Source organism: Myotis myotis, unplaced genomic scaffold, assembly GCF_014108235.1.
Source record: "Myotis myotis isolate mMyoMyo1 unplaced genomic scaffold, mMyoMyo1.p scaffold_m19_p_3, whole genome shotgun sequence".
Classification (NCBI taxonomy): Eukaryota; Metazoa; Chordata; class Mammalia; order Chiroptera; family Vespertilionidae; genus Myotis; species Myotis myotis.
The window spans coordinates 164,795,463-164,918,955 of record NW_023416335.1 but is presented as its reverse complement, the minus strand read 5'-3'; the positions used below and the strand labels follow the sequence as shown (position 1 = coordinate 164,918,955).

General features: G+C 51.3%; 7 protein-coding genes across 12 annotated transcripts; 2 read left to right on the top strand and 5 right to left on the bottom strand.

Annotated features, from left to right (window-relative positions):
* Positions 1-2,597: 2,597 nt before the first annotated feature.
* On the bottom strand, positions 2,598-26,826 carry ARF3 (ADP ribosylation factor 3). 2 transcript variants are annotated; one of them, XM_036298506.1, is made up of 5 exons: positions 26,670-26,826; positions 7,227-7,467; positions 6,284-6,394; positions 5,933-6,057; positions 2,598-5,485 (listed from the first exon to the last, which is right to left on the bottom strand). In XM_036298506.1, the coding sequence occupies exons 2-5, from the start codon at positions 7,372-7,374 to the stop codon at positions 5,324-5,326; spliced, it is 546 nt and encodes a 181-aa protein (XP_036154399.1). In that variant the 5' UTR covers positions 7,375-7,467; positions 26,670-26,826; the 3' UTR covers positions 2,598-5,323. The 2 variants fall into 2 exon arrangements, with proteins under 2 accessions (XP_036154399.1, XP_036154400.1); XM_036298507.1 differs by lacking the exons at positions 2,598-5,485; positions 26,670-26,826 and having other exon boundaries at positions 5,935-6,077.
* On the top strand, positions 9,268-9,771 carry LOC118650266 (eukaryotic translation initiation factor 1-like). The gene has a single exon (XM_036298508.1). The coding sequence runs from the start codon at positions 9,269-9,271 to the stop codon at positions 9,578-9,580; it is 312 nt and encodes a 103-aa protein (XP_036154401.1). The 5' UTR covers position 9,268; the 3' UTR covers positions 9,581-9,771.
* A 4,473-nt stretch (positions 26,827-31,299) lies between the features above and the next one.
* Positions 31,300-36,915, bottom strand: WNT10B (Wnt family member 10B). 3 transcript variants are annotated; one of them, XM_036301096.1, is made up of 6 exons: positions 36,600-36,915; positions 35,801-36,280; positions 35,592-35,711; positions 35,205-35,467; positions 33,134-33,513; positions 31,300-32,521 (listed from the first exon to the last, which is right to left on the bottom strand). In XM_036301096.1, the coding sequence occupies exons 3-6, from the start codon at positions 35,663-35,665 to the stop codon at positions 32,063-32,065; spliced, it is 1,176 nt and encodes a 391-aa protein (XP_036156989.1). In that variant the 5' UTR covers positions 35,666-35,711; positions 35,801-36,280; positions 36,600-36,915; the 3' UTR covers positions 31,300-32,062. The 3 variants fall into 3 exon arrangements, with proteins under 3 accessions (XP_036156989.1, XP_036156990.1, XP_036156988.1); XM_036301097.1 differs by having other exon boundaries at positions 35,801-35,880; XM_036301095.1 differs by lacking the exon at positions 35,801-36,280.
* Positions 36,916-43,269: 6,354 nt separating this feature from the next.
* Positions 43,270-46,756, top strand: WNT1 (Wnt family member 1). The gene is made up of 4 exons (XM_036299611.1): positions 43,270-43,821; positions 44,548-44,801; positions 45,500-45,765; positions 46,268-46,756. Exons 1-4 carry the CDS (start codon positions 43,718-43,720, stop codon positions 46,754-46,756), a joined length of 1,113 nt encoding a protein of 370 aa, XP_036155504.1. The 5' UTR covers positions 43,270-43,717.
* Positions 46,757-58,473: 11,717 nt separating this feature from the next.
* DDN (dendrin) lies at positions 58,474-63,423 on the bottom strand. Of its 2 annotated transcripts, XM_036299609.1 has the most exons (3): positions 62,909-63,423; positions 61,042-61,113; positions 58,474-60,623 (listed from the first exon to the last, which is right to left on the bottom strand). In XM_036299609.1, the coding sequence occupies exons 2-3, from the start codon at positions 61,086-61,088 to the stop codon at positions 58,718-58,720; spliced, it is 1,953 nt and encodes a 650-aa protein (XP_036155502.1). In that variant the 5' UTR covers positions 61,089-61,113; positions 62,909-63,423; the 3' UTR covers positions 58,474-58,717. The 2 variants fall into 2 exon arrangements, with proteins under 2 accessions (XP_036155502.1, XP_036155501.1); XM_036299608.1 differs by lacking the exon at positions 62,909-63,423 and having other exon boundaries at positions 61,042-61,251.
* An 832-nt stretch (positions 63,424-64,255) lies between these two features.
* PRKAG1 (protein kinase AMP-activated non-catalytic subunit gamma 1) lies at positions 64,256-80,388 on the bottom strand. The gene is made up of 12 exons (XM_036299610.1): positions 80,296-80,388; positions 75,069-75,117; positions 67,677-67,786; positions 67,402-67,483; positions 67,246-67,304; positions 67,066-67,111; positions 66,901-66,955; positions 65,944-66,070; positions 65,672-65,837; positions 65,472-65,509; positions 65,059-65,205; positions 64,256-64,959 (listed from the first exon to the last, which is right to left on the bottom strand). Exons 1-12 carry the CDS (start codon positions 80,302-80,304, stop codon positions 64,855-64,857), a joined length of 993 nt encoding a protein of 330 aa, XP_036155503.1. The 5' UTR covers positions 80,305-80,388; the 3' UTR covers positions 64,256-64,854.
* Positions 67,674-120,498, bottom strand: KMT2D (lysine methyltransferase 2D). Of its 2 annotated transcripts, XM_036299606.1 has the most exons (58): positions 120,264-120,498; positions 115,916-116,001; positions 115,529-115,655; positions 115,111-115,334; positions 114,892-115,001; positions 114,553-114,715; positions 114,053-114,218; positions 113,839-113,953; positions 113,542-113,699; positions 113,221-113,366; positions 111,169-113,085; positions 109,966-111,074; positions 109,398-109,511; positions 108,941-109,051; positions 108,103-108,207; positions 107,181-107,362; positions 106,839-107,003; positions 106,635-106,744; positions 106,486-106,533; positions 105,631-105,852; positions 105,291-105,410; positions 105,098-105,202; positions 104,742-104,872; positions 104,512-104,659; positions 104,246-104,311; positions 104,008-104,118; positions 103,681-103,818; positions 103,498-103,582; positions 103,007-103,248; positions 102,834-102,907; positions 102,572-102,622; positions 100,634-102,448; positions 100,348-100,530; positions 100,136-100,269; positions 98,073-99,904; positions 95,748-95,871; positions 95,522-95,606; positions 95,350-95,416; positions 95,008-95,240; positions 91,996-94,911; positions 91,733-91,873; positions 91,441-91,608; positions 91,122-91,281; positions 90,178-90,253; positions 89,830-90,005; positions 89,596-89,726; positions 88,824-88,956; positions 88,618-88,745; positions 87,325-88,465; positions 86,305-86,441; positions 86,076-86,206; positions 84,113-84,398; positions 83,814-83,887; positions 83,579-83,687; positions 80,296-83,419; positions 78,874-78,983; positions 75,069-75,117; positions 67,674-67,786 (listed from the first exon to the last, which is right to left on the bottom strand). In XM_036299606.1, the coding sequence occupies exons 2-55, from the start codon at positions 115,962-115,964 to the stop codon at positions 83,327-83,329; spliced, it is 17,085 nt and encodes a 5,694-aa protein (XP_036155499.1). In that variant the 5' UTR covers positions 115,965-116,001; positions 120,264-120,498; the 3' UTR covers positions 67,674-67,786; positions 75,069-75,117; positions 78,874-78,983; positions 80,296-83,326. The 2 variants fall into 2 exon arrangements, with proteins under 2 accessions (XP_036155499.1, XP_036155500.1); XM_036299607.1 differs by lacking the exons at positions 67,674-67,786; positions 75,069-75,117; positions 78,874-78,983; positions 80,296-83,419; positions 84,113-84,398 and having other exon boundaries at positions 95,350-95,431; positions 105,089-105,202.
* Between the last annotated feature and the right edge of the window lie 2,995 nt (positions 120,499-123,493).

The following is a 123,493-nucleotide window of genomic DNA, read 5'->3' as shown; positions in this document are numbered from 1 at the left end:
AAGTCATCTAGATCCTATCACTCCCCAGTAACCAGCATCCCTCCAATCACCAGGTTAGAAAGTAGAGAAGTGGACTTTGGCCCTCCTACCTCGCCTGGAAAACTCTGTTCTTAGTATTATTACCGCCTGCTCAGAGACACCCCTCCCTGCACCAAGCAGGAGCAAAAGAAAGGATACCCCCCACATAGTGATCCCCAACTGTCACTACCCCATGTGGTACACTGTGGATATCCCAAAGGATTCCAGAGCATCCCAGAAGCGGAATCCCAGGTCTTTCTCTGAGCACAGTGGTTTGATTCCATTCTTAGCACAGGTCTGGAAACTGAAGCTACTAAAATGAATACCTGTCAATTTTCTGCTCTGACCAATCGAGACACTTGGACTGGAAGTGATGCAGTGAATACCCAGAGCCTTCAGGCCTTACACCTCTGAGAAACTCATACATACCCACACTCATTCTACCCATCACTGCCCCATACTCTGGAATGAAGGGAACAGTACTGTCCTCCATCCCACCTGGACCCACGCAAAGCCTTTCATGGTTTTCTCCAGACTCATTTTTGGAAGTTCCCTGGCCAGGGTAATCCTGAAATATACCCTGGGCCCAAGTCCCTTGACAAGGCATGAATGAAGAGCTATTCATGCCCTAACCTGTTTGGCTCAATGGATAGAGCGTCGGCCTGCGGACTCAAGGATCCCAGGTTCTATTCTGGTCAAGGGCATGTACCTTGGTTGCGGGCACATCCCCAGTAGGGGGTGTGCAGGAGGCAGCTGATTGATCTTTCTCTCTCATCGATGTTTCTAACTCTCTATCCCTCTCCCTTCCTCTCTGTAAAAAAATCAATAAAATATATTTAAAATTTTTAAAAAAGAGCTATTCATGTTCTGAGAAGATAGGATTGCTGTTTGTCCTAAGATGTGGGTGCTAAGCATTTACTTTGCAAGCACATCCCCTGTTCCCCCATATCCCTCCACAGAAGCTGGGTTTAAGCAACTCCCTCTACCTCCTTTCTAGCATCCTAAACTGAGTGCTAAGGCTCAGAAGGGACTAAATTATCCTCTTTCCCAAGTTTGTTCAGGAGTCAAAAGATCCCCACTGGCCTCCCACCCAGCTGAAGTCCTCTCCATTATCATTATGGAGAGGCATCTATCTACTATACAAATTAAACACTTGGGAAAGGAGCTCCTAACTTATCAATAACCTGTCACCAAGCAGGACTTCTGAGAAGACTGGAAGGAAAGTGTCATCAGATTTTGAGGGGTAAGTGGATAATATTTAAAGTTTATGGGGTTGAGCCCTAGCTGGTTTGGCTCAGTCGGTAGAGCATCGGCCTGCAAACCAAAGGTTCCTGGGTTCAATTCTGGTCAAGGACACGTACCTTGGTTGCAGGCTCCTCCCTGGCCCAGGCCCTGGTTGGGCTTGTGCAGGAGGCAACCAATCGATGTGTTACATCGATGTTTCTTTCTGTCTTTCCCTCTCTCTTCCACTCTCCCTAAAAAAATCAATGTTAAAATAGCCTCAGGTGAGGATTAACAACAACCAAAAATAATAATGATGTTTATGGAGTTGATAAGGGTATGTCTGGTTGGAGTAGTTTAAGGGTTTCATAAGGGCAGAAGCACTGGTCCTTGAGATGGTAGCTTATTTTAATAACAGGAGAGGGGCTGAAAAGGAAAACTGGAAGGGGGACAGGGAGGTAACTGAATATAAATAATACACTTCACACTGATATTTGGGACTCTCAAACTTATTATAAGCCTAAATCCTGACCCTTCCCCACAGCATCATGGTGGGAAGACCTCTGTCCCCAAAATTTAAGAAAGTGGCAAGAGTGGGGAATGTCTGCCTGGCTCACCTAGATCTGACCCACCCCAAGGGCAGCACCATCCCTTTCTTTGCCTAGAGCCAGACAATAGTAGCAGGAGAGGAAAAGAGTAGTGGTGGGAGTAGGATGGGCTTTATGAAAAAGTTTGTGTCGTCCCCCCCAAATGTTTGTGGAATCTCTGGATGAAGCTGGAACCCTGACAATGGGGAACCCCATGCCTGAAGTAGAGGGGATGCAGACCATCAGCTGTAAGGAGAATCAAGTTGATTACACTATCCAGATCTTTATCTTTTGTGCTTATTCACTGCCAATGTCCAGAACTAAATGGGTGAGGGGCCTCCTATCTATAGATTCCTATCTATCTGTATTTCAACTAGAAACACCTAATGCACAGGGATGGGAAATGTGAGAATGGAGGTAATATGGGGCACTCAAAGTTCAGAGCCCTCTAGCCAGTGAAGTCCCTAAAGTCTACCAATAGGTGATATATATGAAGTTCAGGGTTAAACCCTTTAGAACTAGAGTAACAAAGTCATGATGCCCTCACACTCTGGTGTCCAATTCATTTAGGATCCCCTCCCGGGATATGATGAGAAGATGCAGAATCGTGAAAATGAACCTAAGTTCCTCCATAATCTCACTCTCCCCGGTCAAGTGCCCTTTACTCCCCTGCTGAAGGAGCAGTCTGGAGACAGGGACCAGAGACAGAACTACCCTCATCATTAAACCACTGTCCCAGGGCTGCTGCACAAGGATGAAGGTCTGCTCCAATGCTGCATAAAACATGTTTAATTTCCAACCATGGTCACAGTCATTTCGTATCCCACATTTTGAGCAAGGAGAGAGAAGGTGAGTTATTAAACACATATAGTCTACATTCCAGAGGAGGAGAAAAGAAGAGAAAACCAGTTCAGAACTGCAGTTACCACTATAATACCACAAACAAACTTGGGGGAGAAATGGGGAAACCCCAGGGGAGAAGAAAGGCCAGAACAAAGAAAAGCATAAAATGAAATCTACCAGAGGAGAGGCAGGGAGGGAGTGGGCAGAAATGGAATGAAATACCCAACCCCAAAAGACCTTTTAGGTGAATGGGAATGTAGAAAGGTCCACCCTGCCAAGGGCCTAGCAGTCAGGGATACTACCACGATCACTTACTGCCCCCTGCTGGACAAATCTCAAGCAGCACCAAGGCAACCACCAAGGCTGCTTCCTAACACCCTTAACCCCATTGGTCCATGGAACTCCCCAAAATGAGGGGGGGGTGGGCCTGAAATGAGGAAAACCTATTTGGGACTAGTATCTAACCTATTTGGGACTAGTATCTAACTAAGGAAGGCCAGAGAAGGAGTTAGGCGGGAAAAGAGGCAAAGTCCTCACCAAGCACAAAGAGAGAGAGGAGGGAAGCCTAAGTAGGAAAGAAACAAGGAGAGGGGAAACAGGCAGCAGCACTGAATGAACTGGGAGGCAAAGGAAAGAGTTCAAGGAGAGAGGCAGCAGGAGCAAAAAAAAAAAAAAAAATCGGGGGGGCCGGGAAAAGTGTGGAGGGAAGCATCTGTGGGGTCAGGGGAATGAATATGTTAAAATGAAATAGAAGCTCCAGCACCCCACTTCCCCCACCACCAAACACACACATATACACACACAAAGGCCTAGAGAGCAAGAGATCTGCACACACCTACTGCATCTTGGGTAAATAAAACATCACTAAGGAACTGGCACTGAGAAGGACACCTCTGGAACCTCTTTCACAGTTCAATCTGGGTTGGGGATAAGGGTATTAATCTGCCTGTTGTAGACAAAGGTGGCAGGAAGCCTGGCCCCATGGGGTGGGGCTTGGGACAGCCCTTCTGGGAAGGGGTCCCTCAGTCATGCTGTGGGTGGTGCCCTGGGCCCTGAGCTGAGCAGAAAGGTATGGGGGGCCATCTTGGAGCTCAGGGCGCAGCCAGCACACACAGGAGCCCACAGAAAAGCCAAGGCTTCACATACACTGCAAGTCAGGACCTCAGGGACGAGCGCCCCCTGCAGAAAGGGAGACACAGTAGCAGCAGCTTCTGAACACCTACATAGTAATGGGGGGGGGGGGGGGGGGACACGGGACCCTGAAGACCACTGCCTTACACCAGCACCAACAACCACTTCAGAGTTCTCGTTCCTCCACTCCAACCCACAGATCTGTTGATGGGAGTGAAGAGGGCAGGGGAAACCTGTTGGGGTGGGGGTGGTAGGGACAGCAGGATGGTCTGAGGGTCTGGAAACAGAATAGAAAATTTCCATCCCTCCGCACATCTTGGACTAGAAAAAAAAACCTGGACATCAGGGACCGATATTGAGGTCTGCTCTGCCACCCCCACTCCCCAATCAACCAGCCAGCTAGCCTGGGACCACTAGAGTGAGGAAACTTCTGACAAAGGACAGGTGAACCACCCAGTCTCAAAATTGGGGAAGGGGGGCAAGGAGGAGGGGAAGGCAGGGATAGGACCAAACCATACATCTCACCTTCTCATAAAAACAGGATGAAGATGGAAAACCTGAGACCCTCCCCAGGTCCCCTGGGTCTCAAACAAACAACATGGTTTTGTATCTCCACCCCCTCCCCCTCTTCAAGCTCGAGAGGAACAGATCTAAGGACGAGGGGGAGGATCAGTTGAACACTCTGAGTGATAAGAGTGAGTGGGTTCCTCTCTCCTTCCCACTAACAAGGCAGAGCAGAATGGCATCTCCTTGGGAACAGTCATCTAGATATAAATGCCACCTTCTGCCCTAAGCAGGGTGAAGAAAGGGGTAATAGGAAGATGGTGGTGGAAAATCCATCATCTGTCCTATCATCCAGGAAAACCTACCTGCAGAGAAGAGAGGAATCAGTGTAAGACTGGGGCAGCCTTCCCTTGACCTTATTTCCTTTATCTCACCAACATGGGAGGGGCAGGTGATGGGCTAGAGTGGGCTGCAAGCCCTGAGCTGTCCTCCACCCGCTCTACCCTTCTTCCTGGCCCCTACATATGTATCTCTTTATATATGTATATACACGCGCACACATGCACGCACATAAAGAGAGGCCCGTGCAATTTCCACGTAGAACAGGGAGAGGGTAGTGAAGGGAAAAAAATGGTAGGAGAGGGGTCTGTAGGAAGAGGGAAGGGACTCAGATGCCAAGAGCACAGCAACCAGAGCCAAACGAAGCAAACAGAGAGACTACCCCACCCCACTTCCCAAACCTCAGAGGACGGGGGAGGCACCCCATGAAACCATAACAACCTTGTTTTTGTTTTAAATCTGATAAATTGGAATGATTCATCATAAGGACAGCAATTGGGGACTGGTCATGGACAGGGGAAAGAAAGGGAGGCAGGAGAGATAAGGCTCTTATTGGGCATGCGGACATGATACCCAGGGCCCTGGCCACACTGGCAATGGGAAGGAAGGGGTAGGGCTGGGCAGGGAGACAGTAGGTATATTAGGAGTGGTGGGGGTGGTCAGATAGAGCTGCCTGGCTCTCACTTCTTGTTTTTGAGCTGATTGGCCAGCCAGTCCAGGCCTTCGTACAGCCCGTCCCCACTGGTGGCACAGGTGGCCTGAATATACCAGTTGCGATGACGCAGGGAATGCAGGCCCAACTTGTCTGTGATCTCAGCAGCATTCATAGCATTAGGCAAATCCTGGAGCACAAGGGAGACACAAAGAAAGAAGCCTCAGAATCTTTCAAAGGCTTCTAGAGCACCCATTACCAACGAGCACTTTACCGGTACCCTCTCCTCCTCCTCCTCCTCCACTTTAGGGACCCAGAACAAAATCCTAAGAAGCTGATTTGCACTTAGTCATCCCAGAGCCCCAGATCCAAGATATCAGAGGTCATTCCATTCGGTTGGTGGAAACCAAATATCGGAATGGTAGGGAAGTGGATAGGATGGTAGGATAGAATGTAGCTAATTAAAGCAAGGATGGAGGACAAGAAGAGCATAAAAAGCCAACTTATCCTATTTCCCACACTTCTAAAATTGAGAGCATAGTCATAGGGTTTCCTGTACATTGAGCTCCATCCAAGGCCCTTAATTTCTGAAGCCAGGCTGCCCTCTCTAAAATCCAGGGGTGGGGAGAAATCTCACCTGTTTGTTTGCAAAGACAAGGAGCACAGCATCCCGAAGCTCATCTTCTGCCAGCATCCTCATCAGCTCCTCCCGGGCCTCATTTACTCGCTCTCGATCATTGCTGTCGACCACAAATATCAACCCTAGGGAGGCAGAGCATGGGCTGCACAAAGACGACAGATGAATTCCCCTCCCCCACCACCAAAAGACAACACCCTCCTTATATCTTCCAAATATTTGCTCCTCTTCTCCAACCCACAGGAGCTACAGCAGGGCCAGGGTTCACTACCCATACCAAGAATGACAGCTACACTCTTTGCTCACACCCAACCAACCCATGCCAGTCCCTGGACAAGTCATATGCCATACCTTGGGTGTTCTGGAAGTAGTGTCTCCAGAGAGGCCGAATCTTGTCCTGGCCACCCACATCCCAAACTGTGAAGCTGATGTTCTTGTACTCCACTGTTTCCACATTGAACCCTTTGGGGGAAAAAAACAGGTAATGGCCAGTTGGCCCCAAACACCAGGTCCGCAAACGATACCCCATTGGGTTCATTTGTTTTCCCAGCCGTGACCATGATCCCAGCAAGGAAGAGAAAGCTAAGGCTTCCTCAGAACTGGTGTTCCTTGACATTGTAGCCTAAAGGCCAAAAAGAAAAACTAAGGGAAGAAGTGGAAGAGGATGAGGAGGGCCCATCAGGAGGTTCCTATCACATGGGTAATGTGAGCCAACCTTCCCCACTCATTCTGTGTTCGGCTCTCCCTCCTACAAAGAAATGACTCAGCCCCACTCCGGTACATTGGCCACCAGAGTATTTCTCAGCTAAGAACTGGGGCCTCTGAGGCAGAGTGAAGAAAAAAGAAGTGATCTGTAGTCCTGGAGCCCCAAATGCAGAACCACCTACAGATAATGATTGGGAGCCCCATCCATAAGCCAAACGTTCTCCCTCCTACAGGCAGTTCCTAACCAGGATCAGGGCCACTGAGGTTCTATACTGAAGCAATTCCAGGCCTCTGGCAAGGACATCAAAGCCCTTCACCTGCCTTCTAAACAACACAGAGAACAAACCAGCTCAGCACCTGAGGGCAACTTCTGAGTGCCAGGCTGCAGAAGTTCCTGCATCAGAGAAGACTAGGGTAGGTGGGCAAATAGCAGCCCCAGCACCTGCTAGTAAGCTAAATAACCATCCTCCCCTGAAACCCACACATTGCATGGACTTGCCTGGTGGCCAGGTGGAGGAATCTATGGATAGGCCCCAGCCTGGCTGCTCAGCGGCTGGCATGAAAGCCTACATCCAAGTTGTGTCCTTACCAATGGTGGGGATGGTTGTGACGATCTCCCCCAGTTTCAGCTTATACAGGATTGTGGTCTTTCCTGCAGCATCCAGGCCCACCATCAGGATGCGCATCTCCTTCTTCCCAATCAGGCTCTTGAGAAGGTTTCCAAAGATATTACCCATGATCACAGCAGCTGCTTTCTGAAGACAGTAGGGCCCAAGTGGCGGCAGTGGCAGTCTGGTTCTGACCTGGTCCCTGGTATGGAGGACTTGATCCTAGGCAAAGAAATGTAAACTCATTACCACCATCTGCTTGTCAGAATTTCACGTAAATGGGATTTGCAAAGTCAAAGCTGGAGTCCACTCATGACAAACTGAGAGACTGAGAGGACTATGAAGGTTAAGGCTCACTGAGACACACCTTGAACCTTTGGGAGCAGAGACAAAACAGTAAACACCCATGACCACTGCTCTGCCAGTAATGTACATGTGACTTTGGATGAGTTATTTCACCTGTAAATGGAAGGGTGTTGAAATAGATGCTTTCTAAAATCCCTTCCAACCCTGGCCAGTGTGGCTCAGCTGGTTGGGCACTGTCCTGTGCATCAAAAGGTTGCTGGTTCAATTCCCAGTCAGGGCACATGCCCAGGTTGCAAGCTTGATCTCTGGTAGGGGGCAGCAGCCGATCATGTTCTGCTTTCATATAAATGATTCTCTCTCTTTTCCTCTCCCTCCCTCTCTAAAAATCAATTTTTTAAAAATCTTAAAAATAAATAAGGTCCCTTCCGTCCTGACAATGTATACTATACTCCAAGGTGTTGCAAGATCATTAATGCCCCTCCCTCCAACATTACCCTGACACTTCTGGAAAGGGTGGGAGAGCAGGGAGTGGAATGAGGAGTGGCTCTTGGTGACTCCCAACAAGGTTCAGGCTTGCCAGGTTCCCAAGGTTTATGTCTCTGTTCTAATCAAGAGACTGCTTCTGTCTTCACATTTCTGCAATTCCCCCTTCCTTCTACACATCACAATTAATGAGGAAAAAAAGAAAGCAGCATGCCTAAAAGAGTCTGATCCTTTCCACTCTGAAATGCTGGCTGTTAAAGTGGTGCCCTTCATACAACAGTATATTCTGGGTGAAAGTGGGGTGTGAAGACTACCTCTTGTTCCTCAGCCAGGTAAATCCTAGGCTTGGCATGGCCCATCCAAGGTCAGCAGATCCACATGGTCACAAAGCAATGAGGCTTTCTTCCTTAACCCCCTTCAGTCTATTTTAAAACCAAAATCAGGTCTTGTTGCTTCTCTGTTCAAAACCCTCTCTTGGCTTCTTAACTCCCTTTCAGTAACACCGAAAGCCACACCGTGGCCTACAAGGTCCTGCATGATCTGCTTCTTTCATCAGATCCACTACTCTTCCCATTGCTTACTCCACTTCAATTCCCCAACACTTCCCTGCCTCCAAAGCTTTGTAATTGCTATTCACTCTGCCTGAAATGCTTCCTCTCCTAGACAACTTCATGGAGTACTCTGTCACTTCCAGGTATCTATTCAAAAGTCACCTTACCAAAGAGGCTTTCAATAACCACCTATAAGACACACACACACACACACACACACACACACACACACACACACACACACTCCTCCCACCCCCGATTTATCCCACTTTCCTTCACAGCATTTATTACCATCTGACACATCACATATTTGTTTCTTGTTCTATTGTTTTTCTCCTCCTACAATAATGTCAGCTCCTTTTCTATTTTGTTCGCTGCTGTGTTCCTGTACCTTGAATAGCACCTGGCACATAGCAGATGAATAACTGAATTAACTCCCAGGTTCTCTTCTGACCTCACTAGCAGCTTACTAAGATCAGATGCTTATGTCTAGCACATAGTAGGTTCTTAACAAACACTTGCTAAAAAATGAAGAACCAGCCCAGTGACTGAGCTGCCGTCGAGGACTCGGCAACCTCCTCCTTGAGCCCCCCTCGCTTCCCGACGCTCTGTCCCCCCTGCCCACCTTCTCCTGCCGCAGCCTTCAGCAGGCCGTTTCCACCAAGGAAAAGGAATCATATCTTATGTCCACTATCCAGAACCTCCACTCTTTCGATCCCTTTGCTGATGCAAGTAAGGGTGATGACCTGCTTCCCGCTGGCACTGAGGATTCTATCCATACAAGAATTCAACAGAGAAACGGCAGGAAGACCCTTACTACTATCCAAGGGATCGCTGATGATTATGTTAAAAAGAAACTAGTGAAGGCCTTTAAGAAGAAATTTGCCTGCAATGGTACTGTTATTGAGCATCCAGAATATGGAGAAGTAATGCAGCTGCAGGGTGACCAGCGCAAGAACATATGCCAGTTCCTCGTCGAGAACTGGACTGGCTAAGGACGACCAGCTGAAGGTTCATGGGTTTTAAGTGCTTTTGGCTCACAGAAGCTTAAGTGAGGATTTCTTTGCAATGAGTAGAATTTCCCTTCTGTCCCTTGTCACAGGTTTAAAAACCTCTCAACTTGTATAATGTAACCTTTTGGGGTCTGCTTTTAACTTGGACTAGTTTAACTCCTTCATGCAATAAACTGAAAAGAGCCATGAAAAAAAAAATGAAGAGCCATTATAAAGGTACAAAATGCCCACCCCAATCATTGTCCCCAACAGATCATAGAGTCATTTATTCCCTCTCATCCTCCTTCCCTTCTCTGTGACACAGGACAGTCACAGAAATGCATCTTGAAAACAATGAAATGGGAGTTCAGAATCGAGCCTGCCAGCCAGTTCTTGTGCCTGCGGGAGATACGCATCAGCATCAGCTTATTCAGCTATCACCATATACTGGCTGCTGCTAGTCCGGTAACCAGAAGCATGCATACATACACATACACACACACACACACACACACACACACACACCCAGCAGGCAAAGGAACAGGTCAAGACAGAGTGCACCCAAACCCAAGAATGTGAAAAGTGGATGGGGAGGAATCCTATTTACAAGCTAAAGTCTGGAGGTTTCGTGGGAGTTTAGTTGTTTTTTTCAAAAACTATTTCATATATTTTTTTTTCCTATTTCCCTCAGTTTGTAGCAAATTCCAGAACACACAAAGGGGCCAGATCAACTGCCCCTGGAGACCAAAGTACTAGTTTGTTCAAAAAACTGAAACATTGAGTGCTTATGGGATGTTTCATCTTCAAAGGCCTCCCCAGACATCCACTAATGAGCCAGGCGTGGTGGTCCTGGTAGGTTCCCCAGATGAACCCTGCCCTTGACCCAGAGGGCTCACAACCCAGGGAGAGTACCTGGCTCAACCTTCGGGCTCAACTTCAGCCAAGTCACCCACTGGCCATCCTCCCTCCCCATCCTGCCTCAAAACACCCAGGCTGACCAGACAGATTCCTAAGGATCCCCTAGACAGATGGGAACACCTACCTAGCTTAATATGATCAGATCCCATCTTTGGCAATCGGTGGTAGACAGACTGTTGGTCGGCTACCATCACTTGCAGAAATTTAAGCCTTCCCCAAGTCTTCCTAGTTTTCATCTTGTCTCCTGCTTAGGTAGCCTTTCTTTCGGTTTCAAATGATTCTTTGCTTTAAAGGTTAGGTAATAGTGTTTGGCTCAATTTCTGAACTGAATTTATACCATACATTTACCTTGCTGTCCTTCATGACTGGAACCACTGCTGATTAAATGATTACCAACCGTGAGTGCAGCAGTGGCTGAAAAATACCTGTTGCCTCAGAACAAGCATACACTGTCCTTTGGTTTACTTCTTTGCTAAGCTAAAGTCTTGGCTCAAAAGCTGACCCCAATGTTATACTTATTTCTGTGTCCTGGCACAACACAAGGCCCCTGAATTTCTGAACCATTCATGTGGCACTTACCACCTGTGGAGCTTTCTTCTTCTTTTGCAAGTCTGTACACTGACCATCTCCCCAACTTAACTGTGTACTCTCCAGAGGCAAGGACTATACATTTTTTTAAATTCTTTATTAGTTAAGGTATTACAAATGTGTCCTCATCCCCCCCATTAAATCCCCATCCTCCCCGCCTCCCACTCATACAGGACTATACATTTTATTTATTCTGTATCTGTTCTCACTCCCAGTGTCAAACCCACTCTAAGAGTTCAATCAAGGAAGGGGGGTCAAGTGGGGAAAAAGGAGACATATGTAAAACTTTAGACAATGAAAATAAATTAAGAGAGAAATTAAGATGGCGGCATAGGTAAATACCGAGAAATTGCTGCCTCCCACAACAACTTCCAAAATACAACGAAAAGACAAAACAGACATTATCTAGAACTACAGGAAGGCTGGCTGAGTGGAAATTCTACAACTAGAAGGAAAGAGAAAAACACACTGAGAGTCAGGAGCTGCGGAAGTAAAGTGCAAAGGTACGGAGGCTTGAGCGCGCGAGCGCAGAAAGGGGCTGGCACCTGAGGTCGCATCTGTCTTTCTTAATTGGGAGGGAGTCACAAGCTCCTGACTGCTCTGAACTCCGGTTCCAGGAAGTCTCTGGGGACTCAGGACTCATGCAGGGAGAAACTGGACTGTCTGGCAGCAGGCAGAACTTGGAACTTGAGGGCGGCTTTCCCTCAGAGGTGCTTGCAGCAATTATCGGGACACTGAGACGCGCGGCCCCTTAGGGCAGGGCTGAGGACCAGCCATAGCTGCTTGCTCCGCCCTTTGATTCCCTGAGACCCCGCCCCACCCAGGCTGCGGCAGAGGCTTTTGCATATGAATGCCCTGGCCCTTTGCAACCTGAAAATTACCTAACAAATTGCAGCTGGGCAAGACAGACCCAGAACTTCCAAGAGAAGGCCCAAGGCCCTACAGGACACCTTGCATTGCTTCATAGCTGGGCCTCATCAGGGCACCTCCAAACTCCAAAAAAGGAAGGGGAATTTGCAGTTCTCTTCGTAGCTCCTGCTGGGTAACCTCAGGCAGAGGCTAAATTAGCACCTCCTTAGATCCAAGAGCCAGTGTACCCAGTGGTCAGAGGGGGACCATCCAGATTACAACTCCTCAGATCCATAAGGGACACACTCAGGGCGCAGACTCAGTGAGCACCAAAGCCCCACTGAAGCAAGTCTTGCCCCAGAAGGGTGTCTTCAGCACAGAAGTCCTCCCACTGCAGACACAGCTGATTCTCACTGCCAACTGGCCTGGAGGTCAATTCCTCCCAGTGATCCTACAACAATCAAGGCATAACTACAACAAGACTGTGCACAAAGCCCACAAGGGGGTGCACCAAGAGTGTCCACCTCAGGTAACTGGGGAGGCTGAGCCACTGGGCCCTACAGGACACCTAGCACACAAAACCACTCTACCAACACAGGGAAGCATAAAAAATGCGGAGACAAACAGGTCACAAATGACAGAAATGGAGGAAAGCAAACGACTGGATATAGAGTTCAAAACCACGTTTATAAGGTTTTTCAAGAATTTTATGGAAACCGCCGATAAATTTAGTGAGACCCTGGAGGATATGAAAAAAGACCAACTAGAAATTAAGCATACACTGACTGAAATAAAGAATAATATACAGCCTAACCAGTTTGGCTCAGTGGATGGAGCGTCGGCCTGCGGACTGAAGGGTCCCAGGTTCGATACCGGTCAGGGGCATGTACCTTGGCTGCGGGCACATCCCCAGTGGGGAGTGTGCAGGAGGCAGCTGATCGATGTTTCTCGCTCATTGATGTTTCTAACTCTCTATCCTTCTCCCTTCCTCTCTGTAAAAAATCAATAAAATATATTTAACAAAAAAAAAAAAAAAAAAGAATAATATACAGAGATCCAACAGCAGACAAGAGGATCCCAAGAATCAAGTCAAAGATTTGAAATACGAAGAAACAAAAAATACCCAACCGAAAAAGAAAAAAGAAAAAAGATTCCAAAAATATGAAGATAGTGTAAGGAGCCTCTGGGACAACTTCAAGCGTACCAACATCAGAATTATAGGGGTACCAGAAGATGAGAGAGACCAAGATATTGAAAACCGATTTGAAGAAATAATGACAGAAAACTTCCCCTACCTGGTCAAAGAAATAGACTTACAAGTCTAGGAAGCGCAGAGAACCCCAAACAAAAGGAATCCAAAGAGGACCACACCAAGACACATCATAATTAAAATGCCAAGAGCAAAAGACAAAGAGAGAATCTTAAAAGCAGCAAGAGAAAGACAGTCAGTTACCTATAAGGGAGTACCCATATGACTGTCAGCTGATTTCTCAACAGAAACCATGCAGGCCAGAAGAGAGTGGCAAGAAATATTCAAAGTGATGAATAGCAAGAACCTACAACCAAGATTACTTTATCCAGCAAAGCTATCATTCAGAATAGAAGGTCAGATAAAGAGTTTCACAGATAAGAAAAAGCTAAAGGAGTTCATCACCACCAAACCAGCATTATATGAAATGCTGAAAGGTATTCTTTAAGAAGAGTAAGAAGAAAAAGGAACTCTTACCATTTGCCACAGCATGGATGGAACTGGAGAGCGGATAAATACCACATGATCTCACTCATTTGTGGAATATAATGAACATAAACTGATGAACAAGGACTGATCCAGAGACGGAGAGGCATTGATTGGACTGTCAGGCCTTGGAGGGAAGGTAGGGGAGAGTGGGAGTCAGGGGGAAAGATCAACCAAAGGACTTATATGCAAGCATATAGGCCTAACCAATGGACACGGACAACGGGGGGATGAGGGCATGAGCGGGGGGAGGGGAGGAGGGGGTAACGTGGGGATAAGGACACATATGTAATATCTTAATCAATAAAAAATATATTAAAAAAATAAAAAATAAATTAAATAAAGAGTTCAATCAAATGCACACTGCCAAATGTGAGGATGTCCTTACATCATTTCTTCTGTTCTAGCGGTACTTGATATCTCTAGGTAATGCACAGATGGCTGCTTAGATATACTGTCGATTCTTGGTCATTTTTCACACTTATCTGACCCAGGGACTGATTTGGAAACACCAGAGAGGACTAGAAGACTAAAATTGGTGGGCTTTTCTCTTGCCATTTAATGTGCAATGGGGCTGATGGATGACTGATAAAATATCCAAGTAGTTACCATGTGTCCCCTGGGGCAACCCAAGGCCTTAAAATTAATGGATAGTATGACTCCTCTTTAATATAATCAGGAGCTTGATTCAGAGGAACATTCCAAAGTGGGTGTTGGCTTTCTTGTCTTGGTTTTCTCTGTCCCTGTGTATTACCAGCAAGAAAGCATGTTACTCCTACCAGCAGGATGGTAGTAACTTTCAGCTTTGTGCTATGAACATGAATATTTAGCTCTAATGCCAATTCTCACTTTCACCATAAAGCATTTCTAGAAAAAGCTCTGGGAAGCAGGATGGCTAAAACAAAACAAAAAACCCTACAGTACACAGGGATTGTTTTCTTGCATACTATATAGCCTACAGTTATTCTCTCTTACCACAGATGGTACTCCTGTGTGAGCAGGGCAAAATGCCAGGGTTCCGTGCTGGTGCAAACCAGAAATCAGCAGTAAAAACTGAAGGTGAGTGGCTTAAGATGAAAAATGAAATACAGTAACATCTCTATTAACAAAGAGGCTATCTCAACATTCTATTTTATAGCCACAAACTTTGTTATCAGTGATAAAAATAACAATAGCTCTAAAAACGTGTTCCAGTACAATCTGTGTGGGACACTGCAGGATTTCAATCAAGTGCATTGGCTGATTTAAGCTTCATCTGAGGATGTCCTCACTGAGGACCAACCACTGTCCTCAATTCCAAGCCCCCTCCCCCACCAGGAGAGGCAGGTTGTTGCTGTAACTGACTGCTGCTCATCACCTTGACTTATGTGTGTTGCGAGAACATGCCTGCCTCACTCTCCAGGTGATTTTGAGAGTCACAGCTCAGCCTGACATGCACCCACCCCTGCCTGGCTCCAATACCTGGCTCAGGCATGTATCTTGAGACACCTCTGAGAAGATTCCTGATCTGGCACCACTTCCTCTTCAGGCTGCATGAGTTCAGGGGAAGGAAGACCAGTCTCTCCCAAACCCTCTGCTGCCAGGCAGGGTACACTAAAAAGCAGCTTTGTTCCCAGATAATTTTCGAATTGAGATATCACTAAAAGAGATGCTATTTTTAGTACAGCCAATGAAGCAGACCAATAAAATTTAAGTAAACAAAAGCAGGGTCTGCCTGTATTTAGTTTCCTTAGTGCAGCTGGCTTGTGACTGACCTCTGTAAACTTTCCAAGTTTTTGTCTCAAGAGCACTATAATCAGCACATAAGGACTCTTAGATTAGTATCTCAATGTCTTCTATTGGACTCAAAGAGTTCCCAAAGCCAAGAAATAGCCTCTGATGTCAGCTTCCATCCATTCATTAAACATTTATTGAGTACACTGAACTAGGGATACAGAGATGAAGACCGTTTCTCCCTTCACGAAACTCAGTCTTTGGGGGAGAAAAACTAGTGAACAGAGGGTTATAAAACAGTGCGAGGATAAGAGTGGGATAAGCTCACAGTACTATGGGACAAGGTGGAGCAGTTAATCAAGACTGGGAGGTAGGCCCTGGTTGGTTTGGCTCACTGAATGGTGTTGGCCTGCGGACTAAATGGTCCCGGGTTTGATTCTGGCCAAGGACACATGCCCAGGTTGTAGGCTCGATTCCCAGTAGGAGGCGTGCAGGAGGCAGCCAATCGATCAATGATTCTCTCTCATCATTGATGTTTCTTTCTCTCTTTCTCTCCCTTCCCCTCTGAAATCAATAAAAATATATTTTTTTAAAAAAGAAAAAAGATCAGGAAATAGCCTTAGCTGGTGGTGTTCAGTGGTTAGAGCGTCAGCCAGCACGCCAAAGGGTCACAGGTTCGATTCACAATCCAGGGCACATACCTGGGTTGCAGGTCGATCCCTGATCAGGGTGCATGCAGGAGGCAACCAATCAATATATCTCTTTCACATTGATGTTTCTCTCTCTCGCACTTTCTGTCCCCCCTCCCCCATCCCTTCCACCCTTTCACTCTCTCTAAAAATCAATGGAAAAAATATTCTCAGGTTAGGATGAACAAATACAAACAAACAAAGACCTGGGAGTAAAGGACAATTTATAGACGTGATACTCGGGTCATACCTGAGCTGACTCCTGAAGGAAAAGTAGGAAATAATCAGACAATAGAGAAGAGGGAATGGGGCAGAAGGAACAGCCATTTGCAAAGGCATAAAGACCTGAGTTAGGCCCTGGCCAGTGTGGCTCAGTTGACTGGGCATCCATCAAAAAGGTTGCTGGTTTCATTCCAAGTCAGGGTACATGCTGCGTTGCAGGCTCGATCCCCGGATAGGAGTCGTCCAGAAGACAGCTGATGGATGTTCTGCTCTCACATCAATGTTTCTCTCTCTCTCCCTCTCCCTTCCTCTCTCTCTAGAAATCAATTTTTTAAATCTTTAAAAAATATATTTTTTAAAAAGACGTGTTAAAGATGGCAGTTTTTATTAGCAAAATCCAGGTGCAAATGGGAGGTAGTTCATTTGGATGCAGCATGGTGAGTAAAGTGATGAGGATGGAGAGATAAGCAAGGGCTAGAGCAGGGGGTGGGCAAACTTTTTGACTCGAGGGCCACAATGGGTTCTTAAACTGGAATGGAGGGCCGGAACAAAAGCATGGATGGAGTGTTTGTGTGAACTAATATAAATTCAAAGTAAACATCATTATATAAAAGGGTACGGTCTTTTTTTTTTTTTAGTTTTATTCATTTCAAACGGGCCAGATCCGGCCCGCGGGCCGTAGTTTGCCCACGGCTGGGCTAGATCATAAAGGGCCTTAAAGGCCATATTGAGTAACATGATCAGATATGTGCTTTAGAAACATCATTGTGGCACCAGTTTAGGGAATAAATTGAGAAGGGAAAGACTAGAGGCAGAGAGAACACTAGGGATGTACAATAATACAGATGAGAAATCAAAAGTTCTTAACTAGAGAGGACAGATTGGAAGCATCAAAACAGTGGAACCCACAAGATTTAATGAATGATTAAACATAGGAAGGAAGAGAAGAAAAGTCAAAGATGATTCTCAGGTTTCTGGCCTGGATGATTCAGTGGCATTTCTTTAGACAGGAAGTAACAAGAGGAACAGATCTGAGAGTAAAAGTATTTATTTTTAGATTAAACGTTGATTTTGTGGTCCTATGGTGTGAAGTGCAACAGAAAAGTCTGGACTGGGTAATTAGGAATCACCTGCACTGATGGTAAATTAAGCCTTAGAGGAACCAAGATGATGGATGATCCAGGATGGCTGCCCACCCAAAAGCCATTCTTTACCTTCTTTCTTCTAACAGAATCCCTAATTTGTTCAGGTGCTGGTGTGGCGGAGAGTATGGGGTATGAGATATCCTTCTCAAGCCCTAGGGTATGAAAACTGATCAGCCAAATCAGTGGTCAGCAAACTCATTAGTCAACAGAGCCAAATATCAACAGTACAACGACTGAAATTTCTTTTGAGAGCCAAATTTTTTAAACTTAAACTATATAGGTAGGTACATTCTTATTAACTTAATTAGGGTACTCCTAAGCTGGCCTCTGCTAAAAACGTCCTCAATCTGATTGAGGTACGTCCGCTGAGGTCGACCCCTTCCAACTCTCCCATCCACACTCGTCTTCTATACTTGTTTCGTCTATCTCCTTTCCGAAAATCAACTTCTGCGCATGGGCCATGAAGTTTCAATCGCACTGTACGTGTGCGCCCACACGTGGAATTTTGTGGAAGAGCCACACTCAAGGGGCCAAACGAAAGCCGTCGTTTGCTGACCACTGGCCTAAGGGATGTTGGCATTCCCTTTCCTTTGCCGGTGAATGAGTCATGAATGGTCCTGTCTTAATTCTAGCCAATAAGATGTGAGAAAAGTCTGCTGGGAGCATCTGGGAAAGTTTTCCACAATCTTTAAAAAAGGACACATAGCTATGTTCTCTTGTTCAGCCTTTGGATACTGATATAGAAGGAAGAGATGCTGGCGTAATCTTGAGACTGGAAAGAGACAGACAAAAGAACTCTACAATGTCATAGGAGAAAAATTGAGAAAACTTGGGTCCTAAAAACATTATCAAGCTGGTGGATTACAAACAAACCAAAAAAAACAAGAAAGTGCTCTATCCCTAGATGACTTTTTCTGTGTGTGTGGTAAAAAATATACATAACAAAATTTACAACTTAAACCATTTTTTTAATCCTCACCCCAGAATGTGTTTTTACTGATTTTAGAGAGAGAGGAAGGGGGAAAGCGAGAGGAACATCAATGTGAGAGAGAAACATCAATCAATTGGTTGCCTCTAGTACATGACCCTGACTAGGGATCAAACCTGCAACCTAGGTATGTGTCCTAGGAGACCGGGAATCAAACCCTTTTGGTGTATGCGACAAGGTTCCAATCAACTGAGCCATCTGGCTAGGGCACTACTTAAACCATTTTTTAAAAAATATTTTTTTATTGATTTCAGAGAGGAAGGGAGACAGAAAGAGAGATAGAAACATCAATGATGAGAATCATGGGTCAGCTGCCTTCCGCATGCCCCCCACTGGGGACTAAGCCCACAATCTGGGCATGTGCCCCCAACTGGAATCGAACCTGGGACCCCCCCTCCCCCCCAAGTCCACAGGCCGACGCTCTATCCACTGAGCCAAACCAGCCAGGGCTAAACCATTTTTAAGTGCACAATTCAGTGGCATTAAGTACATTTGCATTGTTGTGCAACCATCACCACCATCTATCCCCAGAACTTTTTCATCTTCTCAAACAGAAACTCTATACTTTTTTTTTTTAATATATTATATTGATTTTTTACAGAGAGGGAGAGAGATAGAGAGTTAGAAACATCGATCAGCTGCCTCCTGCACATCTCCTACTGGGGATGTGCCCACAACCCAGGTACATGCCCCCAACCGGAATCGAACCTGGGACCCTTCAGTCCGCAGGCCGACGCTCTATCCACTGAGCCAAACTGGTTCCGGCGAAACTCTATACTTTTAAACGGTAACTTCCATTCCCCTCTTCCACGCCACCCCTCCCGCCATCTCTGGCAACCACTATTGTACTTTGTCTCTATAAATTTGACTCTTCTAGATATCTCATATAGTGATACCACACATGTGTATCTAGACTTCTTGTTGTATGCTGTAATAAATCCTCTTATTGTTTGAGCCGCAGGTGTGTTTTCTGTCTTTTGACAATTGATATTTCCTAACTGATATATCTAGGGAGAATGTATACAGTGGGGCAGGAGAAAAGGCCAAAGACAGAAATCTGGGGCACATCAACATTTAAAGCAGTAGGCAGACCTGGCCAGTGTGGCTCAGTTGATTGAGTGTAGTCCCATGCATCGAGAGGTCACCAGTTCAATTCCCAGTCAGGGCACATGCCCAGGTTTGGGGCTCAATCCCCAGTAGGGGGTGTGCAGGAGGAGGCTGATCCATGTATGTATGTCCGTCTGTCTGTCTCTCCCCCCCCGCCTTTCCTCTCTCTTTAAAATCAATTTAAAAAATTTTTAAAGCAGTGGGCAGAAAAGGCCAGGAAAGAGAGTAAGAAGAAACTTGAGGGGTAGAAAGAAAATCTAGAGAGTACACATCATAGACATCAATCAGGAAAGAACATTAAAAAAAGGAAGGCCCTAGCTGGTTTGGTTCAGTGGATAGAGTGTCGGCCTGCAGACTGAAGGGTCCCAGGTTCGATTCGAGCCAAGGGCACATGCCTGGGTTACGGGCTCCACCCCCAGTGTGGGGCGTGCAGGAGGCAACCAATCAATGATTCTCTTTCATCATTTATGTTCCTATCTATCTCTCCCTCTCCCTTCCTGTCGGAAATCAATTTAAAATAATAATAATAAATAAAATAAAGGAAGGAAGGTTAAAGGCTTTAGAAAGGTCAAAGTAAACCTGGCTGTCTTGGCTCAGTGGTTGAGTGTTGATCTATGAACCAGGAGGTCATGGTTCGATTCCGGCCAGGGCATGTGCCAAGGGTTGCGGGCTTGATCCCCAGTGTGGGACGTGCAGGAGGCAGCCAATCAATGCTTCTCTCTCATCACTGATGTTTCTCTCTCTCTCTCTCCCTTCCTCTCTGAAATCAATAAAAAATATATTTAAGAAAAAGAAACAGAATGGTCAAATTAAAATAAGGCCTGAAACATACCTATTGAATTTAGCTACTGAGCAATCAAGGATGACCTTGTTATGAATTAAAACATATCTAGCTTCCTAGGTTCCACTTAATTCAATTAGCAGTGTTTAGGCTCAGGCTATTCACCTTTTAGTCCAGCTGTGGGCAAACTATGGCCCGTGGGCCGGATCCGGCCTGTTTGAAATGAATAAACTATTGAAAAAAAAGACCGTACCCTTTTATGTAATGATGTTTACTTTGAATTTATATTAGTTCACACAAACACTCCATCCATGCTTTTGTTCCGGCCCTCCGGTCCAGTTTAAGAACCCATTGTGGCCCTCGAGTCAAAAAGTTTGCCCACCCCTGTTCTAGTCAAAGAAAACAACCCTAGTAAATATAGGATAACCTGAAGAAGGCCACACTACGAGCAAAAAAGCGTCTTAAATCGCCATCTCTGATAGAGACCTTGGGAAGGCTCTGGTTTTTCCCACGGACAATACTCAGCAAGTGAGTCAAAACAGAGAATCAGGCCTGTTTCCGAACACACAACGTACCCAAATAAAACAGTGACCAGATTAAAAAACAAAAAACTAGACTCATTTGTTTCTTTGGAACATTCTGTGGTACTGCTCTCTAACCAAACCTTTCAGTTTGCCCTATTCTTAAAATCTAATGAGCTTACAACTGCTCCATTTCCTGACATTCTATGGCTGCTCTAACACCCACATCTACAGCTTTGAATATTGAGAACGCTTTACTTTCCTAGTTACAAAATCACAGAAATTCCACAAGTAGTCAGCCTAAAGTCCCAATAAATCTGTGCCCCCAATCTGGTCCCAAAGCACAGGTCAAGATGGAGCAGCCAGCAAACAGATGAAACAGGAAGACAGGATTTGGAGAAGGCCAACCATTAGAGCACCCTAAGGATACAGAAGATAGGGAACTGACTACCTTGGGAAATAAAAGCTGCTTGTGATCCCTTATCACCAAACACACTTCTACTCTAGGACTTACCAGTGTGTTTTATTCACATTTTTGTCTGTTTCATTCTTCAGAGCTGAAACTTCCCAGATAATATGTCTATACAGGGCAGCTGGAGCTACTGATCCCATCAGTACTACATGACTAGGCAGGGCTTCAAGCGGCTAGAGCCCTTGGGCTAGCCATCTCAGGTTGCAAGCAGCTATGTCTGTCTCACCATTACCATCTTCTGTGTATGCCATGATGGAAAAGAGTTTGGGAAATACTTCAGTGGACTATGAGCCTCTTGCCAGCAGGGACCATGCCTTACTCATGTTTCATCTTTCCAGCACCTAGCACTACAGTCTGTAGCTAGTGATTTAACATGCTTGTTGTTGAAAAGCACAGTACTACTGATGGTGGCAAAACATCTGTGAGGATGAGGAAGATATTCTTTAGGTAATCCCCAATCCTTTTCATGATCTGACAAAGTGAAGAAGTGGTTTCTTTCTTCTCAGATCCCTAGGATTCCATGGATGGGATTCAGAGGCTGCCTGGAGGGAGAAACCATATAAGAGGCTCTAATTATGCTCCTAACTCTCCACCACCACCAGAGCAGCTCTACTTTTACCCATTTTATGTATCAGACTTCAAATAAGATTTTACATAAGGTAACCTTTGATTGCTTTAAAAAAATGTGGGGGAGGAGGGGCTGGTGTGGCTCAGTGGTTGAGTGTCGACCTATAAACCAGGAGGTCACAGTTCAATTCCCAGTCAGGGCACATGGCTGGGTTGCGGACTCAGTCCCTGGTGGGGTGTGTGCAATAGGCAGCCAATCAATGATCCTCTCTCATCATTGATATTTCTCTCTCTCTCTCCCTCTCCCTTCCTCTCTGAAATCAATAAAAACATATTTTTTTAATGTGGGGGGGCCTGGCTAGGTAGCTCAGTTGATTAGAGCAATGGTCACCAATCGGTGGTCCGTGAAACCACTGGTGGTCCGTGAGGTCCGAAAGGTTGGTGACCACTGGATTAGAGCAGGGTCCCCATACGCCAAGGTTGTGGGTTCAATCCCTGGTCAGGGTACATACAAAAATCAACCAATGAGTACATAAATAAATGAAACAACATATCTCTCTCTCTCAAAAAAAAATCTTTTCATTATCAAAAAGCTTTATCGAGCCCTTGCTGGTTTGGTTCAATGCTAGAACATCAGCCTGCAGACTGAAGGTCCCAGGTTCGATTCTGGTCAGGGGCACATGCCCAGCTGTGGGCTCCATCCTCAGGAGCGGGTGTGCAGGAGGCAACCGATCAATGATTCTCTCTCATCACTGATATTTCTCTCTTTCTCTCTCCCTCTCTCTCTCTCTCTCCCCCACTTCCTCTCTGAAACCAATAAAAATATATTTTTTAAAAAGCTTTATTGGCACTCTACCTATATTTGTGACAGATGTTGGAAACAGTATAGTAGACGGAATTACACAGATAACATAACTCTGGACCTTAATACAGTACATTCTGAAACAGACTGAGAGACAGACATTTAAAGAAGATAGGACTAGCCCTAGCCAGTTTGGCTCAGAGGATAGAGTGTGGGTGGGCCTAAGGACTGAAGGGTCTGGGTTCGATTCTGGTCAAGGGCATATGCCCAGGTTTCTGGCTCAATCCCCAGTAGGGGTGTGCAAGAGGCCACTGATCAATGGTTCTCTCTCATCATTGATGTTTCTATCTCTCTCCCTCTCTGAAACCAATAAAAATATTTTTTAAATAAAAAAAAATAAAGGAGATAGGGCTAAATGAAAAGTGGCCCAGAAAATGGATGATGCTGAAATGCTCATCAAGACCTAAAACAATGGGACCCAGAAATCTAAATCCTGACCTAAGTCAATCAGGGTGCACCTTTATGGGAGAGTCAACCATTATCTCAGAGTCATGATGATTTTTTAAACATTAAACACTGTTCTTTTTTGTTGTTGTTAATGCTCACCCAAGGATATTTTTCCATTGATTTTCAGAGAGTGGAAGGGAGGGGGAGAGACAGAGAAAGAGAAACATGGATGTGAGAGAAATAAATTGATTGATTGCCTCCCTCCTACCCTGACAGGGCTAGGGCGGAGGATCATGATAGAGCCTAAAACCACAGCCTACAACCGGCAACCGAGGTATGAGTCCTAAACCATAATCAAACCCTGGACTAGAATCAAATCCAGGACCCTTCAGTCTGAGGGCCAATGCTCTATCCACTAAGCCAAATCGGCTAGGGCATAAACACTATTCTTGAGCCCCCACATCCTCACACAAGCTGATGGCTCAGGGACCTGCCTTGCTCCAGCTTCACCTCCCACTCAGGCAGCAGGAGCTGCCTCTGTGAAGCTGATGCTGAAAAAAGATTTCACTGCTCATAAACCTACAACCAGCACAGAAAGTCATGGTAACAATCATCCCTCTACAGGCACCTCAGGTGGTAAGTTATTCTTCTGTAAACCTTTAAGGCAGCCCTAACTGCTCATATTATTATTACCATTGTGATGATGATTATTAATAGCAGTTAACATTTATTTGGGGCATACTATGTTCTTTGCACAATACTAATAATATGCATAAGTGCTTTATGTGTATTATCTCATTTAATTCTCATACCAACTCTATGAAGTAGGTACTATCATCATACTCTTTACAGATGAGGAAAATGAAACAAAAAGAGGACAAATAATTTCACGAAAATCATACAACTAGTAATAGTAGAGGCAAGATTTGAACCCAATTTTGTCTGATTCCAAATTCCACACTCTTAATTACTGTACTATTTTGCTTCTAAATTCACCTGCAATGAAAATGATTACGAAAACCAAACACTGCTCTACACTTTGAGTCTCAGGCCTCTTGGCATCCATTTGTAAAGGTATATAGAGAAGCAGATTCCACAATTTCCCTGTTATTTACTCAGTTTTAAAAACCTGGTTTTAAAGAAGTTCCTTCTTCTAACCAATAAATCCCGCCCACTATCCTGAGTCCATTTCCTCTTATGACTCCAGTGGAAGAGAGTAGCAGAAATGAACACACACACAATATCACCCTTTGTGCACTTAAGACTTCACTTCCAGTATTTCCAGCCTGCTGTCTGCCTGCCTTTTATATATGCATTCAGTTTAATAATAGCAGCTACGATTCACTGGCACCAATTCTGTGCCAGGCACCACATACATTCATTGATTCCCTCCTCCATAATCTCCAGGATCCCAATTTGCAGACAATACTCTGAAGGACTTACAGCTAATGGAGAGAACCCTTTGCCCAAAAGGGGGGAGCAAAAGATCTTGGATTTCAGATAAATAATGATTCTGTGCTCTAGTAATTTTTTTGCGGGGGGGAAGGGTGGGTCTTACTTTCCATTATCCATGCCACTTTTGTGCTTCTTAGGAAGGTGGGGAGATCAAGACTTTTTTTAAAATATATTTTTATTTATTTCAGAGGAAGGGAGCGGGAGAGAGAGATAGAAACATCAATGATGACAGAATCGCTGATCAGCTAATTCCTGCACACCCCCTACTGGGGATTGAGCCCACAACCCAGGCATATGCCCTTGACCAGAATCAAACCCGGGACCCTTCAGTCCATAGGCTGATGCTCTATCCACTGAGCCAAACTGGCTAGGGCGAGATCAAGACTTCTTATTACAAAGGCTAAAGGCCTTTGTACCTTCACTCAGCTATCTCCAGGCACTCTCCCTGACAGCCAAGCCAACCCTTTCTCCTTAAACTGTGGTAAAAAAGCTTGTTGAGTTCTATCCATTCACATCCTCTATTCTCATGAGTGCCCACTGTGTGCAAAGACCTTGTGGGAGACACAAGATGAGCGCCAAATCCTGCATTCAAAAAGCGTAGTCTCTTTAGAAAAGCAAGACTTGCACATAAAAATGTTGACTGTGCAAAGTAATAATTCTATGCTGGAAGACAGGAAGCATATGAATGTGTGATCCATGGGGCCCCTTCCCAGATGAATCCAAGGTTAATGATTCATTCTATAAAAAGGCAAACCCAATGGATCAGCTTCTTTATTAGAATGAGCTTTTACAGACATGTTATTCAAACTCAAGTCTAACAGGCAATGACCAATTCACTGCCCCACTCCAGTCATAGCATGTGGAGACACCCCAACAAGCTCAAGGCAAAATGGCAGCAAATTAAGGACAAGGAAGGGAGTATGTGGGGACTAGATTCTGTCCTGTCGCACTGACCCAGGCAATCAGACTCCTGCAGCAGATCTCCAACCAATAAAACTTTCATGCCATAGACCAGGGGTGACCCAATCCAACAGCAGTAGAGACAGGTTTTAAGTTTCTCTTCTCCTGCACCCGGATGACCTCACTATTTCTTCTCACTCCTGACCACATACCACACTCCTCCGGGCCTGGCCAGAGAAAGTCTGGCAGTAATACAACCCAGAAGGAAGGGAACTCCCCCAAAAGACGAGCCACCACTTTGCTAATCAAGAGGCCTGTTTTAACAGGGAACTCCACGTCCCCCTCCTTTTCTCAAACATAGGTGTAAGCAATGCCTCCATTTTCTGTTCCGGGAATCCTGGTACTTCCTAAAGAAAGAAAGCGGATTGGAAGACACAAACTCAGAGCCAGCGACCAGACGTTCCTTTCTCCAGTGAGACCGCCCCCGCTTCGCCTGGGGGAGGAAGGCACCACCTCTCTCTCTCCGAAGCAAGAACAGATCCCCTCCCCCTCTGCCTACTCTCCTCCCCCCCCCTCCCCCCCGCTCCCCACCAGCTGCCCTCTCCCAACGTGCAGTTCCCAAGACCCGAAAGCGCAACCTCCACCAGAATAGGGGTGATCCTCTAGCCTGTCCTGCGGGCTACTCCCTAAACCCCTTTCGCACCCCTACCCCACAAGGGGAGGGGTGTCACCACAGCAAGGCTTCTCTCTGGTCTCCCATTACTAAGGTAGAGGGGAAGAGGGGGTGGGGAAAAATAGCAGCAATCCCTAGCCCTTTAACAGGAAAGGATACAAAACAGCCATCACCGCCCCCGCATCACCTCTCCCCGGACTGCCTTCCTCCTCCTCAATCCCGACTTCTCCAAAGCCCACCTTCTGCAGGCGAGGGGTACCTAATGGCAATCCAGGTCGCCCCCTTGTGCGAGGCGGAGGACAAATGCGTAAGTGCCCCCCACCCCCACCCCCACCTCAGCTCCGCGTCCTTCAAATGCGGGAGCAGGCGTGAGAGTGGCCCCGCGTCCCCTTTGCGAGCTCCCGGGTGGGAAGGACCACACAGCCCAAAGCCAGGCAGTGCCCGGCAGGGGGCTCCATGTCCTCAGCCCCCACCCCAAGCCTCTCCTCTACCGGACCGCCTTCCCTCCGCAGCCCCTCACCTGTTCCTGCTCCCAGCTCTGCCGCTGCGGCCGCCGCCTCCGCCCCCGCAGGTTCCGCTCGGCTCCCGCTCGGCTCCCTCCGGCTCCCCCAGCCGATTTCAACGCCGCTGCTCCCCTGGCCCCGCTCCCCGACTCCCTCCTTCCTCCCCTCTACCTAGCACCGGAAGCCACGACAGCGACAAGGGCTGTGCGGCGCACCCCACCCCCAGACCGGGATACTTCCCACCTCCCCGATCGCGCGAGAACTGCGTGGCAGCGAGCGGCAGTTCTCGCGAGAGCCATCACCATGGCAGCGGCTGCTGCGGAGGCATCCGGGTGTTAGAACTGACGCCCGGGCGGGGGCGAGGGGGGCCCGAAGGCCGTGGGCAGTGGAAGCAGGAGCCAGGGAATGAGGATGAAGCAGCGAGGACTGTGGTGACAATACAAAGCTCCAGGGCCACACCTGAAATTTAAGGACTGGGGCCGCGTGCTGGCCACACTGGAGACGGGTTGAGCTGAGAGCCTGGGGCACCTTGGGCAAGGCCAGGAGCAGGGTGTGAGTGACGAGGCCTTGCTGGGGCCGCCTAACTCCCCCGGCTTCATCTGGACTAACCAGGGCTACAGCATCCCCCTGAGAGCGCCCCGACACCCGTGTTACTGCTCAGCACTTCGTTATTCAGGGCTCGGAATCAAGATAGCTTTCCCCATAGGGGAGAGAAGGGAGAGTGATGAATTTAAGAGACCGAAGGAAACATCTGAACTCTGGGCCTGCTAGGAAGCTGGAATGTTGAAGGCTGAGATGTGGTTTGAGGAAGTGTACCGGGGTGGTTATGAATTTTAGCACCCCAAGGAAAGTGAGAGACTTTGCATCCATGTTCCTCTATTCCTGCCCACCCCCACTTCCCTCGCACTCATTTCGGCACCTGCAGGGTTGTGTTGGAACACTCAAGACTGTCCTCAAAGAAAGGCACTAGCAATGCTAAGAACAGAAGAAGGTTCTTTAAGAGCCCTCGCTCTACATTGACAGCTGTATAAGAGAACACACGGCTCTTCCCTAAGCCCTGAGCCAAAACTTGCTTTTCTGGATTTGGGGCCTTGTTTCTTGTATCCTGCCAAGAAGGAGTAGGCTGGTAGATAGCCACACTGTGTCTACCTCCTACCCCATCGATCCCTGGTGTATGCATTCACCAGTCTCTTCCTCATATCCCAGTCTGTTTTCTTCCATATTTTAACCTAGAGAATAACCTGACCCAGAATGTGAAGACAAGAGGATCCTACTTTAAGGTGGTGAGGGATGAGATGGATAACAAGGAGCATGTTTATAACTAAGAGTTCTATCTGTCCTGAGCTGTTGCCCTTAAGGGCTCTTACCCTGCTACGTTTTATATTTTAAGAAGACTCCTCCAGTGTTATTACAGACTCCTAGAGTGGGTCATGTGATACTTCCACATAATTACTTTACTTTTTCCATTTCTTTTCCTAGAATTTTCTAGAAACACCCCACCAGGTTATGCCCCCACCCACACTGATCACAAAAATTATTCTTGAAAAACCCTTTCTCTGCCCTAACTGGTTTGGCTCAGTGGATAGAGCATCGGCCTATGGACTGAAAGGTCCCAGGTTCGATTCCGGTCAAGGGCATGTACCTTGGTTGCAGGCACATCCCCAGCAGGAGGTGTGCAAGAGGCAGCTGACCGATGTTTCTCTCTCATCGATGTTTCTAACTATCCCTCTCCCTTCCTCTCTGTGAAAAATCAATAAAATATATTTTAAAAAAAAGACTTTAAAAAAAAAATACCCTTTCTCTAATACCCAATGACACTAACGTGACTTGTGGCATTCTCATAGGAGGTGGAACTTGTCAGTGGTACTGCCCAAAACTTCAGATCCTCTCAAGGTTGGGTCCCAGGTGTGACAGAAGGATGGAAATGGTAAGCAGCAAGTACCATGGTATTTGAGTCAGAACTGATGAATGGAACTAGAGAATCTCCCAGCTCTTCTGTCCTTTACTCCTTTGGAGTCTCAAGAAGAAAATGTCTGTTGCAGCATCACTGGGTGCTTCCCATGGAGCAAACAAGTGCAAAGATAGGAGGATTGCTGCCCAGTTGGCAACTAGCCAATCACTGCCACTCTCCAGCTTCCCAACCACTTGAAAGGCTAAGGGAGAAGAGCTCATCTAGAGCTGAAGGAGGCAGAGACCTGACTTAGAGTTCATCAGTCTTTCTCCCTCCCTCTGACTTCCACTGGAGCTAAGCAAAAGCTGAAATTGTAGCCACCCGCTCTGTGGGTTGCACACTCCCACTCCTGCCACTGACCCCAGGCCTGGGCCTGAGCCCAGAGCGTGTGCCTGGAGCAGGGGTGTGGAAGGGGGAAGGGGGTGTTGGCCTTGCTGACAAAATCCATTTGGAATTTCTCAAGGTTGTGGTTTGGGGCTTAAGTTTGCCACAGAGTATGTGTGAGGAAAGATGAGAGCTAGAAAGAGAGAAGGAGTCAAAAGGACTACAGAGGAAGGAAACCAGAAAAAGCTAAAATATTCTTGCTGTGACTCCATTGGAGATTCTCCTTGCTCTTACTGAGTATGCAAAATTCCCATCTGGATATTCCTTATCATTATTCTCTCTCATAATCTATGTCCATTCTAGCTACATCCCTCTCTCTCCCCCACTATCCTCATATGCTCACCAGATACAGTCAGTGCCTAAGTAAGGATGAGGTATCTTCCTGCCTCCATCAAATTTCCAAACCCAGAATTCTCAATGTTCAAGTGGAAATTTAGGACATAAAATTTTGCCATGTAGTACTGCCCTAACCCAACACTCCTCAAAATGTTCTTACTGCCCTGGTGTTACCATCATTTCACCTGATTTTGAGAGTAATTTGGACAGCAGATATATCTATTACCTAGAGCAATAGATTTTCCACCTTTTTCATCTCATTGCACACATAAACTAATTACTAAAATTCTGTGGCACACCAAAAAATATATTATTTGCCCATCTGACAAAAAAAAAATAGGTATAATTTTGATTCATTCACCCTGGATAGTTACTGTGTTAGCTGTTGTAGTTTTTTTATTTGACAATTTAAGGAAAAAGAGGTCAGTGCCCCTGACTAAATAGTCAAGTATTGCATGTTTAAAAAATTCTTGAGACTCTGGCCAGATAGCTCAGTTGGTTGGAGCATCATCGCATCCCTTACTCCAAAGGCCATGGGTTCAATTCCCATTAAGGGCACATACCTAGGTTGCAGGTTCGATACCCATTTGGGGTGTGTATGGGAGGCAACTGATATCCCCCCCCCTCCTCTCTCTCTCTCTCTAAATAATCAATTTAAAAAATTATTGTGACATACCAGTTGAAAATTACTGGCCTAGAATGTATAATGTACTTCTCTACATTCTACATTCTAGTTGTACATTCCTTGGCCAAGGAGATGACCTGTTAGAATCAGCATCTTGCAACCCCATAAGCAGTCACTTGTAATGTTCTGAATGTGTGGTGCATATCCTTTTTCCAAGTGAAAGATAATGGTTTGTTTTAAAAAATATCAGGCTAGGAATAGAAAGATTGGAATAAAAGACATTATCTTTTCCCTAGTTATGGTTTCTTCTAAAAGATAAAGGAATTATTTCACTAAGATTAAAATTAAATGCAGAAGAGCTATGAATAAGGAAGGACAAAATACATATGCAAATAATTCAGTGGGAGGGCATGCTGGTTTTGCTGGTTTCCAGAGCAAAAAAAAATTCCCTTTTGAGCACAGGAATCCCTTTTATATGTTTCCCATTAGTCTTGTATCTACCTCCCAAGTTCTCTGATTTGGAGCCAGAGAGAAAAGCACCTGCTCTTTTGGGTGCAGGTTCAACGATGAGATACCTTCAGGACTTGAAAACCCCAAAACATGCCCTTGCCGGTTTGGCTCAGTGGATAGAGCATCAGCCTGCAGAATAAAGGGTCCCAGGTTCGATTCCAGGCAAGGGCACATGCCTGGGTTACGGGCTCGATCCCCTGTGTGGGGCGTGCAAGAGGCAGCCAATCAATGATTCTCATCATTGCTGTTTCCATCTCTCTCTCCCTCCCTTCTTCTCTGAAATCAATAAAAATATATTTATATATATATATAAAAGAAAACCCCAACACAGAGGTGACCTCAAAGTGTGGGACAGGGGTCAACAAACTATAGCCAGAGGACCAAATCTGGTCCTGCAGTCTGTTTGTGTGAATTGTGTTGGACATCTTTTTGTTTATGTATGGTCTATAGCTGCTTTTGATCTACAACAACAGAGTTGAGTAATTATTGCAGGGTTGAGTAGTTGTGACAAAACCCACAAACCTAATATATTTACTATCAAGACCTTTTCAGGGGCGGGCGGCGGGGAGAGGGGGTGGGCAGCTAGTCCTTGTTCTAGGGCAGTGATTGAGGCAATCCCTGGAGTTGAGGCACGTAGAGAGTAAATAAAGCCTATAATTAGGTCCCACATTAAGAGTTGCCAACTAATTCACTGAGGCCCATTTCAGATCCTCTGTGGGACCAGCAGGCTACACACAGATAAAGTCATGGAGTGTAGTAGGGTAGGAGAATTCACCTGGAAAAGAAGCCATGGACTGGGATCCCAAGTGTGGACAGAAATATCACCATCTACATCCACCAGTCCAGTAACTTAATTTATTTTAGTTATAAACAGGAACCAAGAACAAATCTCAGTACAATAAATTATCCATTCCCACCCCTCCTGCTAAAGAAAGAAAGAGAGGCTCAGAAAGTTGTAGGTAAAACTCTTCCTTTGGAGGCTCCCCTTTAACATCTGAATGGGGGGGGGGTGTGGAGGGCAGATAGCTTCCCTAAGGGCCTGGACAGATGACTCTGAGAACTTAGGGGAGAGCATCCCCCCTCAGCACTCTGTTCCATCCCTAAGAAAAACCTCTCTACCACCGTTTCCCATTACCCCACAAGAGGGGGCTCAGGCCGCAGTAGAGGAGTTCATGAACAGCAAAGAGAGTGAGTGGTTTCTTTCTGGATATAGGTCTCATGGCTCTACACAATGCCTGGGGCTAGCCTTCAAAGGAGAAGAGTGGTCAAACTATAGGGACTCCCCAGTTGAAAGGAGTATGAATCTGAGTTAAAGGCCCAGGGTTGGGGAGAGGGGGACAATACAGTGCATTTCATCTTAGCCCATCCAGGTGTTTAAGGAGTAAAAGAGGGGTGACATCTCCCCCACCCCACTCCAAGGCCCCTCAACTGTGGAGGAGAAGGCCACACATGACAGATTCCACCTGACCCACACCCCACTCCCAAAGGTGTTTCCAGGTAGATACTTTGAACTTCCAGGGGCCAAGATTGGCCTTGGACAGAAATTAGAGCAAAAGGCTGAAAAGGCGCCCCTCCCCTTCCCCAGCCTGCTGTGAGGCTGACCCTCACTTACACACGTTGACCCACTCTGTGACCTTGCACTCATCACACAGCACATAGCAGCACCAGTGGAAACGGCAATGACAGCGCTCAACTCTTGTCTGCCGAAGCACGTTGTGCCCACGGCCACAACACAGGCTGCCGCAGCCATCCAGCAGGCGGCTGGTCTTGTTGCAGGCCCGGCCACGCGTGCCTGGGGAGCCCACAGTGGGGTCTCGCTCACAGAAATCAGGAGACTTCTCAAAGTAAACCAGCTCTCCTGAGAGGCGGCGGTGACGCAGGCGGGGCTGGAAGGCTCCGGAGTTGCGGTTGTGGGTATCAATGAAGATGGCCCTGCCCAGTCGCTCCTTTAATGCTGCCCCCACTGCCCGGAATTCCGGGGCTGCCCTCCAGCAGGTCTTGAACTGGCAGCTGCCTGAAGTGCCATGACACTTGCATTTCCGTTTTAGGTTTTCCGTTACCACCTAGAGCATCAGAGGGGGGAGAGGTGAAGGAAAGGGCAGTAAATGGATAAAGCACAGAGACACAGAAGAGGGGAGGGAACAGGGAGGCAAAAGGAGGGACAAATAGAGGCAAGAATGACCAAATCATTTGGAATATCAGAAGAAAAAGAAGCTGGTTGGTAGCCCAACTCCCTCATTGTATGGTTGGAGAACTGAAGCCAGAACAGAGGGATTTGCCTATCTCCAGTCACTAGCTGGATAACTCCAGTTGTCCTGGCTCCCACTCCAGTGCCCTTTCCAGAGTGAGCGCTGCTAAAATGGGGAGTCTGGGCCCAGAGCACCCCGAAATTCCATAGGGAGGAAAGCTGTAATAATAGCTATCATGTAACAAGCACCTGTCAAGGATGAGGGACTCTGCTGGGGGCTCTATTTACTAGCTCTCTCTTAATGACATCGTAAGGCAGGTATCCTTAGACTCTTTTTACATATGCAAAACGGAGGTTAAGTCACTTGCTCAGGGCTACCCGGATGGTGACAATCACCCATCATATCTCATCCTCTCACTCTGCTGTGCCTCTCAAACTGGGGCCAGGCCAGAAAGCGAGAGAGACCCAGGACAATTTGCACACGTACCTGTCGCCCCACCCTGTTGTTGTGGATTCGCATCCGTGCCTGGATGTCCCGGGGAGCTTCCCTGGAATCCAAGAAATCCCGAGAGAACTTCTCTCCAAAGTCCATGTCATGGTTACAGCCACCCCATTCCCATGTGTCCTGGGGGCTGGGGCTGGGGCTGGGGCCTGGGCCAGGACCCGGGCTAGGCAGGGAGTGGGGAAAACTTTTGCCCCGGGACAGCGCCTGCAGCTGCAGCAGTTTGGCCCTCAGCCGATCCTGCTCACCACTCCCCTTCCAGCCACAGCCACAGCTCACCAGCTTGCCCAGGCTGCAGGCTGTGGCTACCGCGTGCATGACGCCAGCAGCCAGCATGGAGAAGGAAAAGGCACTCTCACGGAAACCTGGGGATGAAAGGGTGTGATGGTGAGGGTAAGGTTGACAGGCAGCTGAGAGCAGGGAGGCAGAGGGAAATAAACAGCCATCCTCCAATTCCAGAAATTCCTAACTGAATCCTGACCCTGCCGTTACTAGCTGAGTAATTTGGGGGAAAGTCCTGGGAGGAAAGGGGGAACTGAAAGCGCAGAGCCTCGGTTTCCTCATCTATAAATTGAGGGGATGATGGGTTGAGATGATCTCTGAGGTCCCACACCTGGGATTTTCAGGTGTGGATGAAAGAGCTAGCCTAGAGGGAAAGACCCCTGGGGTTGGGAGACGACTAAAAGGGAGTCCCTGTGGTCTTTGAAGATGTGTTCACTGAGTTCTACATCTGAAAGCCTTAGAAATTCCCCAGCCCTGCAGGGAGCTTGGGTGGGGTAGAAGCACAGGCAATAGGGGTTCGTTGTTTTTTTTTTTCTTCTTCGGGGTTATTTTAATCAGCATTTTAACCAACCTACCCTCCACCACCCCCAAACCTCCAAAGCACTGTAGCTGTGGAGCTGTCCTTCACCTTTCCAGTTTCTAGTTTTATATTTGTTCGTAAGGCCGCTCTTTAAGTTTATCCTAACCTGCTATTACTCTATAAAATCCTGGGAAGGGGAGAGGGGTGGGGGTGATTTTCCCTAGGGCCCTCTTAAAACGTTGGCTCCTTTGTTTTTGGGGTCACAGAGGCTCAGGATGACAAGCCTTCCCCAGCCTCAGGTAGATATGCTTCTCATTTGGGCATCAAAGCCTTCCCCCTACAAGTCCTGTGAAGAAAGAGGGGATCCCTCACTTCCTTTTAGGCAGGGGCTCCCTGGAACCCTGAGAGACAGCAGCTCCTTAGGGGCCAGGCCTTGCCCACCTCAGGATGCAGGGCTCCTAGCTCAACCTCCTGGTCCCCCCCAACCCCAACCCTCCAGGGGTGAAGCTGTTTGCACACGTCTTGGGAATTCCCCCGCAGATGGCAGCTGCCTATTAACCCTGTAGTCCCCGAAGTACTGCCCCCAGCCTTAAGCTGAGCCCAGGGTGGATCTTTACTCTTCCTAGGAGTAAACTGGAGCATGGCCTGGCAAGAGGTATTGATGCTCCCAGATCAGGCCGGCAGTGACCTGTTCTCCACCCCTCCAGCCAGTGCCTCACCTGCTCAGGTGAGAGCCACCTGGGGCCCCCACAGCACAGAGGAGGGGGGCTGCTCCCGTGCTTCAAAGCCATCAGGGTCTTTGTTCCCAGTCTCAGCTCCTGGGAACCCCAGCAATTAGGAGAGTAGATTTAACCCTTAAACGGTTGGGGGCGGCCCCCCTCCTCCACTGAGGTTCTGGGGACACCAGCCTGGGCTTGTCCCTCTGAGAGGGAGGAGGGTGAAATTGGGGGAGTGAATGGGGGGCGTTTGAAGCTTCCAGGGCTGGGGGCATCTCGCTCACAGGTGCAACCCAGAGCCAGCAGGGTGTAAGCAGGAAGGGGGGGTGCTTAGAGTAGGGGAACACGGACCCAGCTGCCTTGCCCGCAGCGAGCAGGTGGAAGCCAGAAGCGCAGGGGCCCAGACGGGTGGCCAAACCCAGCTCCTCGAGGCTGTCGGGGGAATTCCCGGAGAGGCCCCTCCCGGAGTCGTGAACCGGTCCCTTCCCGCCTCCTCTCGCCTGGGCCGGCCCCCCAGCCCCGGCCCCGCCGGGCTCACCGCGCTTGAGGATGGCGCTGTGGTGCGGCAGGCGGCCGCCGCCCTCGAGCGCCGAGCAGTTCCAGCGCTGGTCGCGCAGCTGGTGCTGACACTCGTGGACCGCGATGTGCAGACCCTGCAGCGCGGACGCGGTCACGTCGGGGCTGCGCAGGCACAGCCCCAGCTGCCGCTTGCTCAGGCCGGACAGCGTCAAGCACACGGTGTTGGCGGTCAGCGGCGGCTCGCCGGGCAGCTTCAGGCCCAGGATCTCATTGCTCAGGGCCCTGGGAAGCGAGAAGGCGTCGCTGGGTCTGTGGTCCAGGCCTCGCGCCCCCTCCGAGCCCTCCCGCCCGCCGGGGCGGCGCTTCCACCCGGCCGTGAGGTGGGTGGGTGGGGCTGGGTGCTCACCGACTGCAGAGCGCCAGGACCAGAAGGCCCGCGAGGCCCCAGGGCGGAGGCCGCGGCCGGGGCTGCTCCCGCATGTCGAAGCCCCGGCCCGAAGGCCCCGGTGGGCAGACCGATCAGGGCCTGCGGGACAGGGGGGCTCAAGGAGGGCTCTGGGGTAGGGTGGCTCGCCTGCCCCCCCCCCCATGCCCAACTTGGAGCTCTTCACTCACCAGTGTCACCCCACTGGCCCTTCTCGTCTCTCCCCAAACGACACAGTGAGAATCACCCCCTGAGTCCCAGGCTCTGGGCCCTGGAGGAAGAGTCCAGGCTTCGCAGCTGGGACTTACTCGAGCGCCCAGGAGCGGACCCACCCACACACCATGCCAGGCGCACGGACACACGCACAGTCACATGCAGACACACAGACTCACAGACACCGCTCCACCACCTCGCCCACCGCTCCCTCTTACAGGGCCCCACGACTCGCTTCTCCCGCCCAACGCAGCCTCACGCCCTCCGAGCTGGGAGGCGGGATTGGGAGGGGGTTCCCCGCCACCTACAGCCGGCGGGTGGGGGTGGGGAGAGGGTCGCCTCCAGGTGCCGTCGAGGGCAGGCAGCTCCGTAAGAAGGGCGGAGGAACGGGGTCCCCACCGGCTCCACCAGCGGGGAAGGAAGGGAGCCTCCAGGTGCGGCCGCGACGGGCAGGGGACCTGTTCCGGCCCGAAAGGGAGCGCGCGGTGCAGGCTGAGTCCCCTTCCTCGTCCGCCACAACGACTGGTTCCTGCCTCCCAGCGTCGCCCCTCCGGTCCTCACAGGTCCCAACCTCAGTCCCCACCCCTGCGCTATCGCGTTCACATCTGGGGGCACTCCTTTATTCGCCGGCTCTTTATCTCCAGCAATATCTCTGGCTCTCTCTGCATCTCTGCGCCCCCGTAGGCGGATGCGTGTCTGACTACCCGTGTGCCTGTCTGGTCCCGGCGTGCGCGTCCCTGCCCTCCCCGCCCTCCCCGCTCTCCCGGTTCCGATTACCTCCAGCGGCTCTGGTGCGGGGTCCACGGCCGGCGGGGTCCGGGCGCCGGGACTCGGGCTGCTCAAACCGTGGGGAGAACGCGTCGGGTTCTGCCCCCTCGGCGGAGCCGCATTCTTCCAGGGCAGGGCCACTCCTCTTCGCCGCTTTCCCAGCGCCGCCGCGGCCGCCGGGAAGAAAGGAGGGAGGAAGGGAGGGAGTGATCGAGAAAGCGAGCGAAGCGGGCGAGCGAGGAGCTGGGGACTCTGGCTCTACTCGAGCGGAGCTCCCGGGGCGGCTCTGCCACGGCTGACAGAGCTGCGGCCCCTCCCCGAGCCTGGGGCATCCCCACCCCGCTCCTGGCACCCCCCCCCCCCCGCCTTGACCCGGGGAGCGCAGTCGCTCCCCCTCCTCCCAGCCTACACACACACCCTCTCCCCCGACGCCCGGGTTCAGGCTCGGCCCCACTGAAGGGGGAGGTGGCCAGAGTTCCTCTCACCTGCTCTGGAGTCGCCAAAGCTGCAAGGAGGTTGCGCTGACCCCCCAGACTAGGGAGCCGGGACCCAGGTTCCAAGCGGTCATTTTTCTTTGCCTCAGTTTCCCCACAGAGCGCTGGATGGCTGGAGGATGCCTTTGACAAGACGAAGACAGAACTGAGAACTAACTTCTCTCGTCCGACAGTTTCCTGTAGAGCCCTCAGCAAGAGCGCACCACAGGGCACTGGGAGCCAGCGGGAGAAGCTCCCTTCTGGGTGGCTGGGCTTCCACCCACCTCCGAGCTTTGAGCTTTGCGCCTGCCCCTTGGGAGGGGTCAGCTTTGGTCTCAGAGTTTGGTCCTAGCAGAGGCTCCTGTAGCCCCAAAGATCTTCAGCCTGCCCCATGCTTCCCTTAGCTTGCAGGCATCCTTGTCCAGAGGTCTTCTGCCCTCCCCAGGATCCCAGGTCTGCACTTTGGGTGGCCCATATTCCTGCTCCAGGCTCATAGACTTGCTTCACATGAAATGAGGAGGACCTAAGGACCCCAATCTTAGCCCAGCCCTAGGACAGCCAGGGAAAGAGCCTGATCTTGGGGTGCACAGTCAAAGCAAGTTACCTTAGGGAGCTCCAGTGGCAGTGAAGGGGTTAGGTGCCACTGCACTCTTGCCTGACTCACCCTCCCAGCTCTAACCACTGTGGGCTATTTTTGCCAGAGAGGGGCCCCAGGCTTCCCAGCCACCCCCCTGCCCCTGCCAGACCGCAGCCCAAAGAACGGCTGGCCCTTCGATCCCAAGGCTGGCACGCTGACTCAGAGACAGGCCCCCCAGGGAAGCAGAGCCACGGGGCTGAAACCCACATCCACAGTCATCTCTTCCTTGGTGGTGGCCATGCAGCTCTGCTGAGCAGCCAGCCTCCAGCCTGCGCTTCTGGAGTCCTGGCCCGTGCTGCGGGGGACACTGCTGTCTAGGAGGCAGAGCAGTCTGGAGAGATCAGAGATTTTCATCTGGTGGGATATTTATTGATCACCGTTATGTGCCAGGCCCTGAGCAAGCTGGAGAGGTATGAACGCTATGGTTCCTGACAATGGACAGCTGTGACCACAGAGGGTTGCTTTTTTTCTGCATTCCCACCTGAGGGAGGTGCGGGGAGAAGGTACCCTAGAGCTCTTGCCTCTCCTTCCTGTTTTGGGGCCAAGAACCAAACCATGTGTGGCTTTTGAGGCCATCAGAATCCACAAGACCTATCCCAGTAGCTTTCATCCTTACACCTGGATTTGGTGATTCTTGCCAGTGTCTTCATCCTTCTTCCGGCATGTCAGCCTAGAAATCCACACAGGTCCCTGGGGGAGGGGAATGAGGTTTCCTAGTCCCCTCTCTCCCACGGGGATCACTTGGGCATGTGTCTCTGAGTCCCCCTCAGGTTTTGGATTGTATCTTCTGGATCGGTCCTTGTCAGGCTGCAATATAGTCAGATGCCAAGGAAGAGCCAGGGTCAGAACCATCAATTGCAACTTCTCAGTGACTCCAGGGCTCCACAAGTTAGCTTTTCCCAAATCCAAAAACCCATACAGCTGGTCTCTCTTCCTGCAGAAGCTTAGCTCTGGGACAGGAGGCCAAAGGCAGGCAGACTGGGTGGCCTGAGCTGGCCCCCAGTGCCCTCAGCCCGACCGGCTGGCCTGAGCACTGACCCGCAGGCAGGCCGCTGAGGGTGGTGGGGCAGGCGGGGCCTGCAGAGGGCTGTGGGTACACACCCATTGCCTAATATCCCAAGCACGCGGCCAGCTCCAGGAAAGGGGAGGGGCGGGAACCAGAGAGACCTTGACAAGGGTTGGGGCCATGACTAGAGGGGAAAGTGAGGGGCTGTCATTACTTCAGGGAGGGAGTGGGAACAAGCTGATCCCCCTGCTCCTTGATGAGAAGAGTGGAGCGCTGCCTTCCCATCAGAGGGATGGAGGGTGTAGCAGTATCTATCTGGGAAGGACACTGGGGCCCTGGAGGGCGGGGGTCAAAAAAGAATGGGGGCCTCTGGAGATTGGGGGATCCAGCAACTGAGGCGGTGGCTAAAGCCAAGAGCAGCCTCGGAAACCTCCTTCTCCTCCTCCCGCTGTGTTTGCCTTGGCCCAGGGTCCCGAGTGAGTCATCTATTGCTGAGCCGCTGATAGGGGCGGCCAGGCCCGGGGAACCCAAATTATAGGCCCAGAAGGGATGGATGCGCCCGCAGTGGTGAGCTCAGCTGTGCTGCCCACCCTCCTCCTCTCACGCCTTCTGCTGCAGCACCGTAGGCCACCACCTGGAGGCACCAAAGGGTCTAAAGCCCAAAGGCGCTGGACTCCCAGGAAGCCCCCACAGTCAGCAGTTAGCTCCAAGAGTGGGTGGGATTACCTTAGCCAGAACTTTGTCCGCTTCTCTACCAGAGGCTGATGCCTTCTCAGACCAAGGAGGTAGTGCCGCCTGCTGGTGCTTCAGAGGAAGGTAGGCTCCTCTGCCCACAAACTCAGCCCTGTTCCCCTGCTTCCTCCCCAGACGCCAAGATTAAGGTAGAGCCCCTCTCCCCTCAGACATTTCTCTCCCCAGTTTCTATTCCAGAGGGCCGATTTGCTACTGATTTTATACTTTAAGCCTTTAAAATTCTCAGGGATCAAAAGTGATACAAAGAAAAATAGCGCAGGGTAAAGGAGATAGGGGGATTTCATTTTATAGGGGGAGGGGAGTAAGAAAACAAACCTATGGAGATATCTGAGGAAGGGCATTTCAGAAGGCAGAAAAGCAAGTGCAAGGATCCTGAGACAGGAGCTTGTTTAATATGTCCAAGGAATTAGCAAGGAAGCCAGGGTGGTGAGAGGGAGGAGCCCACCTGGGAGAGAGCAGTAGGCAATGCAATGAGAGGACAAGCTAGGAGCAGGGTCAGATCATAAAGGGCTTTGTAGGCTACTGTTAAGATTTTGCCTTTTTCTTTGAGTGAGATGGGGACTCACTGGAAAATTCTGAGCAGGGAAATTAAATAATCTGACTTTTGTTTTAGAAAAAATAGCTCTGGTTGCTGTGTGGAGAATAGACTGTGTGTGTGGAGAGGGGGCAAGGGTAGAAGAGCGCGTGCGTGCACACACACACACACGCACACACACGCACACGCACACACACACACGCACACGCACACGCACAGCCACTACTGTGCACCTTCTGGCCCATAAGCACGAACTACCATGGTAGCAGTAGGGTGGTAAGAATGGATTAGATTCTGCATATATTTTGAAGACAGAAGGACAGGATTTGTTGATTGATTTGAAGTTCAGTATAAGAAAACAGATGAGTCAAAGATAACTTTAATTTTTTTTTTTTCCTGAGCAACTCAAGGAAGGATGGAGTTGCCATTTACTGAGATGAGGATGACTGATGACAGAGCAGGTTAGGACAAGAGAAGAATCAGGAGTTCAAATTTTGAGCATGTGCCTTTTTGAGATGCTTATTCAATTGTTAGATGTGCAAGTTCAGAGGGTCCAGAGATATAAATTAGGGAGCATGAGACTAGAGAGTTCACCAAAGGAGTGAGTGTAGACTGAGAAGAGGCTCCCAGTTGAATTGGGGTACAGTCCCAATTTAGTTTAGAAATTGGTACACAAGGTGGAACCAGATAAGGAGACTGAGAAGGTGAGCAGCCCAGGAGGTAGGAATGGTGTTCCAGAATATTTCAAAAAGGAGGGTGCTGCTCCTGAAAGGTTAGTCAAGATGAGCCCTGAGAGTTGACTATAGAGCAACAAGGAAGTCAGGGATGGTTTTGATAGGAGGAGGAGCAGGTTCGAGGGTCTGATTAGAGTGGAAAGAGAGAATAAGAAAAGAAGTTGGTGTTAGTGATTAAGGTAAACCTTTTTAGTTTTGCTGTAAAAGCAAACAGACAAATGAGGCAATCTTGGGTGGCAGTGTGGAGTCAAATAAGTTTTGGGGTTTTTAGATGGGAGATATTACAGCACATTTATATGCTGGTGACTATGATTCAGTAGAGAGATAAGTTGATGATACAGGAAAGAAACAGAGAATGATGGGCAGAGTGATGATTTGATCCAAATAGAAATTTGGGCCAGGTCATTCATAATGTGACCCAGACCTAGAGCCCTCCTGCTTTTCCCTCCTATTCCTGGTGGGTGGAATACTGGCTTCTTCTTTCCTCTCTTTCCACCTCTGCTTGTCACCAGTGGTCACAGACAGGGTTTTCCTTTCTGTTGGCCCACCTCCCACCTCCATTGGGGTTTTATCAATCCACCGGGCCAAAAGACTTGACCCAGGCCCCAGTGAGGAGAAACTCCTAAAGGATAAAGCTGCCCATGGTACATTGTCTATTTACTTGAGCCATTTGTGCTGGGTGCCCTCTGCAGAGATACTGGTTTTTGGACCCTCAGAAAATGCTGGGCCAATACACATGGTTGGATCCTTAGAGGAGCCAGGTACCCTGCACTGGGCAAAGGGCCTGGAAGAACAACCCCCTCAAAAGTAACCTCCATTAGGCTTCATTTAGGTTAATACATATCTCATTTAAAATGCAAATGCCCCAGGAAGATCAATTAAACTATCAGGCATTTATTCCTTAGAGTGATTTCCCTGCTTTGGAGGGGAAGCGTGGTCATTTCTAGGACTTGGAACTCTTTAGATACATTACTCAGTGAGAAAGCATCCTAAAGGCAAAAGACGTGAAAAAGAGAGAATCCAAAAGGGAGGCAGGAATCACAGTCACTAGCAGCTGGTCAGGTGAAAAAGCCTGGGCTTTGAGTCAAAATAGTCTGGGTTTCAGCCTGGCTCTATCACTTATCAGCTGTGTGGACCTTGGACAGCTACCTAGTCTAATTTTTCCTCTGTAAAACAGGAGGGGATCCACCCTCCTGCCAGGGGCCAGCGGTGTGTGCTGATGGGGCATGATAACTAGGCTGGCAGTGCCCCCCATGTCCTGTATAGGAAACAGCAGCCACTTCTTCAATAGAAGGCCAACATGGCCTTGAACCTGAATTGGAGTCCCTGGGAGGGGAGAGAAAAGTGTACAACAGAGAAGTCTCCCAGCCTGGTTAGAATGGAAAGAACCAGAGTTTGGGGGCAAGACAGAAACTTGGCAGAAAAATCTAAAAATAAAACATGGAAGCACAAGTTTCCTATTCACTTTAGCCAGCGGCCCTTCTCTTCCCAGTCCTCTCCCACCACACGAACACCTGACATCTATTCCATTGCCCTTCCTCCGAGCCTAGTTCTCAGAGACTCAGACACTCCAGGCCTTGTTCATCTTGACACTACCTTGGTTGCTGGCTCAGACCTCTCCCCTACTGACATGCACAGCTTGACACATACCACAGGATGACACACCATTGGATGACACAAGGTACACAGGGCAAGAGTGACACATATATGCATATTTAATCTCCCCATGCACACATTCATCCACCCATTCACCCACCTTCACACACAGTCCCAGACATTCTCTATTCCTCAGTCAACTGGGTCTCTCCTGACAGTAATTGCCACCTCCTTCCTGACACATAGAAGATGGTACACTGCCCCAGTTGGTGGCTGTGACAAGATGACTTGATGATCCCTCTGACCTGAGTCAAATTCCAAAATTCTTTAGAAAGGCTTCTAACATCCCTCCTTAAACCGTGGAGTTTCTGTACATGAAAACACACAGGAGTGTGTACACTCAGAACACATTCGTGTGCATTCTCACACGCACTCACATCTGCGTTGTCCCACTTACACACACACACACACACACACACACACACACACACACGGCCACTAGTGTGCACCTTCCGGCCCATAAACACAAACTACAGCTTCTTCAGGTTTCTCTTCATGGCCAAGCTCTGTTTAGTCAGCTCACCCCCAACCCACCACCGGGGATTTCCCTGACCACAGCCCCACCTCCACCCCCAGTCTCCCCCTTTTCCTTCCCTACCGAGCCAGAGCCATCGGGGGTTCCTGGGAGGGAAGGCGTCTCCCCAGAGTCGCTGCCCAGAACCACAGCTTTTCTTCCTCCACTTAGGATGGGGGAGAGAGGGGACACCCGCGAAGCCTGGGGTGACGTCGAGGGGACAGCCCCAGGGCAGGCGGCAATAGCGGCCGGTTCGGTGGATTCTCAGGGAAAATCCAGACAGCACATTGTCGCTGCGCCCCCTGGCGGACGCTGGCCCCCGACGGGCTCCCGACGCCAACCCGAGAGAGGCAGGCGGGCGGGCGCGCGTGGGAGGGCGCCCTAAGGGGAGGGGTCGACGGCCAGTGCAGGCCCGGAGGCGGGAGCCACCGGGCAGGGGGCGGGGGTGAGCCCCGACGGCCAGCCCGTCAGCTTTGGGCTCAGACGGGCGGGAGCCAAGGCCCCGCTCGCTGCCCATTGTCTGTGCGTGCCCCTGACCAGTGCGCCCTGGTGCCACAGTGCGGCCCGGCGGGGCAGCCTCCTATCGTCACTTCAGCCAGTGCCGCAACTATAAGAGGCGGTGCCGCCCGCCCCGCCGTGGCTGCCTCAGCCCACCAGCTGGGACCGCGAGCCATGCTGCCCGCCGCCCGCCCCCAGGGCTGTTAGAGCCAGACTGCGAACTCTCACCACTGCCGCCACCGCCGCATCCCGTCCCACCGTCGCGGGCAGCAGCCAAAGCCGCCCCAACTGCAACACAGAGCGGGCAAGGCCAGGCAGGCCATGGGGCACTGGGCGCTGCTGCCCGGCTGGGTTTCTGCTACACTGTTGCTGGCGCTGGCCGCTCTGCCTGCAGCTCTGGCCGCCAACAGCAGTGGCCGATGGTGGTAAGTGAGCTGGTGCGGGGTCGCCACTTGTCTGGGGCGCAGAGCCAGGGGCCAGCCCTATCCAGCTCCCACGCTCTGGGATCAGTCCGCAGACAGGCTCCCTCCAGCGCTCGGACTTCCCTACGAGACACCGAGGGGCGCTCTGGAGCGGAGTTTGCTCCGGAAAATCAAGCTCTGCTGAAGTGGGGTGAATGGTCCGGCCACGGCAGTCCACGATATTCCAGATGGAGCCCACTCCCTTCTAGCACCGCCCTCCTTCCATGAGCCCCAAACCCAGGCTTACGGTGGCAGCACGCCACAGGTTTGCCTGCTTCAGGAAGTGAAAGGCCAGGCGTGCTTAGAAAGGAGACAAGAAGAGGGTGGGACTCCTGAGCATTTCACGCCTTGGGTGGGCATGGATTGCAGGCCAGCATTTCTTCGCCAGGCTGCCCGGAACATGCTCTGAGAGCCAAGGTGGATATCTGTTTTCCGGGTTCCCCATGCCTCCCCTGTCCAGTCACCACGCCCAGGGCCCCTAGCACCCCTAGAACTCTCGGTCTCACCAGTCTGGACGACCAGTCCTTTCAATCTAGCGAGCCCAGGAGAGCAGAGTCATTACCTTGTTATTGATCTCCCGCCGCTCTTTCCCCGACAACTAGCTCCAGAAACACAGCAGGGTGGGCAGGACCTTTTTGGTTAGGGGGAAGGTCCCCCTTCCAGAGCCTGAGCTATCATGCGTCTCACCAGGGGCATCGTGAACGTAGCCTCCTCCACGAACCTACTGACCGACTCCAAGAGTCTGCAGCTGGTGCTGGAGCCCAGTCTGCAGCTGCTGAGCCGCAAGCAGCGGCGGCTGATCCGCCAGAACCCGGGGATCCTGCACAGTGTGAGTGGGGGGCTGCAGAGCGCTGTGCGCGAGTGCAAGTGGCAGTTCCGGAACCGCCGCTGGAACTGCCCCACGGCTTCAGGGCCCCACCTCTTCGGCAAGATCGTTAACCGAGGTGGGTACCCAGGAAGGCGACGCCTCCGGGACTAGGGGAACTCGGGGTCACCCACAGGGCACGGGTGGGCGAACGCAGGGAAGATGTCCCAGGCTGCGGCAGGGTCACACCATCAACTGGCCAGGAGCTTTATGCTCGGCGCCAGCTCTGCACCAAACTCAGCCCACCAGACCCGTTCAAGCCGTACACCTCGGACGCGAAGCTTAACTTTCCCGGAGCCACTGCCTCGGAAACAGGGAGTCCTGAATTGTGGCCGCTGACCGCTGACCGCTGGCCACGGTCGCTTTTCCCCAGCCCCTGCTCTCTGCAGGGGTGAGTCTTGCCTCCAGCCCAGCAAGGCTTGCTTCGCCGACACGGGCCGAGTTTGGGCTGCAGAGAGGTGTCGGCGGTGCAGAGTTCCTCCGCTCCCCTTTCTTCATTGTTGTTGTTGTTGTTTTCTTTCTGGGGTTGCCCCACTTCCACGGAGGAGCCAAAATGCGCGCTAAGTCTCTAACGCGTGATGACAACTGTGGACGTGGTTGCGTGCCCACGCACGTGCTTTCCCTATGAGGCCAGCTTCCCAACACAGCCCACCGCCTGGACGCCCAGTGCGGAGGCGGGGCGGCGGACTCCAAGGTCCCAAGCCCTCCACTGAGGGTGCTCGCCGCACCCTGCACCCTGCGCGGCCCTTCGCTGATCCCTGATCCCTTCCCCCACAGGCTGTCGGGAAACAGCATTTATCTTCGCGATCACCTCTGCTGGGGTCACCCACTCGGTGGCTCGCTCCTGCTCCGAGGGCTCCATCGAGTCCTGCACGTGCGACTATCGGCGACGCGGGCCTGGGGGCCCCGATTGGCACTGGGGAGGCTGCAGCGACAACATCGACTTCGGTCGACTCTTCGGCCGGGAGTTTGTGGATTCCGGGGAGAAGGGGCGGGACCTGCGCTTCCTCATGAACCTTCACAACAACGAGGCGGGCCGAACGGTGAGCAGACTGAGGAGCTCTGCAACCGACGCGGAGCGGCAGGGTCTGCGCAGGGGCTGACCTCCTGCTTGGGAAGTAACGGCTGGCGATCAGGCCAGGACTCAGGGCAGAGAACCAGGGGAGAGCATCCTGAGGGAGCGGGGGGGGGGGGGGGGGCGTGGAGGGAAGCCTGAGAATGGAAGCGTTAAGTGGCAGGAGGCACAGGGGTGCCTGGGGCCGAGGACAGGTAGAACCGAAGAGGTTAGAAGTCATGTAACCCATAGAAATCATTGCCTACTGCCTCCTCCACTGTCCAGATTCAAAAAATAAGGCTGAAAGGCCAAGACAGCGTGATATCCAAATCCCTGCGGGACGTTTCCTGCCTCCCTTCCCCTGGGCACGGCGCGGCTGGGCCTGGCCCTGAGCTGAGGTCCCAGCGGCGCCCGGGAGGAGGCTGTCATGGGGATGGTGGCTCCGGCTCCCGCAGCACCCTGGGACAGCCTTTTTTCTCCTTTGCCCCCAGACCGTGTTTTCCGAGATGCGCCAGGAGTGCAAGTGCCACGGGATGTCCGGCTCGTGCACGGTGCGCACGTGCTGGATGCGGCTGCCCACGCTGCGCGCCGTGGGTGACGTGCTGCGCGACCGCTTCGACGGCGCCTCGCGCGTCCTCTATGGCAACCGCGGCAACAACCGTGCCTCGCGGGCGGAACTGCTCCGCCTCGAGCCGGAAGACCCTGCGCACAAGCCGCCTTCACCCCATGACCTCGTCTATTTCGAGAAATCGCCCAACTTCTGCACCTACAGCGGACGCTTGGGTACAGCGGGCACTGCGGGGCGCGCCTGCAATAGCTCGTCGCCCGCGCTGGACGGCTGTGAGCTGCTCTGCTGTGGCCGGGGCCACCGCACACGCACGCAGCGCGTCACTGAACGCTGCAACTGCACCTTCCACTGGTGCTGCCACGTCAGCTGCCGCAACTGCACGCACACGCGCGTCCTGCACGAGTGTCTGTGACTCGCTGCCTGGACTCGCCCCCAGGAGCATTCTCCTCAACGCCCCCCCACCCCCCCACCCCCCCGCAGATTCGCCGGCACCTGAGACCCTGATACGCACTCACCCAGTCTGTCCATTCACATCCCCAAGATTCTTACGTTTCCTCCTCCTACCTGGGGACTCCTGAAACCACTTGCCTGGGGCGGTAGGAACCTTCTTGCCATCCTGATGGACCTGCCCTGACCTACCTCCCTCCCTCTCCGCGGGAGACCCCATTGCACTGCCCCTGCTTGGCCAGGAGGTAAGAGAAGGATTCGTCCCCTCCCCCATGGCGAGTCAGCTCTAGACGGATACCACGCCGTCGACCTCCCTGCCTCTCTCCCTCCCATTTTAACTGCGTTTTCTCCCAATGCCTACACGCCCCTGCCAAGGGTGTAGACCCTGCACACTCACATGGGCATCAGGGCCTTTCTCCTCCCCACCTACAGCTGAAGCAGGAGGTGCCGGGGTGAAAGGGCAGCTGCAGCTGTGGTGATATGGAAAATGAAGTTGGGGGACCCAGCAGAAACACCCCCATTCTTCCAGCCGCGGTCATGGAGCCATTGAACAGCTGTGAGCCATGCCTCCCTCGGCCACCTCCTACCCTTTCCTGTCCTGCCTCCTCATCAGTGTGTAAATAATTTGCACTGAAACGTGGATACAAAGCCACGAATTTGGTTGTTGTAAATAAAACTATTTATTGTGCTGGGTTCCAGCCTGGTTTGCAGAGACCACTTCCACTCCCAACCAAATCCCTCTCCACTCTTCTCCTCTTTTGCCCTTCAGCCTTTTCTGATCCCTCTTCTCCTCTCCCCAATTTTTCAAAGATGCCTTTGACTCCTGGAATCAGCATTTCCTTCCACTGTAGCTATTAGCGGCTCCTCGCCCCCACCGATATAGTATCTATTTTCCTCTGCAGAATAAAAATCTCTATTTTTATCAATGGCTTGGTAGCTTTTCCTTGAATCCAGAACACACCATTGTTTACCTCTCTTAAACAAATAGGATACATTGTTGGGGGACTAGTTGTCTGGCCCTGCAAAGGACCCTGAGATTCTGACCCTTGGTTGACCCTAATGAGGCCGTTGGGGATCCAGGTCTCCAGAAGAACCTGGTCAGAAGCCCCAAGATCCTGCAAGTTTCTTTTTCTTATTCAAACACCAACTGGCTGTGTGATATTGGACAAGTGCGTGACTGGCTCAGTTTCTTTCCTTGCTGAATGGGAATTAAACAAACTCTGAACCTGCCTTTCCTATCTGGAACAGTCGGTGTGAAAATAGCTACCATTGAGTGATAGCCATGACTGCATCCCGAAAAGAAACCAAAGAAAGAGACACCCAAGGAAGGGTGCTGCTGCCCCTGGTGTGGGGCTCTTGGTCCCTGAAGCCTATCTGCGCCAGCTGTGGCCAGGCGGTGGGCAGTGAGGACTTAAAACAACGTCACCAAAAGGAAACCCAAGTGTGGCCCATAACCAAACCATGAAGCGAACTATTCCCATAAAGAGCCCATTGAGGAATCTGTTCCTAACAACACCGACACCTCTGCGCGCATTCACAAGCTGGCTGGCGGAAGTACTAATCCTGCCCACAGCCCTAAACCTGTCTCTAACTCTAATCCTCTCCCCATGCCTAGGTCTAAGTGTAACCTTAGCCTTAACCCTAACTTCAAACACTAACCCCTTCCTAAACTCTAATGCCTGTCCCTAATCCTAACACTTCCCCCCAGGGGAGGACCCAAAAGGCAGGGGGAGCCATGAAGCTCTCCACCCCCCACTCCCACCCCCACCCCCCAAGGGCAACAACTGATCCCAGCCAAATGGAGAATTTCCCCCTCACCCCAGGACTCTTTTGCTGTGGTTGGTGCCTCCCACCCCTCCCTGGGTGTGTGAACTCTGACCCTGTTGGCCTTTGGGATGTGTGGGGGTAGAGGAGTGGAGCCAGGAGCTGCTCAATGCTGCAGTGCCACCCCTTTCCCTTTCTCTTCATCCGCCAAGCTAGCACCGGCTCAGCTCTGATGGGCAGTCAGGGGGAGGAATATTATTGATCTGGGGTAGGAGGCACCTGACAAGCCTTGGATTTCCAGTAAAGAACCCCCTGCGGAGAAGCTATTAGATCGCTCAGCTTCTAAAGCAAGAAGTTAATGGGCTGCCAGAAGCAGGAGGGGGGGCTTATGCCCCTGGTGGACAATGCCCAGGGTTGGGGAGAAGCAGCAGGGTGGAGAATAGAAGGGTTGGCAGCTGGCCCCAACCACTCTCACCTAACTCCTAACTCCAAGAGCTAGATCAGTATCTGCTTTAGGCCCAGATGCTGGAAGGCTTTGGGCTGAGTTGGCACATAGGAGCTGGAAGAAGAGCAAGAGAAAGCAATGAATCCTGTTCTGGCCTGGTCTAGCTTTTCAACAAATCTTTTGTTTATTTGTTTGTTTGTTTGTTTTCCACCCAGACTTGGTTGCCTTGTCTATTAAATAGGGGTGGTTATGGGTACTTAGACTTCTTCAGGAAGGTGATGAGGTTCAGAGGAGATCATGTGCATGAAAGCTCAGGTCATTTGAACAATTGCTGACACCTCTCCTGTGCCAGGCATATGCCCAGTGCTGGGGAGACAGCCATAGTGCCTGCTTGAAAAGTTCACAGTCCAGCTGGGGAGTCAAGCACACCAACACACACGGTGTAATGGGGGGAGTACAGTGGAGGCTCAGGGAAGGCCAACACCCTCTGCACATGTATGAGGTTTAAGGACAGATTCCTACACTCAAGTTCTCAGCATGGAGGCCCTTCACTCGCAGGAGCTGGGACTTTGAAGAGGAGGTAGGGAAGTGCAGAACGAGGACTAGTTCTCAAGGGGGAATACACTAATAAAAGGGAAAAAAAAAACAAGCGAAGGCGCTATAAGATCTGCAAAGCACTACATCATATGAAGTATTTATCTTGTGATTATGAGCATCTATGCCATCCTCAGGCAAAACTTGAGCAGGTAAATCCTGGGGAGAAAAACAACTGTGCCTGGAGAGAGGCCTCACTACAGTCTCAGGACCCAGGGCAGCTCAGGGCAGGGGAGGGGGTGCCATAGGATAGTACTATGGGAAAGGGCCTGATGCCTCAGCCCTGCCCTATCCATGCAGGCTATCCTCCCACTCACCTCTGATCTTCAGGTGCCAGATGCCACACACCAGGGGAATCTGAGGCTGCCAGGGACCCTGACACATGGTTGGCCTCAGCAAGTGAGGGAGGTGCTGGTCTTGAAATATCCAGGGGGAGGGGGAGGGGGAGAGGAAAACCTGAGAGGACTGAGATGGCAGGCAGGCACCGTCCCCAGGGGGTCAGCAAGCTGGCACCACGCACACCCTGCCACACGCACCCTGGAAAAACCCTGTCAGTGGGGCTGCAAATACCCCAGGGTCTAGCACATCCCCCCCCCCCCCCAGGCTGGTTCAGTGCTCCTCTCCAAGCCAGAGGGAGAAAAATAACAAAATGAGGAGAAAATAAGCTGTTTGGCTGTGGTGTGAGCAGGAATATCCATGCAGAGCTGCCCACCACTCACCCTTACTCACTCTTTCCACACCCAGCCGGGGCGCCCAGCATGAGACAGACCACCCCTCTGCCCCCTCCCCCGTCTGGGCTAAAAGCAGACGCTGGTGAGCGAGCAGCAGGTTATAAATATGCCCAGGGAACTGCCGCCAACTCGCTCCCTTGTCATCCCCTGGGAGGGGGTAGGGTGGGGTGGCTCCTGAGGAGGAGCCAGGGCTGCCCTGCTCCCTGGGGCCCAGGAGGAAGTGGGGCTTCCAAGAGGCTACTGCGCTTTTTTTTTTTCTTTTCTCTTTTTAAAGGGAAGGAACCACTGCCACTTGATTTTTCCTGGACATTTGCTCATCTGCTCAGAGGTGGGGTCCCAGTCCTTCCTGGACCATGGCTGGGAGCTCAAAATGAAAGGGCCTAAGGCCACTCACTTTGTATCATTGTGCAGCCCGGCACCATGTCTCTTCCTCAAACCAATTTATTCTCAGCAAAACCGAAGTCCATTCATTCATTCAACAGGCATTACTGAGGACCTGCTGAAGGCCAGGCCCTGTGCACAAGCACACCTACATGCACAAGTGTGCACACACACGGCAGCCTCCACTCCCATGTGTTCACACCAGCTCCTGCCCCCAGTACGGTCGTCTTGGCTTTAACCTGGCCGCTTCATCAGGAAGGGTAAAGCTTCAGGCTCCTGTTTCTGCCTCAGAGTAAGGGGTGGGATAGGGTGGGGGATAGAGAACAGGGCCCCTAAACATTCCTGCTTCCACTATTTCCTTGATAAATGAGAGGGTCCTTTCCTCCCTGCCTAATCATCTTCCCAGTGTAAGTACCGCTCTAGGAAGAAAGGGCCACTCTGTGGATGCCGGAGGGCACCTGCCCAGGTGACCAGAGCCTTCTGCCTCCCAGCCAAGTTGGTGCAAAGCTGGGCAAGAGGGGGCAGTGCCACCCTGAGAAGCTTCTAACTTTCCTTCCCTAGAGATGAATCCCTCCCTCTCCCTCTTCCCTATTAATCCTCGGAAGTGAGGCCCCTATTGTGGCCCCTCGCCCTCCTTGGCTGGCGTCTAATTAACTCCTCCTGCCCCCGGTTTTGTGTGCCCCCCTTACCCCACCTTGTCGGCCCCGCCCCTCCGCTCCGCCTGCTCCCCCCCACGGACATTCCAGCCCGGCTGGGCTGCTGTGCCAGGGCAACCAGGGCTGGACCAAGACCTAATCCCCCCGTCGCCTGGCCGGGCTGGGGGAGCCCCACTCACCTCCCCGCTCTCTGGGGGCTGCCCGGCTCTGCTGTGGCGGAGACACACAATCAGGACAAAGGCGCAGCCCCCAGGGGGCTAACTCAGCCTTCACGCCCAGGTTGTGCGGCATTTGGGAGTTTAATGAATTGTCCATCACGCCTTTCAGGGCCCGCCCGTCAGCCTGGATTAATCTTCGGAGCCCTGGTGGGGTAGGAGACACTAAGCCTGTATTTATTACTCTCCCATTGTCACTAATTGAGGTAATTATCTGTGACTCTAGCCTGGCCAACAATGCCGCATTCACTCCCGGGACCTCGATGGGCCTGGCTCCCACTCTCAGCATCAACCCTCCCTCCTCTATCAAACCCATCCAGGGCTAAGTTGGGCCCTGGAGCATGTTGGGAAAGTGGACAATGTCCCACAATGCTTCACCTCCCAACCAGTTCTCCCCCAGCCACCATTATAGGGTTGCAGCTAGGGAGAGATTTGCCACCCGCAAGTAGGTGAGAAAAGAAGGCACACTGTCAGGGAACAGGTTTGGCTGGCAGAGCCCTGAGGCCCCAGAGGGGCATGTTTCTGAAGTCTTTGGTTTTCTGGACTCTCCAGCTCTCTGGGCTGGTGGTGCCAGGGTCTCACAAGGCCCTTCTCTGGGTCCATCCTCATGTCCCTTAGCCTCCAGAGCTCTAGGGTGTTGGGAGATCCCAACCCAGGCAAGGTGTCCTCTGGTCAGGTCCCTACAGCGACCAGAGTGGCAGAATGGCTGCGAGTATGACAGGGAAGTTTGGAAGAAAAAATAGGAAAGGGCTCATCAGGGAGCTTAGTGGAAGGGCAAGAAAAACTATTTAAGTAAGGAGCATCCAGAAGTCACATTAATGTGGCCACGCAGCAATCTTAGGGAGAAATGTGGATTTGGAGGGGAGAGCAGTGCCAAAGAGTAAATTTCACATGGAGATGGCTTCCCATGTCAAGGGGAATGGCCCTTGGGAATAGGTGTGTGTGTGTGTGTGTGTGTGTGTGTGTGTGAGAGAGAGAGAGAGAGAGAGAGAGAGAGAGAGAGAGAGAGAGAGAAGAAGAAGAAGAAGAAGAAGAAGAAGAAGAAGAAGAAGGAGAAGAAAGATTTGGTCAGGACCAGATGGTGAGCTCCTTGAGGGCAGGGACTGTGTTTTGGTCACTGTTGTTTTTCCAAGAGCCTAACATTGTACCCGGCACATATTAGATACTGTCAAATAAATGGATGGATAGATGAGGTCTGTAGTACATGCATTGGGGTTAGGGGTCTGCCAGCTCTTCTCTTCCATAGGCGCACGCAGGCTCTTTATTCTGTCTCAGGACTTACTGGAAGGAAATGTCTCTAGACCATAAGGGACAGTACTTGGAGGGGTTCTTCACGACCAGCTGCAAACCTTAAGGACCTTGGCGAACTCAGAGCTACAGTTGGAACAGCGCCACCTTGTGGTGTCTCTTGGGAGAGCTCCTGGAAAAGGCTCCAGCGAAGAAAGCAGGGTAATCTCTCTTGAAAGCATGGGGAATGGGGGTCACACCAAGCAGCAGCCACTCTTCTTCCTAATATCTGACACTGAATTGCTGTGCCAGTGTTCCTGTGGAACAGTTTTATCATCCGTTCCTTCCCCTGCCAGCATTTGCTGAGAGCCTGCTCCAGGCCAAGCTTGCAGGGGCTGTAGAGCTAAGTCAAAGGCACTACCCTTAAGTAGCTGATGGTCCAGTGGGGAATTCCACAAGGTAACAGGACCAACAAAGGTCATAATCAAGCAGCAGATAAAACAATGTTATAGGCATTGAGCAGGACATTTACAGCTCAGATGTTCTCTGCCCCTCACCTCTCCCTCAGCTTCTCTCATTAAAGCTCAAATGTTGTGTCCTTGTTTTCCAGAGGGACTTCATGATTTGATTCCCACACATCATCCCAGAGTCCCATCCTTCTGCACCTTTGCATTCCCCAGTGCCTCTGTTCCCCACGAAAGCTGTGTGCTTCCCACCGTTCTATCTATGTTCACAGCCTGGAATGTGCCTCTTGCCAATCTCCCTTGGTTGAAACCCACTCAACTTTTCCTTCCTCCATGAAACTCTTCTAATTTTCCTTGGCAAAGTTGTCTTGCCTCCTGAAGCACCTTCTTGGTGGGGCTTTCATTAACAGCACATACTGGCTGTCCCATGGGTGATTATCTGTTACTCATTCTCCCACTGTGCTTCTAGCTTCCTGAGGACATGGGCTCTGTGCTTTGTTCATCTTAGCAGACCTTGCAGAACTGAGTTAGGCACATCATATGCCTTTGTTAACAGAATAAATGGATGGATGGATAGATAAATCAATGGATGGATGACAGACGGGTTGGTGATGGATGGATAAATGGATGGGTGGAATGTATAGATGGATGTATGCATACATAGATGCATGGAACAGAAGGATGAATGGATGGATGAATGGAGCAACTTTTCTCTAAAAGGACTCAAAAAAGGCTATGTAATACCAGGGGCTTCCAGGAAGGGAGCTGCTCCTCCCCCCATCATGCCAGCACACCCAGAAGAGGTCACAGTATCCAGGTTGAGCCTTCCTTTGCTAATATATACATCCTTAGTGACTTGTCTCCCAAAGGTCTTGATATATTCCCACTCCCAAGAAGTCACAGTCTGGGAGTTGCTCCTTCCTTCTTGCTCCCCTGGACCTTCTGGAATGAATGCCTTAATTAACTTATTATTTTGTACTGCCTGCACTATAATGATTCTGTAGGTTTCTTCTTATGCATCCCTCCCCCCCCATCTCACACACGCCCTGAATTTTGAGCTCCCTGAAGATAGGAACCATGTCTGAATGTCTTGTATATCCCTGGGGCCTGGCATACATGTTTATTGGGTAAGTGAACAAATGAATAACTGAGAGAATGCTGACTCTTTTCCCACAGATGCACTTTGCACACTTCCCATGGATTCATGTTCAGCCATCTCTCCTGGTCCTCCCCTCCTCACACACACACACACACACACACACACACACACACACACATACTCCTGACTCTGATTTCTCTACAAGTCCCAGAGTTATGGTCTGATTGTTTCCTTTACTAATTTGTGGCTGATCCTGGAAGTCCCAGGGCTCTCCCGAGAGTCTGAAAGGGGAGGAGGCTCCTAGCTCCTCGAAAGCCACATTAACTGGGCTCCATTTGGAACAGAAAAGGGCTTCCCTGGGAAGAACCTGGCTGCAGGGAGGGCAGTGGGGTCCCGTGGTAACCTGAGGAATGCTGCCCCAACCTGGCCACGCCCTCCTGCCTCTGCTGTCCCTGCTCCTGACCTGTGACGCTGTCCCGAGGTGGGGGGTGGTTGTGGCAGAGACAGCCAGATTTAGAAGTAATTTTCGCAGCAGGGAGCCTCCAGCCTGCCACCCACAGGGCCCTTGGAGCCAGTCTGAGATATGGCTCATCAAGGGCTGCCCCCAGACCTGCAGTCGCTCCTCCCCTTCTCCCCAGATCTTTAGCAGCTGGTGCTGACTCCATTCTTAGGCAAAGTTGGAGGAAGTCCTGGGGTGGGAGCACGTGACTTTGACACCCTAACCACCCAAGGGCTCCTAGTATACCATTCAGCCATTCAAGCAGCTTGTCCCCACCCCAGGGATCCCCTCTCCTCTGGATCTGGCCTCTGCTGCCTCTTCCCCCTTTTCCCTATCCTCACGCTCCCATAACCCCAACACTAATGAAATAGCCCTAGAGAGAAATAATAATCAGAACTCAACACTTATATATCACTTACTAGGTACCAGGCATTGTTCTCAGCGTTTCACATATTGAATCATTTAATCCTCCCAACAAGACTATGAAAGGAACACTATTAATAATCCAGCTTTATAACTGACACCAAGACACAAAGAGGTTGAGTAACTTGCCAAGGTCACACAGCTAGTATGAGATAGAGGCAAGATTCAAACCCAGGCCACATAGTCCATGTCCTAAATACAAGACTACCCGAGTTTTCTGACAATGGTAGAGAGAAGTAGAGGCAGGGGAAGAGGAGGAAGAGGCAGCAGAGGCCAGATCCAGAATGGGTAAACTCTTAAAAACTGGCCTCCTGGGTGTTCAGCCTCTAAGAGGCTCAGGCTGTGAGGTGGAGCACACCTTCACAGTGCCAGCCCCTCCCATACAGCTCACTCTTCTACCAGCCTCAGAGCCCTGCCTCCTTGGGCTATAGCACAATCCAGGCAGATACGGTCACCACTGCCCTGACCTTCCTCTCTCTGCCTCCTAGCCTGAAGTTCACTCTTTTCTCAAGCCCAGAGGTCAAAGGCACACACTCCTCAGCTGGACCAGGCTCATCCCAACCTGGCCTCAGTTTTCCTTCCTTCCTTTATCTTCCACAACTCCCCCAAATGTACCCTCAACTTCAGTAAAACCAGACCACTTCTCCCACATCCACACTTCTTCTTTTTGCTGTTCTCTCTACCTAAAACCCCTTTCCCCAAATTCAGTCTTTTTTTGTACTTGACACCCACTGTTTAATTTTATCGTTACTTGTGTGTTTTCACCTTCACCCCTTGTCAAGCAGCCCTTACTCCTCTTTCCTGGAGTCCTGCCCAATTCCTGGTTCCTCTCAAGTGCTCAGTAAATGCTCAGTGGTTAGAACCTGCAGTAGATATAATTGTAGGTGGAAGGGAGCCAGACCTCAGGAACCTTTGATCTCTGCTCAAGGTGACCCCCACTTCCTTTACTTCCTCTACCAGGAGCTAACTGGAAACCTGGCAGTGTGGGTTTCAGGCAGGTTCTGGGATAGACCTTCCCTGGGCGACTCTGATCAACATTCTCCCCTCAGGTTCAGCAGCCCAAAGAGGACCTCCCTTCCGCTCCAACAAACCAAGGCCAGGCAGCCAGCTCAGGGCCCCAGCCCCGTCCCCATCCTGCACAGTCTCTCCAGGTGCGCGTGGAGAGTGATGTGGAGATAATTGGAGACCAAAACCATAAGTGGGTTGAGAGCAGGATTGGTGATCTGAACGCTGAGCCAGAGTTGGAGTTGGCGGGACTTGGGGGGGGGGGGGGGGGGCAGAGGCGGAGTGGAGGGCAGGGCCAGGCAGGACTCTGAGACTGAGTCTGGGCGAAGCCCCCGCGCCCGGCGAGTCGGCGGCTAAATTTACCCAGGCTGACTCAGCCCTTGCCCGGAATGGGGGGTGGGGGGAGTGCGCGGGGCAGTGGGAAGAGCCAGCGGGGGTGGGGGGCAAGGAAGGGAGAGTCCGCACTGGGGGAGACAGGAGTGGGCCGGGAGTTTCCATCAAAGAAAGGAGTCCCCCCCCCACTCCCCCTTCCTGCCCCCCAAGCAAGAAGGAGCGGAAGAGCCCTGTGGGTGGAACGCAGTGGGGACAGGGTAGGTGAAAGGAAGAAGAGGCCAAGGTTGGACAAAGGGAAGCTTAGATTTATTGAGCGCCTACCGTGTGCCTGGCACTGTGCAAGGCGCTTTACATACATTATCGCATTAAATCCTCACAACAACCCTGCGAGGTAGGTGTTTCTATACCCCCATTTGACAGATGAGGAAAGTGAGGCTCAGGGAGGTGAAGTGATTTGGCCAAGTTCACATGGCTAGTAAATAGAGAGGAAGTGTCCAACGTAAGAGAGCAAAAAAGACCTCAGAGTCGGGGTCCCAAGCCAGATAAATACAAAGAGGGACTCATTCAGAGGCCTGCTCCCGACCTCGCACACCTGGAGGCGGCAAGACTGGGGATGGAACCCCGCGCTTTAACTGGGGATCAATTGATTTACTGGCCTGTGGGAGTAGGAAGGACTCGCGGACTAGCTACGGGGGAAATCCGCGACCTGCGCGCGCCCCATAGTGGCTACAGCGAGGATCACACCTATACCCACAGGCTTTGGGGACCGCCTCCCTCTTCCTTCTTAGCAGTTTCTGGAAGAGGCAGAGATGCAAGAAATTCTCAGGATTCTTTCAGATGAATGATACCACCTGGGTGGAAAGTCATGGCAACGATTCAGAGCATCACTAAGAAACACTGGGGAGGAGGAAAGAGGAAGGTCTGAAGAGGTCCCAAGCCGATTGTCTGCCTTCCCTCTCCTGCTTGGACCACCACAGGCCAGGGACAGTGACAAGGCCATCATCCTGCCCTGACTTGGGTAACCCTCACCTAAACCTGAAAGACTGGGATAGGAGCCCTTGCCCATTTACTCAGCTCTTCTGCAAACCCTGGACAGTCTCTAGAATTGAGAATGAGTGCTGGTGACCATGAAGCCACCCTGAAACCCGCAGACTCTATTCATCTATTCCTAACTCTTTCTTGGCTTGTGAAGGGAAGGATGAGATAAAAGCTTCCCCAAAGGCTCCAAAACGACATGGATGGACCTTAGAATCCCTTCGTTTTACATATTAGGAGGCCTGGAGAAGGAAAGCGACTTGCCTAAGGTGCCCCAGGAAGTGAGTGTCAGAGTTAGGACAGGAACCCAAGACTTGTGACATCAAAGTGAGCCCTCTCCCTGCTTTGCTGGCTGCTTCTGGACTCCCTCCTCTTCTGCCAAGGGATTCTCTGTCACCTGTTCACTTCAGTCCAAAGCCTCTCCATCACTTTCTCCCTCCTGCCCAGAGGCCCTTCCCTGAAGTTGCCCTCTCATGACTATACCATTCCTACCCTCCTGCCTACTCTTGGGCAGGCTTCTCTGCTCAACTCTGCACCCAGGGCAGCAGCTACCTCTGCTGAAGCCCTTACCAGCCTGACCTGAAAGGAGCAGGCATTAAAGTCTACTGTTCACCTGACCCCTCCTGATTTTTTTTTTTTTAATACAGCCCTAGCCAGTTTGGCTCAGTGGATAGAGTGCCGGCCTGAGGAAGGAAGGTCCAGGGTTTGAGTCTGGTCAAGGGCACGTACCTCGGTTGCAGGCTCCTCTCTGGCCCAAGCCCTGGTCCAGCCACATGCAGGAGGCAACCAATCAATGTGTTTCTCTCACGGATATTTCTCTCTGTCTTTCCCCCTCTCTTCCACTCTTTCTAAAAATCAATGGGAAAATATCCTAGGGCGAGGATTTTTTAAAAATTACAAATCAGCATATGTTCCCTTTCCTTTCATTTGGGCGGCTTCTTTTTGGGTTATGGGAACCGGTATAGGTAAGGGGTACAAGGAAGTCTGTGAGGAAGTAGGGGCCAGTGGGCCCAAGGATGGATGGGTTGGGAAGCACAAATACAACAAAGAGCCTCTCACTGCCGCTCCCTGTTTCTCCGTGGGGCCCCCGTCGTGTTCCTCTCTCCAGAAAGGGCCTCCCCGGTTTGGCTGATGACATCCAGAATCTCTCGGATGCTGTCGTGCCGCTGTGTGGTCTTCCCGCCTTCTCGGCACCCGGCTCGCTCACTCCGCCAGGGGGCGCCGGAGGCTTCTGTGTCGCTTCCGTCAGAGGAGCTGCTATGGGCGCTGAGCTCCGCAGCTTCGTCCGAGTCCGAGTCAGGGGCGGTGTGGCGGCGGATGCGGGACACGGCTTCCCGCAGGGCCCCGGCGTAGGGCCCCGGGGTCCGCGCCCAGCCCCGCCCCGCGTGCCGGGGGACCCCCGCCACTCCCCCCGAGCCCTCGGCGCTATTCGCGCCTCCTGAAGCCGCTGGGCCTGAGACTGAGCGCCCCAGGCTACCTGGCTGCGTGGGGGCATCTTGCAGGTTGACTTCGTCCGCCGGGAGCCCCAAGATGCGGGAGGCGCGCTCCTCCAAAGAGGGATCCGCGGGCTTCCCGCCCTCAGCTTCGAACCCGCGCCCCCCGTGTGGCTGTTGTGAAAGGCGGCTGCTGGACAGCAGCTTTTGGCAAGGGGAAGGCAAGGCCGCGGCCGCCTCCCCCTCCTCCTTGCTGGGCTTCGGTGGGCTGGGGGCATCGCCCACAGTGCGGGGCACCCCAGCCGGCAAAAGCTGCACGCGCTGGGTTCGAGGGGTCGGGACATACTGGGACCTTATCACCACGCACGTGGCGTCAATGACAAAAATGCCTTCTCCACGAGCAGGGCCGCTGGAGCTGCGGGGCAGGGTGTGGGCGCGGCGGGCGGCCTGCCAACCCTCCGAGGGGCCGGCCCTCTCTCTACGACCCAGGGACTCTCTCGACCCCGTGCCTCCTGGAGCCCAGGGTCTGGGGAGGGTCTGGCTATGCGGAGGCGGATGCTTTTTAAGGGAGGGAATCCAGGATTTGGGGAGCCAGTTCTGTTCTCTACCTTCTTTCCCTTCCCCGGGGCCCTGGAGATGGGGCCTGGACCTGGGGGCGGGACGCGGGGGGCTGGGGGTCTCCGTGGCAGACCCCGCAGGAGCCGCTGCCCCGCCTGGGTCCCCCGCAGTCTTGGCGCGGGTGTGGCCGTCGCCGCCACTGTTCCGGCCAGCAGCAGCTGGCCCCCGGCTTTTCTCTGCGGCCCCCTGGCGGGGCTCCAACCTCGGCCTGGCCGTTCCAGAGCCTGGGGATCCCCCCAAGAGACCCCGCTCCTGCCGAAGACCCCAAGCCCCGAGGACGTCCCGGTAAATCCGAGGATCCAGCCTTTTCTTTGTGCCCCCTCCCTCTGTCCTGGCCGGAGTCTGAGCAGGGGCTGCTGAGACGGGCGCCTGGGAGGGCTCGGGGCCTCGTTTCGCCCCCAGAGTCCTGTGGGGTCCTTCGTAAGAAGGTGGAGCCACATAGGGCGGCGGGCGGTCCCAGCGGCGTCGTGGGGCCATCCCCGCGGCGGCTCTCAGCAGCAGGTGAGCCTCGTAGCTGGGGGGCCCTGGCCTCCGACCTCCCCAGGGCCCCACCCACGCCGCCCTGGGGTCGCTCTGCGGCTGCGCGGATGGACGGGGCGGTCGCCCCACCGGCCCCAGGCGCTCTGGCCGTGAAGGAGCTGGGAGCCTTGCAGGCTGTGCCACCCGAGGGGCGTTCCGAGGCTCCGGGCGCGGCCGACCCGGGGGGCTCCTTCGGGCCCCACCAGCCTTGCGCCTTTTTCGCTCGGTCTCCTTGGCCTCCCGCTCTTGCGATGCCGCTTTCCTTTTCTCTTGCTCCCGCGCTCGGGCCTCGGCTGGGGGCCCCGCCCGCCAGTTGGTCGCCTCCTGCAGCACCCTGGCGGCCCAGGGCCGGCGGGGAGGCGGCTCAGGGCATCCCGGGCGCGGCCCACACCTGGGACAATGAGCAGGAACCCAGGTGAGCAGTTTGTGGGGGAAGGGAGCCGAGGTCCGGGGAGCTGGGAGCTCTACAGACCACTTTGGGCAGCCATGTGGAAGGGTGTGTGTGTGTGTGTGTGTGTGTGTGTGTGTGTGCGCGCGCGCGCACGTGCACATATATGTTGGGGCTGAAGTCTAAACGGGATTTTTCAGCATCCCTCCATGCACACTTTACCGGCGTCTGCCCCATCTCACCTCCTGCCCTTTTCACACCCATGCCTGTTTCCCCCGGACAACGCGGGATAGGTCAAACTCTAGCTCTCCGGATGGGTTGGGGGCGCGTGGGAAAGAGAAGGGGGCGCAGCAGCGCTGGCTGTGCCTGGGGGAAGTCCGGACCCACCCCACCACGCTCTTCCCCTCACTTCTCCACTCACGTGTGGCTCTGGGGCTCGCGGATCCAGTGGCCGGCCTGGAAGTCCATGGTCTGTCGAGGAGGGGCTCGGGGACTATAATGACAGGAAATAGTCTTCACTTGGATCACCAGCAGCTTGGATTTCTGCACCCAGAGGCAGCTTCCAGACTCCTCATCCTGGAGCTCCCGGGGGCTGTCAGGCCCCTCGGAGAATAAATGACCATCCAGCATCCTGCCCCACCCCACCCCGTCCCCCACCCTCCCACCCGCCCCCGAGAGCCCCCTCCCAGCCCAGGAAGCCGGCGCCCACTGCAGAGCGACAGGCCCAGCGACTGGGGACTATATATACCCGGGCACACGTGTGTGCCTGTCTGTGTGTGTGTGAGCGCATGTGACATGGCGGGGATGGCTCCGCGCTGCTACCTCCCCCATGTGCATGGCCGCCCCCTGGGGCCCGGATTTGGGAGCCCCTTCCCACTTCCCATGTCCCCGAAGCCTGGTGGAACCTGCAGGAGTGGGCAGGGGACTTCTTACTGCCAAGCTGACAGTGCCCCCTCCCCCACCCCTGTTGCTTCAACCTTCCTGCTATTTTAACCCTTCACTCCCCTCCTTGTCAAGGTGCTTGACCACCAGGGTTCTGCCCTTGACTTCTTGCCTCAGACTTCAGGGACTTCAGTTTCTCCGACAGGGAGGTGATGGAAATGGAACTTAAGGTCTCTGCCTGCCACTCTTGCTGGTTTCCATGGGGTTGGGGTGCAGGAGGGGCTGGCCCAGGCTGGGGGGCTATTTTTAGCGGCAGTGGCATTCGGGTGCAGAGAGGAGATGAGTAACCAGCTTCCATGTGGTGGAAGGAGGAGGCAGTAGCTTTCATGTGACTGGGGGGAGCTGTCCTCCCCTAGCTCAAAAGGGTGACCCCCATCCCCTTAACTGTAGCCCGGCTGCTGGGACAGCAGGAGAAAGGAATTTCTTAGCCATGGAAACGGCCCCTCACTCCCGTGTTCTAGATGTTTGTCCTTGGGCACCCATGGAGCCCGCTCCCTGCAGCATGCTCTCTCACAATCCAGAATTTTGGGGTCATACTGTTCTGTGCCCACACAGCTCTGCTTAGCCTTATGGAGGATAGACTAGGGTGCTTATGCATTTATTTGCACCCTTTCGGAGGATGGAGGAGTGGTGTGCTCCCTTGGCAAAACTAATCCCCTAGCAACTGAGATGATAAAAGTGGCCCGTTTTCCAGCATATTGCTCCCCGTCACCACTACCACAATGCCTAGCTCACTCAGCCCCCACCTGAAGTGGTGCTCAAGATGCTCACCTTTTAGGCTCATTCTGTCCTGGGGAGTTACATTCACATGTCCCCCCCCCTCCCCAAGCCCATACCAGGTGTCCCCTGATTCACCATGGTAATGTTAGTGGCAGCACAGCCCACGCCAACTCTTCCATGCAGAGACTTAGCAACCATGCCTGGCAACCATGGCAGCAGCTCCAGCAGAGGGGAGGGGTGTGGGGTGAGGGAAGAAAGTGTGTATGGCAATGGTTCCTGAGAAAGAAGGAATCATTTGCTTCTCCTGAGAATAGGTGAGAATAGGTTATGAGGCTCCAAATTTTGTTCCTTATCTTTCCTTCTGCTCCATCCTCAGACTCTGAGACTGGTTGGGTTTTAACAGGGAATGGGGAAGCAGGAGATCCTAATTTGTTTTCCACTAACATATCTGCAGCCCTTTGGGATAGACCCTTCCCCAGAAGGGTTGTTTTGGGGCAGACCAACTTAATTGAGAACCAGAGCAACAGAACACAGGCCTCCTGCTCCCTAACATGGACTTTTTAAAAGAACCCATATATCCCCTATCCCATCCATTGACACCCCCCCCCCATCCCCCTTACACCTACCAGTTGCGCTGATGGCTCTTTGCTTGAAGGTGCTTCCCACCAGAGTACTAAGGCTTTTTAAAGTCCTTGCCTCCTCCCTAGACAAATCCTACTTCATGATGGGATGTGACAAGGAGACATCTGTCCTTTCCTCCATGCACTCACCCCCACACATATAAACATGCTCTAATTATAATAACTTGGAATGTCTCCCTCCCTCAAGTCTAGGAATGTGCTGAGAACGGTGAAGAGGTGAATGCAGAAGCAGGGGCTTCTTCAAAGCCAGGATGTAGCACTGGAAGCTGCCTTGCTTTCCCCGTGTTCCATCAGGAAGCCTGGTTTGGAGGGACCGATATGGTATGGTTGGGATCATTAGGGTTCTTGGGCAAGTGGGGGTAGGGGCAAGGTGCTACTCTGAAATTGCTCCTCGTCTTGGTATCCAAGATGGAAATGGTATAATACCTGCAAAGCAGTGGTGAGATGCTTTGAATTTGGCTCATACCCAACAGTCTAGGTGTCCTTATACTGTTTTGTGTTTTTTTTAAAATATATTTTTATTGATTTCAGAGAGGAAGGGAGAGGAAGAATCATTGATGGGCTGCTTCCTGCAGGCCCCACACTGGGGATCAAGCCTGTAACCCAGGCATGTGTCCCAACTGGGAATTGAGTTGTGACCTCCTGGTTCATAGGTCGATGCTCAACCACTGAACCACGCCAGCTGGGCTTGACTACTGTTTTGGCCCATATGGTTTCAGCACAGGGAAAGGGTTTGATGGGGTGATCATAGTTCTGCTGCTCCCCCACTGCATACCCTACAGCTCATTCTCACTTTGGAAATTCCAGGTTCAAAGACAGTGCCAGTTCAGCAAAATCCAAATACAGAGTCCAACCTTTTGATGGTGGCATATCTCCGTCTACTCTCTGGAGACCTAACACTGTTATGTGATTTTCCTGGGATATCAGCTACGGTCCAGGCAGAAGGGGACGTGGGGGTGATAAGGATTGTAGGGAATAAAGTGAGAACAGTTTTTAATGGAGATTTAGAAAGGTAGTAAGTCTAGTATAGTGATAAAGAGCACGCGCTCTGGTGCCAGCTGGGCTTACATGCTAGCTCTGTACTTTTTACTAGCTGTGTTGCCTTGGGCTAGTTAGCCTCTCTGTGCCTTCGTTTCTTTTAAATCTATAAAACTGGAATATCTACTATTGTTCTGAGGAGTAAATGAATTAGTATATGTAAAGCCCTGAGAATGATGGACAGTTTTCTATAAAGCATGTTATTGTAATTAATGAGTTGAAGAAGCCATATGAAGTAGAAAGGTTGGAGCAGTAGTGACTGTCTGTCAACTACAAAAAGCAAACACTGCAATATCATGAAGAGGTTCCTGTCATTTTAATTAAGTTTGCCATGAAAAGCAATAACCTTAGCTAACCACTTTGCAGTCCTCCTCCACCCAATCCCACTTCTCTTCGTATGAATATAGCACAGGAACCCAAGGCCTTCCTCCCCATGATCCTCCCCACTCCCATTATGGGAAGAAATGTTATGAAATGGACTCAGCCTCCCCCATACAGCATGAAACAGGATGAATAAAAATATTTTTATGAAGAGCTGTGCTATGGTGGAGGGAGTCAGGGGCAGAGATAGAGGCAAAGACTGGATCTCGTAGAGATCAGAATTTGTCCAAGCGGCACAGAGCCCATAGTTCACCCAGAATGGGGGCATGTCTAAGAGGACAGGGCCTGGGATAGGCTAGGCTGGAAGTTTTCCTCATGTGTGAGGATAGGACAGCTACAAATCCATTCCCCTTCCTTTCCCCATATCTTCCCTGGCTCTCAGGTAGAAGGGTAGAGGTCTCCTGGGCAGGGAACAGAGTCACAATTCTCTCAAGATTTCATCTGTGGTTCCAAACTTTGTACAGGCAGTGAGTGGGCATAACCCTTGCTGCCACCTGACCCCTTCCCCTAGCTCAGGGCTTTTCTCCGCCTGTGAGCACCAGGGCCTGCAGGATGTCTGACAGTGAGACAATTCCCTTGACCACATCATTCTCATCCACCACTACAAGTCGGTGAACCTGCAGAGAACAACAAGGGAGAAAGGGATATTAGTGCCAGCTTCAGGGAGAGCCCTCCTTGCCAAACCCCAGCTTCTTTGGGGTCACTGGTCACCCTACCTCTGCTTCCACCAGCCTGTTGATGATGGTCTCCAGAGTTTCATGCAGGTAGCACTTAAGGACACCCTCAAAGTAATGTGATCGATGTTGGAGGGCTTTGGTCACAGACACATCTAGGTTGTTGTAGGTCTTTTCTGCTGCCAGATTCTGGGGAGAGAGGGGAAGGTGCTTGCAGAGAAGCAAGGGAGCCAGCCCCCAAACCCTGAGTCCACCCAACCCCAAAGGGATTTAGGGCAGTTGTCAGCCACGCCCACAAGCCACACCCAGCTCATTCAATTATTTTTCATATAAAATCTGAAAGCTTGGAAGCTTCTTAAAACCCTTAGATCCCAGAAGAGACTCTCTTCTTTTCCCTCTCCACATCCAACATGCCACCCCTTTCCCTACCTCCCAGCCCCTCCCCAATCACTCACGATAACATCAAACTTGGAGTAGATGTCCACCACACGCCCTAGAGGGACAGAGGTAGCTCAGCAAGGAGGATCTGACATCCAAGACTCCCCCTGGCCGTAGGTAGAATCACCATCCTGGCTGAGCTAAGGGGGAAGCAGATTTTCCCAGAGCCACCCTGACTTCCTTGGAGCCTTCCCTCTCCTTCTGACCACTCTCTCACCTTTTTCATCCACCACAGGCAGGGCCGAGACTCGGTGCTGTACGAAAATGCCCAGAGCCACGTAGACAGGGGTGGTAGTGCGGACCATAGCAATGTTGGCATAGGTGCCAATCTGTAGCTCTTCCAGAGACTTAGACATGAACTCTGGCTTGGGGAACTCAGTGATCTGAGGAAGGAACCATCACCTTGATTTTCAAGGCTCCCCATATCACCCTTGGATACCTTTCCAACCGAGTATATAATAAGTAAAAACTGGGCTGAGGAGCACTTACAAATAATTTGAGGAACTTGAGGATGCGCTTGTGGGTGAGGATGTACAAGGTGTTGCCTGATTCTGGGTCAATAACTGGCAGCCTATGAATCTTGTTCCGGATTAATGAAGAGACGGCATCAAACAAGCTGTGGGAAGATGGGGGACAATGGTAAGTTCCACAGTGCTGGGCCTGAGGCTGGGCCTATCTCTGCCCCTGACTCCCTCCACCATAGCTCAGCTCCTTAGTGTTTATAAATGGAAAACTGATGGTTGGGAGAAAGAAGGGGAGCAAGTGTGTGAATGCAAGTGTCTGGGAGTCTTTTCTTTCTTCTGCCCCTGAATCTTCGGGTATCTAGTGCTTTAGCTATGCTGATGGCAAGGCTCTTCCTCTTCTGAACAAACTAGAGGCCTGGTGCATGAAATTTGTGCAGAGAGGGGGTGTCCCTCAGCCTGGCCTGCACCCTCTCCAATCTGGGACCCCTTGGGGGTTGTTAGACTGCTGGTTTAGGCCCTATCCCAAACTGACAGTAGGACATCCCTCTCACAATCTGGGACTGCTGACTCCTAACCACTCGCCTGCCTGCCTGATTACCCCTAGCCGCTTCTGCCTGCCAGCCTGATCGCCCCCTAACCGCTCCCATGCCAGCCTGATTGACGCCTAACTGCTCTCCTGCTGGCCCGATTGCCCCCAACTAACCTCCCCTGCCGGCCCAATTGCCCCCAACTGCCCTCCCCTGCCGGCCTATTCACCTCCAACTGCCCCCCTGCTAGCCTGGTTGCCCCCTACTGCCCCCGCTGCCGGCCTGGCCGCCCCATACAGCCTGCTGTTCAGTCGTTTGGTCGTCCCTCACTAACCACCCTGCCAGCCTGGACGCCCCACGAAGCCTGCTGTTTGGTTGTTACTGTTACTATGATGGCGTCCCAGACAATATGCATATTCCTCTATTATTAGTATAGATGGGTAGCTAGAACTTACCTGGCATTAGGAGAAATGCAGACAAGTGGTTTAAAGGAGTCCTGTAAGTATACCTCTGAAAGGAAAAAAAGGTTCACAAAATACCACCATGGAAAATCATTTCCCAGGAAAATTTCTATCCCTTTACACTCCCACTCCCCACCCCCTTGCCAATTCTCTACATACCTCTCCAAGTTTCAATCTTGTGTTCTTCCAGCTCATAGATTTGTACCTGGAAGCAAAAGCAACAGAACTTGAGACGTGACCTCCCTGCTTCATAAACCCCTTGTGGTTTGCTTGAAAGGAAATGAAAATGAGGGGCTTAGGCAGGGAAAGTGGTTTTGGTCATCAGGCTAAGGTCCTTACCAAGGCTGATTTGTAGTAGCGGTGCAGAATATTGATGAAATCAGTGATGGTCAGCATGCCTAGAGGCCAAGACAAGAGCTCTCAGCATTGCTCAAAGCTTTTCTCCGTGCCCAGCACAAGATGCCAATAATACTGTGCTCCAAAAACATTGCTTACCCACAAAACTTTGCTTCTTACTATCCCACAAAGGGGCAGCTCGTACACCATTAGTCACCAAAGCAAAGAAAGCTTTTTTCACCTACAGGCAAAAGAGTTATATTCACAAAGGGAAATTCACGGGCAGGACTTTAAAGGAACAGGGGTTGGGTATGTTGAGAAAAACATGAGACTAACCCTAAAGAAGGACAAGGATATTATCCTTGGGATGAGATAAGATGAGGGGTATTGAACCAGAGGTTCCAAAGAGAAGAAGGAAAAAGTATTTCACCCACCTGCAAGGAAGTGTCAAACACAACCAATTTGGAGCTTGTGGGAATCAGGTCATAGCAGCGATGAGACTTCATGAAGGAAGTATACACACTATTGTTGGATTCTGGGGTCTCTGCATAGGGTGGGATAGTTAGTAGCTTCCTTCCAAGCAAAACACACAATCAAAAAGGCAGAAAATACAACAGTGTTGTTGTTGCTCAAATATTTAGAGCAGATTTTTTATAAGGCACTATATTTTATCTGATTTGTTCCTACTATTCCATTAGGAGTAAACCCTCTTAGAAACCATTTCATCCAACCTCCATTTCCAGGTAAGACTATATCTGTTGGTTCCTTGGCTGACTAAAACAGAAAGTCTACCAGTATAATATTTTTCATTAAACTCTTGTAGTCTAATAGTTTTTTTCTCATCTTTAAATCGTTTTTTCTTTCATATACTTAGCACATTTAAATTATCTTTTCTCAATTAAGATGTAATTAAACTCCTTAAAATTCAAGTAAGCTTCTTTTTCTTCTTCTTCTTCTTCTTCTTTTTTTTAAAGTAAGCTTCAGATGAGAACATCATGGTCCAAGTTGGGCCATTTCAGATTAACATGAAGTTGGAGCCCAGTGCTCAATCAACCTGGACTAAAACACCCTGAGAGTCCATCTTGGGATAACGCTGTGAATGAGAAACCATCCCACCTATTCAGTCAAATGAGACTCTGGCTGTGTTTACCTTTCCAATCTTTTGATTTTAATTGCTTGGTCTAATAAGAGAAACAAGCCCTAAAATAATAGCCCAAATATGCTCCCTGCTAGACTGTGTATACTTAAAAATACTACATTATTTATTTAATCCTTTCAACAAATCTGCAAGGTAAATATTGTCCTCATTTTTCAGGTGAGAAAGGTGGAAACAGTTAGTTCACACCATTAGTAAGTGAAGTGACAAGACTCAAACACAGATCTACCTGATTCCAAAGTTCACGTACTTAATCCTATGCCAGTTGTTTGTCTTTAACTTCTGTTTTTTACCAAAGTTATTCAGGTACAGTTTAAAGAGTCAAATTGTTCTACAAATTTTGTCAAGAAGAACTGCCATCCTTGGCACCCCCTTCCCTATAATAACCCTTACCCAGAGATGAGACCTCTTTTAGCTGATTATTTTGGTACTTTAATATATATATTTTATATATATTTTAATTGATTTCAGAGAGGAAGGGAGAGGGAGAGAGAGATAGAAATATCAATGACGAGAATCATTGATCTGCTGCTTCTTGCACGCCCCCTACTAGGGATCAAGCCCATAACCCGGGCATGTGCCCTTGACCAGAATCAAGCCCCAGCCAGGGACCTGAAATCCACAGGCCAAAGCTCTATCCACTGACCCAAACCAGGTAGGGCATTTTGGTACTTTTCTGCTCCTTTTTTTTTTTTTTTTTCCACTTTTGGGAATTATCCATTATCATCCAAGAAATAGGAGAATTTTATGTTCTCTTTTCTAACAGGACCCCATTACAGACATGCACCATCCATTCCCCCCTTCTTCCAAAAGTTAAAATATAATGTTGGTTACATCGATATTTAAATAATTTTGACTGAATATTCATTATTCAGAGCTAAAACAAATAGTCAACTCTGATTTCTTTCTTTCACAACTTTATTTTCCCTAGAGTTAATAATTATCTCTTCATTTGGTTAATTTTCTATGTATAGTATTTGTAACTAATTCAATCATCAAACTTCACCAGTTCTTTAAATCTCCTTTTAAGAAATTCAGAAGCATAGGCTATCAATTTAAACTACACAAAGAGGTCTCTCTGGAGCTTTGTGACTGGCTCAAATCTGGGCTGGTTTGCCTGGTATGCACTGCTGGCACCCTGAAATCTTCTCTCATTACCATCAAGGGGACCCCTTTCACAACTCTGTATTGGCTTTCCTTGTGTCCTGTATCCCATGTTTTCATCTTTTTTTTTTTTAATTAAATCTTTATTGTTCAGATTATTACATTTGTTCCTCTTTTTTTCCCCCCCATAACTCCCCTCCTCCCAGTTCCCGCCCCACCCTCCGCCCCCATTCCCCACCCACTGTCCTCATCCATAGGTGCACGATTTTTGTCCAGTCTCTTCCCGCATCTCCCACACCCCTTTCCCCCCCAGGAATAGTCAGTCCATTCCCTTTCTATGTCCCTGATTCTATTATAATCACCAGTTCATTCTGTTCATCAGATTATTTATTCACTTGATTCTTAGATTCACTTGTTGATAGATGCATATTTGTTGTTCATAATTTGTATCTTTACCTTTTTCTTCCTCTTCCTCTTCTTAAAGGATACCTTTCAGCATTTCATATAATCCTGGTTTGGTGGTGATGAACTCCTTTAGCTTTTCCTTAGCTGTGAAGCTCTTTATCTGACCTTCAATTCTGAATGATAGCTTTGCTGGATAAAGTAATCTTGGTTGTAGGTTCTTGGTATTCATCACTTTGAATATTTCTTGCCACTCCCTTCTGGCCTGCAAAGTTTCTGTTGAGAAATCAGCTGACAGTCGTATGGGTATTCCCTTGTAGGTAACTGAGTTTCTTTCTCTTGCTGTTTTTAAGATTCTCTCTTTATCTTTTGCTCTTGGCATTTTAATTATGATGTGTCTTGGTGTGGTCCTCTTTGGATTCCTTTTGTTTGGGGTTCTCCGCGCTTCTTGGACCTGTAAGTCCATTTCTTTCACCAGGTGGGGGAAGTTTTCTGTCATTATTTCTTCAAATAGGTTTTCAATATCTTGCTCTCTCTCATCTTCTGGCACCCCTATAATTCTGATGTTGGTACGCTTGAAGCTGTCCCAGAGGCTCCTTACACTATCCTCGCATTTTTGGATTCTTTTTTCATTTTGGTTTTCCGGTTGGGTGTTTTTTGCTTCCTCGCATTTCAAATCATTGACTTGATTCTTGCGCTCCTCTGGTCTGCTGTCGGGAGTCTGTATAATATTCGTTATTTCAGTCCGTGTATGCTTAATTTCTAGTTGGTTCCCCAATATAAGATCGAGGGTCTCATTAGTTTTCTTGTAGATCTCATTAAGTTTATCGGCGGCTTCTAAACAGTTCTTGAGAGACCTTAAAAGTGTGGTTCTGAACTCTATATCTTCCATTGACAATTTTGTCCTGTTTCTTTGTCTCCGCATTTTGTTATGCTTCCTTGGTGCACCCCCTAGTGGTCTTTGTTCGCAGTCTTATAGTTAAATCTTGATTGTTGTAGCTAATTCCAGGGAGGGTTTGACCTCCAGGCCAAGTGGCTATGAGAATCAGCTGTGTCAGCAGTGAGAGAACTTCTGTCCTCTAGGGAGGTGCTAATCTGGCGTTTGCCTGAGGCTATCCGGCAAATGCCTCTGTGCAGGGCTTGGGCGGGGCCGGTCCCACAGAATCAACAGGGTGGGCCGGAGAGAGCAGTTATGGCGGCTCTCAGTCCTGTCCCCAGGGGCTCTGCCTCTCTGAGTCCCAGCACACGCTGCAAAGCTCAGAGAGAAAGCTGCACTCGCTCTGACCGAAGCCAGACAGTCCCGCTTCTCCCGTTTGAGTCTGGGTCCCTAAAGACTCGCCCGGATCTGGAGCTCAGAGTCTGCGACTCCCTCCCGATTGAAAACGCCAACCGCGCCCTCCGCCGCCAGCCTGCTCCGCGCACTCCGCACCTCAGAATTTGACTTCAGCACTGCGCCTCCTCTGAGTGTCCGTATGCGTTTCTCTTTCCTCCTAGTTGTAGGACTTCCACTCAGCCAGCGTTCCTGTGGTTCTGGGTGATGTCCCGTTTTTTGGTTTCACTTTTGAAGTAGTTGTTCAAAGCAGCAAACTCCGGCGTTAACCTATGCCGCCATCTTGGTTCTCCTCACATTAATTCTGTTTTCATCTTTTTGACTACTCCCTTGTTTTGGTGGAGCACATCTTCCAGTAGCTTCATGAGAAAGAGTGCATGGGAGGTAAATTTTTTGAGACCTTGCAGCCTGCAGATATCTTTTACATGCTCTTTGATTTAGAATTTGGATGGATACAGAATTCTAGGTTAGAATTTATTTTCCTGCAGGATGTTGAAGACATTGCTCCATTGCCTTCTAGCTTCTGGTATGTTCAGAGTCTGAAGCAATTCTGACTCTTTGTATGTGACTTCTTTTGACCACTCTGGAAACTCAGGATCTTCTCTGTTTCCAGCATTTTGAAATCTCATGACAACTGTGCTTTGGGTGGGTCAATTTCATCCACTGTGCTGAATATTTAATGAGTCCTATCAGTATGAAAACTAATGTCCTTCAGTTTCAGGAAAAGTTCTTGAATTATTTCATTGATCATTTTCTTTGCTCTGTGTTGTCATTTTTCTCTTTCTGTAACTCCTATTATTTAGATATTAGAATTCCTAGACTGACCCTTTAAGGTTTTTTGTTTTGTTTTTGTGGGGTGAGTTTTTATTGTTCTTTTTAAAAGATTTTTTTCCTCCTGTGTTCTACTTCATTTTTTTAAAATATGTTTTTATTAATTTTTTAGAGAGAGAAGAAGGGAGAGGGATAGAGAGACAGAAACATCAATGAGAAAGAAGCAACATTGGTTGTGTCCTGCACACCCCCCACAGGGATTGAGCCCACAACCTAGGCATGAGCCCACAACTGGGGCATGTGCCACGACAAGGAAGCAAACTGGTGGCCTCTTGGTTCCTGGGTCGATGCTCAACCACTGAGCTACACCAGCCGAGCTCTAGTACTTTGATTTTTTTCCACTTAAAAAAGAATATTTTTATTGACTTCAGAGAGGGAGGGAGATAGAGAAGCATTAATGATGAGATAGAACCATGGATTGGCTGCCTCCTGCACGCCCCATACTGGGGGGGTCTAGCCCGAAACCCGGGCATGTGCCCTGACCAGGAATCGAACTGTGACCTCCTGGTTCATAGGTCGAAGCTCAACCACTGAGCCATGCCAGCCGGGCTTTACTTCTTTCATTTTTAATTCTACTTCTGGTAGATTTCCTCAACTTGATTTTGAAACCTCTTGTTTATTTAAAAATTTTTGCTGTCTTACATATTGTTTTTTGTCTTCTTTTTTAAAAATGTATTTTTATTGATTTCAGAGAGAAAGGGAGAGGGAGAGAGACAGAAACATCAATGATGAGAGAGAATCATTGTCCGGCTGCCTCCTACACGCCCCACAGTGAGGATTAAGCCCACAACCCAGGTATGTGCCCTGACCTGGAATCAAACCCTGACCTTCTGGTTCATAGGTCGAAGCTCTACCACTGAGCCACTCAACCACCGAGCCACGCCCACTGGACCGCCACTATATTTTTAATGCCCAAGAGGTCCTTTTTGTTTTTTAAAGGTTTTAGAAAAAGAGTGTATCCTGGTACTTGTTTCATGGTGCTAATATACTCTTTATCTGAGTATGTATTGCTAATTAGAAGTTTTCTTCTTTATGCATTGACTTTCCTCCTTCATTGCTTTTTCTTTGTTTCTTTTCATGAGAGAGGCAGTTTGGATCACCTTTTTTTATAAATGTTAGAGGCTTTCTTTAGATCTCTGGTAATCCTTGGTTTAAAGGAGAATGCAAACCATATTTTAAGAGTGGAGTCTTTCAAGCTGATTGTAAGCCCTAAGTATGTAAATGAGCCTTGCTGACTGTGAGCCATTTGGATAGGGAACACTCAACACTTATATTTGTAGGGCTTTCCCTTAAGGGGCTTCTGGAGAGGATTATTTATTCAATGCTGCGCTTGGAAGGTGAAGTCTTTCCTGTCAACTGGAAACTGGAAGGGGGAAAGGCCTGGGATTTTGGCATTAAGTATAGTTCACTTCTCCTGTTTAGTGAAGTACCTCAGTCCTCAGCTGGACCCAAGCCTCTCCCCAGACCTCCAGTCTTTGCCAAAGTTGGAAAGGGGAGTTGTCCAGCTGCAATTAATGAAGGAGGGAGTCTTGGGATCTGACTGCTTCTCAGACCTTCAGTGCTTCTTGGCTTTCCCCACTACTAGTTTATAATTCAGCTTTCTCAGGTCTGCTACCACTTTCTCAGGTCACTTACCACTCATCCGTCTGCTTTCCAGCTTTCAAAATTCATTGCTATGGCCTCCTCTCTTGTTCTTCCTATTTTAGTGTATTTGTACCTTAAAAAATTCTTTGTTTATTTTAGTGGCTTTTTGTGAAGGAATCAAAGTAGATGTATGCATTCAATCCACCATTTTTAACTACAAGTTCACCATTGGTTTTCAAATTTGGAAACTCACAGACTCCCAAAAAACATGTCTTTTGACATCAGTTTAAGACACATTACGCTGATAGTTAAATATTATCATTTTCAATCCACAGTAGAGGCAGCCAATCGAGGTTTCTCTCTCTATCCTTCTCCCTTCCTCTCTCTCTAAAATAAATTTTAAAAATCTGGATATTTACATACAAATCAAAATTCTTAGTTTCTTTTCAAAATCAGAAGATCTGACAAAAGTAGGTCTTGAATTCTGAAGAGTAACAATTGATCAGACCTGGATAGTTACTGCCTCCTTTTAGATGAGGCAAGATCTACAGGTTGTTGTAGTCATATGTACCCATCACTGCTTGGTCTATGTAGACAGTTTGAGTTTTTGGCCCCTACCTTGGTGTTGATGCAAATGTACTCAGAAATATAAAATAGACACTGATACCATGTGGCAATACTCACTTATCAAGAGCCATCCAGGTAATTCAAAATATCACTATATGATTATCTTTTTTGGGATACCAACAAAATGGAAATGGAACATTAAAAAATTCTTGTGGAGAACTCATAAAATCTTAACAATATGTCCTAGGATCTTAGCCCCTATTTCAATCCTCTGAGAAAGTGTGTACTCCTAATGCCATAAATGTGTCCTTAGAAGACTTAAAAGAGTATTTCCGGCCAAAATCCTTTACCAGAGATGCCTGTGAGTTCTGCCTATTTCTAGATGACCTAGATTGGGCCATTCCATTCTAACCAGGTACAGTGCTGGAATCGCCTGGACTTTAGGGTTTAGTACCTTTATTCTAGATTAGTTCTAAGGGTTTTCAAGGCCTTTCTATAATTTGTGTACACTGAGCTTGCTGGATGATAAAAACTTCTAGTGGCATTATTTCTGTGCTACTCAGAAAATACCAGGAACTTCTAAAACATAGTTTGCCAGCCTAGAATTGCCTGTGGAAGTTTCCCTGTACCTCAAAAGTTTCTCTCAGGTGGTTTGATATTAATCATCCCTACTTTACCCAAGATTTATTCTTGGTGATCTTGCCAAATTACTCTTCTGGTTTATATGGTTTGGTACATTATCTGGTCAGCTTTGATTTCCCAAGGGGGACCTGGGAGAGGTTCAAAAGCATTGCTGAAGTTAGCCTTGGGCTATTGCTTTCATACTCAGTTTCCTTTCTTCAGTACACTTACCTTGAGGATACTCATTTTCCAGAGCTGGAGAGTTATCTGAAGAAATGACCTGGAGAGACAAGAGAAACAAAGATTCAGGCTATCCTAGACTCCATCCATTTTAGCTTAGCATTAGGAGAAGGGCTGGTAAACTGACAACTTCCTTTAAAGTGCTATATTATCTCATTTAATCTTCATAACCCTGAGGTAAATATTACTGTTAGCCTTATTTTCACAGGTTAGGAAACTGAGGTTTAAGAAATATTAAGCAGCCTGCCCAAGGTCATATGGCTGGTAAGGGTGGAATAGCGATTTGAACATAGATCTGTGCGTTTCCAAAGCTCATGTCCTTATATACTATACTGCCCAGTGAAACATTAGGTCTTAAAGCTGAGATTAAAAATATCTGAGCTTAGGGCTGGTCCCACAAGATTCTCACAGGTTTACTTTATAGAAACACAGAGCCAGAGAAAACACTGCTTTCCCAAACACTCACTAAGCGTAAGTATAAGCACCGGAATCAGGCATATACCTTACCATTGAGGGCCAATCTGGGGAGGATCCCAGCAGCTGACTGTCAGAGTCAAAGTTAGAATGACTGAGGGGTGGATGAGCAGCATAAATGTTCTGAATGAGGGACCTCAGTTCTCTCAGCACCCTTGAGTGGAAGGCTGCCACAGCTCAGAGGATGCTGGTTTACCAAGTCTCCTTGCCCATGACAGTCTATTAGAGAGTGCTTTGAATACAGAGAAACCTTTAGAATCATCTCTATGCTCCCTCAAGTGGAAACATTTGGAAATTTCATTGTTATCTAGGAACCCAGGAGGGATCATAATTTTCATCCACTGGAATCAACAGTTTGGCTCTATTTGCTGTGGGTAATATCCCCAAACTAACTTAAACTCATACTTCACTTACATAGCTGCGATAGTAATATGAAGTTAAAGGCCTTGGATTGAACATGGGAAGCTGACTGGTAAGCAGGGTCAAGTTGGCTGGATAGCCTTAAACTTCCCTGCCCCAACAGGCCAGGGTGAGGGTAAGGGGGAAAGGTGGGTAATCTCCTTCTCTGGGCTGCATAAGACCATCAACTTGGCCTGGCATTTTGGCAACGCTATCAGAATAGCAGCCTCATCACTTGTAAGTGGGAGAAAGGGCTGGCTGTTTAGTGCTAAAGATACACACATGGGCTCTGGCCAGGTAGCTCAGTTGGTTAGACTCTAACTGTTAGAGCGTCATCCCGATACACAAAGATGGTGGGTTCAATCCCCAGTCAGAGCATATGCAAGAATTAACCAATGAATGCATAAATAAGTGGAACAACAAATCGATGTTTCTCTCTCCCTCTCTCCCCCCCCTTCCTCTCTCTAAAATCAATTTAAGAAAAAGATACACACATGGTATATAACAGTCTCACAAAAACCTATATACAAAGCCACAGAAACAACTACTTGTAGAATTATAGCCACCATATAATATTTACATACCAAACTGTGCTACAGTTCTTTTGTTCATTATCTATCCAAACAGATTATAAATTCCTGGAATCCTGGAACTATTTTATACTTATTTATATCCCCCATACCATCTAACATGGAGTTCTGCATACTGTTTTTATTTTTTAACTTTCAAATTGATGATAATGATGCATGCTAATATGAACAAAGACCTAAGACTAAGTTACAGAGAGAAAAAAGAGACATCCAGCAAAAATAGAGACACAGATAACTACAGAAGAGTCAGACACAACTGAATATGGCTTTATCTTCCTATCCCTCCACACAGAAGTGGGGTAATTATGTCCATTCCCCTCAACTTTTTTTAAAATATATTTTTATTGATTTCAGAGAGGAAGGAAGGAGAGAGAGGTAGAAACATCAATGATGAGAGAGAATAATTGATTGGCTGCCTTCTGCACGCCCCATACTGGGGATCCAACCCGCAACCCGGGCATGTGCCCTTGACCAGAATCGAACCTGGGACCCTTCAGTCTGCAGGCTGATGCTCTATCCACTGAGCCAAACCAGCTAGGGCTCCCCTCAACTAATAACATAGGGGGCCTGGCCAGTGTGGCTCAGTACTTGAGCATTGACCTATGAACCAGGAGATCATGGTTCGATTCTGGGTCAGGGCACATGCCTGGGTTGCGGCCTGGATGCCCAATATGTGCACGTGCCTGGATTGTGGGCTCGATCCCCAGTGTGGGGTGTGCAGGAGGCAGCCAATTAATGGTTCTCTCTCTTCATTGATGTTTCTCTCTCTCTCTTCCTCTCTGAAATCCATAGAAATATATTTTAAAAAATAATATAGGGGACCTAAGAAAGTACCACTGTACTACAAAGTACAAAATATTAGTAGAGAGGCACAGGTTAGATCTGACACATAGACTCACAATTTCTTTCAGACTCCTGATCCACATTTCCAATTGTTTGCTAGCCAACCACAGATGTCACGGACTCTTCAAATGTTTCAATGCAAAACAGAACAGCATCTCTCCCTCCAATCCTATTTACTGTGATTCCCATATTTGTTTTTGGCACTGCTCTCCTCCTAGGTGCTTAAGAACTGTAATCTTGATTCCTCTAAGAATGAGCTATGCCAACATGTCTACTTAGAATCACAAGAGCAGGGCATGACCTAAACCTATCCTTAACATCTATCAGCTAAGCTGATGTTTCTATCTGTCTCCCTCTCCATACCTCTCTGAAATCAATAAAAATATATTTTAAAAAATAAGTGATGAGAATCATTGATTGGTTGCCTCCTGCATGCCTCACACCGGGGACTAAGCCCACATCTTAGCCATGTGGCCTGACTGGGAATTGAACAGTAACTTCCTGGTTCACAGATTGATGCTCAACCATTGAGCTACGAAGGTCAAGCTATATCTTCTTTAATTCTTCTTTCATGCTGTTACCACGTTCTTTTGCCAGCCAAGCATCTCAGTTTTGGGAGGGGCTTTCACTCTAGCAACTAGGAACTCACTACTTCCTGAAGATCCATCCATTTACAGAACACTGTTAAGAACATTCTTGCCCTAGCCGGTTTGGCTCAGTGGATAGAGCATTGGCCTGTGGACTGAAGGGTCCTGGGTTTGATTCAGGTCAAGGGCATATGCCCGGGTTAAGGGCTCATTCCCCAGTAGGTGACATGTAGAAGGCAGCCAATCAATGATTCTCTCATCATTGATGTTTCTCTCTCTCTCTCTCTCTCCATGAAATCAATAATATATATATCCATCCTACGTAATAAAAGGCTAATATGCAAATTGACCAGTGGAACAACTGGTCGCTATGACGCACACTGACCACCAGGGGGCAGACGTTCAATGTAGGAGCTGCCCCCTGGTGGTCAGTGTGCTCCCATAGGGGAAGCGCTACTCAGCCAGAAGCTGGGCTCATAGCTGGTGAGCGCAGCAGTGGTGGCGGGAGCTTCTCCTGCCTCCGAGCCAGCACCAAGGATGTCCGACTGACGGCACCCTGGGGGGAGTGGGCCTAAGACATCAGTTGGACATTCCCCAAAGGCTCCCAGACTGCGAGAGGGCACAGGCTGGGCTGAGGGACCCCTACCCAAGTGCACAAATTTTGTGCACCAGGCCTCTAGTATATATATATTAAAAAGAACATTCTTTAATCACACTCACTGCCTTGCTCATAAATCTTCATGGGTTCCCTTATTACAAAACAAAGATCAAACTTGGCAAGGTATGCAATACCTTCAACCTGACCTCGGCCTATTTTCCCAGTCTTTCTGCCTCACTGTGACCCAAATCCCAAACTCCAGCAACATTAAGCCACTGGCTCTTCCTCAATTAATCTCTATATACCTGGATTTTTATGCCCTTGTTCACACTGTTCTCTAAGGCTGCAATGTCCTCTTCTCAGGTTCACAGTAATTTCTCCCTCCTCTATGCTTCCACAGTCCTTCGTTTGCCTCCTGAAAACAGCATTTATTATAGTCTACCTTAAATAACAGCTGTCACTGGCTTGCCCTCAGCCCCACTCCAGTTAGGCTGAGCATCTTCAAAAACAGGGGTTTTTCTTTTTCTTTTTAAAATAATTTCTATCCCAAGAACCTAATCCAGTACAAAAAGTGTGAGGGTTAAGTTATAAAATCTATATAAAAATACTTCGTGCCCTGCCACGGTGGCTCAGTGGTTGAGCACTGACCTATGAACTAGGAAGTCACAGTTTGATTCGCCATCAGAGCACATGCCGAGTTGCGGGCTTGATCCGTGTGGGGCATGCAGGAGGCAGCTGATCAATGATTCTCTCTCATCATTGATGTTTCTCTCTCTCTCCCTTCCTCTCTGAAATAAAAAAATATATATGTATATTGAAATGACTCTCTTGCCTAGGGGAGCAATAGCAAATCACTTTACCACTTTGGTTTGTTTTCTTCTTTATAACCTGAGGGACATGACCTCTCTGCAGGTAGAGAAAGTATACGGTAAAATAACTGCTCTGGGCAGATAACTGACCCAAAGAACAGTGAACCTGCAGCCTGTACACAACTACAGTAGCAGATGAAAAGAAACAAGATAGGAAGAATTACTGCCTGTCAGGTAACGTGATTAAAAGCTCCGGAGAGGGAAGTTAATGGGAAGGGTTCCAGAGTGCTAGAAAAGCCTCCTGAGAGTGAGGGCAGTCTGCAGCATCCCGGGGAGGATGGCGGACCTGCCACAATTGGTCAATGCCGGCTCGCCAAGAATGAAATGCCAACATGCCTGCTTGGAATCGCAGAGCTGGGCATGACCTAAAACTTGTCCAGGGACACAGGGGCCTCTACCAGTGCACAATCCCTCCTTTAGAGAAACCCCACCTTTCAGTCTTATTAAGGGAATGTGAGCTCGTCGGACACCTTGAGGCAGTGGGAGTCTTTCAGATGTCCCTCCTGCCAGGGATCGCAGCGATCGCACTTAGCCAACCAGGGCCAGGTGATGCCTGCAAGCGGGGGACCCCCCGCCCGCCTCTCACAGGAAAGCCGAAGCACCACCTCTGAGGGGCCTGAGCTGCTAAGACGAAAGGAGTCCTGAAATCGCCGGGGTGTGCGCGGAATTTGAGGAGGGAGCTGGGTGTCACTGCCCGCTCGGGCTGGGAGTACGGCGCGCGGCCCGGGCCCCGGAGGTGCGCCCGGCGAGGGAGCGGAGGCCCAGGGTCACGGGCAGGACAGACACCCGGCCTCTCGTTTCCTGGGCACCGGCGCCCGCCCCTGCCCGGCCTCCCAGTCCCCTTTCCGCGCTCCTCACCGTCTCCATTGCAGGAGGCGCCCGCTGGCTGCGTTCACTTTAGAAGCTCGCTGGGGAAGGGGGGAGGCCCCGCCCCACGTCCGGTACCGCGACGCCACTTCCGCTTGCGTCAGAACAAACGCCAGCAAGGGCGGAAGGCGCGGAGCGCACTTTTCCGGCGCGGCCAGGCCTGGAAAGCGCCCTCCCCTGGGTCCTCTCGGACCTCACGGATCGGGCTGACGGCGAGGGTGACAGGACGGAGCCACTTGTATTTAAAATGTTCTCTTTTTATTTGTCGTTTAAAAACAAACTTGGAAGAAGCAAAATCCAAAACTTGCCCTTTGCCTCTTGCAACATAAATTATGTACAGTTCAGAATGATCGCTGATACAAAACATGCCAAGGACAGGGGCGCTGGGGGTGGAGGGAGAGGGCACTTTAAAAGGGAATCATTTCATCCGCTGTTACGAAAGACCAACCTTGCTGTACAGGATACACACAACACAAAATAAAGTCTTCACGGGATTCACACTTGTCAGCGATTTATTTTTTTAAAAGGGGGAGGGTCCTGGAGGTGAGGGGAGAAGACTGTAAAGGGGAAAAACTGAAAATTGAATATGTGCAAGTGTAAACCAACCCAAAATACAAACACGGGGGAGGGAGGAGGAGGGAATTCTGATGCAATTATACAGGCGGGGTACTTAAAAAAAAACACCAACAACCAAAATTCCAACCTTGTAACTTGGGTCTGAGTTAGTTTATATAAAAATTAAAAACTGTATAAGGTTTCTTTACTAAATTCTACAGGACTATCGGATACCTAGCATATGCTTACAAAGTCTGCCCCATCCCCTTTCCCAATCCCAGGGCCCAGGCCCCAACCAGAGCCTGACTCACAGGAGCCAATCTCCCCATCCCTGTAGCCTAGACCTTTTGCTCTTGGAAATGGCTTTGGGAGCAGCAGCCCAGTCTCCCCACTGTCTGATTTAATTACAGTGGTTTCTGTGAGGGTGGAGGGATGTTATTCTCTTAAACATTTGCAGCTTGAAACAGTTGAGGAAGCAGCTTAAAAAAAAAAAAAAATCTCCCTACCCCCATCAATCCGCAATCCCCCAATTCAAAAACAAACAAAAACAAACCTAAAATCACAACAGCGACTGTGCTCCCCTTCCAGCAGGCCCACCCATCCACCACCAACCACCAAGCCCATCCCTACACTCCATACATTTGATTCTTGAAAATATTAATTACAAAATGCCCTTTGCCCACAGCCCCTAGGAGAGAACTGCATATAAGCTTCATCTTCATCCCCACGGCTCCCTACCACACAGGGGTCTGGGGCTTCACCCACCCCCTGATCTACCCCTACCCCAGGAAGAGGTTCAACTGCAGCACAAGCTTGGGCAGAAAGGGGAAGGAAAGGGAGGCGGGAACCCATCACCCTCTGGCTCCCCCTGGGGCCAGCTCACTTTTGTGCGTTATAACGTAGTCCAACTATACAATAGGGGGTGGGAATTGCCCAGCCTCTATACCCCCATCTTACAGCAGTCACAGCCAGGGGGTGGGGAGGAGGGAGTGAGGAAAAGGGCGGTAGGTTGGGTAATGGAGGGGGCCCCCCCACAAGGGGAGCTCCATGTATCCGCCCCACACCCCCCTACCATTTATAAACTGGTTTTGTAAAAAGAAAATAGATATATTTATATAGAATATATAAAGCACAAAAATTAGTAGTTTTACATTTGCTCTCCCCGGGGGTGGGGGGAGAGGGGAGGGTTCTCACCTCCAGCCGGCTCCCCCATGCCCCACAAGACTATGTACAATCCCATGTATAAATAGATAAATACCCCCCACCCTCCCCGCGCTGACACTAAGCTCCCCACCCCCACATCACCACCCCTTCCCACCAGACCAGCAGCAGTTTGGTGACTGAGGGAAAGTGGGAGCTCTGGGCCACACCCTGCCTCACTGGGTATGGGCATGCCACTCAGGGATAGCCCTCACCTCTATCACCCACCCACCCCATCCAGGGGCTGGAGGGCAAATGGGCTCATGATGGGGTTGGGAAAACAGGAGGGAAATATCCTGGTCCTAGGTTTAGCACATCCCTCCTACCCCCATGTCCAGATGGAGAAGGAAGTCCTAGAGCAACTAGGGGCCAGTCATCCCCAATCTTCATCATCATTAGCCTCAGCCGCCATCCCATGCCCAGAATTAAAAACAAAGATGGATTTTTTGTTGTTGTTGTTTTCTTCCTCCTCTTACCCCCTTCCACCCACTCAGAAGAGGGCAGTGAGGTGGGGGAGAGGGTTGGGGCAGTAGGGGGCTTGGAGAGGGTCTCACATTTCAAAACAGCAAAAAATCCAACACTTAAATGAGGTAGGTGTGGGTGTGGGGTCTCCTTGCCCGGCTTGCCTGGCTTGCCCTTCTGGGCAGCTGGGCGCCTCTTTCCCATTCATGTTGCATTTGTCAGAGTGGAAAACAAGGAAACAAAACCCATAGAGAGAAACACAGAGGATAAGAGGGAGACAGAGACAGATTGAGAGGGAAGGGGATGGGGGTGAGGGGGGGGGGGGGCAGGACCCGGCAGGCAGGGCCAGGTGTGAGACCCGGCCTTTGGGATTGTCAAGCTTAGTCAAGTCTCTTTGCAGCCTTGAGTTGGGCCGGAGAGGTCAGTGGGAGCAGCAGGGCTGTGAGGCCCGGCCACACATCGTCCTCCCCCCTCCCTGCTGCCTCCCAGATGCTTCTGGGTAGTTCCCGGCCCATATCCCCCTCAAACCTGAGATGCCCAATGGCTGCTTCTGTCTGGCTCCTCCTGGAGCTGGGGGCAGAGATGCCAGCCTGGGGGCCGATGGCAGGGAAGAGGGTTATCCCTGGTGCCCAGGGTGGGCTTGGCCTAGGGCCCTCTGCCCCAGCCTCCTGCTCCAGGGGCTCCGGTCAGCCGGCAGCCCCAGCCCTGGGTCCTGGCTCTGGCCGCTACCTCTCTTCCCTCTCATCCCTTTCAGGGAAGAGGTTGGGGGTGGAGGGACTCCCCTGCCTGGTAGCCTCAAAGCTTTTTAATTCATCCATTTCCGACAATTCCAGGCTCCACAGTGGCAGGGGATCTTGTGCTGATCGTCCTCAAAGTCAAACTGATAGTCATAGGTCAGCTGTTAAGAAAAGAGGGCAGAATCAGTACCAGCCCCCCAGAGGAACTGGGGAGGACAGAGATGATCTGATCTGAGGGCAGTGGCCTTGGAACTTGGCTCTGGGGAATAACAGAGAAGAGAGAACTACTTTTGTCACTCACTCATGATGCTTCCTCTTACCTCCTCTCCTTTGGGGATTCGCCGGCTGGAGATGATGATGATTTTATCCTCTTTGTCAAATGTCACAACTTCTGCCACACAGTTAGGGGCACAGGAATGGTTAATGTACCTAGGCAGTGGGACAGAGTCAGGGATGCCACATGATGAACTTGGGATGATTTTGGTTCCTTGTTGGCCCACCCCCAGTGTATCACCCTCAGAGACCCCTAAATCCCTCCTTCCTAATTCCTCTCACCTGGCAGGGCCTCCGGTCAATGTAGCATCAATCACATGTTCATTGTTTATCCGGAACATGTAGATGCCTCGATTCTAGAAAGGCAAAAGTTGCAGAAGGGGCAAGAGTATCAGAGAATGGCCATGGTGTGATGGTGGGATCAGGTAGCAAGCTCAGGCAGTGGGCTTCATTTCTTCTTTTTCCTTTCTCCCACCTCTCACCTCCTCCTCCCACAGCTTTCCACCTAACCCCCACACTGCTCCTTGTTCCTTGGCTGAGTGTGGACCATGCACCACGATGGCCCCTCTGTCAGCCCATACCTGCTCCTCATAGATTTTCTCCCGCCGGTTGGCCACCTCGTTGCGAATGATGGTGCCAATGTACTCAATGACCATTGTGTGCTTTTCTAGGTCCTTGGCTGCATAAAGCCCCAGGCCCTGGATGCGGGAGCGAGCCAGATACACATTGTTCTTCCACTCAGTGCGCAGCCGCCGATATTGAGATGACTTGGAGTGCACAAACTGCTTGCTGTACGGGGTGTTAGTCTCGCCTGTGAAGGTGCTCTGATATGCCTTGGACATGCTGGTGCTGTTCAGGGTGTGGGGCCTGGGAGGTGATACAGTGCATGACAAGACAGCTCTCCCTCAGACCAAGCACACACCACCTGCCTCCTCCCTGGGATGTGCAACATGCCAGTTAGGGGCATGTGCTGCCTTGGGAATAGAGTGGAGGCATATGGGTCTTGATTTTGATGAGGTAATTAACTAGCTATGGGGACCCTTCCAACACCCTGGGTGGCACAGAGATGGGGGGTGGGGAGTGGAGTGAAGGGAGGCACCAATTCCCCTACACTGAGCCCACTCTCCCATCTCCTTGTCTTCTACCACCCTCCTGTCAAACTGTGCTTAAGGCCGTGCTCTTCTGGGAGGAATTCCCCAAGCAGCCCAGGCCTGTAATTTAAGTTCATAATTTGCTCAAATGTCTGAGTCCTACCTCCTGCACATACTGGAAGCCCTGAAAATGGGGGCTGTGTCTACCACATTGGACTGGATTTGAATTAAAACTAGCTCTGAATTCATAGCCAAAAGGTGGCATCCTTTCTTCAGACTGTCCCCTTTTCTAACGTAACATTGGGCTCTGTGCAGATGGCTCAGTGCAGGGGAATGACTGCTGCCTGACAGGATCCTTTTCACCACCCTAGGGCACCAGCCAAATTCTTCCCCATCCCAGAGCAGTGGTTTTCAAACATTTTTTACTCTTCTTTCTTTAGCAGAAATCTTCTTTTTAACAAAATGTTATGGGAACTCCAATACATAAACTAGATGAAAATGAAATTCTTCTGGTTGAATTTGAGGAAGGGGGAGTTATACACAGGGAGGGCCAAGTTCTGCCCACTCAGTTTGTGTGTTCCAAAACTTTTTGGAACACACACAGTTTGAAAACCACTGTTATAGGGCATCAAGGATGAGGGCTGACTGGGGTAGAGTCGGACACTCTACGACAGCCTGAGGAGTAACCGAAGGCCTTCACAAAAGCCCTGCTACCGTGAATTCTGCCTCCCTCTACCCAGTGACCAAGGTCAGGCTACTGAGGAACACAGAAGGAACAGGAAACCACAAGTCAACATGTAATGTTCTGGTCCCAGCTGTGACCTCTGTCTAGTCACTTAACCTTTCTGGGTCTCAGTTCTCTCAGCTGTGAAATGGGGGTCATACCACCTGCCCTACCTACCTCATAAGGTTGTTGTGAGGATCAAATGAGATAATGGATGTGAAAACGCTTTGAAAAAAAAAGTATAAAGTGCTATACAAATTTAAGGTTTTATTATTTTTCTATTATATTTCTAATTATTTACTTTTGAAACCAACTCAGCCTGGGGAAGGGAAGGTGACCCTAGCACTCATGGGGCATCTGAGGTTTGGGAGAATCACAGGCCCCCTGGGAGCAAAATAGGAGAAGAAGGAGATGACTGGGCCCCTTATACAGTTCATAAAATTTTACCACTGTCCACCCAGAACCTCCCCAACAGCCATTCACTCCCAGGATGCCCAAGATAAGTCTGTCCTAGACCCCAGGTCAACCCAGGACACCTGAGCAGGTTGGGGGGAGGCGGAAAGGGATACTGTAGTGATAACTGCACACCCTCTAACCAGGAGGCCTAGAGCGAACCCCCCCAATCTCTCCAAGGGGAACTGTAACCTGTAACCCCAAACCCTCAATTGGCCAGAGGGTCCCTACCAACTCGCACACCCATATCCCTTGGCCCCAGCCCCACAAGCTCACCGTTTGTAGTGTGTGAGGATTTTAGGCTCTGATCGGGCACAACCAGTGGGGTTGATCATGAGTGGTAGCTCCATTAGGGGGTGGCGTCCATAGCGGAATAAATAGTTTTGACAGCTCTCCACTCCAGGCAGCTGTGGGCACAGGTCATGCTCACCTTAGCCTGAGCACTTTTGGGGCAGGACCAAAGTTCTCAGTGCCCCCCTCACCCCGGCTCCCGGCCCCTTCTTACTGATTCAGCTATGCGCAGCACAGCGTGCACCGTCAGCCCAAAGAGTTCCTCGCCTTTCAGGTACTCTGGGAAGAGCCTCAGCATGTCGGCCTCTTTTCTCATGGCAGCCACAGGCTCTATGATGCGATTCCACACAGCTAAGAGGCAAGGAAAGAGAGCAACCCTCACCATCTGGTGAAGTTCCTCAGAGGGAACTTCTGCTCAGTGAATCCGACCCTAACCTTGATCTGGAGCTACCTCCCTGTCACGAGGCTGTGTGGTTCTTCGGGACCCCCTAATGGCCTCCCAGTCCCACTCTCCTTCAACAAGCCACACTTCCCACTCCAGAGGGGCATTAGAGTGCCTTGTGACAGAGAAACATGAATCCAAGGTCCAGGAGACCCAGCACAGGTCACAGGACTTGCTGAGAGTCAGAACAACAGGCATGCTTTGGCACTGGGAAGATGAGTTCAGGTTTTAGTACTAGCCATTGGACCTTAAACCAGATACTTAAATCTAAGATTGTTTCTTGAAAACCTGGGAATAATAGTGCTTACCTCAGAGGGTTGTGTGAACAAAATATCCTATATAAATCACTTAGCTTAGTTTGTGGCACATAGTACATGTTCACTAAAAGGTAACTGCTCTTATTATTTTTATAATTAACACTAAAACTAAGATCAAAAGAATTTTGTCCAGAGAAAAGCAACCAAAGGGAACTTCATGGTTAGGATCAGATTGGGTGAGCCAGATGGTAAGGTCTCAGAATTGTATTCTTTTGTTCCACTGAGGACAGGAAAAGGAGCCAGAATAAAGTTAGACAAGCAAAACATCTTCAATTACAAGGGAATTTAAGGTGAGTAAGAGAGGCTAAAACACTTTCTCTGGGGATTTTCAAGAAACCTCCACCTACGTGCAATAGAGCATGCAGAGGGCAGATCACTCACAAGGACCCTGCAGATCCCTTTTCCACATTGTAAAGATGATTTCAGGAGAAACTTGCCCAACTCCACATTACCATTTACAGGGCCCAGTGCTCACCCTGGGGAGAGGCATCAGTGAAGACCAGGTCCTCCAGGCCCTGCTCCATGACTTTGATTATGAACTCCGGCCGACCGTTGTTCTCACCAATAGAGCAGCGGTAGCAGCAGCGGCGGTTGTTGGTGCGAAGGCTCCAGTAGATGCGTGTGGCTTCGTAGCCAACGGGATAAAGGGCAGTGGCACTGTGAAAGTCGGCCATCTGATGAGGGAGCAGCTGTCCAATGGCATGGAACACAAGGCCCCCTACCCGGAACATGTGCAGCCGCTCTCCCCGCTGGATGATGCTAGCGATTTGCTTCACCTCATCCCGCTCAATGTAGACCCGCCGGAAGACAGCAAAAGAACTCAGCTCTTGCTCACAGGGCCCTTTGATCTTATGCATTGGACACAGCATGGTCTTGTCCTTAAAGAACATGCACTTGGCGCGGATGGCACAGGCAAAATGGTAGACGTTGGGACAACGCATGCGATTGCAGCTGCTGGTGGCACCGGTGCGCTGGCACAAGGAGCACTTGGTTAGCAGTCCTCGGTGGAGGGCCACTTCCACATTCATCAGTGCCCCACCCTGGGTCTCATAGACCTCCGTGGACCACAGGGCACAGTTGAGGTGCACCCACAGATCCAGGTCCAGGTTCAGCAAACGGGCAGGCCCATCAGTGGCCCCATCACCCTCCTCATGACAGAAGCAGCAGCGCCGCATGTCTCGAGGCACCTTGTCAGGTCGCAGGGCTGTGCCAAGTTGTTCCATAAACTCTGCCACTTCTCGCTCATCCTCCTGCTGCCCACTACCCTTCTGGATGGTCAGGAGCAGCCGCAGACGCTTCCAGCGCACCCCTTTCCACTTCTTGAGCCGAGGGGACCGGCAATCTTCACCTTCTTCAGAGGGCCGGGCTCGGGGCTTGGGCCGGGTGGATTCAGGGGAGGAGGCCAGGGGCAGAGGCGAGGGGACAGGTGGCTCAATTGAGGGTTCAGCTGGGAGCTCGACCAGGGGTTCAGCAGGGGGGCTGGCAGGAGAGGGTGCCAAGGGGGATGGGGGTGGGGAGGGTTCTTCAGGAGGTGGGGCGGAGAGCTGTCGAACGTCCAGATTGGAGACATTGTAGGTGTAGCTGTGTTGGGTGGGTGGCTCTGGGATAGGGCTCTCCTATGGGAGGGGGCACGAACCCTGTATGGTTAGTGCCAGCTCCTCACTTAACTAGCCCCCTCCCTTTGCCCACCCACATCCCACTCTCCCAAAAGCCCCCTCTGCTATCTCTGCCCTAGCCAGAGACACCCCTTTTTCTTACCCAGACCCACCTGTTTCAGGAGGCTCAAGATGTCTAGCTGGCTCTTGAGAGTATAGCCAGGCAACACGGCATCAAATTGCTTTAGCCAGTCAGGGCCAGCTTCTGGGCTCTTGCCTCCCAGACTCTTTTCTTTCCCACCTGCAGGAAGGAGGGGGTCAGAGCCTCCCACCAGAATCATTCCCCTTAGGTCCCCAGGTGTTTTCCTGCCACACTCACCAGGGCCCTCAGCGTCCCCCTTCTTAGGCTCAATGCCTGCCCGGGCAGGGCTCTCTGGGAACAGCACCTCATAGGAGTTGGGGATCTTCATGCTTAGCAGCTCTGCCACTGCCACCATCACACCATCCAGATTCTGCCGGAGCAGGGAAGGGAGGGGAGAGCCTTTTCAGCAGGTTGTGTACAGTGAGCACTACCACCAGCTTTGTGGGGACAAGGACACTTAGAACACAGCTCCACAAGCGGCCGGTCAGTCCAGCCCTGTGCCATCCAACTCTTCCCATGTACTTGTTTTATGGTGGCCTTTCCCAAACTGCTGTGGGCATTAGCAGGAGCTCCACAAAAGGGGCCTGTGTCAACTAAGTTTAGGAAACTATACACATTATATCCATAACTTGGGAGATTCACGATAATTAGCAAATTAGAGAAGCTGAGGAGTCTTGTAGTAAGGACTCCTGTCTGGTTGTTTTAACTGGGACTGCCCATTTCCTGTTAACATTAAAAAACAAAAAACAGTTTCACCAAATATAATGGGGTGCTGTCTTGTATCATATGTCGCATTATACACACTCTCTTTATTTGTTGAGTGTGTCTTTACCACAGGACTGTGAACTCCCTGAAGGCAGGGACCCCTCATGTTTCATTTACTCTAATCCTACAGCCATTAGCCTAGGCTTTCACATAGCTTTAAAGGACCAAATTTATCCAGACAAGTTTCAGGGACTGCCCTCTGATTAGCACCAGTTAGGCCTCTGAGGCACCCTCCAGGACACACCTTGGCTGCAGCAGCAGAGACCGTCAGCATGACTGACACCTCACTTCCTTTGCCCTTTTCCCAAGTTGTGGCAGGCAGCTTTCCAGGGGCCTCCAGGCCTAGAGCCCCATAAGGTTTGGTATCTGGGAAGACTAAATGAGAAAGAAGGATCTGTGTTAGCCTCAGCTGCCCCTCTGCCCCAGCTCTGACACCCCAGCCTGGCCTGGCCTGGCCTATGTTCAGGGCAGCCCCTACCTGGAATGCTGGCCCGAGGAATGATGGGAATTACAGGGGAGAGAGCCCGGTCTTCCTGCTCCCACTGCCCTGAGCCCAGCTGAGGGAAACGAGGTGTCTCCTCCCCCAGGATGCTCTCGGGGGATGAAGCCGGCACAATGCTGTCAGGAGAATCGCTGTCCTCATCACTCTCCATCCTGTAGGCCAAAAGTAGACATTTGTTGCTACAGCTCTGCAGACCCCAACTCCCAAATCTAGAGATTAGTAGATATCACAGCCTTACTTAAAATCTACTATTGGTCAAAGGGAAAATGAGACAACCAGATCCCTAACCCCATTCCTCACCCCCATTTCCAGCACAATCCCTACCTGACATCCTCAGTCTGATTGTGAGGGGGTGTAGGCAAGGCGGCCAACAGGTCTAGGCTCTTCACCTCTGAAGCATCTGAGGGGTAGGTAGGGAAAAGAAAAGTCAGGCCTAGGGTGGACAGAGCTGATGGTGCTTTCTCCACCACATTTCAGGCCTAACTAGTACAACATCTAGCTTAGCTATCATAAGCACTGTCTACCCATCTACCAGTTTGGAGCAGACACACTATATTTTGAGCATTTCCAATGTGTCAGGTCCTGAGCTTTATGTGCATTCTTCATTTATAATATTTTAACACTCCATTAAGTATTATAATATCTATTTTATAGTGAGGAAACTCAGGCTCACACAAGTCAATCAAGTTACTGGGCTATAGTAACACGGCTAAAAGAACGCAGGACCAGGATTCACAACCAGCTGTGACAATAGTTTATACCCACCAAGGCTATCTGTTCATTATAAACAAAAGTTTCATTAACATTCTGTCATCCACTTCCCTGTCTTGGTTCTAGACCAGTGATGGCAAACCTATGACACGCATGTCAGAGGTGACACGCAAACTCATTTTTTTGGTTGATTTTTCTTTGTTAAATGGCATTTAAATATATAAAATTAATATCAAAAATATAAGTCTTTGTTTTACTATGGTTGCAAATATCAAAAAATTCCTATATGTGACACGGCACCAAAGTTAGGGTTTTTCAAAATGCTGACATGCCGAGCTCAAAAGGTTTGCCATCACTGTTCTAGACTCCCAATGCCCATCCTTGTCTCCCACCAATTAGTCCTGAAGGGGTCCTTTCTATCTCAGGTACTGGTTGTGTGTGCACACAGCGAAACACGCAACTATCTATGCGAAACTGTTTGACAGGGTACACTAACTGGCTTGGACCCCAGCCACCAAATCCTTCTAGAGGAGAGGCCCACTCTACTCTTGACTTACCCCTCAGTGTTCCTTCAGTATCCCGGGCAGAGGCGGCATCCTTGGGGTGCTCCCCCAGCTCTTCAGATGCAGTGACGCCATTCACCATCTTCTGCTGCACCGATGGGGGTGGGGTGGGGGGCAGCGACGAGGGTGGTGTCGGCGGGTTACTCAGGTTATTCTGGGGGTGGGGTGGGGTGTTGTGTGCAAGATGGCAGGGAGAGACTGACATAATCTCCTGGCCCCACACTGTATCAGCAACTTCCTCAAGTATCCCACTCCCACCTCCACCTCCCCAAGAACCTCATCATCCCCCCAAAAGGTATTGGCATTTTCTAACCTTGGTAAGCAGCTGAGAATAGTAGTCAGGGCCAGTGGGTAGTGCCCCACTTCCAAAGGTCCCCCTCAGCTGGCACTGCCCATTGATTGGGCAGCTACTGCCAAAGGGAGCAAAGAGGCTAAAATTGGCGGTGATGGTAGGCTCCGTTAGGGGCAGCAGGGACAGCTCCTAGGAGGGGCAAGATGACAAGGTTGGAAACCTGCAGCACGTACATCTCTGCCACTGCATAGCTGGGGGCCAGGGTGCCCCCTTATCCTGAGTTGGGACCAGGGGACTGGCTCCTGGGGGTCACCTGTTTTAGCTGTTTCAGCAAGGCCTCGCTGGCCCTGACCCCGTCCTCCTTCCGCAGCTTCTTTCGGGAGCTCACCAACCTGTCGCTTGCCTTCTGTACCCGCTTGGGCTTCGGTGTCAAAGGTTTCCTGGCTGCTGTATCCTAAGCCGGATAAACCCACAGTGAAGGCTGCTGTCCTCCTCAGAGCCCTCATCTCTTCTGTTTCACCAAGGCCTGCTCACTCTGCCCCACGTTCCAGGCCCCACTCTACCTGGAATACTCACCTCCTTATTGCTGGGGGTACCCTGTAGTTTCTGCTCCAGCCCAGCCAACTTGCTGTCAATGTGCCCGTTGATCTCTGTTCGCAGCCCCTCGGGCCCCCGCCCAGTGCTGAGTTGCACGTTCTTTGCACGTAGAAGCTTCTGCAAGAGCAGATGCCCGGCCTCTGAGCGGGGGCCTGCCAGCAGGTGGTGGTTGCTGGTACCTGGTGTCCCTATTGGCTCCCCATTGGCCTCCCTCTTCACCACCTGGGCTCCCAGGGCACATGGCTCTTCCCGAGGCTCCTGCTTGATGCTGAGATAGGATGGTTCGGGCACCGCCTGCCCATTCACCTGCTCTGGATGCCCAGGTACCAGGCTGCTCTGCTCCGGCTTCTGGGCTTCTGCTGGGTTGTCTGGAGGATCCCAAGGTCCCAACCCTTTGCCAAATAAGGTATCTGCAAGCTGGGCAGCAGCAGGTGAGATCTTCCCAGGAGGCAGCTCCAAGGGCAGCGCTTGGGGTTTGGGGGTCCCTGGCTGTGTGGGAGGGAGCTGGGCCTCAGAAGGGAGCTGGGAGCTAGGGGACGGTAATTGTGAAGGTCTCTTTGGCTCTTGTGGGCTAGATGGTGGAGGTGTGGGATGAACAGGACCAAGGACTGGTCCAGTTGATAAGGCTCCTTGTGGGGCAGGGAGCCGGGGTGGGCCCTGAGGTCGAAGTCCTGCCCCTAGCTCCTGGAGAGGCCCTGTCTGGGATCCAGGGAAGCCCCCAACTTGGGGCTGGCGGCCTAGGAGGCCCTGGAGGGGAGAGGGCTGGGTCCCAGGCTCCTGATAGGATGGGGCCTGGCGTATGGCCTGACTCTGCTGTAGCTGCCGCTGCATGAGGAGTGCCTGCAGCTGCTGCTGCTGCTGAGGGCTCAAGTGCCGCAACTGTGGGTTTTTGGCCAAAACTCCTTGGAGCTGTGCTCGAAACTGACCCACCGTAGGCATGACTCCAGCCCCGGGCAGGCCCTGCCCAGACTGGGGGACAGATCCTGGTTTGGCAGGCTGTGGCCCTGCATTATTTTGCAAGGGCCGCTCTAGTCCATGGTGCTGTTGGGAGCCCAGAAGGTTCTGAGTTATGGGCCCAGGCTGCTCCCCTAAGGAAACAGAGGATTGGGTCAGCAGGTGTGGCACAGAAGAGGCCTCTGACGATGATCCACTGTTTGATTGCCCATGGCTGCCCACACCTGCTGTGTGGAGCAAGTTAACTTGCTGCTGCTGCTGCTGTCCTTGGAGCCTCAGAGGTGGCTGCAGTGGCACAGAGTTGGGCTGAGGCTGGGCCTGGGGTTGGACAAGCAGGAGTTGTGAGTCCCCAGAGAGTGAGGGCTTTACTTCCCCTGGTTCAGTGGGCACTGCCTCAGGTACAGTCCCTATTGCTACACCTCCCTGATGTGTGGAGGGCCCCTCAGTGGCCTCTGGAGGAAGAGTGGTCTCTACAATGCTTTGTTCCTTGCCCGTTAGGAGGAGGGTTGGGCCCAAGGCTCCGGGGCTAGAAAAGTGTTGTTGCAGAGGCTTGGCTGGCATTCCAGGACCAAGAGTCACTTGCTGCTGCTGTTGCTGAGGAGACAGTAAAGTTCGACTCTGGTTTAAGAGGCCTATCTGCTGCTGTTGCTGCTGTTGAAGCTGCTGTTGCTGTTGTAGCTGCTGCTGTTGTAGTTGCTGCTGCTGCTGCTGCTGTTGTAGCTGTTGTTGCTGTTGAAGCTGCTGCTGCTGTTGTAGCTGTTGCTGCTGTTGCAGCTGCTGTTGCTGCTGTTGAAGCTGCTGCTGTTGTTGTAGCTGTTGCTGTTGTAGCTGTTGCTGTTGTAGCTGTTGTTGCTGTTGAATCTGCTGCTGCTGTTGCTGTTGTAACTGCTGCTGCTGTTGTAGCTGCTGTTGCTGTTGTAGCTGTTGCTGCTGTTGTAGCTGCTGCTGCTGCTGCTGTAGCTGTAAGGAGGTCATTGGCTGAGTGCTAAGCTTGGGCTGCCCACTATGTGGCATGAGACCCTGCTGAAGATGAGAAAGCCCTGCCATGGGTCCCTGCTGTTGGTGCTGCTGCTGCTGCTGCTGCTGCTGCTGCTGCTGGGCTGTGACCAGTCGGTGTCCCATAAGGCCCTGACTTTGCTGTGCCAGCTGAGGTGAACTTGGTACCCGGGACTGGGTCAGAAGCACCTGTCTGTGAGGACCCTGAGACCCCAAAGCTCCAGGGTGTTGTTGCTGCTGCTGCAACACTGCCACCTGGGCAGGGCCCAGCATGCCCTGGGGCCCCTGGGGTGGTTGAGGGGACAGCTGCTGGACCAAGAGGCCCTGATGGCTGCTGGAAGGCAGAAGCCCTTGGGGCTTGGGACCCAGAGCCTGGTTTGCCTGTATCCCAGGTCCCTGCTGCTGTTGCTGCTGGATTGCCACCTGCCCTAGGAGGTGCTGCTGCTGCTGCTGCTGTTGCAGTTTCTGGGCAATCTGCATACGTTGCTGCTGTAGCTGTAGCTGCCTTTCCTGCAAAAGCCTCGATTCAGGTCCCAAGCCTCGAAGAGCAAGATTGCCAGGAAAAAAGCCCCCTGAGGGGCCAGCCAGGGCTCCAGCCCCGCCAGAATGTTGCTGTTGTTGTTGTTGGGCCAAGGTTGTGTTGAGGAAGGGGCCACCAGGCTGTCCAGGTAGTGCCATGCCCCCTGGGGGCAGACGAAGTCCGGCAGCTTGCCCACCAGGGGGCCCCTGTGGTGGCTGTAGCGCATGGCCAGGGAGCAGCTGACCAGGGAGCTTGGTGAGTAGCCGAGGACTCTGGGAAGGGCTAAGGGCCAGCACCGCTGAGTGTTGTTGTTGCTGCTGCTGTTGCTGCTGCTGCTGTTGCTGCTGCTGCTGCTGCTGCTGCTGCTGCTGCTTATTCCGATATTCTGCCATGAGATTTGTGTGCTCCTTCTGTTGCTTCCGGACCTAATGGGAGGGTCGGGGATGTCAGCCTCGAGCCTGCCCACCATGCCAACCCTCTTCCCAGCTCCTGGTTTCTAAGCTGAAGCCTGCTTTTCCCACCTGATCCAGCTGTTTCTGGATCTTGCTCTGCTGCTCTGTAACCAACTTGAGCTTCTCAGCATCAGCCTCTGGGAACTCCCGGCCAGCCTTTTTGGCAGTACGCTGTTTGGCACACAGAGCCTTCCGGGATTTGCGGTGCACACCAATCTGCTCCTCTAGTACCTTCAGCTGCATCTGTAGGAGCTGTTGGGTATGGAATAGCCACTCTTCATACTGCCGCTGGTCAGCCTCATCTGGAAAAGAAAGCTGGTGTCAGGACCAATAGAATGGTGATCCCAATTCCTCTTCCTTCAAATGCCTCAAGCCATTTTCTTTTAGGCTCCTCCCCATCCCCATACTCACTGATCACTCCCTGGGCAAAAGTGGGTGGATTGGGACGAGCCTGGGAGGGGTCACCAGCATTCCTCTCCTGAAATGAGAGACACTGCTAAAGGGTCATATTTCCATACCAGCCCCTAAGAAGGGTGGCCCAACAGCATGGGACACAAATTCCTACTCCCACCTGATCACTTACCTGGCCACTCCCAGCTGCTACGTGGTTCTGCAGATCACTGCCAGTCCCCCCTGAGAGCCTCTGGGCTAGCAAGGACACTTGCTGCCTAGAGTTCACCAAAGCACAGAGGATGTGTTAGTAATAGGGTCATTTGAAAGGCAAAGAGGAGAAACAAGTAAGGAAGGAGATCAGGAAGGAGAGGAGAAAGATTGGGAAAGAAAAGGTCCAACCGCCACCCAAGTCTTACCTGTTCATACCAGGCGCTACTCCAATGCTGCCCTGAGCCATCACCTTCTTGATGCCTTTCAAAGCTACCATCTTGGCCTTTGCAATGGGATCAATGATATCTTCTGCAGCAAATTTGTCCAGGTCTGGGGAGGGAAAAACCAAGGGAGCTGGGCATTTGGGTCAATGCTCCATTCTATGTCTGCTATTGCTTCCAACACTTTAACCTCTATCAAGCCAAGCAAAACAATGGCACTGCATGATGGAAAGACCAGTGGACTAGGAGCCAGGCAGCCTAGGTGACTCAGCTCTATTATTCACAGAACATGTGGCCCTGTTTGTGTTAGGAAAAGGTACTCAGTAAACATTTGTTAAACCAATATATCAATGTTACTTCACCTTTCTGAATCTCAGTTTACTCCACTATTTGGTAGAGATCATGACTCCCTATTCTGCCTTCCTTCTTCACCTCCAGGGCTTTCCGAGACTCCCCAAAAGGCGGGGGTGACATGTTTCCTCATGTGGCTACTGAGAGGACCACATATGACAAGAATATGAGCACAGTTGACCCTTGAACAACATGGATTTGAACTGCAGGCTCGGATTATATGCAGATTTTTTTTTCATTAAATACTGTAAATGTATTTTCCTTATTCTTTTTCTCAATAAACATTTTCTTTTCTCTAGCTTATTCTATTGTAAGAGTACAATATATAATACATAAAACATGCAAAATATGTGTTAATTATGTTATCAATAAGGCTTCTAGTCAACAGCAAGCTATTAGTGGTTAAGTTTTTTGGGGAATCTAAAGTTATACACAGATTTAACTATGTGGGGGTCAGCACCCCTAAGCCCATGTTCTTCAAGGGTTAACTGTCCATTTTACGACCTAGAAAGCATTCTTCAAAAGTAGTGTTCTTGCCCGGCCAGTATAGCTGATTGATTGAGCATCGACCTATGAACCAGGAGATCACAGTTCAATTCCTGGTCAGGGCACATGCCCAGGTTGCAGGCTCAATCCCCAGTGAGGGGCATGCAGGAGGCAGCCAATCAATGATTCTCTCTCATCATTGATGCTTCTATCTCTCTCTCCTTTCTTCTCTGAAATCAATAAAAATATATATATTTTTTAAAAGTAGTGTTCTTAGAGCAACTAGTGCAGCCCAAGAACCCATCTGGCAAAGCCCTAGATGCCAGAGCTATTGTGGGCCTGACATGGACCACCTACATCCCACTCACCTGCCTGTCCTGGATGCTGGATAGAAAAAGAAAAGCAAAAAAAATCTAATCTTCCTAAAATCATACCCATTGTATATTTCTCCACCACTCAGTAAATTTAACTGACTCCGCACTTTTTAAAGGACTAATTAAAATCCCTCCCCTGGTCTTTTGAGGCAGTAACACAGGTAAGAGGATCAGAGGGCCAGGGTTCAAACTCTAGCTCTGTTAGTTGTGTGATCTTGGGCAAGTTACTTAACCCCCATTCCTCATTTTCCTTTTCCATAATCAAAGATAATAATAATACCTATTTAATGACTTTGTTGAGATGATTAGATAATGAATGTACAGCACTCAGTACACAGATTGCAAATATTAATTACTCAATAACTGCTATTACAATTTGAGGTCTTATGGTAGTACCCTCTCACTTCCCTCTACACCAGTGATGGCAAACCTTTTGAGCTGGGTGTGTCAGCATTTTGAAAAACCCTAACTTAACTCTGGTGCCATGTCACATATAGAAATTTTTTGATATTTGCAACCATAGTAAAACAAAGACTTATATTTTTGATATTTATTTTATATATTTAAATGCCATTTAACAAAGAAAATCAACCAAAAAAAATGAGTTCGCGTGTCACCTCTGACACGCGTGTCACCTCTGACACGCGTGTCCTAGGTTCGCCATCGCTGCTCTACACAAAGTCTACTCCAACCTAACCACTCACTCATTCTCCACATATCCCCCATTGGCTCTCCTGCCAATATGGTTCCTGTTCCCAAGTCTTTTTATCTATCTGGAGTGTTTTCTCTTGCACCACTTCTCTCCAAGTCCTAATCCTTAGGTCTCACCACAGCTACAAAGCCTTTGCTAATCAGGCTTCATGTATTCATCCCATTCCCTCACTCAAACATCAAAATGCCTGCTATATGCCAGGCACTGTTCCTCCCTTCTTAAAAGCTACAGTGCTTCTGCCAACACTACTAGTATGGTATTTAGTCGAAGATTTATGTCCCACCTCCCTTAACTATGAATTACCTTATGTCTGTAGTCTCAGTGCCCATTTGTTGGTGACAGTGACCACCCCTGAGTAACTAAACCAGTGCTCCCAGCTGAGGTTACCTGTATCTGGGAAGAAGCTGTTCGCCAGCTGCTGCTGCATCGCCAGCTGTTGGGGTTTCATGCACATGGAGGGTGGCATGGTACCCATGGGCTTCTGTGCCAGCACTGGTTGTGGACTCTGCTGGGACACCAAGCCTGCCTGCCCTCCATGCTGCCCACTTATCATATGCCCTTGGTTGGACACCATGGCCAGGGATGGGGCCAGGCGCTGCTGAAGGGCATGAGCTGGTGGCTGGGTGGGCATCAATGGTTGGGCCAAGCCTGGCTGTCGGGAACCTCCAAGTCCCAGGGCAAGCTGTTGTTGGGGCCCAGCCAAAGTGGAAGAAGAGCCCTCATGTGGCAAAGACATGGCCTGGGCAGGGCCTGGTGTGGACAGTAGAGAATGCTGCTGTTGCTGCTGGGCCGGCTGTAGCTGTGCTGAGAGCTGTTTCTTCTGCAGCTCCTTCTTCTCGTGCTCCAGCAGGTCTTCAATAAGCAGCGGTAACTCGCTAGCGACCAGGGAGCTCTCCATTTTGTCCAGCTCATCCCCAGATGCTGCATGTCCACCAGGCAAGGTCAGGGCTCCACTCTCTAATTCAAACTTCTCTAGCAGAGAGGACCCTCCTGGACCACTCAGTGGGTTAGGGGTCAGCAGGTGAGCTGGTGGTCCTCCTGTGGCTCCAGTGTGCCCACTGCTAGAAAAGGGTCCTGTGCCCATCCGTGTGTCCCGGCTGCCCATCACACTCTGTCCTGGCTTCAGTCCCAGGCCTAGGGAAGTGGTGGCAGGTGCTGGCTCTACCTTGGGGTTGGTAATGGTGAACTGGCAAGGGGAAGGGTGGCGTCCACCCTCCTCCACCTTGGGCTTCACCTCAGGGAGCACTGGTGCCAGACGGGGCTCAGAAGCATCAGCAGCAGGGGGAGGGCGTTCCTCAGGGCCCAGGGGTCCTGGCTCCACCCCCCGCAACAGGGCCTCCCGCTCAGCCTTTTCATTGGCTGACTCCACCAGCCTCAGGTGCTCATTGAAGATGTCCTTCTTGTCTCCAGTGTCCAACTCAGGGTCAGTATAGGCCAGTAGGTCAAACTCATCTCCATTGAGCAGGTCATCCAGGTGGGGATCGTTGGTCTCCAGGTTTTCCAGGGTGCCCAGCTCATCATCTCCCTTGGCCACATCTACACCCAGGCCCAAGTGAGCAAGTTCATCATCCTCCAGGGCCTTGTGGGCATCAAAGTCATCATCCAGCTCAGGGTCCTCACAGGGTAATTTCCCAGCTTCCAAGACCAGAGGAGGGGGGCGGCCAAGCTCAGTGCTCGATGGGGGCCGGCTGACCAGCTCCAAGCCAGGGGGCAGGGTGGGACCTTTGGTGTTGGGCGCTGGATGGAGGCTATTGTTCAGTTCAGGGGCCAGTGGGGCTGCGGGTTTCTGTGGGGGAAGGCCTGATACCGTTAGACCACGAAGCCCTTCAGGAGCCAATCGGTGGGAGTCCTCACTTACAGGGTAAAATCGGGGTCTCTGAGGGGGACCCTGACCAGGAAATGGAGGCCCCCCAGGTCCTAGTCCTTTTTGTACATTGTGCCGCAACTCAATGAACTGGGCAGGACCAGCTGGACCAGGCACTGGCTCGCCAGGGCCAGGCAGGCGAGTAGGAAGTCCTGCCAAGGGGGAACCTAGGTTTTGGCGGCCAAGTTCAGGCCCAGGAGTTGATGAAAAGCGAGTAGACATGGCAAGTCTCATGGAGTTTGCTGCTGTTGCTTGCTGCTGCTGCTGCCAGAGGTGTTGCTGCTGCTGCTGTAAGGGCAGGGACCCAGGATAGGGTGCTCGCTGATAAAAGGCTTGGGAGCCTCCCACCAGTTGCCTGGAAGAATATGCAGTAGTCAGTAAGATGAAGTAGACATTAAGATGAAGAAGAACTAGAACATGGGCCTAGAGCAGTAGGGAAGGGTAGAGTTAATGTGGCAAGGGGGAAGGAATAGGGGAGAAAAATGATACTGGAGGAGAATTAGAGAGACAGGTAAGTCAGAGGCAGTACACAAAGGTGGTCAAGTCTGTTTCCTTGATTTGCCCCCCAGTAACCCTGGAGCCTCACCGGCTATTCACATCCATAGAGGAAGGGGTGGCTGGTGGAGGTGGCCGGGAGAGTCGGTCATCACTTGGGAAAGCCCCTGGCCCTAGGATGGGGCCACCCAGCTTGTTTGAGGGCAGCCCAAGGCTACTCTTATCCTAGGAGAGATAAGAGGTAGATGAAGGTGGGGCCACCTTCAGTAACCTGGGCCCACCACACCTTGCCACCCTACCTACCTGGGTCCCAGAAAAGGGGGTCTGGCCTCGACTCAGCTGCTCAAAGGCAGGGTTGCTGGGCTCAGTACCCCAGTTCCCTGGAGGCCCCACTGCTCCTGCAGCTGCTGCAGCTGTTTCCTTCTCCTGCCGCAGGGTATTGCGCTGGATCTGTTGCCGAATCAGCAGCTCTCGCAGTCGCTGGCGCTGTGCAGAGAACAGAGAAGGGTAAGTCTATCGTACTCTAACCACAGGGCTGGCACAGGTACAGTGGAGGTATGAGGGAGTCAGCTCCACGATGTCAACTCACCTGCCGTTGCTTCTCCAGCTCTGTCTGGCTAAGGCTGGAGATGCCTGGGTCCTGGGTACCTGGAAGTTCAGGTGCTGCCAAAGAGCCGGCCATTCCAGCTCCTGGGTCTTCTCGTTTATCGACTGGAGAGGTGATGCCAGCCCGCTGTGAGGCTCCATGGGGTGGGTAGGGGAGGGATCCATCGGGTACAGGTGGTGGTAGGACTGACTGGGGGCGTAGCGGGGACAACCCATAGCCCTCTCCTGTGGACCCGCTGCTGGGGCCCAGAGGGCTACCCGATGGGTGGAAGTTCCCTGTGGCTACTGAGTAGTTTGTGCTTTGAGGCTTGCCCATAGTAGGGCCAGGCCCAAAATGGCTGTTGATCCCGTGGGGTGGAGGGAGACCAGGCTGAGGGACAGGGGGCTTTAGGGAAGAGGGCTCCCCGACTGCCTGAGGGAAAGTGAAACGCATGGGAGAGGGCGTGCCCACAAATGCACCCGTCCCAGGGGATCGGGCGAAATTTGGGGGCTGCCCACTTGGGACCTTGGCATGGAGCTCACCTGCTGGCCCTGAGGGCAGGGCTGCTGGGAATCCCCCAGCCCCCAGTGGAGTGTGAGCTAGAGGCCCATACTTAAAGGCAACTTCAGGGGGCTGGGGTCGGGGTGGCTTATGCAATGGGGCAAATGGGTCACGGGACTGAGGGCGAGAGGGTGGGCGGGAATAAGGGTCAGGGGACTGGAAGCGAGGGGTCACAGGAGATGGACAGAAAGCCTCAGCAGACAGAGGACGGGGTGTCAATGGGGACTGGGAGCTGGACTGGGACTGGGGACTAGCGGGCACTCGGGAGAAAGGGTCAGAGGGCAGTGATCGGGGGGGTAGGGCACAGCAGCTCTCAGGGGCTGGGGGCTGGGGCCGAGGGGTCAATGGGGGCTGAGCATAAGGATCAGGGTAGGGGCCAGGGCGAAAGATATCCGAGTGGCTGGGGGGAGAAGGGGCCAAAGCCTGGGCAGGGGATGGCTCCTGGGGCCTTAGGCCCAAGCCCGGGCTCTGGGGCTCTACCTGAGATGCCCGAGGGGTCAGGGGAGCTTTAAAGACATCAGGTGCCTTTAACTCCAGGCTGCCCAGGTGGGGGCCTGAGGAGGGTGAGTCAACAAAGCCCAGGTTTGGAGGCCCATAGCTAGGAGAGGATGCCCCAAGCTCTTCCTTCTTCACCTCCAGGGCTTTCCGAGACTCCCCAAAAGGCGGGGGTGACAGCAGGGGCTCGGAAGCCTTGCCACCCCCTACTCCTGGGCTCTCAGGCACAGCCAGGTTGTCCAATGAGGGGCAGCGGGGTTTGAGGAAGGGGTCAGGTGTGGAGGGCTGGTGTCGGGGGGTGCCAGGTGGGGTAGTGTGGAATTCCCCTGGCTGGCCAGTCCCAGGACGAGATGAGGTGCCCAGCGTCGGGGGCTGCACAGGAGCCCCAGTCGGACTAGGATAGGGAGGATAGGTAGATGGTGCCGTAGGGAAGCGGGGCTCCAGAGCGTAAGCAGGGGCCAGTCCAAAGGGGTCCTGCGAAGGCACTTGGGCGGGCACCTGGGGTGGGAGCTTGAGGAAGAGCTCACCGGGCGAGTCGGGGCCAGGCACCGTGCCCGCCGGCGGCTTCAGGAACCCATCCGCAGAGGTAGACAAGCCGGCGGGGGTAGTGGGGCTGCCAATGAAAATGGTGGGGGCCGCAGCAGGGGGCGGACTGCCCAGTGCCCCTGGCTGGGGGGGAATGCGGAGATGTAGGGCCGGTCGGTCAGTCTTACGGGCCATGTCGCCCACCTTGGTCTGCTTGTTGATCTGGCTCTCAGCCTGCTACGGAGGAGACCAGGCACAGAGCAGTCAGGCTGCTGTGGACAGGCCCTACATCCCCCTACCATCACAGAGGCCACCTGCTACAAGACATCAATGGTGCAGCCTGGTGGGGCCCCCACTCACCTTTTGCACCTTGTTGATGCGGTGAGCCGCCCGGTTATCTTTGGCCTTTTGCTAAAGGATGGAGGACACAGCCTTAGGCCTAGGGCTCAGCCTCATGCCCAGCCCCCATCCTCACATCACTCACATTCCCTACCCAAAAGCTAATCCCTTCTAGCCCAGATGCTTTAGGAGTGGGGAATGGAAAGAACTGAAATTTCCCCCAAATACCTCCCCGCCCCGCTCAGTTCCCAGTCCTGCTGACTCAGGCTTCCTTCTGTCTCACCAGATAGGGGGCTTTGTCAGCAGCTGGAACTTTTCTCCAGAGCTTCATGATTTGTTTGCAACGGCTAGACCAGTCTGGAGGACAGAGGGATTGCATTAGGAAACTTGGCAGGTGACCCCTGCAACTGCCATGTTACCATGTTGTTGTCTCCCTTGCCCTCGCCCCACAGGTACCTGGGTAATCTTGCTTGAGATTGGGAAAGTTAATGTTGGCATACAGCACAGGCGAGATAGTGGAGAGTTGGCCCAATTCCTCATCCTTCTCCCAGCGCTGAAGACTCCGCTGGTTATAGGAGAGCCCGTCGCCCTCACCCTCCGTGGTGGGGGTGGTGGGGGTGGAGGGCGTGGTGCCCCCTGAGCCTGTCCAGGGACTGTCTGGTTCACCTGGTTCTGGGCTAAAGAAGCCCCCGCGCTCCCTGGGGCGCAGGGGCAGAAAGTCACAGGGGGCAGGGTTGCCACACCCCAACCCAGACAAACTCCCTAGAGGCCCCAGGCCAAAACCCTGCCCCAACAGAGGAGGGCCACTAAGAAGGAGGTGGAGAGAAAAAGGGGGAAGTATTACTACAGCAGCATCCAGGAGTCCAAGGTTCCCTCCCTTGGCATGAACCCAACTGGAGGGAAGGGACTATGGGGACGGCCCATGAAGATTAAGCATAGATACCAACCTAGAATCCAAGAATGGGGACTGGCAGAGGCCTGGATAGGAGTCCATTGGGCTGCTGGAGGGGAGATTGCCCAAAGGGAGTCCACCTACAAGAGGCACAGGATCAGAGAAAGGGAGCAAGTGGCCCATCCTGGGGGCAAGCTTGGCTGTACCTGCCCACTAGTTTTCAAACCACCCATATCACCTTGAAGAAAGGGCCTCTGCAGCGGTGTACGGCTGCCATCTAGGCCAGGGGTTCCACAACCCAGATGCTGCTCTCGTTCAGAACCCAGAACATCCTTGAAGAGCTGCTGCAGGTCCTTGGATTCTATCTTGGGCAGTTCTATAAGGGATTGAGGGAGGATGCTGCTGAGGAAGACTGGGGAGCTGAGGGGACACCACACATCTACAAACAGTCATGGCCAGGGAGGTGCTCAGGACTCCCCACTGTATAGATGAGAGTCTCACAAGCAGAATCTTCTTCTCCCACAGAGGACCCTTTATACATGAAGAGAGTGGGTCACAGCCTCACCTTCTGTAGGAATCCTGTCTAAGTCAGAGCTAAGCATCCCTTCTCCCGGGGTTCCTGGCTTCTCGGGGTCACTGGGCACTGGGGATGCCTTTACACCCCCATCCTCAGGTCCTGCAATGAGCAGGAGAAACCCATCAGCCAAGACCAGTATGGAGGTACCACACTGACCACAGAAGGCATGGAAAAGTTTGACAGAGGCAAAACCAAGCTAGGATGAAGTCCTCCCAGCCGGCCTCACCTGGTGTATCAGCCTTGCCCTCGGCACCACGGGATTCTTCATCTGCAACCTCTGTACCATCATCTCCTATAAGCAATAGTCGCCATTCCAATCAGAGATGTCCCACATCTGACATCCAGAATGGGTCTCCAACTCCACAGGCCAGGGCCCTTGGCCTACCCTCAATTCCTGGAGACCAGCCCATCCCCCACCAAGTTCTCTTCCCAGCTCCTAAGCACAGAGGAAAGTTGGGTCCCTTCAGACCTCTTTACCACCACATGACTGACCTTTCTGTAAGGTGGGGAGCTCCTTCCTATCTGAGCCTCCATCCCCCTTGGCTTTTGGGGTTCCTAGTGCAAAGCTTGGCCGGCCCACCCCAACTGCAAAAAGGGCCTTCCGGCTCAGGTCCAACAGCTCCTTCCCAAAGAAGGCCTCCTGTGGGAAGAGGCAGGGGGAAATAGGCTTCTTCATGTTCTGCAGGGAGAATTCCCTGCACCCTTCAGAGCCTAAGGCCCACCTGCAGGTAAGCAGGAAACATGTCCTCTAGTTTGCTTTTCTTGCGCCCTCGCCGCTGCTGCTTCTTCTTCTCTTCTGCATCTGCTGGGCTCTGTTCCACAGAGCCCTCTGTAGGCAGGTCAGCAGGCATCACTGGGGACAGAATGGGAAGTGTCAACTTCTCTAGGGACACTGAGCATGCTGCTCCCAAGTTGGCCTGAGGATGCTTTCTGCCTACTCTCTCCCCCAAAACCAACTGGACCCACCGCCCTCTCAGCCCTTTGAGTGAGCCCTCCTCCGGGCCTCCCTGGCAGTGCCCTATAGGTCCTGTGATCCCCACCTTCTCCCAGGCCCCACTGGAGCCCTCACCCGTCTCACCCTCGTCGGGCTGCCCATCCCCACTCAACACCTCCGCCTGTGCAGCAGGCCCCTTTTTCACACGTGTGTGGGATTTCCGCTGTCGCACCATGAAACCACCAATGCCTATGAGGAGGCAGAGCTGCAGTTGAGAAGCCACTAGGGACCGGGTGAGCCACCCCTCCCCACCCCATTCCCCATCCCAGGGCCTCACCAGGCCGATAGGGTTTGCGTTTGCGTTTTTTACTCTCCTCAGTCTCCTCCTTGCCAGGCTCTACGTCAGGGCTGATGGGGCCCTCCAGTTTAATTTCACACTCCATGTGCTCCACACCACCTGCATTATTTAAACAGAGGAGATGGAGGCAGAGCAGAGGCCTGGGCCCTTTAACTCTGCCATCCTGCCACCCAAGAACAGAGAGCTGAGTGCCTTGCCAGAGCCATTGGACAAGACCAACAGTGGCCTGAGGATGACCAGAAATGACAACGCTGCTCCCTCCCAACATTCAACTCTCACAGGCATGCTCCCGCTACTTTGGCAGATTCCCCAGCCTTACCTTCACCCTTGAGCAGCTCTTCAGTGTCTAGGTCCCCATCCTTCTTGTCATCAGGGCCAAGGGCATCTGAGGGCTCAGAACCTTCCAGCCCAGCCTCGCCTGGGAGGCCAAGCCGTCCTCGCCGCTGGCGCCGCTTGTGTAGGGGTGACATGGTAAGGTTACGCAGCACAGCCATGCCAGTTTCTGTCAGCCACACACCCTCAAAGCGAAAGTACTGGGGCTCTGCACAAAAGGGAAGAGCATGTGACCCCAGGGAAACCAGAACTCCAAGTTTCAGCCTAAGTCCCCAGCTGGGACAAAAGCAGTGAGACACAGACAGACCAGCCCCTGGGGCCTGAAGGGTGGAGAGGACTGGTCACCACTGGGTGCTAGCTAAGGTTCTAATTCTCCATCAATGACCTAGGAGGACTCAGGCTGCTACTGCAGAAGCCTGACTTTGCTCATGATTAACCCTAGGTTCACCAAATATATTCTCTAGCGGTCTGGGGCTGGACGTGCTCCTACTCGCTGAATGCCAGCATACAGTGCCCCAGATGCCAGGAGCAACACCTACATCATGATGGAGGAGATGGCCCCAGCCACTTCAGTGAGGAAACAGCAGTGTCCTGTGCTCTCTGGAGGTGACACTCTGGTAGTACAGAGGCCATGTTTCCTGGTGGAAGGAACTCTGCCTGGGAAACTAGAGGCCTTGGTTGTAGTCATAACTTTGTCAATAACCTAGTGGGTGACCTTGGGCAGGCTACTCAGTCTCTCTGGGTCTTAGTTTCCCCCTCTTAAAATGAGATAAAGTTAGGGGGGTGGAGCTGGACTAGACAGTGTCTAAGTTCTCCTTGGCTTCGGCACTCAGAATTTCACCTGGCTCTTTCACCTTCATAGGCACCAACTCTGGAGGCGCAACAGGTGCTGTGGAGAGAAAGACAAACCAAGGCAGTTTGAGGCGCTGTCCCAAAGCAAGGCACCCCAGTCCTGACTCCTCCTCTCCTTCCCTAGCATCTGGTACTCACCAGCAGGCTTAATTACATAAGGCTGGCAGGAGACACAGTCAAAGCCCTCATCGGCTGCCTGCTCCACATCATCCTCTGTGAAGAGGCTCTCGCAGCCGGCATGCATCCACCTGGAAGAAAGAAGACATGAGGAGATGAACCCAGACAATGCAAAGCTGAGGATAGGGAAGAGGGAGCCAAACCAGGGGAAAGGAGCACCCTCACCGTTCACAATGGCGGCACTGGATCAGAAGGTCCTCTTCCACGTATGGGGCATGGCAGATAGGGCAGGTCACCAGGCTGGCACAGGGCCCACAGTGTGTGTAACTGTTCTGCCATTCACAGTGGAAGCCAGGGGAGGCGGCTCCACATTGCATACAAGACACACACCTAGTGGGAGCAGAAAGACCCTCAGCACCTAAGCTACCCAAGGCAGCCAGCGGTGCCCCTCGCTGAAAGCCATGTGTCCCAGCCTGGTCTTCTAAACCCAACCTGTCATGTGTTCACCATCACATCTACTCTGACATATCAGGCCCAGGCCCCTCTGAAGATCCTGGGTCTCCTTACCACTTGCACTTCCAGCCGCCCTTGGGCACGGTGAGCAGTGGTGGGTCCAGGCAGTAGGTGTGGTAGCTAATGTCACAGTCATCACAGAGCAGCAGGCGTGAGGGGTCTGAGGCCTGGCCGCACACCTCACACACGATGCACTCCACACAACGCCAGCCTTTTAATAGCATCACCTTGGTGATCTGGTACAGAAGATGATATTTCTCAGGGCATGATGGAGAGGAGAGGGCAGACTTCTTAGGGGAGGATGGGACTTTTATGGGTTGGGCTGGAGGACCCCAATGCCCAGGCCAGACCTCCATTTGAGCAAATAAAGGCTACGCAGAGCACTCTCACCTCAAAACTATATAGTGACTCTATATTTAGGCTCCCAGGAACCTCTCCTGGCCACTGCCTCATTATGCATGGACTAGCAACCTTTTACTAGCCAAGTCCCCAACAAGATTATGGATAGGATTAGATTGTACTTCCTCCAATTTTTCTTGAACATTTAAAAACCTGCTACTAATGCAAGTTAAGGAATGTTAGCAGTGGACAAGTTCTAAATGAATATCAAACTGACTAAGTGAACAAAAAGCTGACTAATTATGCTTGAGTCAAAAACACTGCTTTCTCTTTGTGGACATTTGCTTATGATTTTCATTTTACATTTTATCTCCAGACTATATCATGCTTTCTACTAGTAAAGTTCTCATAGTTTCTATAATGGACTGAATCATACCAACAACTCATGGTCTACCACCAAAAAACTATAAAGACCACTACCAATTCCAAAGTATTTTTCCCCAAGATGAGTCTGATAATCACAGGTGACTGAAGAATGACTTTCACTATCAAAGGCCACTTTAAGTAGTGTGGGGGCCTGGGATAAGAAATAAGTGACCCCATTCCCCAACCCAGGCCTCTTGGGCTCTGAACTTACCTTGCTGTTGACACAGTATGGGTGATAGCACTGCGAACACTGGGAACAGGCAAGGAGGTGGCCCTCTGCCCCCCGGCCAAAGCTGCCACATACTACACACATGTCCTGGGGAAATACACAGAAACCCAATGTCCAACTAGGTAGGTCTCCTTTTCCCACTCAGTCCTGGCAACTAACTACAACTCTAATCTGAGGGAAGGAGTCAGGGAACCAAAAGCCCAACCCCTGGCCTCAGGACACTGTGAGCCATCATGGGGCCATGTTCCTTCTTAGCTTGATGTGTTGCCTAGCTGGTGTGGCTCAGCGGTTGAGTGTCAACCCAGGAACCAAGTGGTCACCGGTTCAGTTCCCAGTCAGGGCACATACCTAGGTTGTGGGATGGATCCCTGGAGGTAACCAACTGATCAATGTTTCTCTCTCACATCTCTCTCTCTCTAAAAATCAATAAACTTGTTTTTTTAAAAATAGCCTGATATGGGTAAAAGTAAGAAACAAAAGGAGAAGATGGGTAAAGATTGGGGAGGCTGAGAGAGTAACATATGTGCCAGTATTCTATCAGCTTTGTGGGATCATTCAGGTGAGAACATACGTAAGCTCCCTTCCACAGGGCAGAAATCATTTCTGCCTTTTCACGGCTATATCCCTAGCTTCTAGTTCAGTGCCAACCTCAGAGGTGACACTCAAGAGAAATCTGATGGATAGACAAAAAAATGAACAATGTGATTCCAATTCACTGTTTTCTGATTAGCTGGTAGAGAAGTAGGTCTTTGGTTTTCTGCATCTGCTCTCCCACCTAAACACATACACCCAATGTGAGTTTGCCAGTCACATATGATACCTGCATTAGGACAAACTTGTCTGTATTGGAGAAGAGAACCACAGTATTTTGCATGGTGTCGTCATCATCATCTTCTTCCTCCTTGCTGGGAGAGCTATCGATATCAGCAACCTTATAGGCAGAGAGTTGTGGAATGTGAGGCAGCTAAATCTGCGCAAACTAAGCTGCCTTTTCCTCTTGGTACTGGGGAAGGAGGTATGAACCCCTGGCTAAATGAAGGTCCGAAGTGAGACTAAGAAGCAGAAGAACATCCCAGCTCCCAAATTGGGCCTCAGCCCAACAGTAGAGATTTCAGAGAAGCCTGGGGGCCAAGTGGACAGAAGGAGTAGACAGAGCGGACAGGCCCTGAGCTAGCAAGCAGGCAAGTGAGCGTGCAGGGGACTGACAGGAGTAAAGGATGTTTAATCTGGAAAGAGCCAGCTGACGCATGTTTGGGGGATGGGAAGCCTCTCCTTACTACCAGAGTCTCAATGGAAGAAGTGGTTGATTTTAGCCGGGCCCGTCCTCTCCCACGTCCTCCATGTGCTCCTCCACGTGGCCGGCGTCTTCCTGGGAAACTACTGCTGCGACCCTGAGTGAAGGAAGTGGATAATAACAGGGAGAAGTTGAGGACTTGTGTGTTGGGTCCACAGGTTTAGAAGGAAGAGAAGAAACTAATGAACAGAGCATAACAGGTAATAAAGGCCAGGAGTCCCAGCAGGGTAAGGGAAAAGCTAACTCTCAGACAGCAACAAGTAGGCAGCTCTTCTCCCAAGCAAAAGTGGCCAAGTGGTACAACGATAAAAATACTGATGTTAAAGGCCCAAGTTTCTAGTTGATTCTATTACTAAGTAACCATGAAGCTGGGAAAGTCAATTCCCACTCCATGTATTAGTATTCTCCCTAATAAAATAAGAGTGGACTAAAGGAACCCTGACAGTCTAGAATTCAGTAAGCCAGGTGGGAAGGTATCAGTGACACAGGATTGTACCTCTGCTGTTTTTAGCATGAAGCTGACCACATCCAGTGACTGGAGAGCCCCTTACCTGTTTGATGCGGGAACGAGCTGGGGAGCTGCGCCGCTTCCCCTTGTCCCCTTCAGCTTTGCCTCCACTGACAGCTGTCCCAGTGTCACACAACAGTGAGTCATCAGTCTCCGGCAGAGAGTCAGTACAGAGCCGAAGGGAGCCTTCATCTCGAGCTGGACTAACATCTGTAGATACCCCCAACTCCATAGACAAGGAGCCACCCCCCTCGGGGTCAGGAGAGCCCAGCAGGGGCTCTGAGCCAGGAAAACTGGCACTGGCATCGCCCTGGCTCAGATTGGAGATCTCATTAACGATGTCGGATTTGATGAGAACAGGTGGGATAGGGGCCACTGGTGCACGTGGCTCCTCTTGCTCTTCACAGGGTGAGCCCTGCCCTGTCTGCTTGCACTCTGGGCCATAGACCTCCATAGGGGTCACAGGGGCCAGCTCCTCGGGGTCCAGGAGCACAGGGGAACCCTTAAGTTCACTAGCCAAACTGCCAGGGGTCTGTCCAGCCTCTGGCTGGGAATCAGGAGTGTCAGTCCCATCCAGAGGGGCTGTGTCTTCCCCCAGGCCAGAGAAGTCTTCCAGGGCTGGGGCAGGACTGGGTGCAGGGCAGGAAAGGTTCCCCATGGGGGAGGGGAGAGGACTAGTAGGGCTAGGCTCCAAGGCTGGGCACTCAGGTTCTGGGGCTTTCTCAATCTCCATCTCAGGTGGCTCGGCCTCATGTGAAACCTCCATTGCCTTCTCTATGGGACTCAGTGGGGAGGGAATGGACAGTGGCAGAGCAGGAGGAGAGCACTGTGAAGGAGGGGAGTTCTGGGGAGGTAGGGAATGCTGGAGGAGTGGAGAACACCGAGGGGGAAGGGGCTCCATCAGGATGGGAGAGGCCAGTCCCATTGGGGATCCTGGAGATGGGGGAAGGATCATAGGGGGTACAGGCTCGGGGTCAGTGCAGTTAGCTTCTGGTGGAGGGCTAATGGGTGTCTCTAGGATGGGGGCAGCCAATGGTGACTCAGGGTCACTGTCCCCTTTGGCACCAAAGGGGTACTCTAACTCCCCCAAAGGAGAGAGGGCTGGTGGGGCTACAGCTGTGATAATGGGTGAGAGCGGAGGAGGAAGTGGATCTGGAAGGAAAGAGAAAAAGGGAGGCTCTTAGATTAGATGTGCCATAAAGAATCAAGACTGTCCCAGAGAAAGAGGGTACTAACATCCCCTTACCTGGTGGCATCAGCTGAGGTGACAAGGATGGCTCCCTAGTTGGAGACAACGGTAGCTCCTCAGGCAGAGGGGACAGAGGTGGTTCCCCAGGCTCAGACAGAGCCGGCTCTCCAAGCAAGGGGGATAAGGGTGGCTCCCCAGGTGGGAGGAACAAGGGCAATTCCTCAGGTGCAGAGCATAGGCTTGGCTCCCCAAGGGGCTCTTCAGGTCGAGGGGACAGGCATGGTTCCTTAGGGTGGGAAGACAGGTGTAGCTCCTCAGGCTGGGGGGACAGGTGTGGCTCCTCAGGCCGGGAGGACAGGCGCAGCTCCTCAGGCACAGGAGATGGCTGTCGCTCCTCAGGCATGGGGGATGGGTGTGGTTCCTCAGGCTGGGGGGACAGGCGTGCTTCCTCTGGCTGCGGGGACAGATGTGGTTCTTCCGGCTGGGGGGACAGGTGAAGCTCCTCAGGTGCAAGGGATAGGCACAGCTCCTCAGGCTGGCGGGGCAGAAGCAGTTCCTTGGCTGCAGTGGACAGGCATGGCTCCTCAGGGCGAGGGGACAGGCGCGGCTCCTCAGGGCGAGGGGACAGGCGCGGCTCCTCAGGGCGAGGGGACAGGCGCGGCTCCTCAGGCCGGGGGGACAGGCGCGGCTCCTCAGGCTTGGGGGACAGGCGCGGCTCCTCAGCCTTGGGGGACAGGCGCGGCTCCTCAGGCTTGGGGGACAGGCGAGGCTCCTCAGGCTTGGGGGACAGGCGAGGCTCCTCAGGCTTGGGGGACAGGCGCGGCTCCTCAGGCTTGGGGGACAGGCGCGGCTCCTCAGGCGTGGGGGACAGGCGCGGCTCCTCAGGCTTGGGGGACAGGCGCGGCTCCTCAGGCTTGGGGGACAGGCGTGGCTCCTCAGGCTTGGGGGACAGACGCGGCTCCTCAGGCCGGGGGGACAGGCGCGGCTCCTCAGGCCGGGGGGACAGACGCGGCTCCTCAGGCTTGGGTGACAGGCGCAACTCCTCAGTTGTGGGGGATAGGTGCGATTCCTCAAGTGGGGGGCAGAATTGCAGCTCCTCAGGCAATGGCGACAGGGGTGACTCCTCCAGTGGTAGGGACACGAGCAAGTCCTCTGGTGGCGGGGACGCAGGGGAGTCTTCAGGTGGTGGGGATGTGGGTGAATCCTCAGGTGGTGGGGATACACGTGAAGCCTCGGGTGGAGGGGATGTGGGAGACTCCTCAGGCGGTGGGGACAGGGGAGATTCCTCAGGCGGTGGGGACAGGCGCGACACCTCAGGTAGGAGGGATAGGCATGATACCTCAGGTGGGGGGGACATAGGTGAGTCTTCAGGTGGTGGGGACATGGGTGAATCCTCAAGTGGTGGGGAAAGGCGTGAAGCCTCAGGTGGTGGGGAGAGGGGAGACTCCTCTGGTGGGGGGGACAGGGGTGATTCTTCAAATGGTGGGAACATACGCGATGCCTCAGGTGGTGGAGACATGGGTGACTCCTCAGGTGGAGGAGACATGGGTGACTCCTCAGGTGGTGGAGACAGGCGAGATGCCTCAGGTGGTGGGGAAGTGGGTAATTCCTCGGGTGGTGGGGACAGGGGAGATTCCTCAAATGGTGGGTTCAGGGGTGATGCTTCAGGTGGTGGGGACAGGGGTGTCTCAAGTGGAGGAGATGGGGGTGACTCCTCTGGTGGAGAAAAGGGTGACTCTTCCAGTGGAGAAAAAGGTGATGATTCAGGTGGGGGAGACAGAGGAGACTCCTCAGGCGGTGGAGAGAGGGGTGATTCCTCAGGCGGTGGAGATAGACGAGATGCCTCAGGCGGTGGGGATGTGGGTGATTCCTCAGGTGGTGGGGACAGGGGCGACTCCTCAGGTGGGGGCAGCAGTGGCATCTCCTCATTTAGGGGGGCCTCCAACTGTGGCTCAAGTTGGGCCCCTGCTCTCCCTGTAGATATAACATACTGTGCTCCTATCTAGCTCAACTCCACTCCACAGAAAGTACAGAGTCTAAGGCAGAGCAGAAACTGTCCCTTACCACAGAACAGAAGGGGACTTTCATGGACCCTCAAACCCTACTCACCTAGTGGTTTGGCTTCACATTGCAGAGGCCCCGGTTCCTTCGGTTGCATAGAGGTCACATGCCCACCCTTTGGCTGCCCTTGGCATGCAACGTACAGAGCATCGGGCTCATCAGTGGGGGTATCACCAGGCTCTGGGGGTGAGAATCTGCAGAGGGTACAGGGGAGTAGGCATTGTGGCTCTCATCAGCTATCAACTCCTAGAGAGTGTACTGGGGTAAGGCATGAATGCCATGGGTTGTACTGCCCATCTTAGGGCTCCCTCTGCCAATCTCAGCATTTCCGATCCCACAGCCCAATCTCTTTCAGTCCACACTACTTACCTGCTACAGACAACAGAACGCTGCTCAGCAACAGAACTGATAGGCTGTCCTCCCTGGGTTTTGTGACAGCGATAACAGAGTGAGTAGTTCTCGAACCACTCAGAGTTGGGATTCAGCTCTGCTGAGCCTGCCCCACAGGACCGGCATACCCGGCACGCCTAGAGAAAGGAGAAAGCAAAACAGGCATCAGTGAGACAGCAGAGACTAGAGGGGAGCATGGGGCTTGTCACAACAGAGAAACTCCAGATGTTATAGGAGGCAGAATTAGAAGAGTAAGGCAGGATCAAGGACCCTCACCTTGCACTTCCAAGAGTGAGCAGGCAGTTCTTCCATAGGTGGTTTTAGGCAGAAGGTATGGTATCCTTTGTCACACGTCTCACAGACCAACATCTTAGAGTCATTCCCAGGTTTCCTGCAGAGACAGGGCACATAACCGGGTCCCTCCCTGCCCTTGTTTTTAACCCTAAACTGTGCTTTGCCTAAGGCTTTCCTCCTGCCTTCCCATTCTTACCTGCAGGCTTGGCACACTTTGCATTCAGGGCACTGCCAGCCAGCACGCTTGCGGGCAGTCAGAGCAGTGTCCAGGCAGGCCCCATGATAGTGATGCCCACAACTGGTACAGAAGAACAGGTCACACAATTCCCCTGGTCCCTCACATACTGCACAACGAGCCTCCTCTGCAGTCAAAAGGGACAGAGAACACAGGTCAGATATGGATTCCTTGCAGGTCTCAGGACAGTGCTGTCTACATAACAGGCATTCCATGGACCAGAATGAACAAATACACAGTTACTAAGTGTCTGCCTAATATATGCTAGGCATTGTTCTAGGCATTGCAGACATCATAGTAAATAAGACAGGCAAAGCCCCTGCACTCTCAAAGTTCACACCTATTTTAATAAGGCAGACTGACAGTATAAAATTACCATCGTTGATAGTGCTCTGCAAAGTACAAACCCCAGGCACTCTTGACCCCTCATTGCCTGATGTACAAGGAGCAGGACTTCTCACCCAGATGTGCGGCACCCTCACTGTGCTCCGGGCATAGCAGCTGCAGTGTTTTCATGGATAAGAAGGAACCGCTGGCAGTGGCACAGGGGAAGTGGTAAAGCCGTGGGCATCCAGGTGAGCGACAAGGGATGGAGGCACCGAGCCTGGTGCAGTGGGAGCAGCGCTGCCAGGGTGGAAACAAAGCCTCAGTGCCAGTCAGCTCACTCCAGAGCAATATATCAGGCACTAGCTCTGCCCCACTATGCCCACTGCCCTTCTAATTCTACCCTGACTCTCAGAAGCCCAATAACCCTGTCCACCCTGCCCTTTACCTCTGCAATCCCCTGGCCCCAGCCCCACCTGTGAGATCCCTGAGAAGATGGCCTTGTCCACACCACATAGCTCTGGGCCCCCCTTCCCCCATACACCGGCCGACCACACAGCACACCAATGGTGAGCCCAGCAGGACCCTGTTTAAGTAGAAAAAGGCAAACAGAAAGGAATGAATTAACAAAAAGGTGATCGCTGGCTTTGGACCACCCAGCCCTACCTTCTTTCCTGCCCAGATCAGTTACTTACCTCCAGGTTCTCCTAGGTGGGCAGGTGTCAGGCCCTCAGGGAAACCAATCTGTGATAGGTCCTCACTGGGCAGTGCTGCCTCATTGTGCTCTGAGTTCCCCCCAGGAGACACCACTGGACACCGGGGCCAGTCAAATGGCAACTCAAAGCGCCGTAGCTCCCGCTGCCCATGCAGACTGGGCTCCCCGCAGTTACAGAGAGCACAACGCCGCAGTGGACCCCCACTGTGGACACACAAGCATCAGCACCATGCCAGGCCCCTGCCCACAGTCACCCCCCATACCCCCCGACAACCCCATGATTTAACACGCCTGTGCTTCCCAAACACTCATTTTCCTAAATATTCCTCTTGAACAACCCAGAATCTCAGATCAAATCCTTTTGTACCCTTATGTCCTCATTTCCCCAAACTATTTACCTGCAGTCCTGAGGTGGTTCCTGAGGCCTGAGACCCCCAGAAGTGGGCACAGATACCTCCACCACATGTGGGTTGGGAAGGTCTGCCTCAGTGGCACCTGACTCCTCAGAGGCTGCATGTCCATCAGCTGAATGAACAAACAGAGAAGCATACATCAGCCATCATCCACTATTTAAATACTAGTCTAGTCACCAGACCTATGAGATTATCTAAAACCGTTGGTGGATCACACTGAGGGCATTTTGACTTTTGTCCCAAAGAACAAAGTCCTTCAATTACCCATCTATTAGACAGACTTAGCTCCTGTCCTTGTGCCAGGACTAGAAATTTAAGGTTGTCTGGGATTAGCAGAAAGCTGTCAGTAAACCCAAAATTTGCCCTACTCACCTGCCGGTTCTGAATCTTTATCCTCACCAGGCGGCTTCTGGCTATCCATCCCTCTCTCCGACTGGGCAGGGCCCTCTCGGGGAGACCTGTCAAAGCCAAAAAAGATATCTGTATGCCCAGAAAGTCTCTCCACTAAACACTTTTCCCAGAATCCTAGGAGGAATGCAGCTAAGGTATCTAGACCTTACAGAAATCAGAACAAAGCCATACCTACAATTCCTGCACTAATGACAAAAAAGTTCTGCCTAACCTTTATCCCACTGCCTACTTCCTCCCCAGATAAACACTGACCCTCTTCTCCAACTCTGGATTCTCAGAGGATCCCCTCCCTTTTCCCACTTCCTAACTCCTACGAGTTCCCAGGGCAATAGCATCCAACTAGAAGCACATCCAGTCTACAGCTACAGTAGCGTCCTTTGCCTCACATCTGAGTTCTGGGCTTCTGGTGGGCCCTATCCCTGTCCTTTTCCCTGAGGCCTCAAGTCAGCTACCATCCTAGAGGTCTGTCAGTGCCAACCAATGGGTAATCATAACCCAAGAAGTCTGAGTACAGCTGGAATCCCTCTCCCAGACACAGAGTCTGGGGTCTTGCAGGCTATAGAACACGTTACTGAAACTAAAGCCCAGGTATGGATAGATCTCCCCAACCTCCACTGGTTCCAACCAGGACACCCCAATCACAACATAAGAAACTCCCCAATTTCTACCCACTGCCTAACCAAATCCAGCTCAGGCCTGGCCCCTGCAGCAACTGAACTCAGGATCTCACCCAGCCTGAAGTCCTCAGGTTGTTGCCCTTAGCAACGCCAACTGCCCTTCTTCCTAAGATATCCCTAGTTAACAGAAGTGGGCCTTAAGAGTCACTGAGCATGTGTAGCCAGGCCTGAAGCTAGGCATGCTGGGAGTCGTAGTCTCAGGAAGCACACTGCCACTTGGAGGAGTTCTAAACAGGACAGGACACAGCCCAGCAGAGTAGCTTCCTTCCTCTTCTGTCAACCAGGGTTTCCACACGCACTATGGGGGTGTGGAGTAACGGTCCCCTCTTCTAAAATATGCCTGCCTATATCAGAGCCAAATGAAACAAACATTAAAGTTATACATAACAAGATTGAGACCCACATCTTTGGGCATATTTTCCTAAACCTCAGAGAGAACTAAACACAGCCCAAAAAAGAAAGAAGAATAAGAAAAATTACAGAGTAAGGTAGAAAAAAGGGTTTCTACAGAAGGAAGAAAGGGATAGGTGCCAGCAGCTATTAGTGGTATCTAAGGTAAGGGCTTAAGCAGAGAAAGAAAAGTATAGTATTCCCAGGGAAGGAGGAGGTTGGGGAGAATCCCTAAAACAGAACTCTAAATAAAATTTGAGAAGTTTATCTCTCGGCTTTTCCACTCCTTTTGTTTAACCAGAGGGGTCACATACAAACCTTAGCAAGGACAAGCCCCTCTTCTCAAACCAACTACCAAATAACCTTGTCGGCCACTTGGGGTTGAGTGACTGGGGCAGATGAGACAGGGGAAACCCTCAAAGGTGCCCAGAACCAATAAATCAATTACTTTAAGAACCACAATATTAGTTTTCATTCCCTGAACTCACACTCCACTTCCAGAGATTAATAATGAGCCTCTGTGACATGTCACAGGAAAGGAAATTTTATTTTATTCCCCCCAAACTATCAGAAGCTACTAGATCAGGAAAGTGAAGTATCACTTGATGCCTGTTCCCTCCATTCCCAAACCATCTCTTTCCAAAACCTACCATACAACCACACCTGAAAGGAAAGCAAGGTGGTTATCTGGCAGGCCCAAGAAAAGCTGCTCTGGAACTTCAAGGGGCCCTTAGAAGCCACCTATGAGAAGCAGGGGCTGGAGGTCAGGGCACCAGCCAGGCTCCTCTTCCTGTTCAGACATTCAAGGCTTGACCACACCCAGAAAGCTTCAAAATTTCCTAAATATGTGAATTTTACTGTATGCCCCCAAAGATCTTCCACCTGCTCTGCTCTTAAAGTTAAGTCACAAATAAAAAGCAACAGTGATAATACAGTGGGTGGGAGGAAGACTGCCTCACACAAGGCCAGAGGGACAAATTCCTCTGCCCTCCCCCGAGCACAGCCCTCTCAAGCTGGTAAGCTTGAGGAGGTACAAAAACCACCTGCATCCAGCCTTGGAGGACAGAGTACCAATATCCTCCAAAGCCACAGCCTCACTCATGAAGCCACGGAAGATGAGAGATCACAAAGTGAAGAAGAGAATGTCCTCCAAGCTGCACTATATCTAGGGGTAACTCCAAGAAGCCTGAGCCCCATTTCCCTACCCCTGCAGTCTAGCACCTGCACCCCAATGCTGAGTCCCAGCTGACAGGCCCCTGAACAGATCTAAACAAATAAATACCACAGGTTCCCTGTCCCATCATTCACAGCCAGAAACCACACACACATATATACATCAAGGGTTTTTTCACTAGTTCTAAAATGAGCTAATGCCTGGCTAGGCTTCCTCTGGGTAACTAGAGATCCCCAGAAGTACAGATCTAGGGAGTAAAACTGTGCTGGCTCCCCTCAGTCCTAGGCCTAAGAAGCCCAAAACAGCAAGGAAGAAGACAAGGTGGCACACTTTCCTCCCTGCCTCTATCCCAGACCAATAGCTTTCACTCCATTTTCCCAGCCAAGGGGGAAATGGAGGCTTGGAGGGGTGAAAGGCTGAAGCAGGCTCTTGAGTGAACAACTTCTGTAGGACTCAGGACTTCCTGGTTCCCAACCTGAGAATCAAACCACACCTCTCCGCACCCTCATTTTGGGTTGACCCTCTAGGAAGAATCCAAATGGCAACACTAGTCCTGTAGACCCTCTAGACCAGCAGTCGCCAACCTTTGGGACCACCAGTGATCCACGGACCACCGGTTGACGACCGCTGCTCAAGAGAGTCCCTGGGTAAACCTGAGGTAATCCACAGCTAACAGGGAGAGGCCCCTCCTAAGGAAGTTCACTGAGGACAGACAACAGGAGGGGTCCTCCATAGGAGGCAGGGGCAGAGAGCGTGGGTGACAGCTAACCTCACTCTACCACCCCTGTGCCACCTCCCACCTTGGGGATAATATCCAGGAATCTTTCAAGGGCAAAATCCCTATTTTCTCCTTCCCAAGACCAGGCTCAAAGAGATCTAGCCCATGTATGTATGTTTCAGGGGGTGGAGTGAAGGAGTAAAACACACCAGCCAAATCCCTGCTGGGCAGCATGACAGCTGCGAGAGGGGCTGTCCCAGCCCAGGGCCCAGAGGCATGAGGTTCATGCTGCACTCTTCCTACACTCACATGTACACCCCCTTCTCCTCAGTACCTTCGGACAGGTTTGGAAACACTAGCTTCTGCAGAAAGAAACTCTGCAGATCATTTCTCCTCCAAAGAGATACGGTAAGAATTGGGACAGGAGCAGAGGGCCAGTTAACATTCCCTGATCAAAAAGGGTTGGAGAGGTTGGGATGGGCCTGCAGGATTGGCCAAGGACTTAGGAGCAACCAGCTCACCACACCAGGTCCTGAGAAAGCGGGAGACAAAAGCCATTTTTTGCAGCCCACATTCGCAGGGAGCAAATCTCAACTGCCTCCTCCATAATCCCCTAGAGATTATGTCCATCCTGATCGGAGGGGAGGCAAACCAGGCTAAGACAGCACTAGGCCTCGCTGCGGTCACTTTGCCAGGCAGGGGTAGTTTAAAGTTGCCCAGCAAGGCCAGACTGCCCCCAGCCCCACCTCCTTCTTGCACCAGCCACCCCCTTCATCACACTAGTCAGTTTCCACACACTGTCCCCTGTCCACAGTAAAAGAAGGCCTGGTGAAGGACCCAGGATTCCTTGAGTCTCCCAGAGGACTGCTGAGGACCCCGATGGGCAAGAACAACCTTAAAGTCCAACCTGGCAGTAAGTCTGACCTGGCAGTGGCACCCTCCCTACCCCCGCCCCCCCCCCAAGTTATTCTGTTCCCAAGGCCCACAAGGAACCCCGAGGGAGCAGCAGGAGTCGAGGAGGATTGGTGCTGGCATCGGGGCCTGGGTCCTACTTGAGTAGAGCTCCCCCAACACAAAAATAAACAGGCAGAGAGGCGATCTGGCCGGGTTTCCAAAACTCCCGTGGTTCCCCGAACCCCGAGTCTTTAACGAGGCACACCCCAAGACACCAGGCCTCTGTTCTGCCCCAGCCACTGGTTCAGGTTCCCTTGACAGACCCTGCCAACAGAGCCCTCCTCAGCCCTGGCACCCCTTTCTCCAACCTAAAGGCCAGCTCCGGCCAAGACAGTCCATCTGGCGGTGCCCCGAGTCCAACCCTTTCTGGGCCTTGGCCGGACGGACTTCACTCACCTCTTCACAGGGCGATCCAGGAATCCTCATCCGAGAACATGGCCAGAGCCCGGGCCGCTCCCCGACCTCCAACCGCCAGAGCGATCACAGCCGCCCCCCGCACGGGGGGGCTGAGGGTGGCCAAGAACGGTAAATCCAGGTCGGAGTGGCCACCCTCCCCTCCAAAAAAAAAGCAAAGAGCCAAAGACGGGTTCTGCGCTTCAGGTTCCAGCAGTTTAGGTTTCCATGGACAGCCCGAGGGCGGCGAATCCCGAGCGGACACAAAGAGAGCACCGGTGGCTTTGATCTCGGGAGCGCAGGCTCCGCATCCGCGTCGTCGGGCGGCCTCTTAGTCCTCGGGCCGGGCCAGCGCCCCGGCCGCCGGCGCCGGGCTCGGGCAGGACGTCGAGGCTCTCCAGATGGAACGTCGAGGCGCCTCCCCAGCGGCCCGGAAGAAACGCCGCGCCGCCCCGCGCCGGCCCGGATGGCACGGGAGCCCCTCGCGGGAGCGCCGAGCCCCTCTCCCCGCCCGGGCCGGCGCCCCGGGGCCGCGCGAGCTACGGCGACGCGGAGACGGCGGGGCCGCGGGGCTGAACCTGACACACACCCAGCGCCGGGCTCCTCGACCCCGAGCGCTCGCCCTCGGCGGCTTCGAGCCCCCCACCTTCTGCTCCCCCCCGGGGAAGGGAGGAGGGTAGGTGGGCGAGGAAGAGGAAGGGGCGGGCGGTGCGAGCCCTCTGCCCGCTCTCCACCGGCCGCTCCAGGCCCTGCGCTCGCCTCCCTTCCCCTCTGGCCTCCGGAGCTGCCCCGCCCCCGGCCTGGCCGGCTCAGATCGGCGACACTCCCTCGACCCCCGGCTAGCTGTGGTCGCGGGGGGCCTCGAGGTGTACGGCCCAACCCCGGCTCCCGGCGCCGGGGGGTCAGGAAACTGAGCGGAAAGTGGGGAACGAGGCAGCCATTTGCAACCGGAGAGGAAAGTAGTGCAGCGCGGCGCCGCTCCGCCTCCCCCCCTCCGCCTCCTGTTCGGCCGGTAGGGTGGTTCCTGCGAAGGGGCTACTTCCTGGCCCAAGGTCTCGGCAGCGGTCGTGGAGATTCTGGAAGCCTCCGGTGCAAGATCCGGGGGGGCCCTTTGGCCTGGGGAACCCCGCTCGCGAAGGGGAGAAAGGAGAAGATTGGCCCTATTTTGTGTTGGAGCGGAGCAGCGGAGGGATACGGCCCTCTCGGAGGAAAGGCTGTGACTCTGCAGTTCTACGCACACGCCGCGGGATCCCTCCGCCGCGCGTTAACCCCGGCGGCGCCGGGCGGCCGCGGGGCAGACACGTGGGAACGAAGCCCCCCTCCTCTGCGCCCGGGCCCTGGCACTGCCTCCTTCACTGCCCGGTTCGGGAAACTAGGACTTCGGCCACTTTCTAGTTCCGTTCCCTTGGAGTTCTAGGTCCCCGAAACTCCCGCTGCCCCCTTGAATTAACCAGAAGCAATCTTTCCTGGGAGGGGGATAGAAGAAGAGCCAGGAGATTGGCCGCTGCTCTGCATCTTGGGAACTGGAGTCCGCAAATGGAGAAAGTGAGGCACGGCGCCTGGCGCTGCAAAGGGTGGCTTCTTGCCACGTTCAGGGACCGAAGAAAAAGCGGAACGAGTCGTTGCTTCTGACTCTCAATACCCCTCGTGAGGAAAATATACTGTCAGTAACCCCCCCATTACCACACACACCTCCCCCATCAAAACATAAATGTAGTTCCCTTTCTTTCCCGGGTGCCCCGACCCCCAGTCTTTTCGGATCTTCAGGGCCTGTGTCCCCTCTTTTTTTTAGTAAACTAGAGGGGCTGTACCTTGGATCCTGGCTGGAGTACTGTTTGCAGATCCCAAACACTCTGTTTGCAGACACCCCCCCACCACCACCACCACCACAAGTCTGGATGAGGAATGGAATGCCTTTTCTGTCTTAGCTGTACCCAAGGGATGGTCAAGAGGAGACAAATTCATTATGTACTGGATACTTTATATATTCTTAGTTATGCATTACGTGGATTATGTCTGTATTACAAATCAAGAGACTGAGGATAAAATTGTCCAACAAACCACATCTAGTGAGAAGTAGAGCCATGTGTAAACAATGGCCATGTTTTTCCTAGGATTGAGTAATATATAATGTGTATATATATATATATATATATATATATATATATTTTAAGGAAAATGTGGAGAAAGAAGCAGGCAAATCACGTGCAGGGCCAATTCTGTGGGAAAGGGTTTACAGTGCTATCCAATAGAATTTTCTGCAATGATTAAAATGCCTTATAACTACACTATCTAATATGCACTATAGGTGCACTAATATAACTTGGCCACATGTAGCTATTTGAAATGTAGGTGGTACAACTGGGGAACTATTTAATTTTAATACTAAATTAAACTTAAAACGCCATGTGTGACTTGTGGCTTTCATATTGGAGAGTGCAGGAGATATAAATCCCTACTGGCCAGAGTCATAGAAGGGATCAGGGCTAGGAGTGTCCTGTGCTAGCCACACACTAACATCATGTGCCCTGCACTGACCATGCAGGTCTATTTCAGCAAAAAATTCCAGCAGTAATCCCACAACCGTCCCAGCTATAGTGGAATAAATAAACCAAGAGACAAAAGTTGGAAAATGGAAGGCCCCTCCCTACTCTCTGCATCCAAAGGCAGGGAGGTAGACTCCACCAGAAAGACCTCCAATAACAAAATAGCTACCATTTCTTAAAGGTTTATTATGTATGAGAAGCTGTGCTAAGCATTTCATATATCACCTCAGTTTAATTCTCACCTCAACCCTATGAAGGTTTGACTATACTTCATAAATGAGAACTTGAGGCTCAAAGAGATTAAGCAAGATTACACAACTAAGTGGAAGAGTAATTATTCCAACCCAGCCATTCACCACTATTCTTGACTACTATCCAGCTTTGAAGCTGACCGGTACACTTCTAGAAACCCTCAGGCAAAAGTCTATACCAAACCACATGGAAATGGCAGCAGGAAGGTAGGTACCTGTAATGAGTGTTCCAGGTGAGATGTGCAAAAGGACCTAATTTAATGTAAGGAGAGAGGGCGATGACAACCCTAAAGAGATTCCTAAGCCACTAAGATTGCTCTTTGCAGTATGCTTCTTCCAGCAGCCCTTATTTCTTTTTAGATTCTGGATCAGAGATGCAAAAGCAGTTGTCAGGGCTTCTGAAAACCAGCATGACAAACAGTTATCCCCAACCATA

Bases quoted from the DNA above. Each gene is read 5' to 3' on its own strand.
- ARF3 (XM_036298506.1), bottom strand. From the start codon at position 7,374: ATGGGTAATATCTTTGGAAACCTTCTCAAGAGCCTGATTGGGAAGAAG. The intron at 6,058-6,283 runs GTATGGCATATG...CTGCCTCCCTAG, and splicing joins CTACTTCCAGAACACCCAAG to GGTTGATATTTGTGGTCGAC. The intron at 5,486-5,932 runs GTGAGATTTCTC...CTTGTGCTCCAG, and splicing joins TTGTCTTTGCAAACAAACAG to GATTTGCCTAATGCTATGAA.
- LOC118650266 (XM_036298508.1), top strand. From the start codon at position 9,269: ATGTCCACTATCCAGAACCTCCACTCTTTCGATCCCTTTGCTGATGCA.
- WNT10B (XM_036301096.1), bottom strand. From the start codon at position 35,665: ATGCGGGAGCAGCCCCGGCCGCGGCCTCCGCCCTGGGGCCTCGCGGGC. The intron at 33,514-35,204 runs GTGAGCCCGGCG...TTTCATCCCCAG, and splicing joins CAGCGCCATCCTCAAGCGCG to GTTTCCGTGAGAGTGCCTTT. The intron at 32,522-33,133 runs GTACGTGTGCAA...CTGATGCTCTAG, and splicing joins ACAACAGGGTGGGGCGACAG to GTGGTAACGGAAAACCTAAA.
- WNT1 (XM_036299611.1), top strand. From the start codon at position 43,718: ATGGGGCACTGGGCGCTGCTGCCCGGCTGGGTTTCTGCTACACTGTTG. The intron at 43,822-44,547 runs GTAAGTGAGCTG...GCGTCTCACCAG, and splicing joins AACAGCAGTGGCCGATGGTG to GGGCATCGTGAACGTAGCCT. The intron at 44,802-45,499 runs GTGGGTACCCAG...CTTCCCCCACAG, and splicing joins CGGCAAGATCGTTAACCGAG to GCTGTCGGGAAACAGCATTT.
- DDN (XM_036299608.1), bottom strand. From the start codon at position 61,250: ATGCTGGATGGTCATTTATTCTCCGAGGGGCCTGACAGCCCCCGGGAG. The intron at 60,624-61,041 runs GTGAGTGGAGAA...TCATTGTCCCAG, and splicing joins CGCGAGCCCCAGAGCCACAC to GTGTGGGCCGCGCCCGGGAT.
- PRKAG1 (XM_036299610.1), bottom strand. The intron at 66,071-66,900 runs GTAAGTTCTAGC...ATCTTCCCACAG, and splicing joins TGCATTTCTCCTAATGCCAG to CTTGTTTGATGCCGTCTCTT. The intron at 65,510-65,671 runs GTGAGAGAGTGG...CTGTCCCTCTAG, and splicing joins GCCTGTGGTGGATGAAAAAG to GGCGTGTGGTGGACATCTAC.
- KMT2D (XM_036299606.1), bottom strand. From the start codon at position 115,964: ATGGATAGCCAGAAGCCGCCTGGTGAGGATAAAGATTCAGAACCGGCA. The intron at 91,874-91,995 runs GTGAGTATTCCA...TATCCGGCTTAG, and splicing joins GTACCCCCAGCAATAAGGAG to GATACAGCAGCCAGGAAACC. The intron at 83,688-83,813 runs GTGAGAGGAATT...CCCACTGCCTAG, and splicing joins TTGACCGGAGGCCCTGCCAG to GTACATTAACCATTCCTGTG.